Source organism: Xenopus laevis, chromosome 2S, assembly GCF_017654675.1.
Source record: "Xenopus laevis strain J_2021 chromosome 2S, Xenopus_laevis_v10.1, whole genome shotgun sequence".
NCBI lineage: Eukaryota > Metazoa > Chordata > Amphibia > Anura > Pipidae > Xenopus > Xenopus laevis.
In genome coordinates this window covers 14020772-14164950 of record NC_054374.1, presented here as the reverse complement: position 1 = coordinate 14164950, position 144179 = coordinate 14020772, and the positions used below count along the sequence as shown (strand labels likewise).

Below are 144179 nucleotides of genomic sequence, written 5' to 3'. Positions count from 1 at the left end.
GGTTTTCTTTTTTAAGTTAACCAATCCCTGTCCAACAATAACAAAATAGTTTTATACCATTGAGCTTTCACCTTTCTTCTTGTCCAACTGCAATTACTAATGATGAGCGCATCTGTCCCGTTTCGCCGAAAAAATTTGGGAAACTGAAAAATTCATGAACCACATTGAATTCATTGCGCTAAATTAACTAACTGGCAAAAATTCGCCAGCGCTGGCTTCACGCACATCGCATCACTTCGCCAGGCGTAAATTCGCCTGAACAACGCTAATTCACGAAGATCCAAAGTTGCGCACAGGGTACCGAACACTGGCGAAATTACGCTCAGCAGTTCGAAGTTACGCTAGAGTTGGCTAATTAGCATACAGCGTGAAGTTAAAGTACAATGGATGTATATGTAGCAGCAAATACATTACACTACACAAGCCCAGGGAACCTTAATAAAATTATATAAAGTTGTTATATTGCCCTACACATGTGCCCACTGTATAGTTTAGGTGCCATATGTTAGCAAATGTAGGGGGGAAGGAGGGTACCCCAAAAGTTAGCGTTTTTTGGGACTTAGAAAAATTTTCAACTTTTTTTTGAGGATCTCCTATCTACTCTATTGCACTTCGCCTGGTCTGAGGTGGCGAATGCAAGTCTGGCGATAGAGGTAACGGTCAGTAAAATGAAAAAATTTGTGAATTTGCGAATAGTAACGCTCTTTCACCAGACCGGAAATTCGCCTGGCGTTAGAGTGCGAAGTTGCGCCAGAGTCTATCTCCTTGGCGAATTTACGCCAGCTACTGTTAGTAAATCGGGGAAGTGCCGAAATGACGTAACACTGGCAAAATTTCGTCAGCGTTAGCCACTTCGCCCTTAAGTAAATTTCCCTCAACGGATGTCAAAATAATTTTGACACGTGACAATTTTGATTCGAGCGACAACTTTTATATGCGCGACTCGTTTGCCAAATGCATTAAAGTCAATAGGAGTCCGAATAATTTTGACTAGGAAATATTTATACATGCGAAAATTTTACATGAGCGACTCTTTTGTCCAAATGCATTAAAGTCAATGAGCGTCAAAATAATTTTGACATGAGACAATTTTGATGCACAACAATTTTTTTGTCGCATCAAATTTTTCCACGGCAAATTTTTGCAGCAGTTTAACAAAACCATTCACAGTCTGCAAATTGTGTCAATTTACCACAAATCCATGCCTGCAGAATATTTGCCCATCGCTAGCAATTACATGTAGGTTGACACTTACTTTGAATAAGACACTTCTCTCGTACTTAACATATCCAGCCCAAACTGCAGATACTTCCACTCATGACATAGACAGTCTTTGCGCATTGTGTGAAGAATGAGAGAAGTAAAGCTCAGTGATGAATCCAGACGGGATGATTGAATTTAACTCAGATAGAACGTTCACTTATGATTCTGTTCACACTCACAGCAAGACAAATTGTGCTTTTAGTGGCGTTTAAACCTCTTATTATACAAAGAGAAAAAAAATGAAAGAAATGAATAAAAATAAGCATATGTCTAGTTTAGGATGTTCACTCGAGGTACTTAGTTTACACTTTTTTTTGCCTTTTGTTGACATCTTTCACTGCTTCTAATTTGAATCTGCAAAAGAATCCCTATAGTTTCCTATAAATGTCCTCCTCACTGTGACATCTGCTAGCAGTGAAAGAATAGATTCATTTGTAGACTCCCGGCATCTGCTGCCAGTCCTGGCTTATTTTTCAACATTATGGAGCTATCCATGTATATCGCCAGCTAAATCTTTTGCAAATTTACCATTTGGAAGGATTGGTTTTTTTTTACTCTTTATTGTACTTCAGAACAAATGGTAATTTGCAAGGAATGTGCCATTGAAGCATTTTCAGTTCTATTTATCTTTAAATTGATCTTCAGTTGTGCCGAGATTTGTGGCGATTCCTATCTTTAAATCAAATGAAATCGGTCACTTAAACTGAATGTTGCACTGACAACTTGGCAAACAGCACATGAATGAATATATTAATACTTTAGCAATGACAGGGCATGTCCAGCTCTGTAGGTGGCAAAAAAGCTGGGAATTGCGACTCCATTTGCTTTAATCGTAATCGAGTGGATCATACAGGTGCACCCACTTACATATCAGGTAGTTATTACTCAGAAATGCTTACAGCCACACCAACAGACACCTGCAAGGTCTAAGCAATAACCTTAAATGGGTATTTCTGTGGACAGAATGTTCCATTGCCCTAAGTACCTTTGTCCTAATGGAACGAATGTGGACACCATGTTTTTTTTTTATTTACCAAACTAGCTTGTATCCCGTACCTACACTACCTACCTTGCCAATCTTCCAGCTTGTTTCTAATAAAGTCTTAGGGTAGAGCTCCACAAGCGTTTTTCGTCAGATTGGCGCCCGCCGACAAAACGCACGGGACAAGTCGGATGGAGTGGCATGCATGAAGATTTAGGGGCAAATTCACTAACAGGCGAAAAATCGTCAGCGATGGCTTCGCGCACATCGCAACACTTTGACAGGCGTAAATTTGCCTGGACAACGCTAATTCACGAAGATCCGAAGTTGCGCACAGGGTACCGAACGCTGGCTAATTAGCATACGGCGTGGAGTTAAAGATGGACGTATATGCTGCAGCAAATACATTACACTACACAAGCCCAGGGAACCTTAATATAATTATATAAAAGTTGTTATAATGCCCTACACATGAGCCCACAGTATAGTATAGGTGCCATATGTTAGGAAATGTAGGGGGGAAGGAGGATACCCGGAAAAAAAAATTTACAATCTTTTTCAGTCTATCACCCTTTAAATAGGATAAAAATTTTCAACTTTTTTTTTGAGGAACTCCTATCTACTCTATTGCACTTCGCCTGGTCTGAGGTGGCGAAGGCAAGTCTGGCGATAGAGGTAACGTTCAGTAAAATCAAAAACTTAGTGAATTTGCGTAGTAACGCTCTTTTGCCAGACTGTAAATTCGCTTGGCGTTAAAGTTCGAAGTTGCGCCAGAGTCTATCTCCTTGGCGAAATTTACGCCAGCTACCGTTAGTAAATTGGCGAAGTGCCGAAATGAGGTCACGCTGGTGAATTTTCGCAAGCGTTAGCCACTTCGCCCTTTAGTAAATTTCCCCCATAGGGTAGAACTACATGAGCGCTTTTGTTGGATGTGTCATGTGTCGGATGGACAAAGTGCTTCCTACAAGTCTTATGTTGTCGTGTGCGTTAAAATACAATAGGACTGATACAAAAATCGGGTGCGTAAACTACATGTAAAATGCTGCATGCTGCGTCTTCATCCAACAAGATAAAAACGGATGGTGATTGAAAGACGTTTTTTCCTCATTGAAATATATTGACTGTCGGCTGTAAGGGTAGGACTACACAGCCGACTTCATTGCGTTGCCGTCAGATCCGACAAAACACACGCGTCAAGTCGGATGTTTTCATCCGACATTCGGATCAATGTAGTTTTTTTACCTGAGATTTCTCCTTCACTTCCTGTTTCTTTAGAACATCCGTCACGTTGCATGTGTTTTGTCGCATAGCGATGTGACGGCTCCAGGCGCGTCGTGTAGTTCTAGCCTAAAAGCATGAACTAAAGACTCCATCTGACTTATCTGATCCGACTTTAAATTCTAGCCTAGGGGCATCAGATTTTGTAGCATCCTACAAAAGCTTGTGCTGTTGCGTGGTGTTGTGTGGCGTATCGTAGTGTTGCATGGAGGATCACATAAAATCTGACCCACAAAATCTGATGAAAAATGCTCGTGTAGTTCTACAAATATATTGTTATGGCTATTTTTTATTACTCTTCTTTCTATTCAGTCCTCTCCTATAGTGAGAGGCCAGCGGCAAATAAATTTGCAAAACTCCCACGAAAATTTGCTGGCGGCAAGAAAATTTGGACGTGCATCCGAAAAGTTGCTTGCATCAAAATCGCCACGCGTCAACACTATTTGGACGCCCATTAACTTTAACGCCAGCGTCAAAATTGAGGTGAGCGTCAAAGTGGACGTCAATTTTCGCATTTTATAAATTTTTCACTGTTTTGCAAATTTCGCAGGAAATTGAAATATTTTTTGCGCGAAGCAAACCAGAAGAGATTCGCCCATCACTACTCTCCTATTCATATTCCAGTTTCTTATTTTTAAAATTACAGATTGGAAAACCGCTGAATAAAAATCTAAATAAGTCAAAAACCACAAAATAAAAAATGAAAGCCAATTGCAAATTGTCTCAGAATATCAGTCTCTACATCATAGTAAAAGTTAACAGAAAGGTGAACAACCCCTTTAATGCTTGTTCTGGCAACAAATGCTGTACTCTTTTTGCGCCTACAATGTAAGGTTCAAGAGCAATTGCCACGGCTCACACATGTTTATGCCAATTGGAAGATATTGGTTTCATTGTGTTAATTCAAAAAGCACAAAGGCATCTTGGGTACCATGAACCTAACACAGTGTAGTCTCATTCATAAAGGGGGTGATTCTCCAATATACTGCATCATATTTAAAGGTTAAATTAAAAAAATAATGAACACATACAGGAACTCCCCATCAAGCCCTCTGGACAGTCCCACCTAGAGAAAAGAACAACTGTATGTTTCTTGGGCGCACACAAGGTACAAGTTCATGCATAAAACCAATGAAAAACCTCTCATTAATTAGCATATCACTCTGCTGCTAATGAGTTCCTTCTATATTAGTATGTAAAAAAGGTTTGCTTAGGACTTTGCTTCCAACGTTTTTGGCAATTGAAAAGCATTGCAGCTTGAGGTGCCATTGTGTCTCAGTTGGACATTAGAAATCATTTTCTGGGACACGGGCCAATGTGTAGCTTTCAGGAGTGATGTCTCTACCCAGAGAAAACAGGGAATCCCAGAAGCGCTCGTCAGATTATGTGAGCTGCACATATAACAGCCTTACAACTGTATTTAGCGTCACTTAGAGCCTGAAACGTACAGAATACACCGTCTTGGGAACTACATTTACCCAGTACCCTAATACCTTTACAAAATGCTAAATTAATTAAAAAAAAACAAGCAAGGCCATACACATATAGGGGGTTATTTATCAAAATCCGAAATTTTCTCACTATTTTCTGAAAACCATACCGACCAAATCTGCACTGACTTCCCAACCATTTATCAATACATTTTCATTAAAATTTCTTGTGCAGGAAAAGACTCGATAGAATCTGAATTGTGCAAATTTTTCTGATTTGTTGTCGAAAACTGCAACTTTTTCGGATTTGACGGCCAAAACCACTAAATCTTCGGACTATTGGACAAAACCCAGTGCAGATCAGGATATCTTCATAATGACAGCGGGACATCTGCCATTAGGGTTGCCACCTTTTCTGCCAGTGGAGACCCGGCAGGAGGCGGTGCTGTGATTCAGAGGGGTGGGGCCATCATGTGGAGGGGGTGGACCATGACATCAGGGGGGCATGGCTATGACGCGGCAATCGGCGATTGACCAATCGCCGTGTCAATCATGGGGAATCCTTCTAATTTTGACCTGGGCAGCCCGGGCAGTCCAAGTCAAAACCAGACAGGTGGCAACCTTATCTTCCATTGACTTCTACATGAACTCGGCAGACTTTTAACACCATCGGGGTTTAATAAATTACGAAAAATTTGAGGGTTTTTTCTATGAAAAAATGGTGTTTTCCCATTTAAAAGTCCAACCAGAAAAAATCGGACATAAGTAAATAACCCTCTTAAAGAATGTAAACTCCAAAACTAGATTTTGCGTAAGGGATGCAAATTGAATTCTAAGCAACTATTCTGCATGCTGTACATTCATTACAAAATAATGACAGTTTTGATGTGAAAGTTATTCTGAGCTGCAATGGCCTGTCTCTGATTTGCTGTTCCCTGCACTGCTGGTCCTGATTACATGTACCGCAGAAATAATAATACAGTATTCAACTCTGCTCCAGCCAGGGCTCCATTTCCCACAATGCAATTGCTTTTACGTTGAACTGTGGAAGATGGAAAATCACAGATGTGCGCAAGGCATTTTGAAACTGAAGCAGTGTCAGACTGGGACACCATGGACCCACCCAAAAAACCTTAGACCAGGGCCCACTCTCAGTACTATGATTCTCTTTCTCTTCACTCAACTTCCATTCTCTCAATCTCTTTTCTTTACTTACTATACTTTATTATTCCATCTATTTAGCCCCTTTGTTCTCATAGAAATAGCGAATGTTCATGAAATAGGCCAAATGTTTTGCAGCATGAGGTTCCACTCCACACATTTGGGCCCACCAGAGTTTCCCTGGTATGGACCTGGCAGACATTGAACTGAAGTATTTTAGCTGGAGGAGAGCTGGCTACAAGCATAGTTTTAATGGAACATGAAGTCAGGACCAGCAGTACAGAAATAGCAAAGGAACAGAAAGAAGGGCCTATAAGAAGCTGATTTCAACCCCTTTGTTTGGCAAGTATTATTTGCAGAGTTGACTCCTACCTTTTATTCCTATTACACCTATGACTGGGGGTTCTACCTGCCTGGAACTTCATCAGCCTAGCCAATAAAATACCATCCAAGACAGAGGCCATCCCTACTTATTCAGTCCCTCGGCTGCCTCTGAACTACCCCAATCCCCTTGTTTCGCTCTCCCTATATGCCTCCAAACCCAACCTCATACCTCCCAACATTTTTGAAATAGAAAGAGGGACAAAAAGATTTGCCACGGTAGCGAGTCGTCGTTTTGTGACGACACCCATTTTTGACCCCCTAATTACCGTGTTCATTTTACAACATTTGGCAGGTTATGAAAATTTGAACACCTTTCTGTGTTTTTTATGCGTGATTACAGTTTTGCTAATGAAGGTGAATTGCCCTTTTTAGCTGCAAGTCACAGTTTCCCCAAGAGACCAGCTTATCTTAATTAGTTACAATTACTTATTTGCTTATCTTAAATTGTCACAATTGTATCTAAGTGCACCTGCTGAGTGTTCTGGGCTCTCCGCCAAAAGCCAATTATGTTTAAAGAAACTTTGTTTTTTTTTTTCTGGCTGTTCAGTGCAGGAGATCAAAAAAAAGTCAAGACATTTCAGTAACAAGCTGGGACTGCGGGTTGAGCTGTCAAAATCGGGACTGTCCCGTGAAAGAAACTGGACAGTTGAGAGGTATACGACCTATTTGTAGAATTTGGACCACCTCTGTTCAACCTTGCCCTCTGACATCACTACTCCACCGCACAATGTCATCACTCCACAACATAACCCCACCAACTTTGGATCAGCCGCTTACCCCTTGCCTGTTGTGCTTCATCAGTAACACTTCTGTGCAGGAGCAAAGAATACAGTGGAACCTAGAAGGTTGCACTAAATATACAGTGTCAGGGCAGGAAGGGGATAATTATAACATAAAATGCAAATTCAATCACCATCAAGCGTGAGACATCGACAACAGCTGCCAAGATGCAGATTGGACACTAAACCAAATACAGACATCATTTGTATAATGGGAGTGGGGTAAATCTGCATATTAATATTAATTTAATTAAAGAAGAAATCTGTGCTCTGTTGATTAATTGTTAAATGAGCCATCACGTTGGGTTTGGGAAATATATAATGGCAGAAGTTTCATCAGCAGAGCAACCTGGCCGGCGTCTACAGAACCATCCATCATGGACTATGGCTTCGGAGAAGAGCCCCACTAATGGTCATGAGATGCTTCTTTATGATGATTTACAGGCTGTTTCATGGAATGGACACTGCGATTTAACAGGAACGCTGTCTGTTATTTGTGGATGAAAGTTCCATCTTATTCCTCAGACAACTTGCACATAATGAGAGATCAGCGATGACTGATTGTAGGGCCGGTGAGACAAACATGATAATAATTCTGACTTACACAATTGCTCAGACTGAAAAATGGAAATCTGCTTGAGACCAAATACCATTCAGTAGCCTGTAAACAAACAGAGCTAAAACAAATACTGACATGACTCTCTACATTGGGGTTTCACACACATTCAAGGGCAAAAGCATTTAAAGGGGCAATATTGAGTGCAAAGGGTTAATCGTGAGGGCAATAAAAGGGGATTGTGCAAAATCTACATTTTGCCCATTTCGATCAGGAAATGTCTATGTTTTTTTGTTATTTCTTGAGTCAAACAGGGATTTTGAAGCTACTCCATGTTTGATCCTTGCGAGATTTGTAAACAGTTACAGTTTGATACATTCCTTGATACTTTATATTAGTTAACATTTATTATGTATTCTTTTCCTTTGGCCGTCACGTTATAATGTTTGCAGTCATGTTATCTCTTTATTTCCTCCCAATTTTTAAACGTTTAGGTTATGATATAAGAAAACAAAGGAATTTCAGACCAATGACTTTATGGATAAGACTGAGTTAGAATCCCATGCTGGAAGAAATTAGAAAACCCCAGGTCTACCAGGAAATACAAGGAGAAAAAAACAATATTTTTCAACATTTCTCTCTTTCACTAAACTATGGGAACTGACTTCAGACAAAACCAAGGGGCAGATTTACTCAAGGGTGAAAAGTCGCCGGTGACCGCTTCACACCCATCGCCACACTTCACCAGTCGAAAATTCGCTGAGAAAACGCAAATTTACTGAAATGCGGAGTTTCGTCCTAGGCATCGGACGTTGGCGACTTTTTGCTAGCTTTACTTCGGCAATGCGAGCAATTCAAAGCAAAGATTCACTAGCGTTCATTTCTACCTAGCGCAAATTCACTAGAGGTCTTGCGCTCATGATAATTTGCATACAGTGGGAAATTTAAAGTTGAAGCAAATACATTACATTACACAAGTCCAGGGAACCTTAATAAATAAAATAAAGTTGTTATATTGCCCACTGGGATACCAGGAAAACTCCCGGTGGGCCAAGGTGTCAGTGGGCCCTCATGTTGCTAAACTTTTGGCCTATTTCACGGCCATTCCCTATTTCTACGAGAACAAAGGCTACATAGATGGAAAAATTGATTATAGTATGTAAAGAAAACAGACTAGGAGAATAGAGTTTGATTGAGGAGATGAAGAATAATAGTACTGAGAGTGGCCCCTGGTCTATGGTTTTATGGTGGGCCCCTGGTCTAAGGTTTCTGGGTGGGCCCCTGGTGTTCCAGTCCGATACTGATATTGCCCTACACATGAGCCCACTGTATAGTTTATGTTCCATATGTTAGAAAATGTATGGGGGAACCCGGTTACCCAAAATAATTTTAAGGACTTTTGCAGCCTATCACTCTGGAAAAAAAAGCGTTTTTTGGACTTAGAAGCTTTTTCCACTAAAAAATATGATGTAAGTAACAGAAGAATGAGGAAGATCTATGCACTCCAAATCCGCATTTTAGTGAATTTGCGGAGCAACGTCCATTCGCCAGAGCAAATTGTCGTCTGACGATAGAGTGCGAATGAGCGCTAGCATCTAACTCTTTCGCTAGCGAATTGGCGCCTGCACCCATCAGTAAATCGACAAAGTTACTTTGGGCGGTAACGCTAGCGTTTGCCACTTCGGCCTTGAGTAAATCTGCCCCCAAGCATTTTTAAGGCTACATTAAAAAAAATAACATGGTGAATAATTAAATACATTTTTAGATATGGAATAGTTGGGTTACATTGCTTGGCTCCAATGAACAAAACACAGCACATATGTTGGATTTTTGCTAAAAATACACAGTTATTAGAGGCTGCAATTGGGGATTTTGCTGCCTGAATATATTTTCATTGCTATTTAGTAGATATACATAAAACATGACACCTATGGTTTGAACAGGTGCTGTACATTTCCTGAGCTCTGCCACCTGACAGTCAACGCTGCGGGTTCAGTTACGGACGCCAACTAAGTGCCATCTGTATAATTATTATCTCCGGGTTGCGGTTAATCCAACTGTGAATGAGGAACAATAATTTTGTTCCTGATAATTATAAATCCGCAGAATAGGAGACAGAATAATAGATACATGTGAGATGCAACATATTGCCCAGCGGGGTGCCCGTTTTTGCACAGAAAGGAAAACCACGACGGCTATGGAACATATAAGGACAATATGGCGACACCTGGTAGGAAGCAATTACCTTTCTGGAAGTGGATATAAAAAGTAATAGAAAAAAGACTAATGTGTTGTGCAAATGAAGCTGCTGTGGATTTCTGGGAAAAAGATCTGTTGCTATAACGTGACAGTTTATTTCCATTATTCAGCTTCTTGCTGGGAACATTTCAGCGCCCCAGGGATATGGTCTGTCATCACTTCTCACGGAAAATAATAAGAAATGCTCTGGCTGACAATGGCAGTGATAGGTGGACACCGATCACAAACGTGTACCCTGGCATCTGTCACTACAAGTATTTGTCATAGGCAGAGTGTTTTTCAATACGTTTCTATGAAAAGCAGTGACAAGATATCGAAGGGCATTTTGGAGAGAGCAGAGGGTGGCAAAAACATGATGGGTGCCATAGCTGTGTGTATGTCACTGTATTGTAATAGATGTTATGCTTTCAGAGGATCATTTGGTCTTTCCATTCCCTCCCAAATAGGGTTGTCACCTGTCTGGATTTCACCTGGACAGACGGCTTTTCGTCGGGCTGCTCGGGTGAAAAGTGCCTGTCCGGATTTCTAAATTAGGAAATCTGAACAGGACATTGAAGTGAATGACATGGCAATCAGCCAATCGGTGATCACCATGCCATCAGTCCTGCCCTTTATCACACATCCCGCCCCCTACATCACCCACCCCCTACGTCATCGGTCTGCCCCTGATGTGATTGGCCTGTCCCCTGCCCGTTTTCCCCAAACAAAAAAGGTGGCAACCCTACTCCCAAACTATCATAATAACTGTATGCACCGTTAGCCCTTACACATACTGTATAGGGGCAGATTTATCAAGGTCGAAGGGAAAATTAGAATTAAAAATTTTTTTTAATTTTGAGCTATTTTTTGTGTACTTCGACTAGGGAATAGTCCAAATTTGAGTCGAAAAAATTAGAAAATCTAAATGTATCATGTACTGTCTCTTTAAAAACTCGACTTCGACCATTCACCATTGGTGGAGTCAATTGGTGGACTTTTGGAGTTTTTTTTAGAAAATAATTCAAATCAAATTCGATCAAATACATCAAAAATGGCCTAATTCACCCGATAAAAGCCTGACGCGTTTCGTGTCTCCCAAGGACACTTAATCATAGGCTATGATAAAGTGTCTTTGGGGGACATGAAACGCATCAGGCTTTTATCCTTTATACATAATGTAAACAAAGACTTTTTGTACTACTTCAAAAAATAATTTGGACTCCTGGATTCTACTGATTAAGTTACTTTTGGTGTTCCGGAGTGGTGCCTGCCCGCTATTCAAAGTTTCTGTGCCTTGATATACCTGCCCGATAAAATCCAGATTCCTACTTTAATAAGAAAGGATACACTATATTATAAATATCAATTACCGGACTGTCCAGAATCTCATCTGCTGCTTATTTACAATAGCAACCATACAGTGATTTGAATGAGTGATTGAAATACAAAAAATAAAAGTAGTAACAATAAAATCATTGCTATCATCAAAAAGCTATAAAATAAAGAATGAAAAGCAATTGCCAAGTTTCTAATGATGTACGTAAAGGTGAATCACCACTTTAAAGACATTTAAGATATTAAAAACAATTGCTTTGACATTAACATAGATTATGTAGTTAAACACAAGGTTTAACTACATCTAGAATTCATCTAGAATGCTCAGAATTACCATAATGCCGTCTCCCATAGACTCCATTTAATCCCAATAATCCAAATTTTTGAAAATTATTATGATTATTATTATTAGGGATGCACAGAATCCACTATTTTGGATTCAGCCGAATACTGAACCGAATCCGAACCCTAATTTGCATATGCAAATAAGGGGTGGGAAGGGGAAAAAATATTTTTTTGTGACGAAAAGTCACGCAATTTCCCTCCCCACCCCTAATTTGCATATGCAAATTCGGATTCGGCTGGGCAGAAGGATTCGGCCGAATCCGAATCCTGCTGAAAAAGCCAGAATCCCAAACCGAATCCTGGATTCGGTGCATCCCTAATTATTATTATAATTAAGATATAAATAATCCTTATTGGGGCAAAACAAACCTATTGGGTATATTTAATGTTTAAATGATTTTCTAGTAGACTTAAGGTATGAAGATCCAAATTATAGAGAGATCTATTATCTGAAAAACACAAGGTCCCGAGCATTCAGGATAACAGGTCTCATTATTATTATTATTAAAGGTAAAATGCAAATAAGAAATCAATGAGAAATTGTTTCAGTGTTTCTGGTCCTTCTAAATTTGAAAACATTTTTCCAAAATCATTACAAATATCAGAAATGTAGTTGTGTAGAATTCCAAACACTCTATGCATAACAGATAATGGAGTTTATAAAGAACTGTATATAAATTGCGTGCAGAATTCATTTTCAGTTACAGGAACAGCCATAACTACAACAAAGGGAGTCTGACAAAAGTGTTTGCTATGGCTGGTGGGTTTTATACGCGAGTAACGAGGAAAGCAAAGCAATTATTGCTACTAATCATCTTTGGTAATTCAATTTAAATGCTGCTACAAACTACTGCAGCAAGCACAGGAAACTTCAGACTGCTTTCTGCCGACATAGTTTAACCTTTCAATTCCTATTTGGTTAATGTGGAAAAGATGAAAGGCAATGTCAATAGAGTCCCTGACCTTTGCAGTAAACGCCAGTCTCTCGTTACCAGTAAACAACTTCGCAAATAAAGGCTCTTTATGCTTTCCTATGTCAGATCCTGAATATAAATCATCTCTTCTGCAAAAAAGAAAAAAATCTTTATGCATTTAAAATGAATGGTTGATGTTCGTGCAGAAGAGTTTGCATTTGAAGCACGGATAAAACTGCTATCAATTTGAGCAGAAAATTTTTTTTTTTATTAAGTCTAACAGAGGATGGGGTAGGAGGTTTTAAGGAAACATATTCAATTTAGACATTTCAGCTCTTTTGAATGAGGAATGTTAAAAGGAACGATGCTTTTCATTTCATTTGTTGTATAGCTTCCATTAAAGCATACATTTTTAAAGGGAATAAAAGAGGTAGAAGAGGGGGTCAAATGAAATCTCTGCTGTTGTACCGCTGTCTGGAGGAAAGGTGTTGTCTCTGTACTGTAACATTAAGGGCTTTGAGAGTATGAAAAATAAATGAAATAAGCTCCAGTAATTCTGAATCCTGACCATAAATTGAAGGTTTATTGAACACAAAAAGGGATTGCCTTAGCATACTTAATAGTTAAGGAAATAGATGCAGTAATAGAATATCAGACAGTATAAAGAGCTCAAATGCCCAGCCGTATATTCTTGCGAACCCAGTAAAATGTATCCCCCCCAGTGGAAATCTCAGGGATAAATACAATCTGATTCATATTCCATTTGTGCGACCTACACTAAGGTTGGTGTCGAGAAGGGAATACTAACCCCACATTTAGTTGGTGGAGCACAGGGCTGTTCCTGCTCACTAGCCCTGAACCGTGGGGGGTATCATCACAGAGCTAATCTGCCACTTGCTAAGTTTCTTAAAAGAGAAGGAATACCATTTTATACTTGTTGTGCCAAAAGTTTGGCACCCCCAAGTGACTACTTTTATTTAACTGACACCCGGGCCGGTGCTCCTATCAACAGAAAACTGCACTGGCCCCCGGGTTCTTCTAGCGAGCACCACGGATCAATCCTCTTCCTGCTTCTTCGGTTTTCAAATCCCTTGGGGCAGATGCATGCACAGTAGAGCGAAATAGCCGGCTTTTCCGTTAAAGTTCAAAATTAAGAGAGAAGGTGCACACCCTCAAAATCAAAGTGCGGGTTGCTAATCCATAGTGGACTCCCCATAAGGGTCTCCAAACTGAACTGCTAAATATTATAAGATAGCACACCCAGTTAGGAAAATACATTTATTACAAAAAAGAAAAAATATAACAAAAATTACAAAATAATATTGGTGAGCCCAACGCATTTCGACCTTAAGGGTCTTCCTCAGTGGCACAAATAATAAAAAAAAAATCAATCAAATAAATCAATCAAAAAAATCAAAAAAAATCATGTGCCCCTTTTGATTTTTTTGATTAAAAAAAGCATTCATCTGCTAGGAAAGGGAGCCGCCCTATAAGATTATTGAATAGAACTGTCAATGAATATCTGCTGCATGAAGAGAGAATGAATAGAAACAGATGCTGAGAGAGGGATAGTGAAGATTAACTTGATTATTTCGGAAACAATGCAGAATATTTAATTGATTTTATTTAGACAGTTATTCTTATTTCAGTATGATGAAGCTTATATTAAATTTAGATTTCCGTGATAGTTCCCCGTTAAATAAATAATGGGCCCCATATCTGCACAGGAATGACTTTGAATTGATTGGCAATCAATGAAGTGTTAATTAGGACTAAGTGAGAAAGAAAGAAATGAAAAAGTTGTTAGTATGAAAAATATATTTTAGTATTTGAACTTTCACTTTGTATTCTTTTTAAACACTGACTCTGTCCCCCAAAGTCTATGAAGGTGTAACAAGGTCCAGCTTACACTTTCCATCCTCCAGGTCTCCACTCTTTTCATGCTGTTTAAACATCACTATCCTTATATTCTCTGACAGACCTCCTGAAGTCTGATCATCTCTTTATAAGAACCCAGAAGGGCGTGGGCTTATATCTTTTGGATTATGGATAGCTGCATATGGCAAGGAAAGACAAACATGGACTTATACTGAAATGGTCCCATAAATCATTTTAAGAAGTAAATTAACCTGTACCATTCTAATACAGTATTAATAAAATCACATGTTTAACCTTTTAAATCTCAATATGGCATGGACTGTCAGGTCATGAAGCCTTATTGTACATCATTATGAATGTGATCTTGAATTGATGCCTTACTCAACCAATGGTGTTCTATTGGTCTGGTAGAACTAAGAGTCCATGAGAGACACCTGGGACAAAGGTGAACTCATGAGATAAGGCACTGGCCATAAAACTTAGGTCCACAGGTACGAGGTTGCTGCAAGAATTTAAGATATTGGTAATGACATCGCTGTTTTCTGCCCTTAAAGGTGGCCATAGATGCACAGATACTATCTTACAAAACTAATTTTCGAACAATATTAGGTGCGTGTATGGTGGGAAAAGAGCCAACTGATATCAGCAGAAAACTTGGATATCGGTTGGCTTGTGGATCGGTCTGGATGGAAAATTTGGATCGGGTGTCTTTCAAGGCACCCAAACATCGGCCATTGTGAAGGCACCCAAACATCTACCATTGTGAAGGCACCCAAACATCTACCATTGTGAAGGCACCCAAACATCTACCATTGTGAAGGCACCCAAACATCTACCATTGTGAAGGCACTCAAACATCTACCAGTGTGAAGGCACCCAAACATCTACCATTGTGAAGGCACCCAAACATCTACCAGTGTGAAGGCACCCAAACATCTACCAGTGTGAAGGCACCCAAACATCGGCCATTGTTAAGTGCTGAATCGTCAGATACAGGTAGAATTCTATTGTTTCTATCTATATATCTGACGATTCAGCTCTACATGTGTCTACTGAAACGAACAATCTTTTTTGGAAAGATCTATTCCAAGAAAGACCGTAATTGTTACGTCTATGGCCACCTTGAGAGGGTGCACATATAATATACCAGTAATCCTCCGAGGCGAAAACTTGGATATCGGTTGGCTTGTGGATCGGTCTGGATGGAAAATTTGGATCGGGTGCCTTTCAAGGCACCCAAACATCGGCCATTGTGAAGGCACCCAAACATCTACCATTGTGAAGGCACCCAAACATCTACCATTGTGAAGGCACCCAAACATCTACCATTGTGAAGGCACCCAAACATCTACCAGTGTGAAGGCACCCAAACATCGGCCATTGTTAAGTTCTGAATCGTCAGATACAGGTAGAATTCTATTGTTTCTACCTGTATATCTGACGATTCAGCTCTACATGTGTCTACTGAAACGAACAATCTTTTTTGGAAAGATCTATTCCAAGAAAGGCCGTAATTGTTACGTCTATGGCCACCTTGAGAGGGTGCACATATAATATACCAATGATCCTCCAAGGGGTAACTCTTCCACTGCAGACCTGACAGAAACAAAGAAAAATAAGCTAAGTGAACGAGCACGTGTTAAAGTTTGTGAATTTCTGCTTACATTCTAATTTCAATACATTAGCATTCGAAAATGGAATCATGCAGTTCAGACCTTGACCTTGCCTCAGTTTCTAAGCCCAATCTACAGCAGATTTATAATAGATTAATAGCTCCGAGTCATTAAGGCTTGACCTTGCTTTAGCTTCTAAGCCTAATCGACGGTCAAACACACTTTAAGTGCATCGTGATTTCAAAGCCAAGTTCAGTTTTACACAATGGGCCACTGTGAATATCTTAGAAATGTCTCTTGTTTACACAAGCATCAGCATTTCACTTTGAAAACTGGATTTTTTGTCAACATTTTGCGAGCAGGATGGTGCCTTTCTGCATCATAGGCCTTCAAAATGTAATACAGGTATGGGATCCGTTATCCAGAAACGTGTTATCCAGAAAGCTCAGAATTACGGAATGGCTGTCTCCTGTACACTCCATATCATGCTCGGTGTTGCTCAGGGTTACCAATAAGAATCTTAGTTTAGGGAGTCCCAGAAATGATCAAAACATTAGAAAATAAAGTGAGTTTAGTTCAATTATTGAATATTATATTTCAATAACTGATATTTATTATTAATACTGTACATAGTGAAACACTGTACCCACTGCAGCCCAGGCCTGTGAGTGAAAAGGAAATATGGGGTGACTTTGGGCTGATGAAGGTAACTTTTTCGTTGAGCTTTATTTCTCCTTTAAACATGGACCGCATTAGCTTCCTAATAAGTGGTGAATAATTGCCCGAATAAAATAAAAATAAAAACTGCCAGCATTATACAGTAAATGGTTGTCTCTATATTTTCATTCTTCTCATCACTATCATAATTACAGTGCAGTTTATTGCATTTAATTAACTTAATCTGTGTATAAACAATTACAAACCAATGACAAATAATTAACCATCAGGGTAGCGCTTGTTTTTAAATACTAAATGCAAGCTTTCCATTTGAATTAATAATGCTTTAGAATCAGGCGGCCATCTCCTGTTAAATTACAAGGCGGAACAAATCACTCATTGTTCTAAGCTGGAACATTACAAGGCCATAAATACAAAGTGAAGCCATTGAATCTGCGGTGTGTTGGATATCTGATCAGATTATGGGTGCACAAAAGATATATACAGGCATGGGACCCATTATCTGTCAACTGGTCATCCAGAAAGCTCCAAATTACAGAAAGGATGTCTCCCATTTACTCCATTTTATCCAAATAATCCACATTTTTTAGGAATGATTTTCTTTTTCTCTGTAAAAAAAAAACAGTAGCTTATACCCCACCTAAGACATAAATATTCCTTATTAGAGCAAACCAGCATATTGGGTTTATTTAATGCTTTCCTAGTAGACTTAAAGGGATACTGTCATGAAAAAACTTTTTTTTTTCAAAATGAATCAGTTAATAGTGCTGCTCCAGCAGAATTCTGCACTGAAATCCATTTCTCAAAAGAGCAAACAGATTTTTTTATATTCAATTTTGAAATCTGACATGGGGCTAGACATATTGTCAATTTCCCAGCTGACCCAAGTCATGTGACTTGTGCTCTGATAAACTTCAATCACTCTTTACTGCTGTACTGCAAGTTGGAGTGATATCACCCCCCTCCCTTCCCCCCCCAGCAGCCAAACAAAAGAACAATGAGAAGGTAACAAGATAGCAGCTCCCTAACACAAGATAACAGCTGCCTGGTAGATATAAGAACAACACTCAATAGTAAAAACCCATGTCTCACTGAGACACATTCAGTTACATTGAGAAGGAAAAACAGCAGCCTGCCAGAAAGCAGAAAGTGCAGGTGCAAGTCACATGACTGGGGGGCAGCTGGGAAATTGACAAAATGTCTAGCCCCATGTCAGATTTTAAAATTGAATATAAAAAAATCTGTTTGCTCTTTTGAGAAATGGATTTCAGTGCAGAATTCTGCTGGAGCAGCACTATTAACTGATGCGTTTTGGAAAAAAAAAATTTTTAAAGCCAAATTCATTTTTAGGGTTGTTCACCTTTAGGTAACTTTTTTTAATATGTTACAGAATGGCTTATTCTAAGCGTCTCAGCATATCACTCTCTTCGTCATACTAAAGGTTTACTCAAAGGTCAACAAACCCAGGCAGTACAGCAACTGGTATCTATATTAAGCAGTACAGATAAGGGATCCAGAAACCAGTTAGCTAGAGAGCTCCCAATTACAGAAAAGCTTTCTCCCATAGACTCCATTTTAATCAAAACATCCAAATTTTTAAAAATGGTTTCCTTTTTCTCTGTAATAATAAAACAATTCCTTGTACTTGATCCAAACTAAGATATAATTAATCTTCATTGGAAGCAAAACCAGCCTATTGGGTTTATTTCATGTTTACATGATTATCTAGTAGGTATGAAGATCCAAATTACAGAAAGATCCGTTATCCAGACAACCACAGGTCCCAAGCATTCTGGATAACAGGTCCCATACCCAGTGTCTGACTGGGATACCAGGGGCCTACCAGAAAACCTTAGGCTGAGGGTCCACTTTCCAAACTACCCTCTCCTCACTCAACCTCTTTATTCTCCTAGTCTCTTTTCTCTATATACTATTCTCTATTCTTCCATTATTAAACCTCTGTGTTCCCATAAAGAAGAAGAAGAAGACCATGAAATAGGCCAAATGGTTAGAAGTAAGAGGCCCACTGACACCTAGGCCCACCGGGAGTTTTCCTGGTATCCCGGTGGGCCAGTCTGACACTGCCCATACTTGTATTAAGAATAGAGAAACAAAGGGTACAACTCAGTACATTCTAATAATGAAGTTTGAGTCTTATAGTGGCTCACAGGTTAGAAAAGGTTGGGGACCCCTGCTCTAGGGGAATTCCATACCTCCCAACTGTCCCGTTTTTAGAGGGACAGTCCCTCTTTTGACAGCTCAACCCGCAGTCCCTCATTTGAACAGAAAAGTAAATTTTTTCTCTTCACTGAACAGCCAAAAAAAGAAACAATGTTTCTAACTTAATTGGCTTTTGGCAGAGAGCCCAGAACAGCCACAGCAGCAGATGATACTTTTGTAACAATTTTGAGATAAGCAAATAAGTAATTGTAACAATATAAGAAAACAAGTCCCTAGGGAAAACTTAGACTCACAGCTTAAAGGGCAATTCACCATCATTAGCAAAACTGTAATAACTGAAAAAAAAACACAGAAAAATGTTCAAACTTTCATAACCTGCCAAATTTTGTAAAATGAAGATGGTAATTATAGGTTGTGGTCACAAAAATGGGCGTGGTCAAAAAAATTGCCTTCCAAAATGTTGGGAGGTATGGAATTCTGTCACTAATCCAACATAGACAGGATTTTTTGTGGCGGTCCAAGTGGTTCAGCACGAGGCATTGGATATTGTAATACAGTATATACTATAAAAAGTCAACTGTGTGGGGGCGAATCAATAAAAGCCTGTTAGCCCTTAAAGGATAAGTAAACTTTAAAAATAAGTGAATGTAAAATTGATGAGGGGGCTATTCTAAGAACTTTTGCAATGTACATTCATTATTTCATTTTTTTTTCATTGCACGATATTAAAGGATACATGAACTCCGAATTTATCTCATTATTTTCTGCTACAAACTCCGATCAAATCCGCTCGGGTTTTTTTTTTTACACTAATACATTATTACATTTTCCTGAAAATTTGCTTTGGGTTGAATAATCAGATTTTTGGATTTGTCCTCCGATTTTCATGATATTTTTGGATTTTTCACCGGGAAAACTCTGATTGCTTTTTGCCCAAAAACTCCGGGGTATTGCACGAAACCCAGCGCACATAAAAAAAAAATCATTGGGACTTCGTCTTCTCCCATTGACATATGCAACCTCGACAGGCTGAGATGCTGGATTTTCAAATTTGGACTTTTCCATCCTCGGGGTTTAATAAATTCTGAAGAATTTGTGATTTTATCACTCATTTTTTGTGATTTTTGCATTTGGAGTTTAGTAAATAACGATAGGTACAAAATTCAAAAAACTTCTTTCTGCTTTTATATATTCAGAAAAGGTTTATATATATATATCGATAGGAGGTGCTGAATGTTAGCCCTGCTGCAGATAAGAGCTTCTGTAGGAATAGGAACAATAGGAACAAAGGCAAACTCACTGCAATGCTTTTGCGAAAACTCAAATCTTTTTCCTTTTTAATTCTGGTTTAGCCTCTTTCTTTCTCCTGACAACTTCTTCCTTGACTACTTGGTGGTCAGACTGGTTGGAAACTGACCAGCAGGTGGTGCTGCTGTAACAAAATTCATTCATATTAACAGTACATGTATCCCTTAATATCTTGGAATGAAAATAAAAAATAAAATGATGAATGTACATCGAAAAAGTTCTTAAAATAGCCCCCTCATCAATTTTACATTCACTTATTTATAAGATTTACTTATACTTTAAAATCAGATATCCAAAATACTCAGAAATGCGCTGCTGCCCATAAGGTGTTGCACAATGTAATTGTTTCTCTGCAGCTTTGCCGCTTATGTATCTTCATTAATTGCGAATTAGGATTTGCCATAATTAGTCATTATGTGTCCAGGCTGAACAGAGAATTACCCGACACTTCCACAGTCTGCAAACTGCCTTCTGACCTCAAATTGCTTTTTGCAAGACAGACAAAAAAAACAAACGTAGGCAGCCGAACATTTATCTGCAGGACGGAGCTTAAATACTGAATAATTTTATTACACAGAGGAACAAGTAAATGTGATGTAAAGATGGAGGCGGGAGGGGGAGCATGTGCTCATTTAAAAACATATATTTTCCTTATGCCTCATTTTGCGGCTTTTAACTATACGGTATTTTTGGTTTAAATACTGGAAGAGACATAATCTATACTCAGAGGGGTCAGATTTTATGATACAGTAATTTAAACGTTTTCAATGTTAAAAGAAAGTTGTAACTAGTCACTCCAACTTAATACAAAGTCGCTTCACTCAGTAGAAGTTCATGAAGCAACACTGCCCCCTTTTGGTGGCCAAAGCTCAGGTTCTACAGTAATCAAAGCTCTGATAATGTGACTTCTAGACAAGCTCATGCACTAGCCTTATATTCACACATCTGCATTAGGGATGCACTGAACCCATTATTTTGGATTCGGCCGAACCCCCGAATCCTTTGCGATAAATTTGGCCGTATACCAAACCGAATCCTAATTTGTATATGCAAATTAGGGGTGGGAAGGGGAAAACAGTTTTTATTTCCTTGTTTTGATTTCCTTCCCGCCCCTTATTTGCATATGCAAATTAGGATTTCGGTCGGCCGGGCAGAAGGATTCGGGCAAATCCGAATCCTGCTCAAAAACGCTGAATCCTGTCCGAATCCCAAATCTAATCTCATATTCGGTGCATCCCTACATGCTATATAGTATGGGACTTGTTATCTAGAAAGCTCTGAACCTGGGGTTGTCTGGGTAATGGATCTTTTTGTAATTGGGATCTTTATACTTAAGGGGCCGATTCATCAAAGGTCGAGGTGAATTTTTGAAATGAAAAAAAAAATCGAATTTCAAGCTATGTTTGTGTACTTCGACTAGGGAATAGTCCAAATTAGATTCGAATTTTGCAAAAAAATCAAAAATTCGACAATCGAAATTTATCATGTACTGTCTCTTTAAAATTTTGACTTCGACCATTAACCATCTAAAACTGGCCAAATTACTGTTTTAGCCTATTGGAGTCAATTGGTGGACTTTTTGGGAAAAACTTTGATCGAATGCGATATTCTTACAATTCGAATGATTCAAATTCAGCCGAATATGAACCTATTCGATCGAAAATTTACCTATTCGACCCAAAAAAAAAACTTAATTTCAGTTGGTCTTTTTGACTTCGAATTTTGAAGTTTTTTCAATTCAAAATTCGACCCTTGATAAATCTGCCCCTCAGTCTACTAGAAAACATTACATGAACCCAATAGGCTGGTTTTCCTTCCAATAAGGATTCATTATATCTAAGTTGGGATCAAGTACAAGTTACTGTTTTATTATTACAGAGAAAAAGGAAATCATTTTTAAAAATGTGGGTTATTTGGATAAAATGGAGTCTATGGGCCTTTCCGCAATTCGGAGCTTTCTGTATAATGGATTTCCAGATAACGGGTCCCATACCTGTAATAAAGCTCAATACATCATTGTGCTATTTAATGAATGGAATTCTGCAGCTTGCCAGCACTACTCATTATAACTGGTCTCATGTGCAACAATGACAGATGTTTAAAACAAATTTAAGGATTAATAAAACAAAAAGAATGAAGGAAACAATGAATGTTTTATTCATAATACTTTTAGGCAGGAGCGCCAAAGATACATGATTTACTTTCAACTACAGGTATCATTATCTAGAAAGCTCCAAATTACAGAAAGGCCGTCTCCCATGGATACAATTTTATGCAAATAATCAAAATTTTTAAAAATGATTTCCTTTTTCTCTGTAATAATAAAACAGTAGCTTGTACTTGATCCCAACTAAGATATAATTAATCCTTATTGGAAGCAAAACCAGCCTATTGGGTTTATTTAAAGGGATACTGTCATGGGTAAAAAAACTTTTTTTCAAAACACATCAGTTAATAGTGCTGCTCCAGCAGAATTCTGCTCTGAAATCCATTTCTCAAAAGAGCAAACAGATTTTTTTATATTTAATTTTGAAATCTGACATGGGGCTAGACATTTTGTCAATTTCCCAGCTGCCCCAAGTCATGTGACTTGTGCTCTGATAAACTTCAATCACGCTTTACTGCTGTACTGCAAGTTAGAGTGATATCACCCCCCTCCCTTTCCCCCCCAGCAGCCAAACAAAAGAACAATGGGAAGGTAACCAGATAGCAGCTCCCTAACACAAGATAACCGCTGCCTGGTAGATCTAAGAACAGCACTCAACAGTAAAAACCCATGTCCCACTGAGACACATTCAGTTACATTGAGAAGGAAAAACAGCAGCCTGCCAGAAAGCATTTCTCTCCTAAAGTGCAGGCACAAGTCACATGACCAGGGGCAGCTGGGAAATTGACAAAATGTCTAGCCCCATGTCAGATTTTAAAATTGAATATAAAAAAATCTATTTGCTCTTTTGAGAAATGGATTTCAGTGCAGAATATTACTGGAGTAGCACTATTAACTGATGCGTTTTGAAAAAAACATGTTTTCCGATGACAGGATCCCTTTAATGTTTACATGATCTTTTAGTAGACTTAAGGTATGAAGATCCAAATTATGGAAAAATTGATTTCAAACTAGTTGATTTCAAACTGCTGCTAGAATTATCATTCAAATATTTTCATTAGACAAATATATAATTTCGAAAGTAAAACTATAGCAGTGCTCTACTACCAATACAAGTACAGAATGGTTCCCTGTTAAGTGAGACTCTGAGACACCAGAAGAGAACAGCACAACATCTTCTCCAGTAATCTCGGGCATGGAAAAGTAACAATGATGTATGCCTTTGTTTTCCCACAGCTTCAGAAATGTGATTTTTCATGTGAAATACAGAATAAAAGAATTATAAAAGGGGCGGCCGAGGAGGTGATTGATCGGTCCATAAGAGGTGGGTGGCATGATGCATGGCTTCAATAAGATACTCTAGTATTTCTGTGATAAATCTGAATGTTCTTTCTGAACATTGTTTTTCTAATTTACGGCAATAAAAAGAAGAAGATAAAAAGATTTTTTGTGGTTCCAGGAGTTTAAATATTGTCCAAAGTGCAGTAAATCAAGCGCTGTCAATTATGCAGAAAGGAGAGGTTAAATGCTCAGCACCCGAAAGGTCTCCAGAATTCAGTAATCTGCAAGACATTTATGGAAGAATAGATTTCTGTGTAGTGATGGGAGAATTAACCGCGAAACAGTGAAAAGTTAGTGAAATATATCTCAACTAAATCAACAGTAATACACAGACATCACCTGGCTACAGAGAAATATCTTACTGTATGCAAGGTAGCTGCCATATTGCTACTGAAGTATCCTCAGTGCCCGGAGCAAGCAGTTTCTATTTTGAAATGCAATTTGAAGCAGGCACTCAAAATTAAGGCAATCTTCCTCCAGGCAGTAGTAATGGAGTAAAAAATGTTTTTATTATGACCGCAAGTAGCCCTACACATTTAGTGTTATAAACATTTAATCATAGGCTGAGGGCTCAGGGCGGTGCACCTGGGCCACTTCAACATTTTGGTATCTATTTTGACCCTGGTTGCTTAACAAGTGGATAGAGCCGGAACTAGGGGTTAGGCAGAAGAGGCACCTGCCTAGGGTGCAATGATAGGGGGACACTGGGCAGGTACCTCTTAAACTGTATTCAGCCTACTCCTAATCCGTTTTCACAGCCCTCTTTGATTTTCCCCTTCCCCTCTTCTCCTCACCTCTGTCTCTCTGTCCCCTTCCCCTCTGTCTCTTTGCCCCATTCACTTCCCCTCTGTCTCTCTGCCCCCTTCCCCTCCTCTCTGTCTCTCTGCCCCCTCCGCTCTGTCTCTCACCCCCCCTTCCCCTCCTCTCTGTCTCTCTCCCCCCTTCTCCTCCCCTCTGTCTCTCCCCCCCCCCTTCCCCTCCTCTCTGTCTCTCTGCCTCTCTACCCCCTCCGCCCTCTGTCTCTCTGCCCCCTTCCCCTTCTCCTCAGTCTCTCTGCCCCCTCCACTCTGTTGCTCTCCCACCCTCCGTAGCTCTCCTTCCCTGCGTCCCTCGTGAGGCAACTTCGGGCGACTTTGGAAATCCGAAGGATCCCTCCGGTGATTCATATTCTTGCGGGTGGGAAGGCATCCCCATCTGCCACCACCTAAGCTACCAACTTGGCCGGCATGTTTGTTCTGCAGTGCTAAGCCATGTTTTATCTGTTGTCTAAACAAAGCTTGGTCTATTGTGTTCATTTGGAGCCTTAGATAAGCAGAGGTTTTTAAAGAATGTTCTATAACTATACACGAGTTCAATGTACCTTGAAAGAGAGTCAGGCATAAAAGGTAAAGCCAGAATTATTTACATGATTAAACAAATATATATTTTTTATAGATGCATTCTGTGGACTAAGGTAGGGAAAAAAAGAGAAGCCACCTGTTTGTACACTATGTACACAAAGTATGTTTTGTGTATGTGCAGAATCACCGGAGCAGCTCTGCCTGTAGCACTGGAAGGTTCTTCCTCTGGGATATCAGTGCTGCCACCTGCTGGACATCTGAGGAAACAACTTCTGTCGTTGGAACAAGGGGCATCCACTAGTATCTAAGGTTATGTCAAGATTGTTCATCAAAACTATCAGACATAAATACAAAAAAACTAAGTGCACACTTTGTGCAACTTATTGCTTTGTGAAGCTGAAAATGTTTTTCCTTTACTTTGACCACAGGAGTGCAGACGTTTTTCCTTGTAGTGGACTTAAGCACAGGCCTCCATTATTTATCCCTGCTAGACTTCTTATGTGCTATATGTTGGCTAACTGTGATATAAGGTGCTGCTCTCACCATCTTACCCTGCTACACTTGCAACTCCAGTCTTGTCGACTATAATCCCAACTCTTACTATAGGCACCATCTCTCCCTACTATACCTGCTATCCCACAGTCACACTCCCTTCCCAGAGACTATTATCCACTGTTACTATAGGCACCATCTCTCCCTACTATCCCACAGTCACACTCCCTTCCCAGAGACTATTATCCACTGTTACTATAGGCACCATCTCTCCCTACTATCCCACAGTCACACTCCCTTCCCAGAGACTATTATCCACTGTTACTATAGACACCATCTCTCCCTACTATACCTGCTATCCCACAGTCAGACTCCCTTCCCAGAGACTATTATCCACTGTTACTATAGGCACCATCTCTCCCTACTATACCTGCTATCCCACAGTCACACTCACTTCCCAGAGACTATTATCCACTGTTACTATAGACACTATCTCTCCCTACTATACCTGCTATCCCACAGTCACACTCCCTTCCCAGAGACTATTATCCACTGTTACTATAGACACCATCTCTCCCTACTATACCTGCTATCCCACAGTCACACTCCCTTCCCAGAGACTATTATCCCACTGTTAATATAGGCACCATCTCTCCCTACTATACCGGCTATCCCACAGCTACACTCCCTTCCCAGATACTATTATCCACTGTTACTATAGGCACCATCTCTCCCTACTATACCTGCTATCCCACAGTCACACTCCCTTCCTAGAGACTATTATCCCACTGTTACTATAGGCACCATCTCTCCCTACTATACCTGCTATCCCACAGTCACACTCCCTTCCCAGAGTCTATTATCCACTGTTACTATAGGCACCATCTCTCCCTACTATACCTGCTATCCCACAGTTACACTCCCTTCCCAGAGTCTATTATCCACTGTTACTATAGGCACCATCTCTCCCTACTATACCTGCTATCCCACAGTCACACTCCCTTCCCAGAGACTATTATCCACTGTTACTATAGGCACCATCTCTCCTTACTATACCTGCTATCCCACAGTCACACTCCCTTCCCAGAGACTATTATCCACTGTTACTATAGGCACCATCTCTCCCTACTATACCTGCTATCCCACAGTCACACTCCCTTCCCAGAGACTATTATCCACTGTTACTATAGGCACCATCTCTCCCTACTATACCTGCTATCCCACAGTCACACTCCCTTCCCAGAGACTATTATCCCACTGTTACTATAGGCACCATCTCTCCCTACTATACCTGCTATCCCACAGTCACACTCCCTTCCCAGAGACTATTATCCACTGTTACTATAGACACCATCTCTCCCTACTATACCTGCTATCCCACAGTCACACTCCCTTCCCAGAGACTATTATCCCACTGTTACTATAGGCACCATCTCTCCCTACTATACCTGATACACAAAACAGAATTAAACAGTACAAACTTTGACATAAAATCCAGAATGGCACTTCCCAAGAAGCCTCCCATTCAGTTCAGGTGATTCCTTTTTGTCTCTGGTACAAATGACTCCAGTGTTTGCTTCAACCACCTTGATCTGGGAAGATCTTGTTTATTACAATGAAGGGATGGAGAAGATGATCAAAAAATCCAGTGTTACAACAATAAAGGCTTAGGCAACAATTAAAGTGTAAGCTCACGTATTACCACCTTCAAAGAAGCTCATGAATAAAAAAAGAATTTGCCATTTAAAATTTCCATTAGAGAAAAAAAAGAGAGAGAATGGTAAGCTCTTTAAACTGGGCCAACAATACTACGTAAGGCCATGGAGGGAATATAGTAACTCCCATTGTTATTTATAAAATCGAATGTGTAGATACCAAATGCTCTGTACCCACAATAAGATATATGTTCTGAATCTAAAGCAATACAGGTAAGGAACCTGTTATCCAGAAAGCTCCGAATCATGTAAAGGCCATCTCTCATAGACTCCATTTCATCCGAATTCTTAAAAAATTATTTCCTTTTTCTCTGTAATAATAAAACAGTAGCTTGTACTTGATCCCAATTAAGATATAATTAATCCTTATTGGAGGCAAATCCTTATTGGAGGCAAAACCAGCCTATTGGGTTTATTTAATGTTTACATGAATTTCTAGTAGACTTATGGAAAGATCTGTTATCTGGGAAACCCCAGGTCCCAAACATTCTGTATAACAGGTCCCATACCTGTATAAAAACTTAAACTGCTTTTCTTTTAAGTATTTTTAGACTTTTTTTTTTTTTACATTTCCAGTCTTTCCTGATACCCACGTTTCCTCACTGACACTCTCAAAGGCTCTGTCAACAGTTGTAAGATGCTTGAAAGGAAACAAAGGACAGAACACGGGGTAAATGGGTACAACATGAGATCTGTCGGCTGGATGTGATAAATGACTTGACTTAAATAGATTGGTTAGAGAGCAAGGGGCCTTTCTGCTGGTGATATGCACTATGCCAATCACTAGCGCTGGCGTGAAATACTCAAATAAACAAGCAGCTATCTTGGTGAGAGGTAAAGCACATGGAGTATTTCGTAGGTTTTTTTTTTAACAAAAAGTTGCCCATATAGTTATGTATTAGTCTGGTATGAGGACCAGCTAGCGGTGGCTGCGAATTTCACTGCCGGCGAATAAATTCGCAAAATTGCAGCAAAAATTCTTTTTGACGCAAGACGAGAATTCCAACTCCAGCGACAATTAAAGACGCCCATTGAATTTAATGGGCGCCGGAAATTGTCAACGGCGTCGTAATTTCGTAATTTTTTCACCGTTTAGCAAATATCGGGGGAAATTTGCGTGACAATCAGCAATGGGCTGATAACCCGTCCCCAATGTCATCAGACCCACCCATGACGTTAGCCACGTCACCCTCAGTCCAGAGTTGAGCTACCGAAAAGGTGTCAATCTTACCAACAGACTTTAACCCCCCTGCTGCTCATGCACAAAAAATACTCGTCCCTCCTCCCTCCTGCAATTTACCTTTTTTGCGGCTCTATGAACCCCAGATACTGGGTCTGATTGCTACTCCTAGTAGTAACTCCAAAGCATATTGTGTTAAATGTCCCTGGGTCACATTATGAGTGATGGACAAATATATCCAGTTTCGCTTCGCAGAAAAAAATTGTGAATTTCCAGTGAAACTGTGGAAAATTTGCGAAACGCAAATTTTGACGCCCTCGTCATTTTTAATGTCTGCGATCTACCAAAAAGGTGGCAATCTTACCAACAGAATTTTACCTTCCTGCTGCGCATGCAAAAAAAATCCTCCGCCCTCCCGCTTGCAATTTACCTTTTTTGCGGCTTCAGCAGCCCCAGAGTGCTGCGATACTGGGTCTGATTGATACTCCTAGTAGTAACTCCAATGCATATTGCGGGCAATGTTCCTGGGTCACATTATGAGTGATGAACGATTTTGTCTTGTTTCGCTTCGCCAAAAAAATTGTGAATTTCCCGCGAAATTCGCAGAACGGCAAAAAAATTCATTTTAGCACCTGCATCAATTCTGATGCTTGCGTAAATTTTGACCCCAGCGTTAAAGTCAATGGGCATCTGAATAATGTTGACACATGACGGTTTTGATGTAATCGACTTTTCCGACGCGCGTCCAAAATTTCTTGACGCTGTTCAATTTTCGGTGGCAAGTTTTCACGGCAGTTCCTGAATTTTTTCTTCGGTGGTGAAACGTGGAAATTCGCTGCAAATTTGCACCTGGCAAATTTATTCACCCATCACTAATTATGAGTGCATTGTAACACAGGTGGAGGACTATGGGAGACCAAGCAGCTTAATGCATTGCAGCCAGAGCATGCCCATATTCATAGCACCCAGGGGAGCTGCTAGCAGTCTTTGGAAAATATCAGGAGGCAAGGGAAAAAACAAATAGGGCTTGGGACAAATGTAAAACATTGCTCCGACCTATCGAGTCAGTGCCCTCAAGCTCAAAATCACTGATGAACACAGGTAAGAAAGGGAGGCAGGTTAGTTTATAATGTACCTCTAATACCATTTACATTATCACAACAGTGATACTCCCTTTGTATTTTCCCATGGCAATAAAACAATGCTAAATTGTTAATGATATGGTTAGAGCGATGGAAGTTAGTTTACATCTTTTTCAGGGGATGCTGGGAGTTGCAGTTTAGCACCCACAGGAGAGACACTGGTTAAAGAAGACGTATAGGATAAATGAAAAACCCTAATTTTGTAGGCAGTTATGAGTAATATATGGTGTTGCTTTTACATGATGCTAAAAATTAATATTATCTTTAAAAATAGCCCCTTTATTGGAGCTCCCTATAGATGTTCTCTGGTCCCTGTTTCAAATGATGGGTGGGCGTGTCCTAACGGTCCATGCCAGAAGCACAGTAGGAGGGGTCAGCCAATCACAGCCCTGCTGTCACGGTCAGCACCCTAAACCAGAACTAATGCCAAGCTCCATGGTCTCGGCTCGGCTTCACCAGTAGTGTGACCGCCTTTGGCTTCGGGAGGAGCCCTCAGCGTACTCAGATGCCACCTGGACTTTTCAAGAGGAGCAAGGCGAGGAGTTCTGGCAAGCAAAGGGGCACGACAGTTAAAAGTCAGTTAGGCCGAAGGTCGCGGTACAGCAGGATAAGGCAGAATCGTAGTCAGGCAGGCTGAGTCGAGGCAGGCGGAAATCTAGGATCGTCAGGCAGGCAAAGGGTCAAACCAGGTAATCAAACAGAATAGGATCAGGCAGAAGGAGTAGTCAAAATACAGGCTGAGTCGGAGTACGGATAACAGGATGGTCAAAAACAGGCAAGGTCACAACAGGAGATCAATAACAAACAGGAAACAGATGCACAAGGCTCAAAGGCACCAGGAAAACTAGTCCTATCATGGGCAAAGAATCCAATGTAATGTCCCTTTAAATACCCAGAATGCTTCGCGCCATTGCGCGCTGACGTCATATGTCAGCGCACGTGCGCCTATAAAAATAGCAGAGGCGTGCCGCGCGCCTCCTTAGTTCACGGCGCATCAGGGAGAGAAGACCGGCCCGCTAGACCACCAGGGTATATGGCTTTTATTACACCTGCAGTCACACAAGCACAGACAGGCTTCAGTTCCCTATCAGGTCCTGCTAGCTGCTAATTGGTTCCTGTCCTACAGTGCAGTGAGCTGAGAGACGCCGGCTCCCCTGCACAGACTGGGAATTCAGGGAGCAGGAAGTGAATGGGAAGGGAGGGATTATTAGGTTTTTTGCAGAAATATTCAATAAATCAGCCTGAAACACTACTTTTTCTAAGCACAATTCTTCTATATCTAAATGAGTATAATGCACTGATAAATTCTTACTTTTTACACAAAATGTCTTCTTGAAAAATGCCTGGTTTATTATGCGACTGCGTGAAATACCAGATAAAAAGTGGCCCCCACTTTATACCGAAGTCACTTGAAGAGTTCCCATAAAAATCAAGTGTTGATCCAGATGCTCCTGAAGGCTCCCGTGTCCCCTTCCATCTTGTTTCCCTGTAATAACTTGCTGAGCAGTTTCACTCTGACAGTCTGCCGCATTAATCACTGCTATAAAGATGAACTTCACATGTGGATAATAGAATAGGCTGTTTGAGAGCAGAGAAATGGTTGTGACAAGTGCCTAGAGTTTGGCAGCCTGATAAGCACTATTGTTTTTGCCTGAGCTATCACTCTCGGCTAAATGTCATTTCTAGGGTTGTGATACGTCTATGGAACTGTAGGAGGTAAAGAATGCTGGAGTAGAGTCCTGCGGAATGAGGGGAGGATCTTCAGGGGGCGGGTATACCCACGGCTCTGCGGGTCGGATTGCGGGTCTCATCTAAATTTCTTATCTTATGTAATATGGTCTATACTTTACTCCTTTTAAAGTTTTATAAAAGTTGTTCCGGTCCCGCCCACTTTTGATGATGTCACTTCCAGTTTGCAGCACCATCACTTCCGGTTTGATGGTTCCGGGTCCGGGTTGGGTAGCAAATCAAAGTGGGTAAATATGCGGGTTGCGATTTTGGGTCGCGGGCTGCGGGTTCAGGTCTGGGTCTTAGAACTGGTTCCGCACAGGACTCTATGCTGGAGAATATGCAGCACACTTCCTAGGAACACGGACATTTCAAAAGGTTATGGGGCCCCCTCGTGTCAACTTTTTCATGGAAAATGATTCACTTGCAGTGCTTCTATTGGATTCAGAAAGGTCTGCCTCTACTGGGGGATCCTTTATCCAACAGGTGATTGTATTTCAAAGCTAAGAGCCTAATTCGGAGCACAAATCAGACTGTGGTATTGCTCTATTGCAGCTGGTTACTGGTCTGACAAAATAGTGGTGCTGCAGCTCACTCTTTTAAGCTACACCATAGCAGAGAGATCCGCTCATTTGGCAAACCATTTTGAGGTGGGCGATATCGGGCTGATCCGATCACAGGCCCTAGGGCCTAATGATCGGATCATAATGAAAGGAATACGGGCGGTCAAATCGCAGGACTGCATCAGCGAACATGATGGGATTTTTAGCCCTACCCGATAGACATCTGGCCGACTTTCAGACAAATATCGATCAGAGAAGATCGTCAGAGGGCTTCATACACGAGCCAATAAGCTGCTGACTCAGTCTGTTGCCAGCTTTTATTGGCCCGTGTATGGCCACCTTCAGCTGGAAAACTCACTGCTGACCTCAACGTTCAACTGAACACCTGTAGGATGAACAGACTGAAAGCCAGGTCTGATCCTCAACCTCACTAATGCTCAGTGGAAGCAAATTCCACCAACAATGTTCCAGCACGTAGTTTCTTTCTCAGAAGAGAGAGGCTATTATTATTAGTAGCAAAGGGGACCAATTTTACATTAAAGGGGTTGTTCACCTTTAAATACTTAGTTGTTTTCAGACAGTTCACCAGAAAAAAATTACCTTTTCCAATTACTTTCTATTTTCTAATATTGAAATGTAAAGGGTAATTTTTCACCTTCTAAAGCAGCTCTGGGAGGGGGTCGCCGACCCTGTAAACTGTTCTAAATTGAAACATTTAGTCGATACATTTCTTATCTTTGTCCCTGCTGAGCAGAATCCCTCAGTTTCATTACAGGCAGCTGTTAGAATTGATACAATAGTTGTTTTTAATCCAGAGATGCTGCTGAGAAATGGATCAACTCAATGTTTCAAAATTGTTACAGTAAGAGTGGGCACCTGAATTACTGAGCTGCCAGACTCAAACACTAGAGACAGGAATATTCAACTTTAAACTTAGATTTTGAATAAAAACTCAAGCAAATTAAAAATGGAAATTGATTGGAAAAAGTCTATTTCTGGTGAACAATCTGAAAACAATTGAACTGAAAAAAAAGTGCTTGGAAGATGAACAACCCCTTTAAAGGGATTCTGTCAATTTTTATGTCATTTTCACATTTCTAAATTACACTGCAAATAATTCACTCTACAATATAAAATTTAATTCCCGAACCAGTGTATTTTTTTTAGTTGTAATATTGGTGTGTAGGTGCATCTCAGGTCATTTTCCCTGGTCATGTGCTTTCAGAAACTATTGCGTGCAGTTCTTAAAGGGCAACTATCCCGAAAAATTGTAATTTAATATAAGCTTCCCCATACTGAAATAAGAAACTTTCTAAATACAATCAATTAAATATCCTGTATCATTTCTGAAATAATTAAGTTCATGTTCACTATTCCACTAGATCCAATATATTTTATAGGGGGGGCTCCCTTTCCTATCAGATGTATTAGAGCTCACTCACATAACTGATTCCAGTACAAACAAAATCTAACAAAATAACTGACTTTTGCACAAATTCTGCATGTAGAGAGACATGATGTCTGGTGCTTTTAATAGAGTGAACTCTAATACATCTCCTAGGCAGAAGGAGCCCCCCTATAAGATATATTGGAGCTAACTGAATGCAATGAATATCTGACACCCAACTGCTGCATGAAGAGAGAATGAAGAGAAACAGATGCTGAGAGAGGAATAGTGAAGATAAACTTGATTATTTCAGAAACAATGCAGAATATTTAATTGATTGTATATAGAAAGTTTCTTATTTCAGTATAATGAAGCTTATATTAAATTTCCATTTTTGCGATTGTTCCCCTTTAAATCTACCAGGAAGCTGCTATCTGGTTACTTTCCCATTGTTCTGTTGTTAGGCTGCTGGGGGGAAGGTGATGTCACTCCAACTTGCAGTACAGCAGTAAAGAGTGACCAAGGTTTATCAGAGCACAAGTCACATGACTGGGGGCTGCTGGGAAACAAACAGTATGTCTAGCCCCATGTCAGATTTCAAAATTAAATATAAAAAAATCTGTTTGCTCTTTTGAGAAACAGATTTCAGTGAAGAATTCTGCAAGAGCAGCACTGTGCATTTTGGAGGAAAAAACATGTATTCCCACGATAGTATCCCTTTATCACCCTTTGTTTGGGAATGAGTGAAAGTGTGAATATATCCATAAGGTGTAGTGTATATAGGAGTATATGATACCACTAGTACACTATATTATTTTACCCATCTGCACAGAGAAAGCAGAATCCATTACCTGGGGTTGAACACTGCAGGATCGCTATGGATTTGTCCCCTGGAGCAGCACAAATATCCCCTACGTTCTCTCCATTCCTCACGTCGCGGCCCAGGACTGGCAGAAGTGAAGCGGTATTTAGCACATAATACTCTTTTAGTTTTCCAGTTCAATGCCGCTGAGAAGGAAATTTGCCAGCCTTTCCATTAATGAAACACTTTAATGTTTGTGGACAGAAGATTTCTTGAAACAGCGGGTGATAGCCTTTCATGTGCAGTTGCCTCTCCAGTGCCCAAGGGGATGTGAAATTGTTCAGCAGGACAGCAAACTGCCAGCAGCATTCAGGGCTTCTGAGCACTTCCCTACAGAGAACATATAATCATTTATCTTTATTTTTCCAGGCTCTCGCTTTACACAAAATCATTTTTGGCCTTCACACCTCTTAGGTTAAGGATAACTTTATACAGTTCAGCGACAGAAACATAACAGGTCGACATTTATTCAATTCACACATTTTAAACATTAGCAAACCAAAATTCAGGTATATTTGTTATTTACATTTAGTCCCTTCATTGTGTGTTTTGTGGACAACTTTTTTAACTTATATTTTATTGTACATTCAGCAAAAAAACAATATGACAAACATTTAAATTGTTCAGAGTATCCAAATTATTAAGGATGATATTCATTTGCATTAAAGGGGAAGTAAAGTCTAGAATAGAATAAGGCTAGAAATGCTGTATTTTGTATACTAAACATAAACATGAACTTACTGCACCACAAACCCAATCAAACAAATGATTTAGGCTTTCAAAGTTGGCAACAGGGGGTCACCATCTTGTAACTTTGTTAAACATCTTTGTAAGACCAAGACTGTGCACATGCTCAGTGTGGTCTGGGCTGCTAAGGGATCATCATAAATTATCAAAACAGCACAAGTCAAATAATATCTGCCAGAAGTGGGGATGGGCGAATTTGACCCATTTCGTTTCGCCAAAAGTTTGCCACTGGCGAAATGTCGCAGACGCCCATTTAAGTCTATGGGCTTCAAAATAAATGTTGCGCTGCGAAATTTTTTTGCCGCACATCTTTTTTTTTTACGCACGCAGCCATACAAGTCTATGGGCATCATTTTTTCGACGAAACGAGGCGAAAAAATTCGCCCATCCCTAGCCAGAAGCTGATACAGTTAGGGGCCGATTCACTAACTTCGAGTGAAGGATTCGAAGTTAAAAAACTTTTTTTTGGGCTACTTCGACCATCGAATGGGCTACTTCGACCTTCGACTACGACTTTGAATCGAAGGATTCGAAGTAAAAATCGTTTGACCATTCGATAGTCGAAGTACTGTCTCTTTAAAAAAAACTTCGACCCCCTAGTTCGGCATCTAAAAGCTACCGAAGTCAATGTTAGCCTATGGGGAAGGTCCCCATAGGCTTGGCTAACTTTTTTTGATTGAAGGATATTCCTTCGATTGTTGGATTAAAATCCTTCGAATCGTTCGAAGGATTTTATCGTTCGATCGAAGGAATAATCCTTCGATCGTTCGATCGTACTATCTGCCCTAAATCCTTCGACTTCGATATTCGAAGTCGAAGGATTTTAGTTCCTGGTCGAATATCGAGGGTTAATTAACCCTCGATATTCAACCCTTAGTGAATCGGCCCCTAAGACTTGATAAGAAGAATTAATAATCAGAATATACAGACTGCACTGGTTCCTGTGTTGTCATGTAATCTAATGTGGATTTTATAGTTTTTGTATTGTTTAATACAAACTTTCTCCAACTCTGCAGAACCAGTGGTTGTTGCAAAACCTGCAGCTGGAGTTGGAAACAGTAAAGGGGATGTAAAGGCAAAAATAAAACCCAATACAAATCTCTACACAGTCGCCGACTGCTCTACAGGGAAACAAACAAAGCTGCTTGAGTTCTGCATGGCTGGGAAGTAAGGTGGGTGCTCCCCCTACTGTTCATAAGTATGATTGTTTCCCTGCAGAGCAGTTAGGGACCATCCGACTATTCCTATCCACAGCAGTAAATGAAGGGAGAATTTCACTGCATACAGTCAGCTTTCTTTTAAAAACGGTACACATTTTTGAGTTTTTTTGAACTCCCATAACTTCGAAATTCGAATTACAAAGACCAATTGAAATTTATCAAAAAATCTAAGGTTTTTTTGGCCGAATAGGTCTGTTTTCGATCTAAATTGAATCATACGAACCAAGGTTTTTCCAAAAAAAGAAACTTTGATTTTTCAAAGTCCACCAATTGACCCCAAATAGGTGGTCCCCCATAGGCTAAAACAGCAGGTTTTAGATGGAGAATGGTCGAAATCGAATTTTTAAAGAGACAGTACATGATAAATTTCAATATTCTAATTTTTTTCAAATTTGAATCGAACTTGGACTATTCCCTAGTCAAATTACAAAAAAAATAAGCTCGAATTTTCACTTCGACCTTTGAAAAATCTGCCCCTAAGTATCTTTTAAGGTGTACATCTAGTTCTCTTGCCTTCTGTCTGAAAGTCGGCCCATTTGGTGTCCTGCGTTTTTTGATTGCAAGAAAAGCTGCATAGATTGGTACCAGGCAGTGCAGTGATATGTAGGGAGGTCTATGTAGGGTAGAGGGGTAGGGTGTTTTTCATTAAGGGTTTGTTTCTCCTTTAAAGTGTTCAGCAAGGCCATGAGATACTTTCGCAGCCTCCGCATATTCTAGACCAGTGGTTCCCAAACATTCAAAATTTTTTCCTACTGAATGGCATTATGAGCAGCAATTAATATGACTTTATGAAGGATATCAGACAAATTTGATTGCTTTTTATGATGAGGTAAGTAAGATGCTGGAGCAGTAGATGTGATGTATTTGGATTTTGCCAAAGCCTTTGATACCGTGCCCCACAAATGACTGCTTTCTAAACTAAGGTCTGTTGGGCTTAATGAAGTCATTTGCACATGGATAGAAAACTGGCTACAGGATCGGGTACAGAGGGTGGTTGTTAATGGGACATTCTCTACTTGGAGTAAGGTTCTTAGTGGGGTCCCTCAGGGCTCAGTATTGGGTCCAATTTTATTTAAATTGTTCATTAATGACTTAGGGGAGGGTATTGTAAGTAATGTATCAGTGTTTGCAGATGACACAAAACTATCCAGGCCAATTAATTCCATCCAGGATGTGGCACTTGCAACACGATCTTGACAAACTGGCAATCTGGGCAGCTAAGTGGCAAATGAGATTCAATGTTGATAAATGTAAAGTCATGCACCTGGGATGTAAAAATATCCACTTACACCCTTAATGGGACTGCACTAGGCAAATCCATTATGGAAAAGGACCTTGGAGTCCATGTAGATGATAAACTTGGCTGTAGCAAGCAATGCCAGTCAGCAGCATCAAGGGCAAATAAGGTTTTGAGCTGTATTAAAAGGGGCAGAGAGTCATGGGAGGAGGGGGTCATTCTTCCACTGTATAGAGCACTGGTAAGGCCCCATCTAGAATATGCCGTACAATTTTGGTCTCCATCACTCAAACAGGACATTATTGTATTAGAGAAGGTCCAGAGAAGGGCAACTAAGCTGGTAAAAGCCAAATTGGGGATGTTCACGCTGGAGAAGAGGCTCTTAAGGGGTGATATGATAACTATGAATACATATATAAGGGGATCATATAATAATCTCACTAATGCTTTATTTACCAGTAGGTCTTTCCAGCTGACACAAGGTCACCCATTCCGATTAGAAGAAAAGAGGTTCCGCCTAAATATTGGGAAGGGGTTTGTTACAGTGAGAGCTGTGAAGGTGTGGAATTGTCTCCCTGAATCAGTGGTACAGGCTGATACATTAGATAGCTTTAAGAAGGGGTTGGATGGTGTTTAGCAAGTGAGGGAATACAGGGTTATGGGAGATAGCTCATAGTACAAGTTGATCCAGGGACTGGTCCCATTGCCATTTTGGAGTCAGGAAGGAATTTTTTTTCCCCCTCTGAGGCAAATTGGAGAGACCTCAGGTGGGTTTTTTGCCTTCCTCTGGATCAACTGGCAGTTAGGCAGGTTAAAAAAAGTCAAAAGGTTGAACTTGATGGACATGTGTCTTTTTTCAACCTAACTTACTATGTGAGGCCTGGAGCAGCAACAAGGAATGCACATATTTGCCCTCATAGAACTAAAAACCCCATCTTGGCAATCATTGTGATTTTGGGGGAAATGTATTTCTTTAGATATATGTAAACTTTAGGGAATGTAACTGTCTACAATGACAAGCACTGTGCTGCAATCTATTGCCCATCTTCTTGATATCCAGCACTGGGCATATACTGGGCATACACATCCTACAGTGCAGTGTGTGACAGCGACAACAATCTTGAAAAGAAATAGGATAACGGACCATTAATAACTTATTTAAAAGTCCACTTCCTGGAGAAAAATAGGTATTGTTTACTCAACTGAGATTTATTAATGGAAGAAAAATAGTAAAAACCCCTTCTCTCCACCGCTTATTGCAATATTAGTGTTGCTCACTGATCAACTGCTAGAAAGCAACTATTAATCCATTCCCAAATTACCATGTACTAATAAAAACAGTTCATTACCAATTAGTCAGAACCTTGATAATTACAAAAAGTGCTTGTGCTTAATTAATGTGAGTTGTCTTAAAAGTGCAACGTGCCAATTAATAAACTGAACTTAGTTCAAATTCATCAATCACAATTTAATACATTAATTACAATATAGTACATTCAGAATTAATTACAAAAAGTTATTTCCAAAAGTGCTAGTGCTAGTGCAATCACCAATTTGCCAGTGATTTATAAAAAAAAAAAAAATGAACTTATTAGATAAATACATTTTTTTTTTTTTTTTAAATGTTTTCATTACCTGCATTTAAGAAATAAAGTCGGAAGATGAAGACTATAGAGGTGGAGAAGTCCCAAGGACTGTGGTCTCAAAATTACCTTTCTATCTCAAAGATGACCTACAAAACCACAAATCACCCAGTGCCATATAGTAAAACGAGTTTTGGAGAGTTAAATGCGGTATAGCAAAAGGCTTGTAGGTTGGCTATCCAACAAACTGTTAAAAACAACAAAATAGGAATCAATTCCGTTTTCTAAAGTGCTGAGAGTTTAGCCAACATGTGTTTCGCCTGGGCTTTGTCAAGGCAAAACTAGATTTGCTTCCCGTTTTAATTCTCGTTTCTAGCAAGTCTAGCGAGATTGGCCAGCGTCATTGCGCCAGCATTAATACGTCAGCGAATTAGTGCTGGCGTAATCACGTTGAATGCCAGTCCGCGCCTAATAGCTACGGATCAGCGTGCAGTACAATTCTATGTAATCATTTTAGGTAAAAATGGCAAGTGCTGCATGTAGTTTAAAGGGGAAATAGAATGTTGAGCCCTTGTGTTGTACAAGGGTAACAAATCTCATAAAATAATAAGAATTGTCACATTTAAACATACAGAAATTATTATTGAAGCGTATTGCTGTATATAAAAATAGTCTATGGAATGTATATAGTGAATAAAGTAAAATATAAGGATATTATAAGTTACAGAGGAGTTTCATGACCATATAAAAGCATGAGGCCAAAGGCCGAGTGTTTTTATACAGGTCATGGAACTCCGAGGTAACTTCTAATATCCTCATATTTTGCAACTGGGGGTACGTTATTTATTATAATACACAAATTTAAGTGAGTCTTGTGACAGAAATGACATCAGAACTCACCGTTTATAACTGATGACATCAGAACTCACCGTTTATAAGGATATAATTTACAGGATATTCATGGCATTTGTGTATTATATATATATATATATATACAATGGTACATGTATATGTAGCTGGAAAATTCTGATGTTATGGTGAGCAACACTAATATTGGAATAAGCGGTGGAGAGAAGGGGTTTTTTACTATTTTTCTTCAATTAATAAAGCGACAAAAAAATCTGTCCCATGCCTCGTAGAAAAATGATTATTTATGCTATTGTTATTAATAGGAACAAAGGGATTAATGGAGCTGCAGAGGTTAAAGAACCAGTTTAGCAGAGTATAAAATACAGAAACAGACTAAAGTTGATGTGTGATGGGTGATTGAGTGCTTGGAATAGAGAATGAACAGACAGCAGGTGTGCAAGTGTGACGCTGAGGGTGCAGAACAATCCCTGTTATTGTTAAATCAGATGTATGCAAACAATCTGCGGCTCATGAAATCAATTCCGGGGAATAAAAGCCATTGCAGTCCGGCAAAGCAAGATTTTATTCCTTCAATTGGGTTTCTTTATAAGAGTGAATAAGGAAATGATAACGTTATTTAGTGATACGGAAAGAACACTGAATACCGACAGGCAAATACAAAAATGAATAAGCAGAATACTCACCCAGGGACCCCAGAAATATTAGCATGGGCTGTGCTTATACACAATGGACTTGGCAGCAAAGGAAAAAGGCTCCCAATTACTCACCCCCAGCTCCATGTATTCCATTGACTAAAACATTATTAAAAGGAAAGACAATTTTAAAGCAACTTTTTGGACATTATAGATAGGACTATGCTCTTTGTTTTTATTAATTTTTTTTTAATTATTTGCCTATTGTTTTCCTAACTGCCAAATTAAGAGGATGTTCACAAAATGCATCGTTTTCAAACAGTATAAACATCTAAAAAGTCCAAACTGAGGCCAGCTACAAATTGACTTCTATGGGACCTCGACAGGTTTTACTTGGCACGGTTTTTGTATTAGTGCTTTTATAAATCTCGAATTTGTAGAGTTTTAGAGATATACAAAAAAAATTAAATTTTTTAGATATAAAATACAATTTAAGTTACTTTGTTACAACTTTGGAGGAAGACAAAATTGTGACCATGTTTTATGCTTGTTGCTGATGTCTTGAGATGTTGCTTCAGAATGTATAACCCTCCTACATCATGCTGCCCTCTATGTTTTGAAGTGTATCAGTCCCCCACAAAATGCTGCTCCCACCCCAATACTTTACAGGTGGGAAGATGTTCTACTACTTAAAAGCCTCACCTTAATTTGTCCATATACAGCAATGCTTTGTATGGCCCAACAGTTCTGTTTTTGTTTTGTCTCCCTAACAAGACCTCTGTCCTGCTGATCACCTGGTTATGCTGCGCTAGTAGTAGGGGCTTCTTCCTTGCACCAAAGTGGAGGTTGATTTTTTTTGTTTGGGTAGGCTAAATCTAATGTTACACCAACAGTTTCTTCACCTGTGATTTTCCACTGGCAGGGAAACAGCTGATTAAGCCCCATATCATAAGCATTGGCAAAAGTTGTAATTCCCATGTCTGAGTACACAGAGAGAATTTCTGTCTAAAAATGCACTACAATCTGAAATCTGTCCCATACATGGGCTGACTTAAGAGCTGCTAACTGATGGGCCCACATGTTGCATGGTTAAAGGAGAAGGAAAGGCTAAAATTAAGTAAGCTTTATCAGAAAAGTCTATATAAATACACCAGTAAACCCTCAAAGTAATTCTGCTCTGAGTCCCCTGTGAAAAGAAACGCAGCATTTCTTTCCTTTTATTGTGTACTCATGGGCTTCTGTATCAGACTTCCTGTTTACAGCTTAAACCTCCAGGGCTTGAGCATGCTCAGTTTGCTCCACTCCTCCTCCCCTCCCTGCTGTAATCTGATCTCAGAGTGAGCAGAGAGACTCAGGCAGGAAGTGATGTCACACCAAGCCAATATGGCAGCTGATATCCGAAACAAACAGAGAGCTTCTAGAGCTGTTTACTCAGGTATGGTAAAACATTCTGCAGAATAAATATAGTGTTATAGCTTGCACTACTGTGTCTAATCTATTGGCAATAAACTGCTTTGTTAGCTTTCCTTCTCCTTTAAGTACAAAGTAGTTTTTCACTTTACATGGACAAAGTCTAGACTATTTAAAAAATAATATGCATAGCACTCTTTTATTATCAAAATTATAGAAAAAGTTCAGTTCATCCACATTACTGGAAATCAGGGCTAATGATTGGGTTGTTTAACATTAAACAACATTTACTGGTCTACTTTCACATAAAACACAAGGAATATGTTAACTGTCATTTATATAGTATAATTCAGATATATTTTGGTCCCCTTGCAAAAAACAGTAGCTGCCTTTTTACTGCAGTTTCAAAGCAATACAATAAAACAGTTGAGAAAAAACGTGCATTCAACCATCAACACAACATTTATGTGAAAGTAACCAAACTGATCTGTTAGTTGATCCAGAGGAAGGTGAATTGAATTAATACAATAGTTGCTAAAATTCTGATAAGAAATGTATCAACTAAATGTAGCAAAAACAAAAAACAGTTCAGAATCTTCTCCTGGATCACTGAACTGAACTGCCAGACTGAGACACTAGAGACACTTACATTAAACTTTAAACTTACATTTTGGGAAAATTGTAAACAAATAAAAGATGCAAAGTAATTGAAAAAAGTCTGTTTTTGGTGAACAATCTGAAAACAACTGAACTGATAAAAAGTGTTTGTAAGGTGAACAACCAAATAATCACCAATATCCAATCACGGTGGTTCCATTGTACTATTCAGGTAGGTGTTAACTGAAACTCACACAGGTGTGAAATTGAGGTCACAATGCTTCCATAACAACTGTATCACACCTGGTGAACAATCTGAAAACAACTGAACTGAAAAAAGTGTTTGGAAGGTGAACAACCAAACAATCACCAATATCCAATCACGGTGGTTCCATTGTACTATTCAGGTGGGTGTTAACTGAAACTCACACAGGTGTGAAATTGAGGTCACAATGCTTCCATAACAACTGTATCACACCTCCCCAAGCCTTAATGATCGCTGCAGAGATGGCGGACTCTATTTATGGCTGATGTTGATAATGTGGTAGTGAATGCCTTCCTTCACTAGTTGCAGTCAGAAGATTTTTTTATTTGAATACAATTGTCTGTACAGATGATCTTGGGACCTTCATTCTTCTGCAAATTGTTCCTAAGAATGAACCAGACTTCAAAAGAAGACCCCCCCAAACTGTTGAGCAGCTGAAATCTTATATAAGGTAAGAATGAGACATTTAAATGGGAACTATTGTGAAAATTAAATTTTAAAATAAGCTTCAGCATACTGACATAAGAGGTTTTCTAAATACAATCAATAAAATATTCGGCAGCGTTTCTGAAATAATCAAGTTTCACATAAAGCTGAACCCCTTTAAAAATGCTTATTATACAGTGCAACAAATATTAGGTAATTAGCTGTTGGGGATGCCAGGAGCAAGAGTTTGTCAGTAACACTTCAAAAGCGAATCCACTGTTTATTATCACAGTAGTCATTTGCATGGTACAGGCTTAACTCCATGTTTTGCTATGGAAAAGTTTATACTTTATTATTAGGGCCTCGAGGCAACTTCGGAAAACTTAGAGCTCCGAGTGCCATCTCGCTGGCGATTTAGATTCTAGCCGACGGGGAGGCAGTTCGGGGAGGTTAGTCGCCAAAGAAAAGGTGACTTGTCGCCGGGTGACTAAATCTCCCCGAATCTTCTCGTCTGTCTCTGCCCTAAATGGTAAGGTTATGTGGATGCTCAGGCTAAAACTGTTTCTGCCTTGACTGGACATTAATATTTAAAGCAATGCAGTATTTCTGGCATATGCAAATGCCTTATTAGCCTCTAATGAAATGCAAAGCTCAAGGGCTCACTAGTCCTGTATGTAAAGGAATGGCAGTTCTACCTGTGGACTTACTACAGCGTTTTCAAAACACAACAAGGACTAGAAAATGTGTTTTATACAAAGTAGTATCAACGGTCCTGCAGTCTCAGCACTCCAACGCAAAGGCTACATCTGGGACATTTTATAATAGCATAAAAAAACAGAAAAAAATCCCTCAGTTAATGCTACATTTTGCTACAGTTTATAATAATGGGGAATTTTAAAGGAATTAAATTGATGCACACAGGTCTCACTTCTAGGGATCCAGGCTTCACAACACAATAGATCCCAGAGTGGCCATGTGCATGCAAAAGAAAGGAGGTGTAGCCAATGAAATTGCAGGTCACATTTCCATTAAATGGGTATATTATTAATTAGAATAGCTATAACAGGAGCCTAAAGTATATAGAGCCAATGGCCAATTTTATTAAAGCGATGCAGTGATAAATATGACAATACCGCCATCACTTTTTAATCCTTTTAAATTAAATCCTGTTACACCAGTGCAGTTACCAGCACCAGCCAATCAGATCTTAATTACAGGTATGGGATCAGTTATCCGGAAACCCATTATCCAGAAAGCTCAGAATTACAGAAAGGCTGTCTCCCACAGACTCAATTTTATCCAAATAATCCAAAATTTTAAAAAGAATTACCTTTTTCTCTGTAATAATAATAAAACAGTCTTTTTTTCCAACAATGGGACTTTACAGTGGCTTCTTGTAGATAACTTGGCTTCACATAGGCATCTTCTAATTGTAACAGTATCACAGGTAACTTTACACCTTATTTGATCTTGCTGGAGCTGATCATTGGCCGAGTCTTCACCATTTTGGCTATTCTTCTATCCAGTCCAATGGCAAAGGGGTCGGGTTTCTGGAAAAAAGTCCCATATTCCTTGGCTGTGTGGACAGTCCGGCTGGGTACCCAACAAAGGTGTGGGCTTGATACTTCCACCGACCCTTGAGGTTCTTCCAGTTTTTAATTTTTTTGGGGAACATTCAGCATGGAGTGATGTCACTTCCGGTCAAATGCAACATCACTTCCGGCTTTGCATCTCCCCCTGTTCGGAAGCTTAGTTGGCCTATTGTGGGTCAAGAAGTGGGAACATGCAGGTCAAATTGTGGGTTTGGGTTTCAGGTACGGGTTCCAAAAATGGACCCGTGCAGGACTCTACTCTACATTGAGTGCAGAATGTACATTTAAAGGGAAATAAACTATAACATAAATCTCACTACACAATGCAAATCGTCAATGCATTTATTGAAGGTATTACTTGGATTCATATTATGTTAAAAATAGAGATACTTGTCAGTTATCCCAGCCCAAATTGTTAATAATACCGACTACCTTGATTAACATAGGCAATTGTACTATTAGGACTTTAGGAGGGGAGTGGAGGGTTGCATATTGTGATCAGCAAAGACCCCAATATTTGGTCCAGTTTACCATTTTGTTTTTTCAATCCATGACTTCTCTACTTCCAGAGTAAAATGTTGTATCTGCTGCGAGAGCCAATCAGAACTGGTGCGAAACTTGCACCCCACCAACAAAGCACATGGGGAACCAAACAAGTGCACTATAGGCATTGTCAAATGTATCCATTGTTATGCTAGTTAGTTTATACAAAACTATTTATTTGTGGCCACAGAGGCAGAACTGGTCTGGGATAGTAAACAAATACCAGAATATATATAATTATTTACAGTTGTTTTTTTCCAGAACTATCAGACCAAGCTGGAATGAGATGGGCAATACATCAATGCAAACAAAACATTTGCCATTGATATATACAGAGTAAGATCATCACGCACACCATAAGGTCACGTCTGTACAGTGTTTGAAGCTTTACTGAGTCGCATTAGAAAATGAATATGAAAACTGTACTAATACTGATTTCTCAACAAATCATCTGCAAGCAAAACCTTCAAATAGAAATAGTTGAAGGGGCTACATATGGAGGCACATTTGAAGTTTGAATTTTGAATTCATGTGAGTTTTTTTAAACTACCTTAAATTCGATTAACTTCGTAATTCGACTTGGCCAAATATATTAATTATATTATATATTAAAACTCAAACGAAACTTAAACGACCCAAAAACTCGAATCGAATTCGATCAAACAGAATCCGAGTTTTTTCCCCCAAAAAAACCCCAAGAATGTCAGGAAAGCTGCAAACTAATCCACTATTTTAATAGGTGTGGGCAGGGGAAAATTTTTTTTTACTTCCTTGTTTTGTGAAAGTCACTGGATTTAAATCTCCACCCCTAATTTGCATATGAAAATTAGGATTCGGTTCGGCTGGGCAGAAGGATTCGGCCGAATCCGAAGCTTGCTGAAAAAATACAAATCCTGGCCGAATCACAAACCGAATCCTGGATTCGGTGCATCCCTACTGCAAACTTCTCCAAATTGATCCCTGGACCTCTGCAATGGACTTCAACTGTAATTCGCAGGTTTTAGGAGGCGGATAGTTGAATTCTTAAAGGGCCAGAGTATGATAAATCTCAGAAAATCACATGTTAATTTTTTAAAAAACTTGAATCGGGTTTGGATAATTCCCTCGTCGAATTTGACAGTTTTGACTCTCTACTTAACAGCAGGCATAAGCAGATTCCTAGGCACCCTGCGCATTCAGAAATAATGTACAAGCTACTGTAGGTGACACCCACTTGCCTGTTCTGTTTGCACCACAGTATAAAGATAGAGGTGTAAGGAGCAATTGGTTGCACCTGTGAGCACCACATGAAATTTCAAAGGATGCACAGTGCAAACTACAGAAAACCTGCCTCCCCAATTTATAAACTAACTCAGTGAATTCCAGCTGCCCCTTGTGGTTCAATAATAAAAGGTCAACCACAACAATCCCCCTTCTAGATTGTAAAGTGTTTTAATGTAATAAAAATATTATGTAGTGTTGTGCTGCACTGGTAAAACTGATGTATTTGCTTCAGAAACACTACTATAGTTTATATAAACAAGCTGCTGTGTACCAATGGTGGAAATTGAAAAGACTATATGGCACAAGAAAAATAGTGAATAACAGATAACACCATTATGTTCTACAGAGCTTATCTGCTATCTGCTGTGTAACCTGTACCTTTTCTACTTTGAATGGCTGCCCCATGGCTACACAGCAGCTTGTTTATATAAACTATAGTAGTACTTATCTGTTATCTACTGTGTATCCTGTGCTTGAATGGCTGCCCCCATGGCTACACAGCAGCTTGTTTACATAAACTATAGTAGTACTTATCTGTTATCTACTGTGTATCCTGTGCTTGAATGGCTGCCCCCATGGCTACACAGCAGCTTGTTTATATAAACTATAGTAGTACTTATCTGTTATCTACTGTGTATCCTGTGCTTGAATGGCTGCCCCCATGGCTACACAGCAGCTTGTTTATATAAACTATAGTAGTACTTATCTGTTATCTACTGTGTATCCTGTGCTTGAATGGCTGCCCCCATGGCTACACAGCAGCTTGTTTGTATAAACTATAGTAGTACTTATCTGTTATCTACTGTGTATCCTGTGCTTGAATGGCTGCCCCCATGGCTACACAGCAGCTTGTTTATAGAAACTATAGTAGTACTTATCTGTTATTTACTGTTTATCCTGTGCTTGAATGGCTGCCCCCATGGCTACACAGCAGCTTGTTTATAGAAACTATAGTAGTGTTTCTGAAGGAAACACAGCATTTTTACCAGTACAGGGCAACACTGCATTATATTTTTAATACGTTAAAACACTTTAATTTTTTGATGTTACTGTTCCTAAGGAATATTAAAGCCAGCAAACAGACTATCACCCCAAAGTTCAGAGTTCCTCCAAAAAGTAGACACCAATCTACAAATCTGGGAATATTACGATGCGCTTCTGTACAGCTTTGTCATCAGAAGTTAAAAGCTGCAAACTTTTCTTATTTGCCATTTTTTCTGGTTGGTGTAGTAGGCAAGTTATTGTTGTCAGTTGACCCCCGACAATGCTTTCCTATGACCTGTGTTGATCACTCCTTGGTCATGTAAATTGTCACATCAGAGTAAAATTAGGGGAGATATGAATTTAAAGCAAGACAGAGAAACTGACCCCTCTACACCATGTGGGACATTGCAGCATATTTACAGTGTGCCTAGTGCTGGCTCAACCTCTGAGTTGCTAACTGCATTCTTGCTGCATTTAATATAAGCCTTGAGTAAAGTTCCCAACCGAGTACTAGTGCAGAGTAATTTTGCCTGTGAATAAAAGACTAAAGGCTGTACAGAACTGTGCCAGGCCACTGTTGTTCATTTCCCTTTAGGGCAGGACTCCACGGACGATTCCTGCGCGATCCGGCGTGATGCGCAAAAATGCAGATGTCACGCTGCGTCTGCATCAGACAGTCGTGTCGCATCAACACTGCAGCACAATCTGACAATAGCATTAATTACTTATTTCCGTCGCATTTGACATGGACGCCTGCGTTTTTACACAGCGCGTCGGATTGCGCAGGAATCGTCCGTGAAGTCCTGCCCTAAGACTGCAAATGCTAAAGAAGGGGGTTCACAGAAAGGGTAGAATTACACTGGTGATTTTCGGGGGCGTGTCCATCTGTTCTGACGGGAGGAAGCGCAGGCGTTACATCAGATGTGCCAAATCTAATGTAAGTAATACAAATATCGCACGTACAAGCTGATTGCATCCGACACGACTGTCGAATGAAGACGCAACATGCAGCATTCGTATCCAACAGTCGGATCAGCTTATATGTGCAAACAGTATGAAGTAATACTTTTGTTTTGAAGTCGCCTTAGGGGGGTTATTTATCAAAATCTGAAAAAATCTCATTCTTTTCTGAAATTTACTCCGACCAAATCCGCACAGGTTATTTCCCATTATTTATCAATACATTTTCCCGAAAAATTCCAGTGTGGGAAAAAACTTTAAACAATCGTGAAAATCGTATGAAAATTTGAATCATAAGAACTTTTCGGTCGCAAACTCCGACTTTTTTCGGATTTTTGCCCGAAAACTACAAAAACTTCGGATTATTGCACGAAACCCAGAGAAGATCAGGATATCTTCGGGGCTTTTCACAGTGACTTATATACAACCTCTGCAGGTCTAAAATGTTGGATTTTTGTATTTGAACTTTTTCCATCCTTGGTTTATAATAAATCCTGACAAATTAAGCTTTTTTTTTTTACAAAAAATTTGGATTTTATAGTATAAAAAAAAAACTAGAATTTTTCGAGTTTTTGCCATTCGGACTTTAATAAAATAACCCCCCTTAGGTGGTTATTTATCAAAGTCCAAAATTATCTCAATATTTTCTGCTACAAATTCCGCTCAAATCCACGCTGGTTTTTTATGCTTATTTATTATTACATTTTCCCAAAAATTTGCTTTGCAGAAAAAAAAATCAGGTTTTCACAATTTTTTCCGATTTTTCATCCAAAAACTCAGATTTCTTTTGCTTTTTGCTCGTAAACTTCGGGGTATTACACAAAGTACAGCGCACATCAAAAAATCATCGGGACTTCTCCAATTGACTTATATGCAACCTCAACAGGTCTGAGATGCCGGATTTTCAGATTCAGACTTTTCCATCCTCGGGGTTTAATAAATTCTAAAAAATTTGTGATTTTTTAAAAGGCCGATTTTATTAAAAAATAAAATAAAAAAATTCGTGATTTTTGCATTCGGAGTTTAGTAAATAACCCCCTTAGTGTTTGGACTTATATCAGATACCACCTAGGTGCATTTGTCCTACAGTAGATCTCTCCCAATCAGGAAAACCACAGCTTACAACTCTGATATGAAACAGAACATAGTTACATAGTTAAATTGGGTTGAAAAAAGACAAAGTTCATCAAGTTCAACCCCTCCAAATGAAAACCCAGCATCCATACATACACCCCTCCCTACTTTCACATAAATTCTATATACCCATATCTATACTAACTATAGAGTTTAGTATCACAATAGCCTTTGATATTATGTCTGTCCAAAAAATCATCCAAGTTCCTCTTATAGTCATTAACTGAATCAGCATCACAACATCACCCGGCAGTGCATTCCCCAACCTCACTGTCCTGACTGTGAAGAACCCCCTACGTTGCTTCAAATGAAAGTTCTTTTCTTCTAGTCTAAAGGGGAGGCCTCTGGTACGGTGATCCACTTTATGGGTAAAAAGGTCCCCTGCCATTTGTCTATAATGTCCTCTAATGTACTTGTAAAGTGTAATCATGTCCCCTCGCAAGCGCCTTTTTTCCAGAGAAAACAACCCCAACCTTGACAGTCTACCCTCATAATTTAAGGGGCAGATTCACTAAGGGTCGAATTTCGAAGTTAAAAATACTTCGAAATTCGACCCTCGAATTGAAATCCTTCGACTTCGAATATCGAAGTCGAAGGATTTAGCGCTAATCCTGCGATCGATCGATCGAAGGATTTTTCGTTCGATCGAACGATTAAATCCTTCGAATCGAACGATTCGAACGATTTTAATCCAACGATCGAAGGAAAATCCTTCGATCAAAAAAAGGTTAGCAAACCTATGGGGACCTTCCCCATAGGCTAACATTGACTTCGGTAGGTTTTATCTGCCGAAGTAGGGGGTCGAAGTTTTTTTTAAAGGGAAAGTACTTCGACTATCGAATGGTCGAACGATTTTTACTTCGAATCGTTCGATTTCGTTCGAATTCGAACGAATTTAACCAATTCGATGGTCGAAGTACCCAAAAAATACTTCGAAATTCGAATTTTTTTCATTCGAATCCTTCACTCGAAGTTAGTGAATCTGCCCCAAAGTCTTCCGTCCCTCTAACCAATTTAGTTGCACTTAGTCTCTGCACTCTCTCCAGCTCATTTATATCCCTCTTAAGGACTGGAGTCCAAAACTGAACTTACCAGGGACTTATAAAGAGGCAGAATTATGTTTTCATCCCTTGAGTTAATGCCCTTTTTTATGCAAGACAGAACTTTATTTGCTTTAGTAGCCACAGAATGACACTGCCCAGAATTAGACAACTTGTTATCTACAAAAACCCCTAGATCCTTCTCATTTAAGGAAACTCCCAACACACTGCCATTTAGTGTATAACTTGCATTTATATTATTTTTGCCAAAGTGCATAACCTGCATTTATCAACATTGAACCTCATTTTCCAGTTTGCTGCCCAGTTTCCCAATTTAGACAAATCCCTGTGCAAAGTGGCAGCATCCTGCATGGAACCTATAGTTCTGCACAATTTAGTATCATCTGCAAAAAATGAAACAGTACTTTCAATGCCCACCTCCAGGTCATTAATAAACAAGTTGAAAAGCAAGGGACCTAGTACAGAGCCCTGCGGTACTCCACTAACAACACTGGTCCAATTAGAAAATGTTCCATTTACCACCACTCTTTGTAGTCTATCTTTTAGCCAGTTCTGTATCCAGGTACAAATACTATGTTCCAGGCCAACATTCCTTAATTTAACCAGTAACCTTTTGTGTGGCACTGTATCAAATGCTTTAGCAAAGTCTAAGTAAATCACATCCACTGCCATCCCAGAATCAAGGTCTCTACTCTGTTTTTATTCATGGCTGTCACTGGCCAACCTGTACCAGAACCTGTTTAAATCCATCCTCTTCTTTTGAGTTCTGACTTATAAAAATGTGCTTCATCCAACAGCTGAGGAGTCAACCGTGAAACATTTAAGGCAGAAAAACCAACCTCAGAGGCTGGGACACTTGGGCAAGAGAAGAGAACTGTTCCACGGTTGAGTATTTCCTTTGTAAGAAAAAAATAAAATACTGCTTTCAAAGTTTAATTTGCCTTTGTGTTTTTTTCGTTGTATACTAACAAATTTACAAAAAAAAATTGATGTTACTGGTCCTTTAAGCTTTAGTTCTTTTTATGGTCTTAGATTAGTGATGATAGTGGGTTAGTGAGTTGACATTAAAAGGATGGGAAGGCAACATGGACAGATCAAACCTCTCCTCCCGAAGCCTTTTCACTCTCTCCGCTCTTTCCCTCTTGTCTTGCTCTTCTTGTGCTCGTTGCTCTGCCGTTTCTTTCCCAATACGCTCGTGCAACGCTTCAAAATCTTTTGCTATGACGCGTAACAACCAATTTAAGCCGTTTTTGATGGACTTATCAATCTTCTTCCCGTGACCAATGGCTGCTGAGCATGGCTCCTGAATATAGCAATATTAAGGATTTCATAGTGCTCATTGCTCTTTCTATACAAAATTAATTCTTTACTGCTGAATGTAAAAATTCCATCTTGAATATTTTTGTTATAATCGACATTTAAGTGACATTTAAAGGGTATCTGCCCCTCCCACCAAAGCAACACCTAATGAAAATTGAAGTATATTGGAAAGAAGTCATGAATTTAAAGTTACTAGTAAATGTAACTGCGACTAAAGGGGTGGTTCACCTTCAAGTTAACTTTTAGTATGTTATAAAATTGCCAATTCTAGGCAATCTTTCAATTGGTCTTCATTATTTATTTTTTATAGTTTTTTAATGGTTTGCCTTCTTCTTCTGACTCTTTCCAGTAGCAATGCACCAAATTCAGGATTCAGGCAGAATTCTGCCTTTTTCAGCAAGATTCGGATTCGGACGAATCTTTCTGCCCGGTCGAACCGAATCCTAATTTGCATATGCAAATTAGGGGCAGGGAGGGAAATCACCTGAATTTTTGTCACAAAACAAGGAAGTAAAAATTGTTTCCCCTTCCCACCCCTAATTAGGATTCGGATTCGGTTCGGTATTCAAATCTTTAGCGAAATATTAGTGGGTTCGGCCGAATCCAAAATAGTATCCCTACTTTCCAGCTTTCAAACGGGGGGTCGCTGACCCCATCTAAAAACAAATGCTCTGTAAGGCTACACATTTATTGTTATTGCTTCTTTTTACTGCTTATTTTTCTATTCAGACCCTCTTCTATTCATATTGCAGTATCTTATTTAAATCATATATATATTAAATCAATGGTTGCTAGGGGAATATGGACCATAGCAACCAGATTGTTGACATTACAAAATAGAAAGGCGGCTGAATAAAAAGCTAAATAATTCAGAAACCAAAAAATAGTAAAACATGAAAACCAATTGCAAATTATCTCGGAATATCAGTTTTTACACCATAATAAAAGTTAATTTAAAGATGAACAACCCCTTTAAAAGCATTACAGGCAGTCCTCGAGTCACAAACTTTGGACTTACATACAACTCACACTTACAAACAGAGACTATTTCAGTAACATACTATGGTTTGCTTGACTTATATTATCATTTAGCTTTAATAAACTACCTGCCCCAATCTCCTCAGGTGTACGTTCTCTACTGCAGAGACCAGAAAGGTAAAAATAAATAAGACAATCTTAAGACAAACATCTGTTTATTGCATTTAATAAGTAAATATATATATATATATATATATATATATATATATATATATATATATATATATATATATATATATATATAAAAATATATATATATATATATGTTTTAACTTACATACAAATTCAACTTCAGACCCTATCTCTTACGTAAACCGGGGACTGCCTGTATCAGTTGCCCACAGGTCTATTGCATAAGACAGAAATAGATGTTTAAGAAACAAAGGAAAGGAACATATATATATCTAATATATCTAAGAAAGACAGAAGAGAAACCACAGCTTCCTGCCTCTGGGGGACTAGGCTTAGGGAACAAGGGTAACTAGACATTACATGGATACAGTAGTACAGGATAATTTATTCCACCAAGCTAACAAGACAAGTTTATATGATGGAAAATGATACTCACTATCTGACTAGGCATTTGTTGTCGTTCACAAGCTTTTCCAAGGAGAGAAACTCTATTATGTCTGTTTCTGACAAAGCGCCTTCCCGGTCCTGTTTATTAGCCAGCCTGCAAAGCAAATATGTAAAGGTGAATTGATTTAAAGGATAACTAAGGCTTAACAGGAAGCAGGCTAGAAATGCTACACATGGCTCATTTATAACCACATGCACATGTGCGGCTGTGGGAAAAGGCAGTTTTTGCACAAATTCATGCCCTTTGTCAAAAAGTACAAGACTTGCATCCAGAGTCACTCATTGCACATTGACATCATTTTGCTTATGCTACTGCATTTGTTACACATTTCCTTCACGTAGCTGCAATTACACTGGAATTATGGGGGGGGGGGGTTACGGCAACCACAGCCCTTTAGCAGTAAAGATCTGTTTCTCCAAAGATGCCCCAGTAGCTCCCCGTCTTCTTTTCTGCTGATTCACTGCACATGCTCTGTGCTGCTGTCACTTACTGAGCTGAGTCTTGCTGTATCAGCTTCTGGCAGATATTATTTGACTTGCTCTCTTTTGATAATTTATGACGATCCCTAAACAGCCCAGAACACACTGAGCATGTGCAGGGTCAGGGTCAGGCAAAGATGTTTAACAAAGTTACAAGATGGTGACCCCCTGTGACCAACTTTGAAAGCATAAATCATATGTTTGATTGGGCTTGTGGCGCAGTAAGTTCATGTTTATGTTTTGGTCTTCTTTATATATATATATTTTTTTATTTATTTATTTTTAAATTATTTACCATCTGCTTCTAACTTTTGCCAGTTTTCAAACGGGAGTCATTAAAGGACCAGTAACATCATTTTTTTTTTTTTTTACAAAATTCGTTAGTACAAAAAAAAAACACCAAGACAAATTATACTTTAAAATCGCAAACTCTTTATTAAGAAATAACTTAAAGGCGACAGGGCGAACATCTATCCATTGGCGCTTAATTTCTCCTCCCTGGCTATCTGCTGCTGCATCCGAGCTACTGTGGTTTTTAGGGATTTGGCCTTTTTCAGCAGAATTCGGATGCAAATAAGGGGCGGAGAGGGAAATCTCATAACTTTTTGTCACACAACAAGGAAGTAAAAGACGTTTTCACCTTCCCACCCATAATTTGCATATGCAAATTAGGATTCGGTTCGGTATTCGGCCGAATCTTTCCCAAAGGATTCGGGGGTTTGACCGAATCCAAAATAGTGGATTCGGTGCATCCCTAGTGGTTTTAGGAAAGAGAAAGGCTGTGTCAATTTTGGATGGGGAGACCAGCCTGTTTTCTTGCAGATAAAGGGGCTGTCAGGCTGGCCCTGCTGACGCTGGGGGAACTGGTGGCCGAGGATGAGGTGTGAGGGGAGAAGGAGTGCAGCGCATTTTATCAATGCAAAGTGAAAAAATCCGCTCCTCTTAAATTGGGATCCCCACTCCTGTAGCGGGAGGACCCCATGATAGCACAAGGGGGGACCTGGGCAATATCGTTATCCTAATAAAGGCTGGAGGGAAGCGAAAAGCAATGACCATGACTAGCATGCCAGAGAGCCTTAGCAGCCCAGTGTCAGGCAAGGCGGTGTTCATGGAATTTGGGCCTCTGAACCAGCAAATGCCTCCTTCCCCCATGTCTCATGGGCACTACTCAATGCACGGTCTGCACTCCCACCACGACACTTCACACAGCGGCGCCTCATCATTCTCCAAAGCCCTGGGCTACTCATATGTCAACTCGGTGAGCAGCCATTCCTCTAGCCCCTACATCAGTAACGTGCAGTCCTACCCCAACAGCTCCAGCCTCAGCCAGACTAATGCGCGCACATCAGGACTGGGGTTGCTATGGGCGCTACGTTCACAGAACTGGCTGCTGCTTCTCCCAGACGAACAGGGGCGCGGGCAGGCTGAGATGGATAGCCTGGAGGTACTTTACTAATGTAGGCTCTCTGGCATGCTAGTCATGGTCATTGCTTCTCGCTTCCCTCCAGCCTTTATTAGGATAACGATATTGCCCGGGTCCCCCCTTGTGCTATCAGGGGTCCTCCCACTACAGGAGTGGGGATCCCAATTTAAGAGGGGTGGATTTTTTCACTTTCCATTGATAAAAAAGAATGGAAATGCGCTGCACTCTTCCTCCCCTCACACCTCATCCTCGGCCACCAGTTCCCCCAGCATCAGCAGGGCCATATGTACTGTGCATAATCACCGCTCTGAGGCAAAGCCTGTCAGCCCCTTTATCTGCAAGAAAACATTAGGCTGGTCTCCCCATCCAAAACTGACACAGCCTTTCTCTCTCCTAAACCCACAGAAGCACGGAAAGTGGGACTAAGGATGCAGCAGCAGATAGCCAGGGAGAACAAATCGAGCACAGCTGGATGGATGGTCGCCTTTTCTGAAGAGGAGCGGAAGCTGAGTTTTGGTAAGTTATTTCTTATTAAAGACTTTGCAATTTTAAAGTATAATTTGTCTTGTTGTTTTTTATTTGTTTTTTTATAAAAAAAAATTTGTTGATGTTACTGGTCCTTTAAGGGTACAAATGTATCGTTATTGTTACTTATTACTTGTCTTTCTATTCAGGCCCTCTCCTATCCATATTCCAGTCTCGTATTCAATTCAGTGCATGGTTGCTAGGATAATTTGGTCTCTAGCAACCAAATTGCCGAAACTGCAAGCGGAATAAAAAGCGAAATAACTCAAAAACGAAATGATACAAATTGGAAATTGGAAGCATTCTCATAATAACACTTCTACATCATACTAAAATATAACTGAACAACCCTATAATAACATATTGCCATGGATTATTGTGCTCCGACATACACGCATCATTTTAACAAATATTCAGGTGGTTATTTATTAAAGTCTGAATGCTAAAAACTCCAAAATTTTGAGGTTTTTTTTACTATAAAAAACTTTTTTAAAGAAAAAACTCTAATTTTTTGAGATTTATTATACCACAAGACTGCAAAAAGTCAGAATTTGAAAATACTCTTCAACCTGGCGAGGTCCTGTAGAAGTCAATGACAAAAGTCCTATTTGCAATTTGAAGATATCATTGTCTGCGCTGGGTTTCTTACGATAATCCGCCAATTTCATGAATAATTCAGACTTTTCAGGTGTCAAATCTGAAAAATTCTGATTTTTCGTGCAACAATCTGAAAAAGTTGCCGTTTTTCCTGATCCCATTTTTTTGGTGTTTTTTTATTGATAAATAAGGGTAAATCGTGGATTCTAGTTTGGTCGGACTTTTTTTATTTTAAAAATAATCTGACAAATTCGGATTTTGATAAATAACCCCCTTAACATCCCCTGTGTAGAACACTGGAGTACTTGCGTTTGTTTTTAAAGGTGTGTGATGCTGGTACACGGTAAAAGCAATAATAATACAGCATCTAACTGACTTACTCCCATTACAAGATGAACCCAGGTGTAAGAACTGTAAACAAATTAATCTTTCATCCTTAATACAAATATTATTAAGCCCCTGTGTGCCAGTGGTCTTACCTATTGGCTACTTTTGTTCATTCATGTGAGTAGGGCTGCCATGCTGAAAAGACCTTGTGTTACTCAACAGGAACCCAATATAAAATGCATTCATAACTGTTGTAAACTCAGTTAAAAATCTCAGCTGTCAATCAAATATTGTCTGCCCCTTACCCCCTAGAGGCGGGGCAAGCAATTACTTTCACTTTCCATTCAGCACTTCCTAGATGTCACTGCTCTCCCCACATTCCCCCGTTCTCTTCACCATTTAATTGTGTAACCAGGGCATGGGGATGGACATTGGGTCCCCCATTCTGGTGCACAAACAAGATTCTGAGATGATACAAGGCTTGTCTTAATAATAGTCTACACAAAATGGCTCCTGCCTGCTTGTTATAATTATGAATTCCCAGACTGAAGAAAACAAGATTCAACTAATTTATAGAGTGTAATTAAAGTTCATTTTGCTTGACTAATGTGATAAAATAGGATTTGGAATATTTTTTTTTTTGGGTGACGAATCCCCTTTAATCAGTACTGTCAGGATCAGTTAACACAAAATATAGGAACAAAACGGAATTCAAGTTTTCAACCTGCAAACCTAGGGCTAAAGACAATACAGGTACGGGATCCATTATCGAGAAACCTGTTATCCAGAAAGCTCTGAATTATGGAAAGGATGTCTCCCATAGACTCAATTTTATCAAAATATTTTTTTTTTTTTAAATTATTCCCTTTTTCTCTGTAATAATAAAACAGTAGCTTGCACTTGATCCCAACTAAGATATAATTAATCCTTATTGGAAGCAAAACCAGCCTATTGGATTTATTTCATGTTTATATGATTTTATAGTAGACTTAAAGCAGAACTAAAGCTTAACTAAATAAAAATGAGTTCAGCTTTCGTGAAGTCTACAATGCTAATGTGCATTTCATCCTAAGGGTGGAAGTCTGTGTATTATTGCTATTTAAAGGAGAACTAAATCGTAACTAAAGAAGTAGGGTAGAAATGTTGTACCTTATGTTTTGGGCTTCTGCACTTGCCCTAGGCAACCACAGCCCTTTAGCAGTAAAGATCTGTGTCTCAAAGATGCCCCAGTAGCTCCCCATCTTCTTTTCTGCTGATTCAATGCACATGTTCTGTGCTGCTGTCACTTACTGAGCTTAGGGACCCACTCACAATATACAGTACACATAGAATAGAAATGTCACAATATAAGGCTGATTAGTAATTAATACAGATAATTACTACATGGCAGCACAGAAACCAGTGCAATTAGCTTCAGAATTTAATAATCAGCAAACCTGTAGCATCAGCTTGTATTACAGACCAACCTCATTTTCTGCTGGATAATTAGTGACGAGCCCTAAGCTTAGCTTCTCAACAGCCAATCAGAGCCCACTGAGCATGTGAGTGTCACAGACACTTTCCAAGATGGTGACCCCCTGTGACAAGTTTGAAGTCCTGGATCATTGCTGCTATTGACAAGCTGAAACTTTAGGCTGGTGGAATAAATTCAGTATATAAAATATGGCATTTTTAGCCATATTGATTCAGGGTTTAGTTCTCCTTTAAGGTATGAAGATCCAAATTACAGAAAGATCCTGTACAACCATACACTTTCAAGTGCAAATACATTAAAATTCTAGATTTTAATATATAGCAAATGATGAGATTACAGCCTCCCAGTGCAGCCTGGGACATATAGTTCAGAACGAACTTTAGGCAGAAATTGTGTATGGTTACTATAAGAAAAATTATAAGTTTATAGTTAAAAATAATTGACTTGAGACAAGGGCTGCATTTTGTGTGTTACTGTAGCTTTAAATTTCAGTCTTATTCTTTGGATTGGTAATTTACATAATGGAGATCCGCCTCCAAACAAAAGACATTGCCTTATAACAGGCAGAACCAGATTCCTTGTGCAGCGTGTGCTCTCGGAGCATTGTGCTTTCTGTTGGATCTGAATAAGGAGCAATGAAAGGAGGACTGCAAATGGGACTGCTGAACTACAACTGCCATATAATATTAGATCTCAGTCTGTACCAACGGCACCAACAAACCTGTACGGACAGACTGCACCCCATCAGTCCTAAGACTACAAGACAGACACTGGCAAGGTATGTTGTACCAAATCTATAGACCGAATCTCCAACATACAGAAATGTTATAGTTCAGGTATGGGACCTGTTACCCAGAATGCTCGAGACCTGGGGTTTTCCGGACAATGTAAGTTTCCGTAATTTGATTCTTCCTACCTTAAGTCTACTAGAAAATCATGTAAACATTAAATAAACCCAATAGGCTGGTTCTGCTTCCAATAAGGATTAATTATCTCTTAGTTGGGATCAAGTACAGGTATGGGACCTGTTATCCAGAATGCTCGGGACCTGGGGTTTTCCGGATAATGGATCTTTCCATAATTTGGGTCTTCATGCCTTAAGTCTACTAGAAATTAATTTTAACATTAAATAAACCCAATAGGCTGGTTTTGCTTCCAATAAGGATTAATTATATCTTAGTTGGGATCAAGTACAAGCTACTGTTTTATTATTACAGAGAGAAAGGAAATCATTTTTAAAAATTTGGATTATTTGGATAAAATGAAGTCTATGGGAGACAGCCATTCCGTAATTTGGAGCTTTCTGGATATTGGGTTTCTGGATAAGGGATCCTATACCTGTACAAGCTACTGTTTTATTATTACAGAGAAAAGGGAAATCACTTTTTAAAATGTAGATTATTTGAATAAAATGGAGTCTGGGAAAACTGACCAATGTATGAACTAATTTGCACACGTTGCTATAGGTTACGTCTCAGTTGCTGGTGCAAGCCAATAAAAATAGTTTGTTAAGTTTACATTAGAGGCTTGGCCAGGTAGATAGGACAGGTGTGTTTTATTACCTTTGTAATATAGTTCGGTGTGAAATGTAGGAGTAGAATATTCTCGATAATCTCCAACTAGTTATTGCATTGTTTTGTACAACAATGTTGTTCTATAAAAAGTAAAAGAACGTGGTTTGAACTACATATCTCAGAAACCCAACCTGATTTGGCAATGGAGTTGTTAAGCTTTAAATTAACTTTTCGTATGATGTAGAGTGCGATGTTCTGAGACAATTTGCAATTGGTTTTCATTTTTTATTATTTGTGGTTTTTGAGTTATTCAGCGCTTTATTTCAGCAATCTGGTTGCTAGGGTCCAAATTACCAGAGCAACCTTGCACCGATTTGAATAAGACCCTGGAATATGAATAGGACAGGGCATGAATAGAAAGAGGAGTAACAACAAGTAGCAATAACAATAAATGTGTAGCCTTACAGAACATTTGTATTTAGATGGGGTCAGTGACCCCCATTTGAAAGCTGGAAAGGCAAATAACTAAAAAAAAGTATATAAGACCAATTGCAAAATTGCTAAGAATTGGACATTCTATATCATAATAAAATGTATCTCAAAGGTGAACCACCCCTTTAAGGGCAGAGACATGTTCAGATTGGGGGAGATTTAGTCGCCTGGCGATAAATCGCCTCTTCTTCGGGCGACTAAGCTCCCTGAACTGCCTCCCTGTGGCTGGAATCTAAATCGTCCGGCGGGATGGCACTAAAAAAATAATTATATATATATAGATATATATCTATATCTATATATCTATATCTATATCTATATAGATATATATCTATATATATATATATATCTATATCTATATATATATATATATCTATATATATATATCTATATATCTATATCTATATATCTATATCTATATATCTATATATCCATATTATATATCCATATTATATATATATATATATATATATATATATATATATATATATATATATATATATATATATATATATATATATATATATATATATATATATATATATATATATATTTGGGCAAGGGCAACCAGACTTGTTCAATCTGGGTTTTACTTTCAGTAATGCTCTCTCATCCAGGTCTAACCTGATACAGAATAGCATTCTGTGCATACTGTGGATATTAGATGAATACCACCTCCAGTTTCTCCAGTAGGCCAGGACCTGTCTATAGACAATGCTCTGCTTGAGATCTAATCAACAACTGAAAACCTGGTTGATCACAATCTTTCTTTTGTGCACCACTGGGCTAGGGTGTGTGCTTTTTGTGCATACCAATATGAAGACAATAAAAGTGTAAGAATATAGTCTTTTGTGTGCCCAGTGCATTCCTTTTGTAGAAACAAGATGTGAATGGGAGCTGGAACAGCAGAAAGTGAAAAGCATTCACAAAGCTGTTGCTCCTCTTCATATTCTTTCAGTCAACCAAACGCATTTTTTCTTTCAGGACCAATGATTATGATTCACCCGGATATAGCTATTATAGATATAAGACCCCCCACACACACACTTTCCATTCATGCTTAGGCAGCACAATTTAAATTGGCAAACTGCTATGGCAAATCTGGGCATATATGGCCAGCTTACTACTGTTTTAAAGGAGAACTAAAAATGTATGTGGCTAAAAATGCCATATTTTACATATTGAACTTATTGCACAAGGCTAAAGTTTCAGCTTGTCAATAGCAGCAATGATCCAGGACTTCAAACTTGTCACAGGGGGGTCACCATCTTGGAAAGTGTCTGTGACACTCACATGCTCAGTGGGCTCTGATTGGCTGTTGAGAAGCTAAGCTTAGGGGTCGTCTCAAATTATCCAGCAGAAAATGAGCTTCCCCTGTAATATAAGCTGATGCTACAGGTTTGCTGATTATTCAATTCTGATGCTAATTGCACTGGTTTCTGTGCTGCCATGTAGTAATTATCTGCATTAATTACTAATCAGCCTTATATTGTGACATTTCTATTCTATGTGTACTGTGTATGAGTGGGTCCCTAAGCTCAGTAAGTGACAGCAGCACAGAGCATGTGCAGTGAATCAGCAGAAAAGAAGATGGGGAGCTACTGGGGCATCTTTGAGACACAGATCTTTACTGCTAAAGGGCTGTGGTTGCCTTGGGCATGTGCAGAAGCCCAAAACATAATGCAGAACATTTCTACCCTACTTCTTTAGTTACGCTTTAGTTCTCCTTTAAATAGCAATAATACACAGACTTCCACCCTTAATGAAATGCACATTAGCACTGTAGACTTCACGAAAGCTGAACTCAATTTTATTTAAGTATAGAAATGAAAAGAATGTGGTTAATGACCTCTAGGTGTTTTGTATTGTTTTTATTAAAGGAAAAGGAAAGTAGTTAACCACTTGGGGGTGCCAAATGCACCCCCAAGTGAATGTATTTTCTTACCTGAAACCCCAGGCCAGTGCTCCTATCAGCAGAAAACTGCACTAGCCCTGGGTGAGCACCACGGAGCACTTCTCTTGCAGCTTCTCTGTCTTCTTGCGGCTGCACTTGCGCATTAGAGTGAAAAGCCGAACTAAAAATATGGCTTTTTCATTCTACTGCGCATGCGTCTGCCCCGAGAAATTTGAAGACAGAAGAAGCTGGAAGAGGATTGCTCCATGGTGCTCGCTGATATAACCCCGGGCCGGTGCAGTTTTCTGCTGATAGGAGCACCCGTCCGGGGTTTCAGGTAAGTAAATACATTCACTTGGGGGTGCCTAACATTTGGCAAGTGGTTAACTACTTTCCTTCTCCTTTAAAGGATAAGTAAACCTTTAAAATAAGTGAATGAAAAATTGATCAGAGTGCTATTCTACATTCACATTCATTATTTATTCTTTTTTCATTTCAAGATATTAAGGGATACATGTACTTTTAATATGAATGAATTTTGTTACAACAGCGCCACCTGCTGGTCAGTCTCCAGCCAGTCTGACCACCAAGTAGTCAAGGAAGTTGTCAGTTGAAAGAAAGAAGCTGCTCTAAAGTTCTTCTGCTTAGGAAAGATATGAGAGAGGTTTCTAATTATTTTTCTAAGCAGTAGAACATCAGAGGAGCCTCTTTCTTTCTCCTGACAACCTCCTTGACTACTTGGTGGTCAGATAGGTGGGAAACTGACCTAAAGTTCTTCTGCTTAGGAAAGATTTTGTTATAACAAAATTCATTCATATTAACAGTACATGTATCCCTTAATATCTTGAAATGAAAAAAGAATAAATAATGAATTTGAATTACAAAAGTGCTTAGAATAGCACTTTCGTCAATTTTACATTCACTTATTTTAAAGGTTTACTTATTCTTTAATGAATCTGGCGAGTCATTAGTAGATTGGAACACCAGTGCCTTGGAAGGCGAGGGAGCCATTTTCCACTGAGATTTTCTCAAATTCACTTTAATTTTTTTTCACTGTACTCTTATATTCCAGGTGCCAAGCTTTCAGCCCTTCACTCATGTTCACAACAACAGAGGGCCCTTAAGTCCGACATCTCCTTTATAATTCATAATTATTTATTACTGTATATTCATGAGTGTTTACTATAACATACAACCTATGTGCACCTGGTTTATTTCTCTTTTATTCCTTCTCTAGGTATTTGTAGAACATATTTTCTGTTCTTTCCCACTCCATAAAGTGCCAAAATGAGGGATCGCCTTGAGGAGTTTCTGCAGAAATCCAAAGAACTGGAAATGTGCAAGGAGACACAATCCCCTTCAGTGGACCAAAAGGAACCAGATGAGCTACAGCAGCAAGCTGTGATTTTCGAAAGAGAGCCAGTTGTTGACAGTTTTTTACATGAAATACAGAAACTGAAAAATGAGATCAGTGAACTTTCTGATTCTGTGAGCAGGTTTGGCCAGGAGCAAAAGGTCCTGGTATCGAGCATGCGAAGGTTTAGCGTCATGAAGAGGGAGGACAATATTACGAAGGTTATCAGAGTCCAAGCAGAAAACATTAAAAAACATCTGGATTCTTTATCCCAGGTTGCAAAAAAAGTGGAAGCGGATCATGGGCCAACATCTGGAGTTACCAGGATAATCAAGGGTCAGCACTTGGCTCTGTTCACAAAGTTCCAGAATATCATGCTCCGGTACAATGAGACCATTGCCTCTAAACAGTCCAAATGTAAAACCTTCATCATTAGGCAGTTAGAGGTAGCCGGGAAAGAGGTCTCTGAGGAGGAGGTGAACAAAATGATGGAGCAAGGAAAATGGGACATATTCAACGAGAACTTGCTCACCGAAGTCAAAATCACCAGATCGCAGTTGACAGAAATCGAGCAGAGACACAAGGAGCTTGTTCATTTAGAAAATCAAATGAATGATTTAAAAGACATTTTCCTCCAGATTTCTCTTTTGGTGGAAGAACAAGGGGGAATGATAAATAACATTGAACTTTCTACACAAAACACAGAAAACTATGTTCAAGAGACAACAGAAAAATTCAGACTGGCGGCAAAATACAAAAGGAAAAACCCTTGCAGAGTACTCTGTTGCTGTTGTTTCCCCTGCTGTAAATAAGTATAGGTTTTATTAAAAGGAACACTGGAGCGGTTCAGCAGATATACTACCTGGGATTGTTTTTTTATTTTCTAGAGTGACTGGGAATTATCGTGAAGGTGGACAGTTGCTTGGCAAGTCCTCCCATTACTTGTGAAAGTAATGACTAAATAGAGCCCTTTTAAGCATTGCCAAACCAAACCTTCTAAAACAGGGGTTTCCAAATGGTGAGGCTGGCCCACATATCCCAGAAATACAGATCCTATGCTTAGGGGCTCCCAGACTAAAGGCCAGTTAGAATTTGGAAAGAATAAGAATTACTGCTTATGAAAGATTTGAGAAAGGTTTCTCATTTTTTTCCTAAGCAGAAGAGCAGCCTCTTTCTTTCTCCTGACAACTTCCTTGACTACTTGGTGGTCAGACTGGTGGGAAACTGACCAGCAAGTGGCGCTGTTGTAACAAAATTCATTCATATTAACAGTACCCCTTAATAGCTTGGAATAAAAACAAAATAAATAATAAATGTACATTGCAAAATTTCATAGAACAGCGCCCTCATCAAATGTATGTTTTTAAACCTTATATAATACACAAAAGCCGTGAATTTCTTGTAAATTATATCCTTATAAACGGGGAGTTCTGATGCCATCAGTTATAAATGGTGAGTTCTGATGTCATTTCTGTCACATGACTTACTGAAACTTGTGTATTATAATAAATAAAGTACCCCCAGTTGTTAAATATGAGGATTTTATGTGTGTTTTTATATGGTCATGAAACTCCTCGGTAACTTATAATATCCTTATATTTTACAAGAGGGGGTACTTTATTTACTATATAATACACAAAAGCCATGAATATCTTGTAAATTATATCCTTATAAACGGTGAGTTCTGATGTCATCAGTTATAAACGGTGAGTTCTGATGTCATTTCGGTCACATGACTCACTGAAACTTGTGTATTATAATAAATAAAGTACCCCCAATTGTAAAATATGAGGATATTAGAAGTTACCTCGGAGTTCCATGACCTGTATAAAAACACTCGGCCTTCGGCCTCGTGTTTTTATATGGTCATGAAACTCCTCGGTAACTTATAATATCCTTATATTTTACAAGAGGGGGTACTTTATTTACTATATAAATTACAGAAAAATATACAGAAAGAGAGCATTACCCAACTTAGCCATAAGGGGGCGAAATAAACGCCTTCCTGATCCCAACAGGAGGGCATATTTAATTAAGGGGCGAAAGCTAAAATTTGGTGTCCCCCACACCCCAAACAAAAAATAAAATTTGCCATAACATCAGCAGTTTGCACTATATTAAGTTTGCACTGGTGCACATTCACATCTTGTTGCCTGGTGAAATTTCGCCGCTGCAAAATTCAGCCACGTGACCCTTTCTCTATATATTAATTATATCTTAGTTGGGATCAAGTACAAGCTACTGTTTTATTATTACAGAGAGAAAGGAAAACAATATTGTGTTTCCAAACAAGTCACTCATACCTATACATCATCCTTATAAACAGAATACATTCCCTTTAGGGCAGTTGCACACAGGAAGATTTGTCACCAGTGATTTTTTATATGTGGCTGCAGGCGACAAATTTTCCAAAAATGCCTCTCCATTGCCGGTAATTGAAATCACTGGTGGTATGTCCAACTGATCGCTAAATTGGGTGAAAATGCCTCCGGGCGAAGCTTCGGGCAATTTAGCGAACAGTTGAGCATACTGCCAGCTATTCCTATTACCGGCAATGGAGAGGCATTTTCAGGAAATTTGCCACCTGCAGCCGCGTCTAAAAAATGGAGGGTGACAAATCTTCCCGTGTGCCAAGGAGAACTAAACCCTAAAAATGAATATGATTAAAAATGCCATATTTTATATACTGAATTTATTGCACGAGGCTAAAGTTTGAGCTTGTCAATAGCAGCAATGATCCAGGACTTCAAACTTGTCACAGGGGGTCACCGTCTTGGAAAGTGTCTGTGACACTCACATGCTCAGTGGGCTCTGATTGGCTGTTGAGAAGCTAAGCTTAGGGCTCGTCACTAATTATCCAGCAGAAAATGAGCTTCCCCTGTAATATAAGCTGATGCTACAGGGCTGATTATTAAATTCTGATGCTAATTGCACTGGTTTCATGTAGTAATTATCTGTATTAATTACTAATCAGCCTTATTTTGTGACATTTCTATTCTATGGGGCAGATTTATCAAAGGTTGAAGTGACATTTCAATTTAAAAAAATCGAATTTCAAGCTAATTTTTGTGTACATGTGGACTAGGGAATAGACCAAATTCGATCCGAATTTGAAAAAAAATCGAAAATTCAAAATCATGTACTGTCTTTTTTTAAATATTCGACTTCAACCATTCGCCATCTAAAACCTGCAAATTGCTGTTTTAGCCTATGGGGGACTGCCTAGAGCTTAGAAATTTGGAGTCAATTGGTAGACTTTTGAAAAGTTTTTTTTTGGGGGGAGGGGAAACTTTGAATCTTACGATTTGAATGCACTATTACTTTGATTCGTACAATTTGATTTCGATCGAAAACTGACCTATTCGGCCAAAAAAACCTTCGATTTAATTTCGGTTGGTCTTTTTGAATTTCGAAGTTTTTTAAATGCGAAATTTGACCCTTTATGAATCTGTCCCTTTGTGTACTGTATATTGTGAGTGGGTCCCTAAGCTCAGTAAGTGACAGTAGCACAGAGCATGTGCAGTGAATCAGCAGAAAAGAAGATGGGGAGCTACTGGGGCATCTTTGGAGACACAGATCTTTACTGCTAAAGGGCTGTGGTTGCCTTGGGCTGGTACAGAAGCACAAAACATAATGTACAACATTTCTAGCTACTTCTTTAGTTAGGCTTTAGTTCTCCTTTAAGAAAATGAGCTGTTTGAGGATAGTACATAAATCAATTTGTTCATATTTTTACTTTAGTTCTCCTTTAATGCAGTAGAAGCAAATTCTTTTGGACCTAGTGTTTTTACTTACACCAGTACAGGTTTCCCAGAGATCCTGGGATGTCTCAGAACCTCTGCTATGGTTTCCTTTGTTTCCTCCATCCGTCCCACATCGCTGGAATCAATAACAAACACCACCCCATAGGATTCTGCATAATAGTTTTTCCAGATTCCTCGAATTCTCTTCCCACCACCGAGATCAAACATCGTGATGTCAAATCTCCACTGTTTAATGTCGGCTTTCGAAAACCCAACAGTTGGAGCCACGTCTTCTGGAGACTCTGATCCATAAACGACAAATTAGTGCATTGAGTACAATCACCAAAAATCCTTTGAACAGTGTAAATATAAAAATAGAAAGATTTGCACATTATGCATTAATTTCTTCTTATATAATAGATACATCACTATTGTGAAAATTATTTCTGCCCTACTGATTCAAATTTAACCCCCAAATCCATCACAAAAGATTGGGCCGAATACCGGACCAAATCCGAATTTGCATATGCAAAATTAGGTGTGGGAAGGGGAAAACATTTTTAACTTCTTGTTTTGTGACAAAAAGTCACGATTTCCCTCCTGCCTCTAATTTGCATATGCAAATTAGGACTCAGATTCGGATGGGCAGAAGGATTCGGAAGGACAGAAGGATTCGGCAGCTATAACATGCTTGTATTCAGATACATCAATACATCCTACCTCCTTGGATTCCCTTCACAGTTGCGGTTTTTCCAGCGTTATCAAGTCCCACCATAACCAACGTCACCTTTCTATAGACAAAAAAAAAGACTTTCATTCCTAATTCCATTTACATGACTAAGGGGGTTATATATAAAATGTATTTATTAGAACTGTTTCCATGGTCGAGGTTGGTGCTTTTAAATTCGAAATTTAGAGTTTTGACCAAAAAGAATTTAAATTCGAATTTACCATTCGAACCTTAGTAAATCTGCCCCTAGATATTTTCCCATTAAAGGATAAGTAAACCTTTAAAACAAGTGAATGTATAATTGATGAGGGTGCTATTCTAAGCACTTTTGTAATTTACATTCATTATTTATTTATTTTCTATTCCAAGATATTAAAGGAAACGTACTGTTAATATGAATTGAGTTTTGTTACAACAGCGCCACCTGCTGGTCATTTTCCCACCAGTCTGACCACCAAGTAGTCAAGGAAGTTGTCAGGAGAAAGAAAGAGGCTTCTCTGATGTTCTTCTGCTTAGGAAAGATGTGAGAAAGGTTTCTAATTTTTTTCCTAAGCAGAAAATCAGAACAGCCTCTTTCTTTCTCCTGACAACTTCCTTGACTACTTGGTGGTCAAACTGGTGGGAAAATGACCAGCAGGTGGAGCTGTTGCAACAAAATTCATTCATATTAACAGTTCAAGTATCCCTTAAAGGGGTTGTTCACCTTTGAGATAACTTTTAGTATGATGTAGAGAGTGACATTCCAGGACAATGTGCAATTGGTTTTAATTTTGTATTATTTAAGGTTTTCGGGTTATTTAGCTTTTTATTCAGAAACTCTTCCATTTACATTTAAAGCAATCTGGTTGCTAGGGTGCAAATTACCCTATCAACCATGCATTGATTTTAAAAAAAGACACTAGAATATGAATAGGAGAGTGACTGATTAGAAAGATGAGGAATACCAAGTAGCAATAACAATTACATTTGTAGCCTTACAGAGCATTTTTTTTTTGTAGATGGGGTCAGTGACGCCCATTTAAAAGCTGCAAACAGTCAGAAGAAAAAGGCAAATAACTATAAAGCTATACAAAATAAATAACGAAAACCAAATTTAAAAGTTGCTCGGAATTGGAAATTCTATAACATACTAAAAGTTACCTTAAAGGTGAACCACCCCTTTAATATCTTGGAATAGAAAATAAATAAATAATGAATGTAAATTACAAAAGTGCTTAGAATAGAAGCCTCATCAATTTTACATTCACTTATTTTAATGGTTTACTTATCCTTTAAGTTATAAAACCACTGACATTTAAATTATAAGACTATACATGGCAGTTACACCTCGCAAGGATTCCTTATAGTCTACATATTATCTATCAGACATATCTATCTATCTATCTATCTATCTATCTATCTATCTATCTATCTATCTTTCTACTATCTATCTATCTATCTATCTATCTATTGTCTCTTATCTATCTATCTAAAAGTCAGGTTTCTTATAAAAACGGTACTTATTTAATTAAAGTATATCGGAGATAGGTTTCTTTTTTCATTAAAGAAAGTAAAAATTTGATTTTATTTTTTTGCTTTTACATACCCTTTAAAGCTGGCCACAGACGCAAAGATTTGACCGTACGAATCAACGTACGATCGGACTTCCCCATCTCCCGACCTGCCACTAACCATTCCGATTAAAGAAAGTACAAAAGAACAGATCAGCCGAAGTTCTGCCCCTGACAGCAATCGTACGAATCTGAGTGTGTCTCTGCCCTTAGAACATAACCCTGCAACTAACTGTCTTTGAGTGCAGTGGTCAACTGGCTTTTTGATTAGATCTTTGAATCGGATCTTGGAAACTTAGATCTTGTAAAACAAACATCACACGACCCAGGAAGCACCATGTTTGCTTTCGTTGCCAAAGGCTACCAGCAGCAAGTTGAATGGCAGCTCCCACTCACAAGAATACAGACAATAAGGGGCCAGTGCAAGAACGTTGTTCACCTTTAAATCATATTTTAGTATGATGAATATAGTGATATTCTGAAAGAATTTGCAGTTGGTTTTCAATTTTTATTATTTGTGTTTTTTGAGTAATTTAGCTTTTTTTAGGCAGCTCCCCGGTTTGCAATTTCAGCAATCTGGCTGCTAAGATCCAAATTTCCCTAGCAACCATGCACTGATTTGAGTAATAAACAGGAATATGAATAGGAGAGGGACCGAGTAGACAGATTAGTCCTAAAAAGCATTAATGACAATACATTTGTAGCCTTACAGAGCATTTTAAGGGGTCAGTGACCCCCATTTGAAAGCTAGAAAGCGTCAGAAAGGCAAATAATGAACTATAAAACAGATAATGAAGACCAACTGAAGCATTGTTTAGAAGTAGCCATTCTGCAACAGATTAAAGGTTAACTTAAAGGTGACCCACTGGAGCCCTCTCATGGGGTCTGAGAGCCCAACCTGAGAGAATGAAAGGAGCTCAGGAATGTACCAAGTTCAAGAACACAGAAGGCTGGATGCTTGTTGGGCAAATTACACAAATATACATTTTCCACCATGGGGAGACTAGGGAAATTGTCCTCTCCACCCCTTTGCCTACAGACAGAACAGCCAGGGTTGCCAGGTTGGCGGTTTTCCAGCCAAATTGGGCTACTTATTTAAAGCCCAGGCTGGTTTTGAAAGTACAAACTAGCTATTTGGGCTACTTTTTGGGCCTTTGGATAGTTTGTACTTTGAAAACCGGCCCTAATGTGCCAAGCCGTCGTCTCTCAATGCATGTTGGGTAATGTAGTTTTTTAACAATCGTTTCGGGATTCGGCCGTTTTCAGCAAGATTCGAATTCTGCCGAATTCTTCTGCCCAGCCGTACCAGATCCTAATTTGCATATGCAAATTAGGGGCGGGGAGGGAAATCACATGGTTTTTTGTGACAAAACAAGGAAGTTTTCCCCTTCCCACCCCTAATGTGCATGTGCAAATTAGGATTTGGTTCGGTGTTCGGCAGAATCTTTCACGAAGGATTCGGGTGAATCCAAAATAGTGGATTCGGTGCATCCCTATTATTTTTTAAAATAATATTTGTATTAGGGACTTGTGGGGCCCTTATGCCTCCTGAGCCCCCCACTGTAGTTACGCCACTGTTGACGGGTGAATCTGTCCCATTTTGCGACGTTGAAAAATGTGCAAAATTTTAAAAAAGGCGCAATTTTCACATATATTTATTTTTTTCGACTTTTTCACTGCGCATATTGGGCTATCTTTTGGGCCACTTTTTTGCTAGTTTTGGGCTGGTTTTGTAGAGGACTTTGGCTGGTTTTGAAAATGAAACCTGGTAACCCGTAGAATTATTCTTTTTTATTTGAAGCCAATAAATAGCTGCTCCCAAACAAGGACATTAAGATACACACCCATTGACAACAAAGATAAACATCTTCTTGCCGAACTACAACTCCCATAAACCCCAGCAGGGATTATCTGTAAACTGCAGTTCGGCAAAAGCCCATTCTCCTATTCTTGCAATGGATTTCCGACACACCACGGACCTAATTCACCTACCGACAGTCCTATTATCGCTACCGCCACACTGTTCATCCGCTAGCTGAGCTCCCAGCAAAACAGCGCGCCGCCATTGTATTGCCAAAGGCAACAACTGGGACGTCCCGGGCAGCCATGTGACCGCCTTACCGCGGCTCCTTATTGGCCCATGGTTTAAAGCGAGACCAGAGACGCGGTTTCTATGGCTACAGAACAGCAGCCATGTTTGGGTAGTAGAGAATGGTCACGTGATCGCGCTTTCCATAGCGAGTCTGCTCGTCTAGGGAAAAGGGGCGGCTTATCCAGACCCTCAAATCTCATGTCGCGAGATTGTGACGTCACTGATTCCCTTTGCTTTAGAAGGGAAAAAGGAATAAAAAGTGTATTTTCCTGGTGTGGTTGCCTAAACTATGAAATATGCGCCACTAGCAATAGTCAACTTAAAGTCATTCATCTTTGCCTTTCTGTTTGGAGCTACTGCTTGTGCCAAGGAACAACTACAGAAAAATCTTAAAGGGGTGGTTCACCTTTAAGTTAACTTTTAGTAGGTTATAGAATGGCCAATTCTAAGCAACTTTTCAATTGTTTTTCATTATTTTCTATAGTTATTTGCCTTTTTCTTCTGCACTCTTCGTAGCTCTCAAAAGGGGGTCACTGACCCCGTCTAAAAAACAAATGCGCCGTAAGGCTACAAATGTATTGTTATTGCTACTTTTTATTACTCACCTTTCTATTCAGGCCTCTCCTATTCATATTCCAGTCTCTTGTACAAATCAGAGCATGGTTGCTAGGGTGATTGGGACCCTAGCTACCAGATTGCTTAAAATGCAAATTGAAGAGCTGCGGAATAACAAGCCAAATAACTCAAAAACCTTAAATAATAAAAAGTGAAAACCAATTGCAAATTGTCTCAGAATATTGCTCTCTACGTCATATTAAAAGTTATCTGAAAGGTGAACCACCCCCTTTACATATATCTAGTTTTTTTTGTTGAACCCTGTGCAAACAAGGTTCAGGTTGGTCACAATTTAGAAACAGAGCAAGGGCTAATTTATTTTGGGTGAAAGTGACTCTGGTTCCAACGTCGACATGTGCAGGTTCAGTAGCCGCAGGACTGGCCATAGGGTTGCCACCTGGCCAGTATTTTACCGGCCTAACTGGTAAAAATGATTCTTGACCCCAATTTTATTAATAGGGAGAAAAATCTAAATATACAGGAAGGCCGGTATTTTTTTTCAAAAAAGGTTGCAACCCTATGTGGACATTTAGGGGTTTATTCAGTGACTGGGTGAAAGGGAGTTTTCACCCTTAAATTAACTTTTAATATGATGTCGAGAATGATATTACGGGACAGTTTGTCATTGGTTTTCATTATTTATTATTTGTGGTTTCTGAGTTATTTAGCTTTTTATTCAGCAGCTCTTCAGTTTGCCGTTTCAGCAATCTGGTTGCTAGGGTTCAGATTAGCAATACCAATACATTTGTAACTCTATAGAGCATTTGTTTTGTAGATGGGGTCAGTGACCCCCATTTGAAAGCTGGAAAGAGCCAGATAGAGTTGCCACTAGGGTTTCCACCTGGCCGGTATTTTACCGGCCTGGCCGGTAAAAATGATGGTTGATCCCAATGTTATTAATAGGGAAAAACGATAAATATATAGGAAAGCCGGTATTTTGTTTCCAGAAAAGGTGGCAGCCCTAGTTGCCACCAGTCCAGTTTTCACCCGGACAGCCCGGTATTTTGAAGGGCTGCCCCGGTCAAAGCTTGCTGCCCAGGTTTTCCAAATAAGGAATTCCCCATGACTGACATGGTGATCGGCCAATCGCCACATCATAGCCCCACCCCTTGATGTCCTGCCCCTCCATGTCACGGCTCTGCCCCCTGCCGGTCTCCACTGGGGGAAAAGGTGGCAACCCTAGAGACTGAAGAAGAAGGCAAATAATTCAATAACTATAAAAAAGGAAAAAATTAAGTCCATTTAAAAAGTTGCTTAGAACTGAACATGCTGTAACATGTTAACTTAAAGGCGAACCACCTCTTTAAAGGGACAGATTAGGGTAGAAAGTCACCATCTTGTAGAGCAGAAGGGTTGGCCGAGGGTTACCTACAGTGGGTGTGCATGAATATTCTCATGTGTGGCCAGTACACTGGTGCATAAAGCTGAGGTTACAATTTACAAATGGTCAAAATCAGTTTGTTATCAGTGGATGGCAGTTTTATTTATGCATTTATTATATTGGGCACACTTTGTTTTGTTTGAAAATGCATGTTATGTACCATGGCTCTTAGTTGAGCAAACACCAACAAATAAGCAATTGTTTGCAACCTTGGTGACCTGGAAACAATCTGATTGCTGCTGTGTGTCCAGCACTTTTCTTGTATAATATTTCGGCAGCAACGGCACCGCTGAGTTGAGATAGAGTCACAATTGGCTTTTTTTTGGCATGTAAATTTAAGTCGAGCAGGCAGATAGCACGGTTGGTAAATTCGCTAGAGCGGTGGACCTACTCTAGTGCTACTTCGCACTCTTACGCTAAGCGAAGTTGCGCAATGGTGAAGGGACGTAACTACGCTAATTCACTACTTGCGGATCTTACTGAACGTTACCTCTTGCGCCAGAATTGCCTTCACCACATCAGACCAGGCGAAGTGCAATAGAGTAGATAGGGATTACTTAAAAAAAGTTGAAATTTTTTCTAAGTCCCAAAAAACGATGGCTTCTTTTCCTTTTTTGAGGGTGATAGGCTAAAAAAGATCGTACATTTTTTTGGGGGTACCCTCCTTCCCCCCTACATTTCCTAACCTATACTATACAGTGGGCACATGTGTAGGGCAAAATAACAACTCTATTTTATTTTATGAAGGTTTCCCGGGCTTATGTAGTGTAATGTATTTGCTGCTACATATACGTCCATTTTATTTTTAACTTGGCGCCGTATGCAAATTAGACACCGCTAGCGTAACTTTGCTTTGCTTGATGAATTAACGCTAGCACAACTTCACTTCCGTTCATCTCCCTGAGCGCAAATTCACATTTTAGTGAATTTGTGTAGCGCTGTCGAAACTACGCCTGGCGAAGTGCGGCGAAGCTGTCGCTGGCGCAACTTCGGATCTTAGTGAATTTGAATTCTCTTCCGTTACCCTTTACAGATCAAATATCAATGACCCTCTACACAACTGTTCATAGGAAAAAAAGAGCTGATATGGACGAAATAATACAATATTGTATTGCAAATGTGATTAGACAATATTGCTGCCTATGATGGGGTTTAGGTTCCCCATGCTATCCTCTTTATCCCATGGAGGAGAGATTTTTGTGTGCCGAAGAACACATCATTTTCAAACTCAATCAAAGGCAGAAGTAACTCTTTAAAGGAACAGTAAACCCAAAAATGAAAGTGTTTTCAAGTACCGGTAATTAAAATATTATGCACTGGTAAAACTGACCTGCTTCAGAAACACTACTATAGTTTATTTAAACAAGCTGCTGTGTAGCAATGGCAGAAATTGAAAAAAAGCTGTATGGCACAGGTTTAATAGTGGATAACAGATAACACCATTATGTTCTACAGAGCTTATCTGCTATCTGCTGTATAACCTGAGCCTTTTCTCCTTTGAGTGACTGCCCCCATTGTTACACAGCAGCTTGTTTATATAAACTATAGTAGTGTTTCTGAAGCAGACACAGCAGTTTTACCAGTGCAGGGCAACACTACATTATATTTTTATTACTTTAAAACACATTTTTGATGTTACTGTTCCTTTTAATGACTTGCCATGTGGACATCTATCTGATATCCACTTATCACCCTGGGACAAATACAAGATAGCGATGAAAATCAAGAAAAGTCCCAGAAATCTTAGTAATCAAAAGACTCCTTGCAATTTTTCCCTTGATATCTACCTTGGTTCCAACTATGCCTCATCTTGTCTCATGGCTGTCAAATGTATATAAAGTGCATTCACTTTATCTTGTTACTTTCCTATTAGTAGAAATTGTAATTTTCTATCTAAGTTGTTCTCTTTTGGAATGTTAATTTCCTCCAGCATCCCATCTGTCTACTCAGTATGATCCTTTCTTATACAAACCCCCCAGGCCCTATGTTCAGATTCCTTATGGCTGCTGAGAGTGTATCCTGTGCATAGCTGATCTCACAGGCCTTTCATCTCTTCGACAGACTAATAATGTATGTGTTCTGCTGTGCTAACATAGAAATCTACCGTTGGCTAACGTCCTGATGAACTGAATATTTCCAGTTGATAAGTGGTCCATGGCAACTTGTTTGTATACTGGCTAGTTTGCAGGAGAGAGATGTTACTTAGAAATGCCTTGGGATCACAGGGTCTGTGTTCAGCCATGTTTATCTCCCTAGTCCCCTGAACATGAAGCTGTCTTGACAATCTCATATTCACACTGTACTGTGCACTGGTCTGGCTGCTGGAACCAGTGACCTACCAATGAAGCTCCATCTTTGCATGTCCCAGCTGAGGAAGAATATATTAGACAAAGTAAGCCTAACCTGGCCATACAAATACAGATACATTTGTATGAAACAAGGTTTCGCACAAGTTTTGGTACTTGTGTGATGGCCCCATATACCAACCCAAACACGCAAAACAATATGACGACTGCCATACTGTTATACCCCCTCATAGGGTATCAATCCATTCAGCCTGTGCATGGGCATCCAATGTATGGTAGTCCATATGAAGTAGCATAGTATAAAACCATTTGAGTCAGTCGGTTGGCTAGCTCTTGGGCCCAGTCTGTGTTTGACCACCTTAAGCATGTCCCACTGCTCTGGTAATTTCACATAAAGATCAGAGCCCCTTCAATCCAGCTGTTTCAAATGATAACCATTGTTCATTTAAATATTACCGTAGACCGCTGCGTGTTTTGCTGGTGCTGTTTAATTATTTGATGATGATGCTAGCCAACCTTGTCCTTGCAGTACAGACATTGAATTGCTGCTCTGTTCTTCTTTTGTTCTCATAATACTGTATATAATGGAAAAGACCAGTGGTATAACTGGCAGTTAATGGACCTGAAAGCACTCACCTGGGACCTCAAACCAGTGCTATTTTCTGAAAATTGCCCAGCTGGGTGCACATGCACAGTGAAAAAACGGACCTTGCATTCTACTGCACATGTATGATTATGCCCTTTCTTCTCCTTTAATAGCAACAAATTCTCAAGTTCAAATAATGACATGGAGACAGTGCTATGGCAAAATCTGTGAGGGTCACCGGCTTTATTTAATTAACAAAACCAAAAGGCACACCATTACCTCTTTCTGTGGCTCCATAATAAGAAAAAAAAAAGGGAAAGATGGGGGAATGGAACATGCCGAAGTGAGGAAAACTGTGACCTTGCTTTTTTCCAGTGGCGCACCCTTTAAACCAGAGATTTTGACTATTTCTTGAAGAAACTTTAGATTACTTATGTGTATTTCATGTCCTTCATCAAATAAGTCAGTGATCCCCAACCAGTGGCTCGTGACTTGCTTGCCAAGACCTTGGATATTAACTATAACACTAGTTAAATGAACATCCAAATCCTAACCAAATGGTTCTTTTCTGCCAAATTCTGTCTTATATTTTAAGCCACTGACAAACATCCTGACCTTGTAAGTCATTCCTTATTATAGCGTAAGTAGTTTAGTATATATGCCTTTTATATTTCATCTCTGCTACAGCTATATTGAAAGCAGACCTTTACCCCATTGTTGAATGTTACAAACCACAAAGCCCAGTAGTATTTGAATTGCACAATATAAACAAATATAAAGTCCGTTTTTTTTGGGCCAGTAGATAAAATACGTTTAGGCATTCACATGTTGCAGATACAGCAAACATTATCCACAATGTGCCGAGGTACAAACTATTGGAGAAAAGTAAGTTATCTGTCCATCTACTCCTCCTCTTTCTTATGCAACTGTCATATGTGAGGCACAAAGTGGAACAGAGCTTCAGATTCTCTAAAGAAGCCTAACGTGAACGATGGAATATGGTTTCAATCTTCTTGGAATTATGCAAACTTTCCCCCCAATTCTAAATCTTCCCCTTCAAACAACACAGAAAGAACTTTGTTTTTAGTTTGGTGTTGACTAAGTACTGGTGAGCTCTGGCATTAAACAGACTTCACCTTTTGTACAGTTGCCGTCCACTGAAAAAACAAATCCACCTGGACCGTAGTTCACCCCTATTAGACCCATCCATGGCTTGCCTTAATTTTTTTGTTTCCTCTGGCAGCCCCCAGTTCTTCCACCTTTTGTTGTTCCGCCTGAGAAGGGGGGGTTTCTCATGACTACAGTGTTGTCCCTGAGGGTGGGGGGAGGCTGCTGTCTAACAGCATGTCAGCCCCATGTGCAGGCTTCATTCAAAGTAATCTTCTCAGCAGGAACGCAATGACTCTCAGCCATGATGTTTACACTGAAAGCTCCAGTTGTGCAATGTCCTAATAAACCCAAAGCATTCCCACCGGATACCTGATCCCAAGCTGTCCTGTTTGTTTACTGGCCAGTTTGCAGGGGGGGATGTTTCCTGCAAATGCCCTGGGATCATTGGGCCTGTGTCCAGCCAAGCTCTGCTCCCCCCCAAAAGACTGGCTGCTGAACAGGAGGCTGGACTGAGCCGCCTTACATCCACACTTCCCTGTGTACAGGCCTGGCTGCTGGAGCCGAGGAACTAGCGATCAACTTCCAGCTTTGTGCCCGAGGATGGGGTTACTAGACAAAGTGTGCCTTGTGCTGCTCGCTTCCACCCTCCTGGCAGTCACCCTTGCTGAGGGACTCACATGTAAGTACTGATCTGGGCATCTTTCTGCTGCAGGTTTAAACACAGCTTTCATTTTGCTTAATATATTTGTATATTTGTACTTTCATGCACAAAAGAACACAGCAATCATTAATAACAACCCCCTTTTTGCCTGTTGTGCTCTTTGTGGTTAGGGTTGCCACCTGGCTGGTATTTCACCGGCCTGGCCGGTAAAAATGATGCTTGATCTCAATGTTATTAATAGGTAAAAAAAAAAAAATATATAGGAAGGCCAGTATTTTTTTCCACTAAAGGTGGCAACCCTTTTTGTGGGTAATTCTGATCCTAAGGGAAAAAGTACTGTTAATTTGTATAAACCGAGGATATATAATAGAAGCAGTAGTCCTATAGAGTCCCAGAAGTTTAGGGATCTATCTCACCACACACAATATTGGATTAGAGGACCCTGCTTTTTATGTAATACAGTGTCAGGGGAACAGGCTTGCAATAGTCAATCATAACTCAGGGTGACTGACCCTTACAACCATTTGGATAATATGCAACTTGGCCATCCATGTGAATGGCCAGAAAATTAAGTGGAGACGACCTGTGCCACTTCCTGCCCGTTTTATCCTGACAGTCTGTGAAAACTGCCACTTGAGATACCATATATCCTCAGTTGGTAAAGCAAAATTGACCAAGTCTGGGCCCGCAGAGCTGTTTTAGGATTTAGGTTCATTGCAGGTAGGAAACAATCTTTTCACTAAATTCTTGGAAGGTTGGTTGCTACCTCTATATCAATAGTCAGATATTCACTCATGTATATTTATATGTATGCACGTATACATATATATTTTTATCACTTGTATACATGGTGCTGTACATTAAAGGAGTATATTCATTGAACAAAGAGAAAACAATACAATAATAACAATGCATATATATATATATATATATATATATATATATATATATATATATATATATATATATATATATATATATATATATATATATATATATATATATATATATATATATATAGTGAATAAAGTACCCCCTCTTGTAAAATATAAGGATATTATAAGTTACCGAGGAGTTTCATGACCATATAAAAACACGAGGCCGAAGGCCGAGTGTTTTTATACAGGTCATGGAACTCCGAGGTAACTTCTAATATCCTCATATTTTACAACTGGGGGTACATTATTTATTATAATACACAAATTTCAGTGAGTCATGTGACAGAAATGACATCAGAACTCACCGTTTATAACTGATGACATCAGAACTCACCGTTTATAAGGATATAATTTACAGGATATTCATAGCTTTTGTGTATTATATATATATACAGCATTATACATATTCTGCATATATATACAAGATTTTGTGTAAATGTAAAAAATGTTGCTTCTGGTATTATCACATATAGCAACCAATTAGCAGGAAGCATTTGCTGATCATATTGGTTGCTATGGGTTATTGCACCTGTGCAAACTTAACTAAGCAACTTTTTTTGGGGGGTTCATGTGTTAATGAAGAGACCCACTAGGAAGGTAGTGATGGTGATATAACTTATCCATAAAGTTCTAGGCCACCAGGGCTGGTGTTTTGTCCAGTGAATGCCACTTGGTATTCATCAGGCTATTGGCAAATAAGTGCGAAGAAATGTGAATAGAGATATGAAGCCATGGAGTCTAGATATAGTAGCATTGTTGGCAGTTTGTATCTGTCATACAGTTGTACTGTGTATTCTGCACTGATCTAGCAAGTGCAGGTTTTTACAGATCAGGGCCACAGCTTGTTTACCTTCTCTCAGCACATCCTGTTGTTTCCCTGCTCTTGCCAAGGTTTACATTTGCTTAAACGACCATTATCTCTGTACTTTAATATGTTCCTCTGTTATCTGTGTAATATTCAGTGATGCTGCACTTTTTAGAATTCCGAGCTATTGTCCAAGGAGTAACTCCGAATTGCAAAAAAAAATACACAGCCTAGATCACAGGCACGAGAGATGCATATTTGTTGTGGGCAGGGGTGCAAGTGCTGGAGGCAAAGCCCCTACACTAAACACTTGCATCACAGTTACTACTCCTGTGCTCTGCAGTGCTGACATGCTCAAGGAACCTTTGCTTTCCACAAGGGCTACCTTACACCTTGCTCATCCTGGTGCACATGCCAACCTCACAAGGTAGGTACATGTCAGACGCCTACTATGCACTGCCCCTCTGACATGCAGAACTGCCCGAAGGCACCAGTTACAGCAGGTGGTGTCAAGGTTCATTACTGGTAAAACCATAGCATTTGTGCCGAATAAGTCTCAGATATTTTGTTCCCTACTTTGAGTAGTCGCCAATCACTTACCATTATGAAAATGAGAAGTGCCTGGAGTAACAGGAGAGCCTGCTACTGTTGTCCAAAAATCAGACAGGTTGTTGCACCTACTGATTCTATTTGTACTTGCACTTCTTATAGTTGTGTCATTACAACCGTGTTGCTTGAATAACATGCAAGCTAAAGCAAGAGAAACCTACAGCTAGTGCCATCCTGAATGTGGCAGTCATTAAAGGGTAATTTCCACTGGGAGCTGCATCAGAAGTTGCAATTGACTAAAAGAATCCAATGCCGATGTCACAAATGTATTTTTTTAACCTGGAATGCCAAGGGTGATGCGGTCCCAACTCTAAGGGTAGGACTACATGGATGTTTTTGGCGTGATCCAACATGCTGCGACTAGTGGCATGCAACAGAAATAAGGTAAGTGATAGAAATGTCGGATGAAGTCGCAGCTGTGATCCGACGCGACACAACTGTCAGATGCAGCCGTTGCACTTGCATCCAACAGTCACGTCGGATCAATGCTGCGACTTCATCCAACATTTTTCTCTTACCTTATTTCTGTCACATGCGCTTTGTCGCAGCACGTCGGATCGAGCCGAAAACGTCCATGTAGTCCTACCCTAAAAATGTTAGCTGCAACTTGCATCCCATTTGATATCACATGCACACTCAGTTGCATTAGTTTTGATATTTCGGGCACAATTGCTGTGGGCACAACTCCCTGCACTCTCCACTCCAGGTATAGAAGGGAACAGCAGTAACTGCACTGTATCTGCTGGTCAGTCAGGGAAAGTGGTTACAGCAGCAACTGCACTGTATACTCTGATCACATGGACATGGTCATGTGACTGCCAATCCACATGCACGATCCACTAACTGGTCAGTAGACTTAGGGCTAGGTCATACATCGTTTTTACTTTGCATTTTTAAAAACGTGCATAAATACGCCAATTAAACCACACGTGCATGATAATGTGCCTTTTTCGGCCCGTGGTTTTCTTTTCCCAACATGCATGCATCTCATTCCCCAGAATCCCCACTATTCTGCTCGTAAGAATTTTACTAAAGTTTTGTGAAAAAAAAGCCAAGCGGAAAAGCAACCATAAAATGCAAAATGTAGCCGATCGTGAGTACGCAACGCAATTACGTCACCAGCAGACAACTCCGCAGATACATATATACACAATCCAAGAGTTTGCCCGCCATATTGAAAATACAGTGTATTTCAGTGAGGTGTATTTACAAACCTGCAGATCCCATAGAGTTCAATAATATGCCGTTTGCTTGCGGTATTGGTGTTTCTGCTGAAAAACGCAAATACTGGCGTCTCGTGGCGGATGTTGGCTAGCAAATGCCCAGTGGGAATTGCTATAGTGCTTATTCCAATATCTTCAGTAGGGCTTCATTTTGTGCGTATTTACTCTCATCCACGTGTTTTTAAAAACGCCCGTGTGACCTCTCCCATAGGCGCTACATGTATAAAGTAGGTCAGCACAGAGTTTTCTGAAACAGGCACCGAACACCAGCAAATGGCCACTTACTGGTCAGACTCAGATTACTAACCTTTTTATGGATAACCTTAATGGTACCTTGACCCCATTTTTTGCCAGTTTGGCAGGACACCCTGATGTTCTCATTCGCTATATCTGGTACAGAGATTAGTGCAATAATTCTCTGTTTAGATATCTTTACATTGATTTAAATAAATTATGGTAAGTAGCAATGTTTTATAGTCATCGGGGCAAATTTATTAACCTACGAAAATTCGACAGCGACGGCTTCGCTCACAGCGCAACACTTTGCCAGGCGTAGATTCGCCAGGACAGCGCTAATTTACTAAAATCTGAAGTTGCGTCCAGGGCGTCGAATGCTGGCGAAGTTCAAAAGTTCAATGGACGTATATGTTGCAGCAAATACATTACACTACACAAGTCCAGGGAACCTTAGAAAATAGAGTTGTTATAATGCCCTACACATGAGCCCAGTGTATAGTTTATGTGCCATATGTTAGGAAATGTAGGGGGGAAGCCGGTTACCCCCCAAAAAATTACGCTCTTTTGCAGCCTATTACCCTGAAAAAAGGAAAAGATGCCAGGACTTAGAAAATTTTTCAACTAAATTTTGAGGAAGTCCTACTTCCTATTGCATTTTGCCTGGTCTGAGGTGGCGAAGGCAAGTCTGGCGCAAGAGGTAACGTTCAGTAAATGCGCAAGTCAGTGAATTAGCGTAGTTACGTCCCTTCGCCAGATCGCAAATTCGCCAGGCGTTAGGGAGCGAAGTACCGTTATAGTCTATCTCATTCGCTAGCGAAGTTATGCCAGCGACCGCTAGTAAATCAGCGAAGTACCAAAACGATGTCACGCTGGCGAATTTTCACCAGCGTTAGTCACTTCGCCCTTTAGTAAAATGAATGTCAAGGATCAGGGATGACCCTAATGTTGGTCATACACGTATAGGCATTAAAATGAGTTAATTTCCTATGGTTCAGTAAATGAAAGCAGCCATTTTAGCAGATAACTTTAGTGGAGCTAATGAACTAATAGAATATTGAAGGCAAATATCTGTTTGGTTGTTCTGGCTCACCTACATAGGGACATTTGTGGCCTGTGATATATCACCCTAAAACTCTTTCGGCACTGGATGTACAAGGACTAACTTGTTTTTATGTTTATAAAGTTTTATCCCCTCAGCATGCCTCCCAGTTCCTCAGTCGGAGACGCCGGGCCAATTCATTTCTGGAAGAGAGCAAAGGAGGGAACTTAGAAAGAGAATGCATAGAGGAATTGTGTAATAAAGAAGAAGCCAGAGAGATCTTTGAAAATGTACCTGAAACGGTAAGTATATTTCTATTACAGGACAAGGGAAGGCAAATTCACTGGGGGGGGGTGTAGGCAGGTACCGTCTCTCCCTACTATACCTGCACTCCCTTCCCAGAGACTATTATCCACTGTTACTATAGACACCATCTCTCCCTACTATACCTGCTATCCCACAGTCACACTCCCTTCCCAGAGACTATTATCCACTGTTACTATAGACACCATCTCTCCCTACTATACCTGCTATCCCACAGTCACACTCCCTTCCCAGAGACTATTATCCCACTGTTACTATAGGCACCATCTCTCCCTACTATACCTGCTATCCCACAGTCACACTCCCTTCCCAGAGACTATTATCCCACTGTTACTATAGGCACCATCCCTCCCTACTATACCTGCTATCCCACAGTCACACTCCCTTCCCAGAGACTATTATCCACTGTTACTATAGGCACCATCTCTCCCTACTATACCTGCTATCCCACAGTCACACTCCCTTCCCAGAGACTATAATCCCACTGTTACTATAGACACCATCTCTACCTACTATACCTGCTATCCCACAGTCACACTCCCTTCCCAGAGACTATTATCCCACTGTTACTATAGGCACCATCTCTCCCTACTATACCTGCTATCCCACAGTCACACTCCCTTCCCAGAGACTATTATCCACTGTTACTATAGACACCATCTCTCCCTACTATACCTGCTATCCCACAGTCACACTCCCTTCCCAGAGACTATTATCCACTGTTACTATAGGCACCATCTCTCCCTACTATACCTGCTATCCCACAGTCACACTCCCTTCCCAGAGACTATTATCCCACTGTTACTATAGGCACCATCCCTCCCTACTATACCTGCTATCCCACAGTCACACTCCCTTCCCAGAGACTATTATCCACTGTTACTATAGGCACCATCTCTCCCTACTATACCTGCTATCCCACAGTCACACTCCCTTCCCAGAGACTATAATCCCACTGTTACTATAGACACCATCTCTACCTACTATACCTGCTATCCCACAGTCACACTCCCTTCCCAGAGACTATTATCCCACTGTTACTATAGGCACCATCTCTCCCTACTATACCTGCTATCCCACAGTCACACTCCCTTCCCAGAGACTATTATCCACTGTTACTATAGGCACCATCTCTCCCTACTATACCTGCTATCCCACAGTCACACTCCCTTCCCAGAGACTATTATCCACTGTTACTATAGGCACCATCTCTCCCTACTATACCTGCTATCCCACAGTCACACTCCCTTCCCAGAGACTATTATCCACTGTTACTATAGGCACCATCTCTCCCTACTATACCTGCTATCCCACAGTCACACTCCCTTCCCAGAGACTACTACCCACTGTTACTATAGGCACCATCTCTCCCTACTATACCTGCTATCCCATAATCACACTCCCTTCCCAGAGACTATTATCCACTGTTACTATAGGCACCATCTCTCCCTACTATACCTGCTATCCCACAGTCACACTCCCTTCCCAGAGACTATTATCCCACTGTTACTATAGGCACCATCTCTCCCTACTATACCTGCTATCCCACAGTCACACTCCCTTCCCAGAGACTATTATCCCACTGTTACTATAGGCACCATCTCTCCCTACTATACCTGCTATCCCACAGTTACACTCCCTTCCCAGAGACTATTATCCACTGTTACTATAGACACCATCTCTCCCTACTATACCTGCTATCCCACAGTCACACTCCCTTCCCAGAGATTATAATCCCACTGTTACTATAGACACCATCTCTCCCTACTATACCTGCTATCCTACAGTCACAGTCCCTTCCCAGAGACTATTATCCAACATTTACTATAGACACCATCCCTACGCATCTGCCTTCTACTGTAGGCTAAAGCTAGTGTAAGTACATTGCTGGCAGGAGTGTGAAGGACACTGATCTGGACACTATGTTTACTGGGTAGCTCTCTATATATGATTTTTATTACCTTATTATCTTCAGTGCCACGACTACAGTTGGCTGTACACGTATTAGTTACCAGATGTCAGTTCCAGGATGTAGTCATTCGTTGCCCCGTTTCTTATATGTAAACCTATAGGACAGACTAAGCAATCAGCCTAGAAGGCAAGTCATCTTGGGCACAACATTGGTTGAAATAAGTGGTGTTTAGAGAATCAGGACCTTTACAGAACTATGGATACAGTAATAGGGTGTGTGTCAGTATATACACTGTATTCTTTAACCATTATCCTGATTTCCAAGACCTGAAACAGTACTCAGTATTTTATCCATCCATCCATACGACCATGCTATTTGCAATTAGTTGTGTTTTTGTTGTAATTGCATGGACAACATTTAATAATCACACTAGTTGTTTACCTTCCTTCTTTTAACATGCACATTCTTTAGATAGCGATTTAGGTTGATTAAGCATTATATAAGCATTTTGTTTTGTGTTTCCTTCCGAAAAAACATGGCGGATTGCATCCATTTCTTGCAGCCAATGAACAGATGGCATTAATGTGTTCTAATTTTTGTCTGGCATAGTTCACTAGACTGCACCACACCTAGAATCTCGGCTATTCAACCTTTTAGGCTCTCTCTCCCTTTTAGCAGTTTTCACTTAATGTGACGTTAATGTCTATTTTTTTTTTATTGTTTTGTAGGAATATTTTTTCCCAAAATATTTAGGTAAGTTAACTCTTGATTCTTTTATATGTGTGCAACTTTAAAATATTGAAAAAAAAATCCCCCAAGGTGCTGTTTCAAGACCCTTTAAGTGCTGCGTGTTTAAGAAGCCCAAAAACGCAACGTTAAATCTTCCGAAATCCCATAGAGTAACACTGCAGTCACCTGATAAGTGGTCCTGTGATTGTTCAGGTAACTGTTACATGACAAGAATTGGTACAGGAATGGGACCCGTTATGCAGAATACTTGGGACCTGTGGTTTTCCAGATAAGGAGTCTTTCCATGATTTGGATTGCCATACCTTAAATCTACAAAAAAAAACTTTTAATGCATTAATTAAATTCAATAGAGTTGTTTTGCCACCAATTAATATTAATTACATTTTAGTTGGAATCAAGTACAAGGTACTGTTTTATTATAAAGAAAAAGGAAATAATTTTTAAAAATTATAATTATTTTTTAAAATGGAGTCTATGGTAGATGGCCTTCAGAGCTTTCTGGATAACAGATCCCATATGTGCACCTGGGCAAGTGACTGCAATACTAACCTATAGGGGGCTGTTTTGGTTACTTTAACCTTGCATTTTTTGACACATAAAGCACCCTAAACAGCCTCATGTGCTATTGCAGTTCCCTATTACAGGTATGGGATGCGTTATCCGGAAACCTGTTATCCAGAATGTTCCAAATTACGGAAAGGCCGTCTCCCATAGACTCCATTTTATCCAAATAATCTAAATTTTTAAAAATAATTTCCTTTTTCTCTGTAATAATAAAACAGTCGCTTGTACTTGATCCCAACTAAGATATAATTAATCCTTATTGGAAGCAACACCAGCCTATTGGGTTTATTTAATGTTTACATGATTTTCTAGTAGACTTAACGGGGACCCCTCACCCAAACAAATTCTTCCAAATCCTTTTTTTATCATGTTAGTCAAGCAAAATGAACTTTACTTACACTGTATAAATTATTTGAATCTTGTTTCCATCAGTCTGGGAATTCATAATTATAACAAGCAGACAGGAGCATCATCTCAGAATCTTGTTTGTGCACCAGAATGGGGGACCTAATGTCCATCCCCATCCCTGGCTTCACAATTTAATGGTTAAGTGAATTGGGGGAATGTGGGGAGAGCAGTGACATCTAGGAAGTGCTGAATGGAAAGTGAAAGTAATTGCTTGCCCCGCCTCTATTCCTAAGGCATAGAGGAGGGGCAGACAATATTTGATTGACAGCTGAGATTTTTAAATGAGTTTAAAACAGTTATGAACGCTTTAATAAAAAAAAAGAATATGGATTTCATGTTTAACTTGAAAAGGACTTTTATTATACAGCTTTTTATGTCTGGGTGACAGGTCCACTTTAAGGTATGAAGATCCATATCTCGGAAAGACCCGTTATCCGGAAAACCCCAGGTCCCAAGCATTCTGGATAACAGGTCCCATACCTGTATTGTGTTATTTTAATCGTTATTTACGGTGTTTAAAGGTACTAGTATCACACTACTAGTATAACACTGCCCAAAGTATATATCATTATGTGGCACAATTGCTACAGCTACAAACATTAGTTAAAAAATGCCTGACAGGAGACGTAAAGTTTAAATCAAAGATTTGGGGGTATCAGGTAAGTGATGATAATCACTGGAGGATGCCAAACATTTGGTACCTCCCTCCCCCAGTGATTAAAACTTTCTGTCACCTTTAGGGCAGAGACACATGCTCAGATTCAGGGAGATTAGTTGCCAAGTGACAAATCTCCTCTTCTTCGGATCGACTAATCCGGCAGGATAGCACTCGGATTGCTTCATGAGGAAATATTGGGCGACTTCGGAAAACGAAGCTCTCTGAGTGCCATCCCACTGGCGATTTAGATTCTAGCAGACGGGAGGCAGTTCAGGGAGATTAGTTGCCCCGAAGAAGAGGCGATTTATCGCCGGGCAACTAAATCACCCCGAAACTTTCGTGTGTGCGCTTACCCTAAGGGCAGAGACAAACACTCAGATTCGGGGAGATTAGTCGCCCAGCAACAAATCTCCTTTTCTTGGGGGCAACTAATCTCCCCGAACTGCCTCCTGCCAGCTACAATCAGTGCGCTTCGTTTTCCAAAGTCGCCTGAAGTTGCCTCATGAAAACAAAGCGCTTCAAGTACCATCCCGCCAGTGATTTACATTCTATCCGGCAGGAGGCAGTTCAGGGAGATTAGTCGCCCCCAAAGAATAGTCGCTTTATCACCGGGTGACTAGATCTCCCTGAATCTTTGCATGGGCCCTTACCCTTAAGTTGTAAAAATGATCTATATGAGCTATGCAAGCCAAGTAGTAAGATAGGAATTCATTGACTGCGTTCCTAATGTTGTAGTAGAAGAATGTATGACACTGGGGGTCATTTATAAACACTGGGCAAATTTGCTCCTGGGCAGTTACCCATGGCAACCAATCAGATGATTGCATTCTCTGTTCAACCTGCGACTGGCTGAAAAGAGCTAATCACTGATTGGATGCTACTGATAGGATACTGCCTAGGAGCAAATGTACCCAGTGTTTACAAATGGCCCTAAATTGTATGTTACCAAAGTGCTTATAATCTGACTTTATGTTTTTGCAGCCTGCCTCGGTGCCCACCGCAGTGGTACGCTTAGCAAGCTGAGTTATTTGAATTTCGACGGTCCAGTAGATCTGAGAGCATGTGTTAATGGTTGGTATTAAATGCATTTTTCATCACTGTACCATGTTTAATGCTGGGAGCTGCTGTAACTTTTAGAGTGGGAGTCACTGTACCAATTAATGCGTCACTACAATTTTATGCTGTGAGACACAGTGACATATATATGTCCCCAAGAAGTATGATCGAAATTATATTTTGAGCAGGATCACTGTGTTTTTCCCCCCTATAATACATAGATTTTTCAGATTTCCTTGTTGTTGCAATGGGGCGTTGAGCCTGACGCGACTGCGACTGATGCTCTCACACTTTACTGTAAATTGGATGCACTTGCGCAGAACTTTTTCCAGGTCTGATTGATGCCATTTCTGATGTTTGTCATGAGAATGCCGCGCGTCTCTGAATCTGTAGACGCTAGTGTTCTGCCATTTGATGCATGACACTGAGGGAACCCCCGGAGATACCACCTGAGGTGGCCGTATCCAGGATTTTTCTGTGTCAATACATGGAACTGTGCTCAAAGAAAGGAACACTTATGTAGTATTGCCCTGCACCGATACTGCTGGTGTGAAACTCTACTATAGTTTATATAAACAAGCTGCTGTGTAGCCATGGGGGCAGCCATTCAAGCACAGGATACACAGTAGATAACAGATAAGTACTACTATAGTTTATATAAACAAGCTGCTGTGTAGCCATGGGGGCAGCCATTCAAGCACAGGATACACAGTAGATAACAGATAAGTACTACTATAGTTTATATAAACAAGCTGTTGTGTAGCCATGGGGAAGCCATTCAAGCACAGGATACACAGTAGATAACAGATAAGTACTACTATAGTTTATATAAACAAGCTGCTGTGTAGTCAAAAATAGGGGGAGGGTTTATGTGGATTACTGTGGCAAATTTACTTGCTATAAAGCCAGAAAGATATATAATGAAATTCGCATTGTGGTTTCCAAAATGGAAAAAACAACTTATGAGCATATGCTAAAATATGAGCAATATAAAAACTCATGTACAAACTCATTACTAATACTCTTGTAGATGAAGCCAGTTTGCCTAATTTCTAGTGCAATATGTCATGCTGCAAATAATTTTTCTGGACCTGAACGTTATATTTCAGAAACAATCTTGTTTATTTTCATATTTGTGCAGCAATTCCAGATCAGTGCACTCCCTTACCATGTAATAAGGAACGATCCAAAGAATGCATAGATGGGAAAGGAAATTTTACTTGTATTTGTAAACCAGGATTTCAAGGGCCACTATGTGATGAAGGTAAGAGGCCACATGTGTTTCTTTGTGCTAAAATAATGTTGGGTCAGGTATGGGACCTGTTATCCAGAATTCTAGGGATCTGAGGTTTTCCGGATAAGGGATCTTTCTGTAATTTCAGTCTCTATACATTAAGGGGCCGATTCACTAAGGGTCGAACATCGAGGGTTAATTAACCCTCGATATTCGACTAGGAACTAAAATCCTTCGACTTCGAATACCGAAGTCGAAGGATTTAGCGCAGATAGTTCGATCGAAGGATAAATCCTTCGAATCGAATGATTCGAAGGATTTAAATCCAACGATCGAAGGAATATCCTTTGATCAAAAAAAGTTAGCCAAGGAAGTAGCCCAAAAAAAACTTTGAAATTCGAAGTTTTTTAACTTTGAATCCTTCACTCGAAGTTAGTGAATCAGCCCCTACTGGGTTATTTATTAAAATCAGATTTTTTAAATAAAAAAAAGTCTGACCAAACTAGAATCCACAATTTGCCATTATTTATCAATAAAAAAAAACTGGAAAAAAGAAGATCGAGGAAAAACACAACTTTTTGGATTGTCCCGCGGAAAACCCGTATTTTTCACGTTTGACGTCTGAAAAGCACAAAAAGTTTGAGTTTGAGTTGAGTGGGTGCAGAAAAACCATCGTCAAACTGGACTTTTCAGGCGTGAAACTTTTCAGGATGATGCCATTGAAAAGTATCAAAAATGTGTCGATAATAGAAAACTTTTAATGAAATAGGAGTTTTATAGTTAAGTTGGTAAAATCAATTTCAATGTTTTAGAAATAATGACTAGTGGGCGAAAATTTGTGGCGTTTCGCTTAATCGAAAAATTTGCGAATTTACCGCGAAACAGCGAAAAATTTGTGAACCACATTCAAGTCAATGGGAGTCAAAATAATTTTGACGCGCAACATTTTTGACACGAGGGACAATTTTTATACGCGCAAATATTTGATCCAAATGCATTAAAGTCAATGGGCGTCCGAATAATTTTGACGCGCGACAATATTATGTGCGTGACAATTCAGACGCGCAACAATTTTTTTTTTTCCGGCCAGCAGTTTCGTGAATTTATTCGCGGGTGGTGAAAAGTGGAGATTCGCTGCTAATCCCTGCCTGCCAAATTTCACCCATCACTAATAGTGAAAATGTCATTTTCTTTATAACCTGTTTTATTTGTAGATATCAATGAATGTGTGGACCCGGTGAATCCGAATGCAGGATGTAACCAAAAATGCCTCAACTTGCCTGGAAGTTATCGCTGCGCCTGTGAAGATGGTTATTACATGCTGCCCAACAAACACACATGCAGTGGTAAATTCTCTATGCTAACGCTGCACAATCATTGTGATTTGCATGAATTGTAATTAATTATTCTTGCGATTTCTTGTGGAAGAGCAAAACTGCACTTTGCGCTACCCCTTGTGTTGGTAGATCATCCCTAACCAGATTTTTTTTTTAATGAATCCTATTTTTTCTTGAAAAATTTGTGTTTATTTTTAAAACCTCTCTGAAATGTGGTTTGTGGAGAAAACGGAAATTTAATTCAAAAGTATGAAATTTAATGAAATTCACAAAGAGAACAATTTGGTAATAAAAATGTGCATGCCACAATGTGATATTCTTCAGTAGGTTTTTATTGCATTGTGAATCTTAATTTCCCTTGCCAACCTTTAACACCTGTTTGAAGGTGGCGTAAACTTTTGGAGCAAATGTAATAACTTTTTCATTAAGTGGTTTTATTATATAAACTGAGCACTATCACAAACTATAAAGGGGGAGGGGTTTATCAGTTAAATTCTAATCAGGCTTGGTGTTCTTTGGTTTGATACCTCAAAAAGTCTATGACTGTACAGCGAGTGTGGGAGCTGCTAAGGAAGTGTTGCATGTGAATAAGTATTTAGCAGTGTTAAAGGGATCCTGTCATTGGAAAACATGTTTTTTTCAAAATGCATCAGTTAATAGTGCTACTCCAGCAGAATTCTGCACTGAAATCCATTTCTCAAAAGAGCAAACAGATTTGTTTATATTCAATTTTGAAATCTGACATGGGGCTAGACATTTTGTCAATTTCCCATCTGCCCCTGGTCATGTGACTTGTGCCTGCACTTTAGGGGAGAAATGCTTTCGGCAGGTTGCTGTTTTTCCTTCTCAATGTAACTGAATGTGTCTCAGTGGGACATGGGTTTTTACTATTGAGTGTTGTTCTTAGATCTACCAGGCAGCTGTTATCTTGTGTTAGGGAGCTGTTATCTGGTTACCTTCCCATTGTTCTTTTGTTTGGCTGCTGGGGTGAAAAAGGGAGGGGGTGATATCACTCCAACTTGCAGTACAGCAGTAAAGAGTGATTGAAGTTTATCAGAGCACAAGTCACATGACTGGGGGCAGCTGGGAAATTGACAATATGTCTAGCCCCATGTCAGATTTCAAAATTGAATATAAAAAAATCAGTTTGCTCTTTTGAGAAATGGATTTCAGTGCAGAATTCTGCTGGAGCAGCACTATTATTCATTTTGGACATTTTTTTTTTTACTATAACAATATCCCTTTAAAAACCTTAAGGGGCAGATGTATAAAGGGTCGAATATCGAGGGTTAATTAACCCTCGCTATTCGACTGCCGAATTAAAATCCTTCGACTTAGAATATCGAAGTCTAAGGATTTTGCGCAATTCGTTCGAACAATCGAAGGAATAATCGTTTAGAAGGATTTTAATCCATCAATCGATGGAATATCCTTCGATCAGAAAAGTGTAGCAAGCCTATGGGGACCTTCCCCATAGGCTAACGTTGGCCTCGGTAAGTTTTAGGTGGCGAACTAGGGGGTCGAATACATTTTTAAAGAGACAGTACTTCGATTATCGAATGGTCGAATATTCAAACGATTTTTAGTTCGAATCGTTCGATTCGAAGTCGAAGGTCGTAGTCGAAGGTCGAAGTAGCCAATTCGATGGTCGAAGTAACCAAAAAAACCATTCGAAATTCGAACTATTTTTCCTCTATTCCTTCACTCGAACTTAGTGAATGGGCCCCTCAGTGTTAGGCGTTTGCTGTGCACGCTGGGAGTGCTTGATGCAAGGAGGGAGTAAGTGCAAAAAGCAAAAAAAAAAAGCAAAAATCTGACACACCGCTTTTTCTTCTCTGTGTGTGTGGGGTAAGCTAGTAGATACATCAAGTGCATTTATTTTTTGTGTAATATAGGTGGTGGGGGAAGTGCGAGAAAGGAAAGACAGGTTTTAATTATAGGGGATTTAATTATTAGAAAGATGCATAGGGTAATCTGCCGCAAGGACCCCTCATGCCGAACAGTCTGCTGCTTGCCTGGTGCTAGGGTTCGGCATGTGGTGGATCGAGTGGATTATTGGGAGGGGCTGGGGAAGACCCGGCGTTCTTGGTACACAATGGTACCAATGACAAAGTTAGAGAAGGTAGTGAAATCCTCAAAAATTATTTTTAAATAACTAGGTGTTAAAGTGATACTTTTTATTTCAAAATATTAATCTGCATGAAAAGTCACCTATAGGTCATGTTGATTGTTTTCCCCTGATAGTTCTGTTTTTATAAGTAATTGTCACTTGAAGTTCCTAAACGTGACTGTTTTGCCAACCGGTAGCATTCAAAGGCAATTTTATGATAGATAATAAAAAAGGTTATTTTCTGATGTCAGAATCTCTTTAAGTTGAGGGTGAGGACTTCCAAGGTAATTTTCTCAGAGATATTACCTGTGCTACAAGCAATGTTAAAGGAGAAATAATAAAAAAAATCCTATCCTCCTACCCTACATAGACCCCCTCCCTCCTCCCCCCAGCCTAGCTGCTACCCGGGCAAATGCCGCTAAGTCTTTACTTACTCCTCCATGCAGATTCTGTCCAGTGGAGTTCACGGGCGCCATCTTCTTCCGCTTCAGTAACCTTTGGAATGAGGCCGGTGCTTCTGCAATTTTCGTTTCGAATTTTGGCGCATGCGCAGTTATCGCAAAACAGAAAATTGCTCCAACTGCGCATGCGCCAAACTACGCTCGTCTCATTCCGAAGATTCCGAAGTAAAAAATGTTTCCCCTTCCCACCCCTAATTTGCATATGCAAACTAGGGTTCGGATTCCGTATTCGCCTGAATCTTTCATGAGGGATTCAGGGTTTCGACCAAATCCAAAATAGTGGATTCAGTGCATCCCTACACAAAACTATGCAGCCCAATTATTCCATCTAAGATGCGGCATCCTTGCAACAGGATCTTGACAAACTGGCAATCTGGGCAGCTAAGATTCAATGTTGTTAAATGTAAAGTCATGCACCTGGGATGTAAAAATATCCAAGCCATTAACCCTTAATGGGACTGCACTAGGCAAATCCAGTGCTCAAACAGGACACTATTGTATTAGAGAGGGTGCAGAGAAGGGCAACTAAGCTGGTAAAAGGTATGGAAAATCTTAGCTGGCCAAATTGGGGATGTTCACGCTGGAGAAGAGGCGCTTAAGGGGTGATATGATAACTATGTATAAATATATAAGGGGATCATATAATAATCTCTCTAATGATTTATTTACCAGTAGGTCTTTCCAGCTGACTCAAGGTCATCCATTCCGATTAGAAGAAAAGAGGTTCCGCCTAAATATTCAGAAAGGGTTTGTTACAGTGAGAGCTGTGAAAATGTGAAATTCTCTCCCTGAATCAGTGGTACAGGCTGATACATTAGATAGGTATAAGAAGGGGTTGGATGGTGTTTAGCAAGTGAGGGAATACAGGGTTATGGGAGATAGCTCATAGTACAAGTTGATCCAGGGACTGGTCCGATTTCCATCCTGGAGTCAGGGAGGATTTTTTCCCCCCTCTGAGGCAAATCAGAAAGACTTCAAATTGGGTTTTTTGCCTTCAACTAGCAGTTAGGCAGGTTATATATAGACCTAAAAGGTTGAACTTGATGGACGTGTGTCTTTTTTCAACCTAACTTACTATGTTACTTGTGTTATTTATGCGCCTGTCACTTCCTATGGTACATGGTAGAAAGGGCTAATCTATCAATCACTTCTTTGTCTTTCACAGACAGAAATGAGTGCGAAATGTTTCCAACCATTTGCGGGAGTGCAGTCTGCAAAAACACCCCCGGGAAGTATGAGTGTGAGTGTGACAATGGCTATAGATACAACAGTTCAGCAAAAGCCTGTGAAGGTGAGTCAGATGTCATTATAGTCACGTTACTAAATACTTATATGACAGTTTAACATAAAAGGACCCTGATGACCCACAACAACCCTTAAGAGACATTCTATAATATCAGCTTCCTAGTTTTGAATGATAATTACTGTGGCCTTCATATTTTTAGGTTAAGTATCTAGTTTATGCTCTTTGAAGCTGTAATGAAAGCGAGGCAATAGCGTGTTTCAGCTTATAATTGAAGCAGTGACCTGGAAATGAATGCCTTATATCTCTCTAGACAAAGGCAAGTGGAATGTCAAGTAGAAACTGAACTGAAAGTCACCAATGATTTATGTGCTGTAAGGCTTCTGTATCCATAAAATCATCTATTTAGAACCATGTTGTAGGCACACCAGCTACAGTTTCCTGATAAAGGCATCAGTGTAAAGGGGAACTATCACATAAATGAAAATTTAATATAAGCTTTGTCTCACTGAAATAAGGAACTATCCATGAAGAGAGATTGAAGAGAGATATAGGGGCAGATCCACTAAAGGGCGAATTATCGCCTGCGACCGCTTCACACCAGTTCCCCAGGAGAAAATCCGATCCCCCTACAATAATTCACTAATATGCAAAGTTGCTCCCTGGGCGCCGAACGCTGGCGACTTTTCGCTAGTGTTACTTTGCCAGTGCGAGCATTTCATAGTGAAGACGCTTGTGCCTAGCCAAAATTCACTAGTGATCTTGCACTTAGGTCAATTTGCATACGGCAGGAAATTTAAAGTTATATGGACGTCTTTATTATAAATGTTGGTGCAAATGCTTGAAGTTACCACTTTTTATTACACAAGTCCAGGGAAACTAAATAAAGACAAGAGAGTTAATATAATGCCCTACACATGAGCCCACTGTAAAATGAATGTTCCATATGTTATAAAATGTCTGGAGAAAACCGGTTCCCCAAAAAAGTAAGTCAGGACTTTTGCAGCCAATCTCGCTTAAAATAAGGAAAAGTCGTCAGCGTTTTTTGAACTTTAATGCATTTTTGGCACTCAGCATATGATGTAAGTGACAGAAGATTGAGGAAGATCTAGCGGCTTTATAGCACTTCGCCTGGTCTGATTTTGTAAAGTCAACGCTGGTGAAAGACGTAACGTTCAGAAAAATCCACACTTTAACTTGATTATTTTAGAAATGGTGCAACATTTTCAATTGATCATATTCTTATCATTCTAATTTCCATGAGGTGAATCCTATATAAAATTGTCATTTTGGCAATAGTTCCTCTTTAAGGAGGAGGAATGTAGATGTTTGATATTTTAAACTATTGTTGAAACAAATATGTCGGCATAGGATTTGTTTCTGGAGTCAATGGAGACTGTAGCTTTTGGTTTCTCCATTGTATAAAGTATATGCAAGGTGTACTGGATTAATATGCCCTTTGTTTCTGTTGGTGTTTAAAGGTGAACTGAATATGACTGGAAATGGTGTATTTATATCCTAAATTTATTGTGCCAGCCCAGAGTTTCAGCAAGCTTTCGAAATGAAAATAAACAGTTTGTTCTTAACGGAGAAGGAAAGGTTAAAACTAAGTCAGCTTTATCAGAAAAGGTCTATATGTACAGACTAGTAAACCCTCAAAGTAATGCTGTTCCTAGTCCTCTGTCAAAAGAAACACAGCATTTCTTTCCTTCTATTGTGTACACATGGACTTCTGTATCAGACTTCCTGTTTTCAGCTTAAACCTCCAGGGCTTGGGCTTGAGCATGCTCAGTTTGCTCCTCTCCCCCTCCCCTCCCTGAGCTCAGAGTTATGAGTGAGCAGAGAGAGACTCAGGCAGGAAGTGACATCACATCAGCTAATATGTCAGCTGCTGTCCTAAACAACAGAGATAGTGTCTAGAGCTGTTAACTCAGCTATTGAAAAGCATTCTAAAGAATAAAAATGGAGTTCTAGCTTGCACTGTTGTGGCTAATCTATTGCCAATAAACTGCCTTGGTATCTTTCCTTCTCCTTTAATAACAATTATGATAAGATGGGCTGGGGCTTATGAAAGAATTATTGTTTTTGGTTTTGTAGCTTACCCTGCTGTTGCTTAAAAAGAAGCAACATGTTCTTGTTTCTTTTTCTTTCCCTTCCGCCATGGTCAGGGATGACTCAGTAAATGGCAATCACTAAGAAACAAGTCCCTCCTGATGATACTTTTTTGTTTTACCTTTTTTTTTTTTACAGATATTGATGAATGTGCTGTAAGGTCGTGCAGTCAAATCTGTGTTAACAACCCTGGAGGTTACACTTGCTACTGTGACGGCAGAAGGAAATATAAGCTGGCTCAGGACAAGACCTCTTGTGAGGTAAGTAATCATGCATTCCTAAGTGTTTGTATAATATTACCCCTACTGTAGATATCATTTTAGATGTCACCAACTATGTTTGAATTTTGGCATCTTAAAGGACCAGGATTTTTATAAGATTATAATGTCATACCCAGAAGTCAGTATTACCCTTGGAAAGCTGGAGGCCATTAGTATGTCTTGGAGTCGCCACATCTGGTCTGTAAATATCCAGTTGGACAGCACTAAGTTAGGCCAGAACCCTACACAGAGGGGAATCATGGAGATGCAGTGTCGGACTGGGATGCCAGGGGCCCACCAGAAAACCTTAGGCTGAGGGCCCAAATTCTAGACAATTGGAACCTCACTCAACTACATGCTATACTCTATTCTTCCATTATTAAACCTCTTTGTTCCCATAAAGAAATGAAGGAATGACCATGAAATAGGCCAAATGTTTAGAAGCAAGAGGCCCACTAACACCTGGGCCCACCGGGAGTTTTTCCTGGTATCCCGGTGGGCCAGTCCGACACTGTGGAGATGTAGGGGTACAGAATGATATTCTAAAAAATGTCTTTCTAGTATAAGTGTGCCAAACAGTTCAACCTCTTGACCAACCATTTGAAGGGCTTTGGCCAAGTAATCCCACTCCTCAGTGGACTCAAAAATATACAGTAGTTGCAATAAATCAGTAACTGTTGTTTGTCCAGCATGGTACTTTCACTCTTTCCCTTTAGAGAAAGGACTATAGGTGTGTTTTATATTGGGGTAGTCTAATCCAGATCCAATCCAGATATTGGGTTATTGTTATTGTTATTGTTATCAAGTCCCTGCAAGAACCTTTAATGAATTGCATCAATATACACACAAGAGTTGATCCAATTTTATGGTGGCTTGATTTGCAGCGTTGTCCCTTAATGACCCCATTCTTAGTAGAATTCTTAGGGTGAGTCCGTGTTGGGCTTAAAGGCTGGATAGATTTGCATTTGCCTTGGTTCTTTATGCTTTAAAGTGGACCTGTCACCCAGACACAAAAATCTGTATAATAAAAGTCCTTTTCAAATTAAACATGAAATCCAATTTCTATTTTTTATTAAAGCATTCATAGCTGTTGTAAGCTCATTTAAAAATCTCAGCTGTCGATCAAATATTGCCCTGGGCATAGAGGAGGGGCAGACAATTACTTTCACTTTCCTGTCAGCACTTCCTAGATGTCACTGCTCTCCACATTCCCCCGTTCTCTTTACCATTTAATTGTGTAACCAGGGCATGGGGATGGACATCAGGTCCCCCATTCTGGTGCACAAACAAGATTCTGAGATGAAGTTAAGCTTGCCTTAAAACAGTGTCCACAAAATGGCTGCTGCCTGCTTTCTATCATTTTGAATTCCCAGACTAAAGGAAACAATATTCAAATAATTTATATAGTGTAATTAAAGTTCATTTTGCTTGACAAATGTGATAAAATAGGATTTTGAATAATTTTTTTTTGGTGACGGGTCTCCTTTAAAGGGGGTTCTTCATCTTCCTGTAAATCTCTCCCAAATGATGTTTGGGTGGCAGGTGCGTCCCCTCTAGGCTTGCATGTCATTTCTGTTAAGCAGCATCAGTTTACTTTCTTCTGTTGTCTGAAGTAATCTTACAGGCACAACCAGCCATGATACCGACCATTAATTTTATGCTTTAAGATCACGGCCTAAGTAGAGAATTACCAACATAACTTTTAAAGTAATGACACGGACTTAGCAAAGTTCTTTATTGAGCTGTAATGAAACACTGAGCCGCCATGTGCACGGCTTAAGGCTACAGCCAGTTATTGCGCCGAGGCGCTCATGCTATTCATCTCAATAGACGGAGAGGTTTTATGGGTGTTATTTTCCAGTAGAAATACTGCGGCGGGTCACCAGTGGAACGGCTGATGTGCTTTTGTGTTGTTTATTGAGTGATTTGTGGAACCTCTGTTGACTGCCCATTGCCCAGAGCTCTGGGCATCTCCTATGCGTTATTGCTAGTGATTTTGCAGTGAAAATTCGGGGGTGTCGAAAAAATTTCAATGCCACGGACGGTTCCGACGCCAGCACTCATTTAGACGCCGGCTACAATAAACGGACGCCCATTTGGACACTTTGAAATGATCGCATTACCGAAAGTACCAATAGCGAAAAATTGCCAGCGTTCGGAGCCCGGGACGAAACTCTGCATATTAGGGAATTAGCGTTGTCTGAAAGCATTTGTACCTGGCGAAGTGGACGCTTACAAATTTTTCACTGGTTAGTGAATGCCTGGTGATTTTCATTGAGCTCTAATACATCTTCTAGGCAAAAGCAGTGGCGGAACTACCGGGGGAGCAGGGGGTGCGAGCGGGCCAGGGCCCGCACCCCCTCAGGGCCCCCCGGCAGTCCGTGCACCACTGACAAATGCGGCCAAAGGCCGTACGGAGGGGGGCAGGGCTCGGCTGCGCGTCACGCACCAGAGACCGCCGCCCTCTAGGATCGCTACTGGGCAAAAGGAGCCCCCCTATAAGATATTTTGATAGTCAATAAATATCTGACACCCAACTGCTGCTTGAAGAGAAACAGATGCTGAGAGAGGAATAGTGAAGATAAACTTGATTATTTCAGAAACAGTACAGAATTGGTATTGATTGTATTTAGAAAACATCTTATTTCAATATGATGAAGCTTATATTAAATTTACATTTCCCCCTTTAATTTTCCCAGTCACCGGGACATATCACCAATTCAGAGGATTCGTGACTTAAATGCAGACATCTGCTCTTTGGCAATAACCTCTGGCAGAGAATACAGCTGAGCTTAAACATGTGAATTATTTGTTAAAAATGAAGTCCATGGGGAATGATACTTCTGTAATTCTGAGCTTTCTGGATAACGGATCCCATACCTGTATTGGCAAATATATATATATATATATATATATATATATATATATATATATATATATATTCCTAAATTATCTCCTAAGAATTGCAAATATATAGTGAATAAAGTACCCCCTCTTGTAAATTATAAGGATATTATAAATTACCGAGGAGTTTCATGACCATATAAAAGTTCGAGGCCGAAGGCCGAGTGTTTTTATACAGGTCATGGAACTCCAAGGTAACTTCTATATGACATCAGAACTCACCGTTTATAAGGATATAATTTACAAGATATTCATGGCTTTTCTGTATTATATATATATATAACATATACATGGCGATACATGATTTTTACTCCAATGACAGATGCCCCAGTGCCCTCTCTGCGCTACACTATAATCACTTTAGCTTCAAACCCCTTGCGTGAAACCTTCTCCTGACATTGGCACATTCTAACAGTGACTCCGAGAACAATGCCTCCCTGCAGGTCTCTAGTGTTGTGTAATTCCGGCTAAGATGTGGCACACTCGCTGGCACGTGCCAGTAACTAAGATTTTCTTTAAGCCCTTAAAAGCTCCTGGGTTTTGCTCGCCGAATCTGCATTATACAGAGCCGAGCTTACGCCTGTGTGAATGGCAGTTTTGTGCTGCACAGCGGGAACATTGTTTTTCTACACTGAAGGGCCCTTAACTAATATTATCTCCGGCTGGAAAGGTTCTCTTGAATTAACATGAAAGGGAAATAAAAATAGACATTTTCAGACATCTGTGGCTTTCATTTAGGAACAATTGTCTTTATATAGCAAACAGTATAATGAGAATCGCTCACTGTTCTACTCACAGCTGCACTGGATAAAAACGGGACTGGGCATGATCTACTATAACTAGTTACACATATACAGGTACGGGATCCATTATCCGGAAACCATTTATCCAGAATACTCTGAATTAAAGGACCAGTAACATTTTATAAAAACAATTCTGTAGTATACAACGAAAAGAAAAAACAACAAGACAAATTAAACTTTGAAATCGCAAATTCTTTATTAAGAAATAACTTACCGAAACTCCGTTTGCGCTCCTCTTCAGGAAAGGCGATCCGGCGATCCATCGTGCGGCGCTCAATTTCTCCTCCCTGCCTTCCTTATAGGAGATAGCCTTATAGGAGGAGAAATTGAGCGCCGCACGATGGATCGCCGGATCGCCTTTTCTGAAGAGGAGCGCAAGCGGAGTTTCCGTAAGTTATTTCTTAATAAAGACTTAGTGATTTCAAAGTTTAATTTGTCTTTGTGGGTTTTTATTCCGTTGTATACTAACGAATTTAGAAAAAAATTATGTTACTGGTCCTTTAAATAAAAGCATGTCTCCCATAGACGCCATTATAATTTAATTAATTTAATTTAAAAATGATTTCCTTTTTCTTTGTAATAATAAAACAGTAGCTTATACTTTATCCCAGCTAAGATATAATTAATCCTTATTGGAAGCAAAACCAGCCTATTGGGTTTATTTAATGTTTACATGATTTTCTAGTAGACTTAAGGTATGAAGATCCAAATTACAGAAAGATCCATTATCCAAAAAACCCCAGGTCCCCGAGCATTCTGGATAACAGGTCCCATACCTATACATACAGTATATAACTAATTACAGGTATGGGACCTGTTATCCAGAAAGTTTGGGACCTGGGGTTTTCCGGATAAGGGATCTTTCTGTATTTTGGATCTCCATACCTTAAGTCTACTAAAAAATAATGTAAACATTTAGGGGTTATTTTTTCTGTTTTTTTTAAATTAAAAAAGTCGGACCAAACTAGAATCCACAATGTGACCTTATTTATTATTAGAAAAGCACAATTCAATCAGATCAGGGACACACTCGATAAAATCCAGAATTGTATGATTTTTTTCAGACTTTTCCCCCGTAAAGCCCACATTTTATGGATTTCTGCCCGAACAGTCCGAAGTAGTCGGATTTTCAGGCTAATTCCAGAGCAGACCACAGAACCTTCCAAATAGGATAGGGACCTCTCCCATTGACTTATATATAACCGCAGTAGGTCTAAGACAGTGTATTTTCGGATTCAGACTTTTTCCATCCTCTTGGTATAATAATTCTTGAAAAATTAGAGTTTTCTTTTGCACTAAAAATTCAGATTTTATAGTAAAAAAAAAAAAATAACCCCCTTTATAAATCCAATAGGCTGGTTTTGCTTCCAATAAGGATTAATTATATCTTAGTTGGGATCAAGTACAAAGTACTGTTTTATTATTACAGGAAAAAAGGAATTATTTAAAAAAAATCATTATTTTAAATGGAGTCTAAAGGGTTTGGCCTTCCCATAATTCAAATTGGGTTTCCAGATAACGAATCTTATATCTGTACTAACACAAGATGCAGGGCTTTTGTTGTTCTGAAACTGTTACCGGAAGAGGCCCAGGGTAATGGCACAGTATTGGTATTTCAGCCAACTGAGCAATTAACCACTGGCAGGAATGGAATCCCAAAAATATGCAAATGTGAATTTGCCAGTGAAAAGCTGCCTCTTACATACAGTGACAGCCATGTGACAGTTTGATTGTATCAGTTTATACTGAATCATTTTTTAAAAACGTGATTGCAGAGTGAATACAGAAGGTTCATTAGAAGTGATATTCTTTTTATACACTACAGACTCGTTCTGTGTGTGTATACGAATAAATATTTCATGACTCTTGTGATAAAGTGCAGGCTGCACCTTACTGTCGGGATTTGTTCTACACCTGATTTTACCAGTAACATGATGGAGTGAAGACCAACATTTTATTCTGCGGGTTTGAGTTTACTTTTGTCTATGAGATGTAATAGCTCAATGCTGCCATCCTGTGGTGCTGTAAATATGTTACTGTTACATTGTATAGTCATTGGATATATTTAGGTTAAACTGCTTGAGGGAAATCTGAGCATCACTCATGAATTATAAGGGATAATGTACCCCCTACTGTAAATGATAAGGATATTAGAAGTCACTGAGGGGTTGTTCTGTGACCATATAAAGGAACAAGGGTGCAGGCTGAGTTATACAGGGAACTCTGAGTATCACTCGTTTATTATAAGGGATAATGTACCCCCTACTGTAAATGATAAGGATATTAGAAGTCACTGAGGGGTTGTTCTGTGACCATATAAAGGCACAAGGCTGCAGGTTGAGTTATACAGGGAACTCTGAGTATCACTCATGTATTATAAGGGATAATGTACCCCCTACTGTAAATGATAAGGATATTAGAGGTCACTGAGGGGTTGTTCTGTGACCATATAAAGGCACAAGGCTTCAGGCTGAGTTATACAGGGAACTCTGAGTATCACTCATGTATTATACGGGATAATGTACCCCCTGCTGTAAATTATAAGGATATTAGAAGTCACTGTGGGGTTCTGTGACCATATAAAGGCACAAGGCTACAGGCTGAGTTATACAGGGAACTCTGAGTATCACTCATGTATTATAAGGGATAATGTACCCCCTACTGTAAATGATAAGGATATTAGAAGTCACTGAGGGGTTGTTCTGTGACCATATAAAGGCACAAGGCTGCAGGCTGAGTTATACAGGGAACTCTGAGTATCACTCATGTATTATAAGGGATAATGTACCCCCTACTGTAAATGATAAGGATATTAGAAGTCACTGAGGGGTTGTTCTGTGACCATATAAAGGCACAAGGCTGCAGGCTGAGTTATACAGGGAACTCTGAGTATCACTCATGTATTATAAGGGATAATGTACCCCCTACTGTAAATGATAAGGATATTAGAGGTCACTGAGGGGTTGTTCTGTGACCATATAAAGGCACAAGGCTTCAGGCTGAGTTATACAGGGAACTCTGAGTATCACTCATGTATTATAAGGGATAATGTACCCCCTACTGTAAATGATAAGGATATTAGAAATCAATTAAAGAGCTCTGCAGATTATGATAAATACATGTTTATAATGATAATAAAAATATATGCCCAGTCATGGCTGGAATATAAGGGCAAACTGTTATTAGACCTATGTAATTCCTCCTTTCCTTACCACTTTTTCTCTAGAGTATTCCTGTTTGTGTCCCGCTTAATCTTGAAACAAATTATGAGCTGCTGTTCCTGGCTGAACAGTTCACAGGGATACCAGTAGTGTATTTAAGATTCAAACTGCCTGATGTTAGTCGGTAAGCATTACTTATCTTTATATGCTTTTTTTGTATAAAAAAAACTGGAAGAATGAAAGCAAAAAAAAAACTAATAAACACATATAAATAAAGGATTAACTGCAACACATATTGTGGATAATTTATTAAAACAGGGGCAAGATGGTGAAATGTTAAAAGGAAACTTAATTTTCAGTCTGTTAACTTAAGATATGAACCCTCGCCTTGACTGTAACTGCAATTTTTTCTTTATTTTTTCTTTCTTTTTTTTTTACTCTTTAAACTTAATAAAATTTAAATTACAAAAAAAAGATATGAACCCTCTATATCACCAGCTTGTGATTCTCTTTTTCCACCAATTATGATTGTGTTTGGAAGATCTAGGGGCAGATTTATCAAGGGTCGAATTTCAAGTTTATCCCATCAAGTCCCATAAACTTGAAATTCAAAAAAGAATGACCAATCGAAATTTATTTAAAAAAAATTATATTTGGGTGAATAGGATCAAGCAAATTCGATTAAAATTTTTTCACCAAAAATTTTTTTTTTCAACATTCCACCAAACGACTCCAAACTTATTGTAGGAGGTCCCCCACAGGCAAAAACACCAATTCGGCAGGTTTTAGATGACGAATAATCAAATTTGAATTCTTAAATGGACAGTACGGGGCAGATTTATCAAAGGAATTTTTTGAATTCTTGAATTGAAAAAATTCAAATTTCAAGTGTTTTTTGTGTACTTTGACTAGGGAATAGTTCAAATTCGATTCGAATTTGAAAAAAAATTCAAATTTCAAAATTTATTATGTACTGTCCCTTTAAGAATTAGACTACTGCCAATCTAAAACCTGCCAAATTGGTGTTTTAGCCTATGGGGGGACCTTCTACAATCAATTTGGAGTCATTTGGTGGACTTTTGAAAAAAAAAAAACATGAAACAAAATAGAAACATGATTAATTTCAGAATTCAAATTTCGAATTTTTTTTAAACTCGAATCTAATTTTGACTATTCCCTAGTCGAATTCGAATTTTCAATTCGACCCTTGATAAATCTGCCTCCTAGTGTAAAACATGGGGCAGATTTATCAAGGGTCAAATTTCGAGTTCAATTCAACTCCCATAAACTCGAAATTAGAAAAAAACGACCAATCAAAATTTATTGAAAAAAAAATCTAATTTTTTAAAATCGGGTGAATAGGATTGAGCTGCAAATTCTAATCGGATTCTAATCAAATTCAATTGAATTCGATTCAAATTTTTCACTAAAAAAAAAATTGTATCGCCAAAATTTTTTTTCAAAAGTTCACCAAACTACTCCAAATTGATTGTAGAAGGTACCCCATAGGCTAAAACACCAATTTGGCAGGGTTTCGATGGCGAATAGTCAAATTCAAATTCTTAAAGAGACAGTGCATGATAAATTTCAAAATTCGAATTTCAAATTTATTTTAAATTCAAATCAAATATGGACCATTTCGTAGTTGAATTACACTAAAATAAACTCGAAATTAGAATTTAAAAATTAGAATTTTCAGTTCTTCCCCTGATAAATCTGCCCCATGTGCCTTTGGCAGATACAAGTGTTTCATTCACTCACTTTGAGAGCAGAAGGGTCACACACAGCAAGCACAACAGTAGCACTCTGATATTGAAATCACAAGATGAAATTGAAGGCAATACAATTCAGAGATATCCAGTCTCTTGACTTACTACTATATCTCCCAACACCCCCCAACTGCCTCCGGCCCAAGGCAGAACAACCTCTGGATAAATGTAAAAGGTTACTTTGCAGCAACATAGCCAGAGGCATTTTATTTAGGGGCACATTTACTTAGCTCGAGTGAAGGAATAGAATAAAAAATACTTCGAATTTCAAAGGTTTTTTTTGGCTACTTCGACCATCGAATTGGCTACTTCGACTACGACTTCGACTTCGAATCGAACGATTCAAACTAAAAATTGTTCGACTATTCGACCATTCGATAGTCGAAGTACTGTCTCTTTAAAAAAACTTCAACCCCCTACTTCGCCACCTAAAACCTACCTAGCATCAATGTTAGCCTATGGGTAAGATCCCCATAGGCTTTCTAGCCAATTTTTGATCAAAGGAAAATTGTTCGATCAATGGATTAAAATCCTTCGAATCGTTCGATTCGAAGTATTTAATCGTTCGATTGAATGATTTTTCCTACGATCGTTCGAAACGAATGAATAGCGGTAAATCCTTTGACTTCGATATTCGAAGGCTTTTACTTCGACGGTCGAATATCGAGGGTTAATTAACCCTCGATAGTCGACCCTAAGTAAATGTGCCCCTTAGTATTATGTTTTTCTAGCCGATTTTCCAACATACAAATCCGAGCAGTAAAAGGTATGGTAGGCTCATCAGGGTTTGGGAGAAAAGGTTCAGACTACTGCAGAGGTATAAGACATCTCATCGTCAATTGGTTATGTTTTGGTAGCCTAGGATGAGTAGAGTATAACAGTGCTTTATTAGCATGTTCATGCAGCCATTACACAACAGTAACTTCCAACTCTATCACTCTTAAGCAGTATAGAAAGTACTATGTATACACAGTATAACTCATGGGCACAGTGACACCTGCAGGCCATTTGTTTAAACAACACATTTAGCTTTCTGCCACAGTTTAAGTACACCAGCCAATGCTGCCCTGTGCTTCTCAAGTAACACAATATATTAAGCAGGGCAGTACCTTGCTGGAATTTTTGTTGCTACTTATGTGCCTGTTGTTGCCTCACATAAATATGACCTAAATTATTGTGGCTGCCTTAATATATGATCAGTGATGGGTGAATTTGCGCCGTTTCGCGAATTTCGTCTCGTTTTTTTACGCCGGTGCCCTTTTTTTACGCCGGCGCCCGTTTTTGACGCCGGCGTCCATTTTTGACTCCGGCGTCCGTTTTTTAGAGAAAAAAAAGAATCGCGCAAATTCGCCGCAAATTCGCGCCTGGCGGATAAATTCGCCCATCACTATATATGATCAGTTTTATGGAGGGCTACAGCAGTGTTTTCCATTTGTTTCGATGAAATTCGTGTCTTCAGGATCTGTTGCTACAGAAAGTTACTCTTTCAGATTCACCTCCAAAGACTGGCTGCTGCATGTGCCATGAGCCTAAAGCAGTTCATGCTCTCGGTTTAACTGGACAAGATTCATTTTTATAGGTAATCTTTAAGGGTCATGGATGTTTTATCTGTCATTTTTCAAAAACAGCTTTTCAGCTGAATTCGACTTTCGAACATACGATGGAGAGGGAGTGATTTTGTACGCAGAGTCTGCCGATAGTACGTCGTGGTTCCTGCTTGCTCTCCGCGATGGGAAGATTGAAATTCAGTTTAAGAATGAATTGTGGACAAAAGTAACAACTGGCGGCAAGGCAATCAATAATGGGGAGTGGCATATTGTAAGTTGCCCCTTCCTTCCTTTCCTTCTCCAATACCTTTGCTCTGAACAAAGTCTTATATGCACATTTGACAAACCAAGTAGAAGACAACCCAAGCCTTCTACATGGTCCTCTACTTTTATGTTCCTTGATGTTAAACCTTCTACTCTTCCTTCTGATAATCCTTCTAATTACAAATACCACCCTTCTGATGATCTATCTCTATGTCTCCTGCTAATTTCAGATTCCATCCTTACCCTCCTTTCTGATCCTCCTCCACCTAAGTTCAGATCCTTCTGATGTATATAAGTATGATTTATATCTTTATCTCCTTGTTATTTCAGATCCCATCCTTTTGATCCCCCCCCCCCCTCTAACTGGATCCCATCCTTCTGATGTACTGTAAAGGGATGCACCGAATCCAGGATTCGGTTCGGGATTCGGCCTTTTTCAGCAGGATTCAGATTCACAATCCTTGTGCCTGTCTGAACCTGAATCCGAATCCTAATTTGCATATGTAAATTAGGGGCAGGTAGGGAAATCACATGACTTTTCTTCACAAAAGAAGATTTTTTTCCCCTCTTTTTCCTTTCTTGCCCCTTATTAGGATTCGGTTTGGTATTCGCCCGAATCTTTCACCAAGGATTTGGGGATTCGGTCCATCCCTAGTACTGTATATATATATCTATGATCTGTATCCAGTGTTCCCCCTAAACTGTGCCCTTGAGGCCAGTGCACACAACAAATTGTGGTACGCACAACAATTTTTGTGTGAAAATAAAAAAAGAATTATTAATTCTGACCTGAGAACATAAATAATAAAATTTTTTGCACACATATCTGAGAAGGAATTAAAGTGAACATTACCTATATTGTATCTATATCTCCTTCTAATTTCAGATCCAATCCTTACTCCCTTACTTCCTTCTGACCCTCCTTCTATCGATCCTATGCTTTTGATCTATATATCTATGATCTATATCTATACAGGTATGAAACTGGTTATCCAGAATGTTCGGGACCTGGGGATTTCCAGAATTGGAGGGTATTATCTGAAAATTTCTGATATTTTTATATAAAATAGTACGACCAAATCTGTACTGATTTTTACCCTTATATATCAATCCTTTTTCGAAAATTTCACTTGTGGGAAAAAAACTTGATAGTCTACAAAAAAATGGATTGTAGAATGTTTCGGATTTTTGCCCGAAAACCACAAAATGTTCAGATTATTGTACGAAACTCAGAGCAGATCAGGATGTCGTCGGGACTTCTCCCATTGACTTCTACAGGAACTGAGCAGGTCTGAGTTTGAGTACTTTGTAATTCGCACTTTTAACACCCTTGGGCTTTAAAAATTCCAAAAAAATTGTGGTTTTTTTCCCACCAAAAATTCATATTTTATACGAAAAAACCATCAAATTTTTCCAGTTTTTGGCATTCGGACTTTGATAAATTACCCCCTAAATCATCTAAACAAATTAAGATTAAATAAACCCATCAAAATAGTTTTGCCTCCAATAAGTTTTAAGAATATCTAAAGGTGGCCATACATGGTCAGATTTAACCTCTGCATCTTATTAGTCAATGTATAGGGGTATGGCCACTTTTAGTTAGGATCAAGTACAAGGTACTGTTTTATTATTACAGAGAAAAAGGAAACTATTTTTAAAAGTCTGAATTATTTGATTATAATTCAGAGATTTCTGGATAATGGGTTTTCGGATAACAGATCCCATACCTGTTTCTCCTTCTGAGTTTAGATTCCATCCTTCTGATGGTGGAATTAAATTCCAGTATACTTATAACAGAATGATCATCATGGCAAAAACAGTTTGGCTTTTCTGTTGTAGATAACTGTGGAAGAGTTGGAGAACATCATCAGTGTAAAAATAGCAAAAGAAGCCGTAATGAACATCAATAACCCAAGAAGCCTCTTCAAATCCTCAAATGGTATTTTAGAAATAAAAGTCTACATTGCAGGATTGCCCAGAAAAGTTGATAATATCATTAAACCGGTGAGTGTAAATTGTAACGCCCATTTGTTTTATATAATGTGAAAGCATCAGTTGGTACTATGCTGGCAACAGTCCAGGGGTTCCTAAATTGTGCTAAGAAGGTATCATGAGTTACAGTTGTAAACTGTAATGAAAACAATGAATGTTACCTAACATTTACCAGAAGAAGCATATCCAGAACAAATGGAATGCCATATTGAGGCATTTTGGAATCGTATATTGGATGGACCAAGTATTCCCCCTACACTTCAGAGGGTTTGCAAGCAAGCATCAAATGCCTTCAATAATCTTAATGTGTAATAAAATTTCCCCCCTAGGTATACAATTTATATGGGCTTTATATGAACAATACTACCAGTAGCCTTCAAACAAATATGTTTAAGCGTTTCTGGACATTATCAGAAACAAATGTAGGTGAGTAAGGAGTAGATCATGGATCATATTTTTTGTTTCTCCCATTTATAAAACACTTTCTACAGCCCTGGAAAAGTGTATTTTTTTTATAGCACCAGATATTTCTGTTCTATTTGCAAAGCAATCTAAGGATGGAATGAGGTTAAAATAAAATATTAAAATAAAACATAACACCTCCTGACTTCAGTTGTGACGTTAACTACAGGGAAAACCCCTTATGGAAGGTGGTGATGCCAAGACGTATATAGATATGGATTTTATACCTACCTAGGATTACAAATATTTTAAAATATTGGGCTGAGACAAGTATGATTTTGAGCACATTCATCATGTTTTTCCCCAACATGCATTTGTCCCAGAATTCTAGCGACATTGCAGGAACAACAGGGCAATTTGCTTGGCTCAACAGTTTCAACCGCAATTGCGTCCATTTCAGCAAAATAGATGCCATTGCATGTACACTTCATCGCAAATATTTTTGGAGTCTACCTGGCATCAATTACGTTGTTCAATGTGCAAGTGACACCTGTGCCCTATTCTTTAGGTGCAACTGCTCGCTGTGACCATTGACGTAGGGGGAACCCCGGAAATATTGCCACCTCCATACCAGGCTGTAGCTCCAAGGTTCCCAATGTGTATAAGAAACGGATCCGCACACACGCTAATTAATGCAGTCGGGGAATATCCCTGATGAAGGGTGGGTTCCCCCCCCCCTGAACCCCCCCGAAACGTTGATGTTTGGAGGCTGAATAAAAGGAGATATTCCCCGACTGCATTAATCAGCGTGTGTGCGGATCCGTTTCTTGGTTGCTAAGGGACCTGGCCGGGTCAACGGAAGGAACGCACCACCAATTGCAGGATTGGTGAACTACAGGTGTGCGGTAGGAGAATTACATTGGCTCCAAGGTTCCCGACATCCCTGTGTCAATAGGTGCAGCAACGCCCAAGTCGGAACAGAAGGTAGTAAAGACTTAGAGGAGCTGAGCCCAACTATATGAAAGTGTGAAGAGCATATTTGGATGAAAGTAGTTTTAGAGGCAACTAATTTTGGGGAAAAGTGCAAATTGTCCACTATTGTGTTTTCATGAGGAACGTATTTTATTATTTTGCACTAAATTACTTTCCCCCCCAGTTTATAGACATTTGTTACATTTATGAATCATCTTAGCAAAGCCTTGCATTTTCATACAGTACATAGCCAACCTAATCCTTCACAATTGTATCCTCAACTTTCAGATTAACCCGCGATTAGATGGTTGTATACGTGGATGGAACTTGATGAATCAGGGAGCTTTGGGAGTAAAGGAAGTTATTCAAGGAAAACAGAGTAAACATTGTTTAGTGACTGTGGAAAGAGGTTCCTACTACCCTGGGGGTGGAGTGGCCCGTTTTATAATGAACTATAGTAAGTATATTGTATAATGTTTTACTCCATGCCAAGCTGTTTTTGAGGGCAAATTAAATGTGTCAATGTCTCAACTGCAATAGAAGATCTATGGGTAGATAGAATAATTTCTGACTCTCTAACCTAATCAAGCATCAAATTATAGTGTATTTTCTTTATAGCCCGAGGGCTCCTAAACTATGTGCTTGCCCCAGGAAAGCTCAAGGCAGTAAACGAACTTGAACTATATTTAGGGTGACATTTTAAATGAAGCCAGAACTTTGGTATGGTACAGATCTTAAAGCAACCTTGCAAGGAGCAAATGGAAGTGCTGATCAAATCTTTGACCTGACAGACTAGAAGGTTGTTAAAGGGTAATCTACTTCATCCTCTCAATTGTAAGATCTTCTGAAGTCTTCTCAGCAAAGTGTCCATCATTATGCCAGTGCATCATTGTCTGTTTCTTTCTAAACAATGACAGAAGTACCTTCACAAGGAGCTAGACTCAAATGTTATAGACTTCTCACTCAGCCTGTAACTACCTGTGTTCTGTTTATTGTTCTCCCTCCTAACCTTGTATTACATCTTTATGCAACAAAAAGTCTTGACCAATGTTTTTATGCTGTTCTTCTTCAACCTAGACCTAAAATGATCAGATAAGGCTTGTGTCTCAGGGTGAGGTTAGTAGAAGTGCCTTGTGGTTGGGCAAAATATGTTTATTTTGTGGATGGGTTAATTAGCCGGTAATGTAGAAATCCTTAAAACCCACCTAAAATTGGAAGCTGCTGATCTCCTAGTGTGGTGGCTTTAGAGTCATGTTAGAGATTAGCAAGCTCTAGTTGAAAGAGTTAAAAGTTACTTCATTTTGAACTGTCTTAATAATCCGTTTCCAAAAAGGATTGGTTATAAAAAGCAAATGACATGTTATAAATGATGAACAAATACATTCATGGATTTGCGGTTGAATTTCCACATTTCGCAGCCGACTAATGTTTTCGCAAAACTGCTATAAGAATTCGCTGGCGAAAAATCCGCTGCATCCAAAAAAATTTGTCGCGTGTCAAAATTGGCGCGCAAATATGTATTGTCACGCGTCCAAATTATTCGAACGCCTGTTGATTTTAATGCATTTGGATAAAATAGTTGCGCGTATAAAAATTTACGTGCGGAATTATTTTGACGCCCACTGACTTAAATGAGTTTTGCAAATTTTTCGTGACTAATTTTCTGGCAAAGCAAAACAGGACAGATTCGTCCATCACTACATATTATATATAGGTACATTGTATTTATTAAACTTGACACAGAGAAGTAGTGATGGCCAAATTCTCCCATTTCCGACACGCGTCCAAAATGAATTTGCCTGCGAATGTTCACGGCAGTTTTGCGAATTTATTCGCCGGTGCCAAAACGCGGAAATTCAACGTGAATTTGCGCCTGCCGAATTTATTCGCCCATTACTGCTGAGAAGCTCTCTTGAGTCTTCAGTGGGTCCAATAGAGAGATACTCAGATATATATGTATGCCTTACAGTTTAGACCATCAGAAAGCAGATTGTTATTTTAAAATAAATCACATTTATTTATTTAACCTGTTTCCATAAGATGTTTCAACAAATGACGAATGGGTAGCGAATATCACCTTTAATATTAGATCATCTACTGGAATCGGAGTCATGTTTTCTCTGGTGAATGGTGAGACCGTGCCTCTCGCTATTGCTATTGAGGATCTTGGATCTGACTTCCTACAGGTATCACTTCTTTTTCCCACCTTGAACACCAGCAGGAGCGTGACTTGGTTACGGATTTGTTTAGCCAGAATTGCAACAGACCCTGTCACTGTTTTTGCACAAGCATACTTATATAATTTAGTTACAGATATGTAACAGCTAATTACAAGGGATAGAATAGATAGAACCCCTCAATTCGTATCTGTGTAGGACTCCACAGAAGGTAACAGAGTAAACAATATTGTCCTATTTGATGACTATAAAACTCCATTGTGTTCCACCTGTAGACCTATGGGTTGCGTTGAGGGTTCCATCATATTGCACCATTTTCTTAATTTGATTCCATCTTTCTTCTGTTCTTAGGGCATTGTGGTCAGCATACATAGTGCCACTGTCGCACGACTGACAACAAAGAGAATATGTACAGACAAAAACCTTCTAATAAGTGTGAGCATCACAAAAAACACTCTTGTGCTAAATGCTAATTCCTATACGGACATTACTTATGCAAGCCAAGTGGAACTGGATAAGCAACTCTCTATCCTGGACCAAGCAATGCAAGAGAATCCTGATACTTATTTAGGAGGGATTCCAGGTAATTCATCTGCACTTGTTCATAGATCGATAGATGATGATAGAGATTGAAAGATAGATAGATAGATGATAGATAGATAGGTGATAGATAAGATACAATAGATAGATAGATGATAGATAAGAGACAGTAGATAGATAGATGATATATTGATGGATAGATAAGAGACAATAAATAGATATCAGACAGTAGATAGTTTATAGATAAATATATGACAATAGACAGATGATAGATAAGAGACGATAGATAGGTGATAGATCGATTCCTAGATGATATAGATAGATTGATAGATAGATAGATGATATATAGATGATAGATAGATAGATCGATAGATAGATAGATAGATAGATAGATAGATAGATAGATAGATAGATAGATAGATAGATAAGATAGAGACAATGATAGATAGATAGATAGATAGATAGATAGATAGATAGATAGATAGATAGATAGATAGATAGATAGATAGATAGATAGATAGATAGATAGATAGATAGATAGATAGATAGATAGATAGATAGATAGATGGATGGATAGATAGATAGATAGATGGATAGATAGATAGATAGATGATAGATGGATAGATAATAGATCGATGATGGATGCATGGATAGATTATAGATTAAATAGATAGATAGATGATCGATGATGGATGCATGGATAGATAGTAGACAGTATATAGATGATAGATGATATATTGATAGATAGATAAGAGACAATAGATAGATAGTAGATAGATAGATAGATAGATAGATAGATAGATAGATAGATAGATAGATAGATAGATAGATGGATAGATGGATAGATGAATAGATGGATAGATGGATAGATGGATAGATGGATAGATGAATAGATGGATAGATGGATAGATGGATAGATGGATAGATGGATAGATAGATAATAGATGGATAGATAGATAATAGATGGATAGATAATAGATCGATGATGGATGCATGGATAGATTATACATTAAATAGATAGATAGATGATTAATAGATGGATGGATGGATGGATTATAGATTAGATAGATGGATGGATAGATAGATGATAGATAGATAGATAGATAGATAGATAGATAGAGCCATTGTTATTTAACTGAAGGTATACTGGAGATCTGAACACTAGAGACTATTGAGAGTCACATTCTGTGTCTTTCTCCAATACTAACATCATTTTTGGTCTGTTGTGCCTTTAGCTAAGAATTGTGCATTAGTTAATAACATGCAGCGAAATAGAAACAGATCCCAAAGATATTTTGTTCTAGATGATGAAGCAATTATTAAAAAAATGAAAAACGTTTTTAAGGAGACACTTGACTATAAAAGGTTGCATTTAATGATTAGTAGCGATTTAATCTTAGCCTTCTTTTTGTTGTCTCGACTAGAGTATGATTAAAGACGGAACTCTTCATTTATAGATTACAGCAATTTAATCATGGGTAATCATGGTTTTTGTATGTATTGAGAGAAGAGTGTGATTACTGACTGCACAATTAAAGGCATATTTTTTTTTCCACTAATGAGGCATAATGGTTTTTCCAGCAGATATCCCTGTGGCAGCTACTCCAGTCTCTGCTCATTACGTTGGATGCATGGACGTGACTATCAATAACGAACTGATGGATTTGGATGGAGCCGTTTCTAAGCAAAACGATATTCGATCACATTCCTGTCCTCTAATTTTATAGTTCTCTGCCTCATATTTTAAACATTTAGTAAGCACTACTGGCCAACTAAACTATTATATTATTATTATTATTATTATTATTATTATTATTATGTTACGGATGAGATGTGCCTGTGCATACACTCTATTTAATATGATGTGAACGCTTAGACAAATTATATTTAGGCATTAGGGAATTTATTCAGAAGTTGGAATGACATTTTAGGAAAAGACCATGCTTTGCCTTCAATATGTTATTTTTTTTTTACTTTCTCTTTAAAACCCCCTTTAAAGAAAATTGGGGGATTTAAAGCAATTGAGACAACCTGGGCTCCACCAGGAATGCCATTTTCTCCCCTCCACAAAACGAAATATTGGGGGTAATATAACACAGGTATGGGAACCGTTATCCGGAAATACATTATCCAAAAAAATCCAAATAATGGAAAGGCCATCTCCCATTGACTTCATTTTATCCAATTAATCCATTTTTTTTAAAATGATTTCCTTTTTCTCTGTAATAATAAATCAGTAGCTTGTACTTGATCCCAACTAAGATATAATTAATCCTTATTGGAGGCAAAACCAGCCTTTTTGGTTTATTTAATAATTACATGATTTTCTAGTAGAGTTGTGGTATGAAGATCCCAATTACGGAAAGATTTGTTATCTGGAGAACCCCAGGTCCCGAGCATTCTGGATAACAGGTCCCATACCTGTAGTTTAAATGTATTTATGACTTGTTTAAACTACTCTTTCAGCTTGGGTTTTCTTTATATTCATAGTATACATTTGGTGACCTATAAGATTTTATTACCTAATTTCCTTGAATTTAAAATGGCCTTCAGTGCTCTGTCAAATTTGTGAGTCAAATGTAGCATGGATAACAATTACATTTTCTATTTAAAAAAAGAAAAAGTATTAACATTTTAAATAATGGAACCTAGTATCACAGTTAATACAGTGCAATATAAGATAAGGAGGTTCCCTGAATGAAATATAAACCTTCCTGTAATGGAACAAAATAAACTCTTTTTTTGTTTACAACAAATAAAGTTTTGTTATTCTTGCTTAATTACAATTGAAATGAATGTATTGTACTTCTGGAACATAAAGCTTGCTGTGATATATGTTAGATATGGGTTGACATGCTTTTAGCATCAGAACTAGCGATGGGCAAATAAATTCGCCAGGCACGAGCTCACAGGGAATTTCCGGGTTTTGCTGCCGGTTAATAAATTTGCAAAACTCCCTTGAAAATTCGCTGGCGTCAAAAAAATTTGGACCAGCGTGGGAAAAGTCGCTTGCGTCAAAACCATTGCGTGCCAACTTTATTCAGACGCCCATTGACTTTAACACCGGGGTCAAATTTGACTGGAAATTCAAAAATTTTTCGTCTAATCGAAACGGGAGAAATTTGCCCATCACTAGTCAGGACTGAAATTAGCCTAAAAAGGAAATTTGGGCAAGGCAGGATTTCCCGCTTGAGTTAAAATTGTGCATCAAAATATACAGTACATACAATATAAAATTGAAATAGAGAGAACGAAAACATGTCAATGGGTCTGTCTGGTGCTGAGCAAAGACTTTGTTTAGTAACAACATTTTTAAAATATTTGGCGAACACATTTGGAAACTTTCAATTCTGTGTTCCAGTGCTTCTAATTTAACTTTGTATTACTGCTGAAAAAGTCCATGGGGCAGATTCGCTAAAGGGCGAAGTGGCCATTGCTAGCGAAAATTCGCTAGAAATCCAATCCACAGGGACATCGCAATTCACTAGCGAAAGAGACGGTCGCTAGCGTTCATTCGCACTCTTTCACTAGGCAACTTTTCGAAAGGTCATTACTCCTTTTTTTTTGGCCTTACATTTTCCCCAGACATTTGAGAACATGTGGAACATTCATTTTACAGTGGGCTTATATTTCACAAATATAGGGTACATTTTTCATCAGCTCTGTATCTGTAAGGAGTGCTCAACGGTGCTCCGTAACCCATTGGTGTCTTCGGCAAGATGGCGGCGCCCAGGGGAGCCATGTGGGACGTCAGATGCTGATGCGTCAAGAACGTGATGTGTGACATCATCACGCACGTTTGGTGAAAATCTGCCTTTAAAAGGACGTCAGAGTCCTACAGACATTGCCTGATAATAGGTTCTACTTTGTGTGTTCCTGGGTGCGTTATATTGATAATTCTACTGATTCTGATCCTGACCTTGGCCTGTGATATCGTCTTTGAACCCTTGCTACCGGAACGGACCCTTTTGCCTGGACTTGACTTTGTGATTCTCTTTTACCCTTGGATACCACGAACTGTGTTTGGTGCCAACTGCTTCCTTCTTGGTCCGTAATTCCAACCTGAGCCTTCGGGCCCTGACAGTATCATGTGACAACCAATTCTTCCCTTATTGTAACCGTAATAGACTAGTCATAGCTACTCGGAGTTAAAGCACAAGTAGGTAATTTGACATTTATAACCCTTTCCAGCATATTTGTTATTTGCCAAAAAAATACTGTTTGTGCCTGTCAAATTATTCTTCAAAATCTCTTCCATTGCAAAAAGTCAACTCACTATGCCTGTATTCTATGAGGAACACCAAGGGAAGGGTAACGCTGACTGAATACTGAAATGTAGGCAAAACCTCTTTTTGCAGATTGTTGTTTTTCTAATTTAAAAACAAAGGTAAATGAATTAAAGATGAATAAGGGTCCCAAAAAGGTAATAACTCTCCACATAAAGGAAGAGACCAAGGTGCACCGCCCTGAGCCTTCAGCAAGGGGAGCGGATCAAACAAGGAAATATTGTAGAGCAGGCACTCAAAATAAAGGCTTTCTTCCACCAGGCAAGCAAATCAGATAGAAAAAGTGTATTATGTTCAAAAATACAGCCTCATGCGTTTTATGTTACAAACATTTTTTTTTTCTTCTTTAAAAACAAAGGTAAATAAGCCCAAATCATGAATCATTATCCTCGGAGACCTAATTGAACAATGGCAGGCGATTTAACAAGATCACAACTCAGCATCTGTTGATTGTGGTGTAATTGCTAAAGGTTTGCAGGATGATTCATCTCTATCCCTAATCTGTCATTTATTTTTTCCTTTAAAATGAGCACAAAATGGTTTGCAGTTCCGCCCGGTGCTTGATCGATGTGACTCGAAACGGCGAGCGTCTATCAGTGAAAAGACTTAATGAAATCTCTATGCATGCAATCAGTAGCTTTTCAGGAGAAAGGGAACGGATTTCATTGATTTATTTGTTACATTTGCGACACACCTAATGCTTGTCATTGCTTATAATCATTGCCAGTGGTGAGAAACAGAATGTGCTTGAGAGGCTTTAAAGTGTATAAAATATCCATCATTACCATGGATAACAGCAGAAGAATCAATTGTGCTGATGCTCTTATCATGGACTCTTTGTTATTAATTCTGTTCATTTAAACACTATATGGGAATAAGTACAGGTATGGGTTCTATTATCTGGAAACCAATTATCCAGAAAGTTCCCGAATTACGGAATGGCTGTCTCTCATAGTAGGACATTCACTAAGAATCGTAGTTGCGCTGGCGTCCGCTTCGCCGCACTTCAATTTTCGCCAGTGCTCCGCAAATTCACTAAAATCCGAAGTTGCGCTCAGGGGTAGCGTAAGGTTGCGAAGTTGCGCTATCGTTAATTCGCCAAGCGAAGCGAAGTTACGCTAGCGATGGTTAATTTGCATATGGCGCCAAATTCAATTTCCAATGGAAGTATTCGTAGCAGCACTACACAAACCTGGGAAACCTTCAAAACAGCCAATAAAATTTGTATTTTGCCCTACACATGTGCCCACTGTATAGTTAAGTTGCCATGAGTTAGGAAATGTAGGGGGGAAGGAGGGGAGCCCCAAAAAATTTTTAGATCGTTTTCAGCCTATCACCCATAATAAAGAAAAAACGCCAGCGTTTTTTGGGACTTAGAAAAAATTGTAACTTTTTTTGAAGCAATCCCGATCTACTCTATTGCACTTCGCCTGGTCTGAGGTGGCGAAGGAAGTCTAGCGTAAAAGGTAGCGTTCAGAACACTGCGCGCGTGAATTTGCGTAGTTATGTCCGTTGCGCAAATTCGCCAGGCGTAAGGGTGCGAAGTTACACTAGTGAAGTTACGCCAGCGTCCGTTAGTGAATTTGCGAAGTAAAGAAAATGCCCAACGCTAGCGAATTCACGCTAGCGTTAGGCGCTTCGGCGCTTAGTGAATTTGCCCCATAGACTTGATAATAATCAAACAATCCAAATTTTTAAAAATGATTATCTTTTTCTCTGTAATAATAAAACAGTACCTTATACTTGATCCCAAATAAGATATAATTAATCCTTATTGGAAGCAAAACCAGCCTGTTGAGTTTGTTTAATGTTTATATGATTTTCTGATAGACAAAGTATGAAGATCCAAATAACAGAAATATCAGTTATCCGAAAACCCCCAGGTCCCGAGCATTCTACATAACAGGTCCCATACCTGTATGTGGACACCTCCATCTCCAACATCTCATTCCAGGAGCAAGGGTATTTATATAGAGTTGATCCTCTCTTTGCTGCTAAAACAGGTTATACCCTCTACTCTTCTGATATGTTATCATAACATTTGGGAGGATTTGCTTCCATTCATGTACAGTATAAGAGGTTGGGCATTGATCATTGGGTGATCAGTTCTAGCTGATTGTCCAGTTCATCTCAAAAGTTAGGTTGAGCAGTGTTGGACTGGGATGCCAGGGGCCCACCAGAAAACCTAAGACCATGGGCTCACTTTCCAAACTTTTTCTCCTCTTCCTCTACTCACTCAACTTCTTTATTCTCCAAATCTCTTTTCTCGATTTTCTATAATCTATTATTTTCTATATTAAGCCTTTTTGTTCCCATATAGAAATAGGTAATGACCATGAAATAGGCTGAATGATTAGAAACAAGAGGCCCACTGACACCTGGGCCCACAAGGAGTTTTCCTGGTATCCCAGTGGGCCAGTCCGACACTGGGGTTGAGGTCCAGGCCAATTGCAGACCAGTCTGGGTTTTCTCTCCCATCTCCGCAACCCAATTCTGTCTTGACCTTGCTTTAAGCACAGGGTTATTTTCCCACTGAAACAGGGATGGCTTTCCCCAAACTGTTGCCAAAAAACCAAGAATATCATTGTAACTCCTGTGTCAGCAGCGATGGCTATAGCTTAAACTGCCAATTCCAGTAATCAGATATGATTGGCAATATAGTGTATATCCATAGCTAAATGCAGGTAGATATGCCAGTTCCGAAGCATTTTATTAAAGGCCAAATTAAATAATGAATACATTGCCCAAACCTTCCCTTGTTTTTCTTGCCTCCCTTCCCAGTACTGATTGCAAGTTTTAATGGGCAGGTACCCTTGTACCTCCCCTATCAGTCTGTATTTCTAGGTAACTTATACCTGTACATTTCTCCTGTTATAAAGCACCATGGAATATGCTGGCTCTTTATAAGATAAAACATGTCAAATTCTTTTATTATCCACTGGGTGGTGGTAGTGGCTTTTACAAATGAATCAAAGCTCTCCACGTCTTTAATATTGTCTTTGGAACTTCTAAACAGCTGTTGCAAATATGATTTTACTTACCCTGCAAATAATCAGAAATCTTGAAAAAGGGACAGTTACCTCCATCGAAATTCAGACATACAAGAAGAATGAGATACTCATAAATACGTTAAATCCACTAGACTTGCTGTGTTTTTCTTGAAGACGTTTCACCAGTCAATCCAACTGGCTTTCTCAATTCAGAATGACCTGTAAATAAGATCTTTCTGGAACAAATACCCTGGAATGTTGCTCCAATCAGCATAATCTGTTTATCATGATCAGAAAGGATGTCATGAAGTTAGGTGTTGATTGCATTAGCATGATTGGATCTTGGAGGTGTTATTAAACTGTCTAGAATATGGATTTGGCAGTCTGACCAGACTGAGCCTGACCAGAGGAGCTGACTCTTCTGTGCTGTGCCATATTTTGGTGTAACTGTTGTTTGGTGTTTCACACATACAAATCAGAGCACTATGTGGGAGAAACCAAACAACAGTTACACCAGCGTATGGCGCAACACAGAAGAGTCAGCTCCTCTGGTCAGGACTTAGCCGTGTACCTACAGCTAAAGGAAAAAGGACACACAACTGAAGACTGCCAAGTCCACATTCTAGACCGGGAGAACGACTGGTTCAGAAGAAGTGTTAAAGAAGCCATATATGTAAAAACTGAAAAACCAAGTGTAAAGACCCATACGGTTAATGTGTCCCTATGGCTTTAAATCCATACACTTCCTGATCACCCTAGTTGCTGGGCAGATGCCCATGTATCTAGTTGTAATTTACATAGTTTTATTATTGGCCAAGAGGTGTTATGACCACTTCCTGTCACACCTTGGTATAGTGATTGGTAAGGGGTGGATCTTCCTCTTTGGCTTCTGGTTGCTGACCCAACTGGGTGTTTCCAGGGAGCCTGAGTACAACAAGGCCCAGTAAAGGCAGTTTGCTCTAGAGGGACCAGTACCTTTAGAGAGTAAAGACAGGGAGCAGGGGCCCTGTGAATAAGACCAGCTAGAGATAGGATAATACCTGTAATAGGACTCTCTAGGAGAGTAAAGGTGGCCATACACGGATAGATCCGCTCGTTTGGCGATGTCGCCAAACGAGCGGATCTCCCTCCGATATGCCCACCTTGAGGTGGGCAATATCGGGCTGATCCGATCGTGGGCCCTAGGGCCCAACGATCGGATCCTAGCGTTCGCCAAACGGGCGGTCGGATCGCAGGACCGCATCAACGAACAGATGCGGCCGCGATCCGACGGGATTTTTAACCCCATCCGATCGAGATCTGGCCGACTTTCGGCCAGATCTCGATCGGGGAAGCCCGTCGGGGGCCCCCATACACGGGCCAATAAGCTGCCGACTTGGTCTGTCGGCAGCTTTTATCGGCCCGTGTATGGCCACCTTAAGATAGGTGCCAAAAGCCAGTATGGGCACAACCACAGTAAATGGGATTTCAATAGAACAGGTATGGAATACGGTATTCGGAAACCCATTATCCAGAAAGCTTCAAATTACGTAATGGCCGCCTTCCATAGACTCCATTATAATGAAATAATCCAAATTTTTTATATCATTTCCTTTTTCTCTGTAATAATAAATTGAAGGATTTGTCTGAATACCGAATCCTAATTTGCATATGCAAAGTCATGCGATTTCCCTCTCCGCCCATAATTTGCATATGCAAATTAGGATTTGGATTCGGTTCAGCCAGGCAGAAGGATTCGGCCGAATCTTGCTGAAAAAGGTTGAATCCTGCCCGAATCTCGAACCGAATCCTGGATTCAGTGCATCCCTAATTGGAAGCAGCTTTTTGGGTTTATTTAGGGGCATATTTATCAAAGGTCAAAGTGAAAATTCGATTTAAAAGAAATCGAATTTCAAGCTAATTGTTGTGTAATTGGACTAGGAAGTAGTCCAAATTTGATTTGAATTTGAAAAAAATTAGCAAATTCGAATTTTGGATTCGGCTGAACCCCTGAATCATTTGCCAACAGATTTGTCCGTATACCGAACCAAATTTTTTTGTTTGACACGAAATGGGCAAATTCGCTGCAAATTTGCGCCTGGCGAATAAATTCACCCATCACTACAAATCAGAATTCGGTTCGGCCAGGCAGAAGGATTCGGCCGAATCCTGCTCGAAAAGGCTGAATCCTGGCGGAATCCCAAACTGAATCCTGGATTCGGTGCATCCCTAGTTGTGAGTCCCTCCAAAAAAACAATCAAGGGTAATTAAAAGTACAAAAGCATTTATTAGGACATAATGAAAAGAGGCCTCCATTCATTATGTCCTAATAAATGTTTTTGTAGTTTTATTGATTTTTTGGAGGGACTTACAACTGTTGTTTTTTCAGTAAGACTGGCAGGTTATGTAGAAAGTGCAGCTTGGCTCCAACTAGGAGGGATAACAAGGGAGTAGCTCTGCCCTCAGGCAAGACTGGCCTGTAGTATAGGGACACAGACTAATAGGGATTTAGGGCTAGTGAGTTCTCTGATCCCCTGTGTGAGGATCCAGGTCACGGTGCTGAGATCATGATGGTGTATTGATCCATGTTGTAGTCATGTTGTGATTATCTGCTGGGGCCTCTGTGATGTGTAAGTACAAAACATGTGGATCATTTGTCTTGGACAAATAAACTGTTCTATTTTTGTTGCAAGAACCTCCTGGCACCCTTGTATTTTGTCTTTCATGCAAAGTACCATATGGGAGTTGTAGTTATACTACATCCTTACTTTACTACTTTTACATATCAATGGCCCAGCCTGGTGTGTTAGAGTCCAATGTAACACATGCTCTATTCCTATAGCTGGATATCAATAGTGATGGGCGAATTTGCGACGTTTGGCATCGCCGGAAAATTTGCGAATTTCCCGAGAAATTCGCAAAACGGCGAAAAATTCGCAAAATGGCGCCGGCGTCTCGTTTTTGACGCTGGCACCCTTTTTTTGACGCCAGCGCCCGTTTTTTTTTACGCCGGCGCCCGTTTTTGACTTTTTTCTGGTGAATTTTTGCGGGTGTTTTGCAAATTTATTCGCTGGCGGCAAATCGCACAAATTCACAGCGAATTCACGCCTGGCGAATAAATTCGCCCATCACTAGATATCAACCCATTTGTGCTTAAATAGCCCAAAAACCCATTTAACAAGTCTGAATCGAGGTGGGGATGCAACATTTATTTTCTGGCACATACAATGCTGTTTTGGCACCCCCGGTAGTTACGCCACTGTATGTGGGTAAAACTGACAAAACATTGCGCGTACGTATGGATACACACCGCTCCGCTATTAGTACTGCATGTTGGGATGGCTTCACTAATAAACCAGTGGCTAATCATTTTTTTGAAGTAGGCCACAGATTACCCAGATTGTGGTATATCCCTATTGACCATATCCCCCCTCTGAGAAGAGATAGATCAAAAATGCTGCTCCAGCGGGAAGTGTTCTGGATAAAGAAGTTAAACACTTTGGCACCAGCAGGTTTAAAGGATAAGTAAACCATTAAAAAAAGTAAATGTGAAATTGATGAGGGGGCTTTTCTAAGTTGTACTTTTGTAATTTCCATTGATTATTTATTTTCTTTGTATTCCAAGATATTAAGGGATACATGTACTGTTAAAGGAACGGTAACGTCAAAAAATAAAAGTGTTTTAAAGTAATGAAAATATAGTGCAGTGCTGCCCTGCACTGGTAAAACTGCTGTGTTTGCTTAAGAAACACTACTATTGTTTATATAAATAAGTGTAGCCATGGGGGAAGCCATTCAAAGGAGAAAAGGCTCAGGTTACACAGTAGATAACAGATAAGCTCGGTCTGTCTAATGGTGTTATCTGTTATCCATTTGTTAACCTGTGCCATATAGCTGTTTTTCGATTTCCGGCATTGCTAGACAGGAGCTTGTTTATATGAACTAAAGTAGTGTTTCTGAAGCAAAAAGATCAGTTTTACCAGTGCAGAGCAACACTACATGATATTTTCATTACATTCATTAAAACACTTAAATTTTTTGGTGTTACTGTTCCTTTAATATGAATGAATTTTGTTACAGCAGAAGAACATCAGAGCAGCCTCTTTCTCCTGACAACTTCCTTGACTATTTAGTGGTCAGACTTGTTGGAAACTGACCAGCAGGTGGCGCTGTTGGACCAAAATCCATTGATATTAACAGCACATGTATCCCTTAATATCTTGAAATACAAAGAAAATAAATAATGAATGTAAATTACACAATTGCTTAGAATAGCCTCCTCGTCAATTTTACATTCACTTATTTTAAATGTTTACTTATCCTTGAAATGAGAATTGCTCCTTCCTGTGTAGTAGTTATTGACACTTTTGCCTGTGGGTTTGATTGTGATTTCTCAATTTTTATGATATGGCTCAGGTGGTGTCTTGTTTAACCTCCGCAGAGGGGTGGAACGTCTCATCACATGTCTCATGGGGCGGCACGTGGTTGGGTGAGTGCTGTTGGGTTTTACTTATTTATTTGTATGATATTTTACTGGGTGTTAATAGTCTTGATAAAGGTCTTAGGAACAGACCAAAATGTTGAGCTGCTTTTAACATGTATTAAATAAAAATATGATATTTTAGAGTTTGAAAAGTTCCCCAGCATGCACCTCATTTTTATGTATGTATATATATATATATATATATATATATATATATATATATATATATATATATATATATATATATATATATATATATACATGTACACATACAGGCATGGGACCTGTTACCAGAATGCTTGACCAAATCCGAATCCTGCTGAAAAAGCCCGAATCCTTGCCGAATCCCGAACCGAATCCTGGATGCAGTGCATTCTTAGAAATATGCCTTGTTTGTGGTAACCGTGCTTTGAATAAAACCTGCATTGGGTGTCCATCTGTCTTCCTGTGGAAAATGGATCCTCTCAACATATTCATATATATATATATATATATATATATACAGCTGTCTGTGTAGTTGTAAACTATGTACTGTATGCAGGAACCTGGTAGTTGTAGTTGCACAAACTGTGTGCACAAAGTTTCTGTTGTGCAGCTGCAGTTTTGTTTTGCATGGGTTTAGACAACCAGTGGATTCATGGCGAATTTCCGCTAATTCACCATCGGCTAATTTTTTCGCGAAACTGCAGCAAAAATATTCCGCTGCCACAAAATTGCCGCGGCGACATCAAGGGGCACATTTACTACGGGTTGAATTTCGAAGTTAAACAACTTTCAAATTCGACCATCGAATTTGATACTTCGATAGTCTAAATATTTTTTCAATCGAAAACGGGCATTTTCGTTCAAAGCAAAAATCATTAGATCGATCGATTAAATCGATTTTACAAAAAAAAATACTTAGACTACTCAAAACTTAGCCAAAGGTTATAGGAGGTCCCCCCTAGGCTAAACAGAAATTCGGCAGGTTTAAGGTGGCGAAGTGTCGAAGTCAAAGTTTTTTAAAGAGACAGTACTTTGATTTTCGAAATCAAAGTTTTTTCAATTCGAATCGAATTTTGGCCTAATCAATGGCCAAAGTACCCAAAAATTACTTAGAAATTCAACGTTTTTGAATTCGAAAATTCACTTCGACCCTTAGTAAATGGGCCCCTAAAAGTCGCCGCGACAAAAGATATCGCAGCGACAAAAAACACCCATTGATTTTAATGCATTTGGAGCGAAAAAAAAAAAAGGTTGCGCGGAATTTTTTTTGGACACCTATTGACTTCAATGCTTTTTGCGAAGTTTTCTCCCTTTCGTGAATTTTTTCCGCAGTTTTGCAGATTTTGGGGGGAAGCGAAACAGGACAGATTCGCTCGTCTCTAACGACCAGCCCCGATCATATTGTGAAACTGTTGAGAGAAGATAAATGTGTGATGTTTATATTCAGATTTTTAATCTAATTTCTGCAAGGGTTACGGATATAAGACCTTTGCTCCCTCTTCCTTCCAAGGCTCTGGCAATGTCACAATCATTTACCTCTCCCTGACAAGAGCTAATGGCCACAGCTAAGAATCCCACTCATTCCCAATGCCTCCTGCACAATTCTCCCAAGACCGTAAAGTCGGTGAGATTACAAGATGCTGCTCAGCATTAAGCCAGACATTATTTTCCCTGACTTTACAAGGTAACTACACTATAATTTATAGCAACGTATGCAAAAAAGGAACGTGGAAATTCAGAATTTTGTGTAGGTCAAACTCATAATATCTGAGAAAATAATTAGCCTTCTAAATCATTTTATTATGAATAAGGTAAATCAGTCTTGTGATATGTTAAATCCTTACAGTATTTCTGCAGTCATGTAACATGATGTTAAAGGAAAAGTGAGCCACATTTACAGCTTGCTCACCACAGTTCTAATCAGTCGTAAACATGAGTCACGTGTTAAAGGGGTTGTGCACCTTTAAATGAACTGCTAGGGGGTTATTTATCAAAGTCAGAATTTATCTCAACATTTCCAGCCACAAACTCTGATCTAATTCACACAGGTTTTTTCGGTTTATTTATTATTAGATTTTCCCAAAAATTTGCTTTGTGGGAAAATATCCGAATTTCACGATTTTTTCTGATTTTTTACCCAAAAACTCAGATTTTGTATGCTTTTTTCCCAAAAAATCAGAAATTGCATGAAAACCAGTGCACATCAAAAAATCATTGGGACTTCTTCCATTGGGGTAAACTTATCAAAGAGTGAAGTTCCGCCACTAGAGTAAAATTCCGCAGCACACAATTCATTTCTATGGCATATTTATCAATGGGTGAAAGTGAAAGTTCACCCTCTGATAAATACGCCTTTAAAAATCCCATAGAAATGAATGGAGAGTGGCGGAATTTCACTATTAACTTCACTCTTTAATAATAAATATACCCCATTGACGTATATGGAACCTCGACAGGTCTGAGATGCTGGATTTTCTGATTCTGACTTTTTCCATCCTCGGGGTTTAATGAATTCCAAAATTCATGATTCGTCCGACTTTATAATAAAAAATCACGAATGTTTCGGGATTTTTGCATTCAGATTTTAGTAAATAACCCCCCCCTAGTATGATGTGGACAGTGATATTCTGAGACAATTTGCAATTGGTTTTCATTTTTTGTTATTTGTGATTTTTTTATTTAGCTGCTCTCCAGTTTGCAATTTTAGCAATCTGGTTGCTAGGGTCCAAATTACCCTGGCAACCATGCACTTATTTGAATAAGAGACTGGAATTTGAATAGGAGAGGGGTCTGAATAGAACGATGAGTAAAAAAAGTAAAAAACAGTACATTTGTTGCTTTACAGAACATTTGTTTTTAGATAGGGTCAGTGACCCCCCATGTGAAAGCTGAAAACAGTCAGAACAAAAGGCAAATCATTGAAAAACTATAAAAAAGAAAAATGAAGACCAATTGAAAAGTTGCTTAGAATTGGCCATCCTATAATAAATAATAGAAAAAAACATGCTAAAAGCTAACTTGAAGGTATAGGATCTGGGAACGGGTATGATAACGGGTATGGGAAACCCGTTATCCAGAAAGCTCTGAATTACGGCAAGGTTATCTCCCTTAGACTCCATTTTAATCAAACAATTACATTTTTTAAAAACGATTTTTCCCTGTATTACCAAGACAGCACTTTGTACTTTGTACTTGACCCAAATATAATATGTCTACTAGAAAATCATATAAACATTAGATAAATCCAATAGGCTGGTTCTGCCTCCAATAAGGATTAATTATATCTTAGTTGGGCTCAAGTAGAAGCTACTGTTTTATTATTACAGAGAAAAAAAATGAGTATATTGAGTATCTTTCCTTTTTTCAGCTACCCAAGATCCCTCAGCTTGTTTCACTCCAACCCCATCCCTTTTATTATAGTGCCTGTACTGTACAAGGTCCTGTTTTATTATTACAGAGAAAAAGGGAATCATTTTTAATAACTTGAATTATATAGTGAATAAAGTACCCCCTTTTGTAAAATATAGGGATATTATAAGTTACCGAGGAGTTTCATGACCATATAAAAGTACGAGGCCGAAGGCCGAGTGTTTTTATACAGGTCATGGAACTCCGAGGTAACTTCTAATATCCTCATATTTTACAACTGGGGGTACTTTATTTATTATAATACACAAATTTCAGTGAGTCATGTGACAGAAATGACATCAGAACTCACCGTTTATAACTGATGACATCAGAACTCACCGTTTATAAGGATATAATTTACAGGATATTCATGGCTTTTGTGTATTATATGATTATAATGCAGTCTATGGGAGATGTCCATTCTGTAATTTGGAACTTTCTGGATAACAGGTTTCTGGATAACGGATCCCATACCTGTAGTATATTAGTGTATAGTATTTGCTTATGAGTTGCTTTAATGTTACTGTTAAGTCAATGGCACCTCATACCATTTGTTTTAGTTCTGAGGCTGCCACTCCTGTGCTTTGTATTCTTTCATTCCGTTCATTGGGACTGATTCACTAATGGTCGAATTTTCGCCAGCGTCAGCTTCAGCCCCATCGCACCACTTCACCAGGCGTAAATACGCTACGTATAAGCAAATTCACTGAAATGCAAAGTTTGATCCCGAGTGTCGAACATTGGCGACTTTTCGATAGTGTTACTTCGGCAGTGCCAGCATTTAATAGCGAAGATGCGCTAGCGTTCATTTGTGCCTAGTGAAACTTCGCTAGTGACCTTGTGCTTAGGTCAATTTGCATACGGCGGGTAATTTAAAGTTGTATGGACACCTTTATTATAAATGTTGGTGCAAATGCTTGAAGTGACCACTTTTTATTACACATGTCCAGGGAACCTTAATAAAGACAAGAGAGTTAATATAATTCCCTACACATGAGCCCACTGTAAAATGAATGTTCCATATGTTATGAAATGTCTGGAGAAAACCAGTTACCCAAAAAAGGAAGTTAGGAGTTTTGCAGCCAATCCCGCTTAAAAAAAAGGAAAAGTCACCAGCGTTTTTTGATGCATTTTCGGCAGACAGGATACGATGTAAGTGACAGAAGATTGAGGAAGATCTAGCTGCTTTATAGCTATTCGCCTGGTCTGAAGTGGCGAAGGCAACTCTGGGGAAAGAGGTAACGTTCAGTAAAATCCGCATTTCAGTGAATTTGCGGAGTAACGTCCGTTCGCCAGAGCGAAAAGTCGCCTGCCGACAGAGTGCAATGACCACTAGTGATGGTCTCTAGCGAAATGGTGCCTGCGTTAGCCACTGCACTCCATAGTAAATCTGCCCCATTGTATCGGCAGGTCATAATTGCAGTTTACTGTATTTTGCTGAAGCGCCTGGGGCTGCAATGTCCTTTTTTGCTGGTTATCAGGCAAAAACACGATTATATTTCCCTTGACGGTATCTTTATAACCTGACCAAAGTTCCGTGACGTGGCCTGCATTTATTAATAGAGCTGACAGGATTATTTGACAGGCACCGAACATTAAAGCGCAGTAACTATCCGGGTGTCACCGACTCATTTAACCGCAATTCATCCATCTTTCCTGTCAATATACTTTATTGTGGGTCACTTAGTCACATTATCTCGTCACAGAGGAGACGCCGTGATTACATTATGACCAAGGGACATCCATCAAGTCTGTTTTCCAGGCATCCACCTTCGTATTGTTCCCACAAACAACTGCAACAAATGCAATTAGTATGGAACGTGGGCTGAAGTGACATCAGGGTCCATGATTAATAGTCACGCAGGGTCCAGGAGTCGTAGGCAGGGAAAGAGCATTTTGTTTAGCCCAGAGGTATGCCACTAACAGAGACACGCTTGAAGGATCTTGCGGTGTAATTGATCGCTTCAACATGTGGTAAACAGGATTCGCTTATTTTGAAGGTTGATGTGTTTTTAAGAGTATTTACTGTGTCTGTGGGGGGGCTCGAGGGGAAATCTATATCTCACCCCACTTCCATCAACAGCAGGAACAAGCTGCGGCCCTGGACGCAATCAGCAAAAAGACCAGAAACAAGGCAACAAATGTGCAAATATTTCAGCATATTTGTAGAATTTGATAGGTACAGATGAGAGTAATTAAATAAAAATAACATGTATACAGTGAAAATCCAATGATGCCAGATGACAGGTCTACTTTACTTAACATTATATATATATTAGGGCTCATTTAAGAGTAGAAAAGGCAAGATGCAATCTTTGGATACAAATTTTCCCACAATGCAGCTTTGATCCCCAAAATACATCTGCTTGAATGCCAGCGAACTGACCAACTGCATCCCAATTGATGAGTCAAGTGCAAGTTGTAATGACCCTTTTAAAGAGTGGGGATTTCATCAATTCCAGCATGAAAAGGCACCAGGGTCAAAAAAAACGTGGGCCAGTGGGACACTAGGAAAAAAAATGGTAGGCCAGTGAGACACCAGGAATAAAAACAGTGGGCCAGTGGGACACCAGGAAAAAAAATAGTGGGCCAGTGGGACACCAGGAAAAAAAATGGTGGGCCGGTGGGACACCAGGAAAAAAATGGTAGGCCGGTGAGGCACCAGGAATAAAAACGGTGGGCCAGTGAGACACCAGGAAAAAAATGGTGGGCCAGTGGGACACCAGGGAAAAAATGGTGGGCCAGTGGGACACCAGGAAAATAATGGTGGGCTGATGGGACACCAGGAGAAAAAAACGGTGGGCCTCGTTGACCAAGACCTGCTCCCACACCCTGGGTGATGCACCCTTACCTTCTCCCTGACCCCAGTTGTGGCCGCAACAAGATAATAAAGGGCACGTGGGGGAGGTGTGGAGAGGATGTGCAGGGCCTTGAGGAGGCAGCATCGGTGGGCCTAGAGTGTCAGGATCTACCAACAATGTGTGGTTGGCAGGTAGGAGCCGAAATGCATGGTAACATGGCGACACCATGTTTGGTGTTAGAATAACCAGGAAATGGAAGTGTGCTCAGAATGAAGTTTAATGGTAAACTATAAACAATTGGTATTGGTGAAACGGAAGACAAATAATAAGAAGTAAAAATGAGAACTATAACAAACCAAAGGTTGGGGCAGGCTGATGCAAGTCCGTGTACATAGGCAAGAGTTCATAGGCGGGCGGCAGGTGATACCAGTCCTAGGAACAAGCAAGAGATCAGTGGCAGGCGGCAAACAATGCAAGTCCGTGAAACAGGCGAAGGGTCAAACCAGGAGATCAGATCAAGGATGGAGCAGGTACAAGGAATAAACAGGTCAGAGGAACAAGCAGGACAAGTCAGGAATCAGGGACTGGGTAATTTCAGGAACACTGGCACAAGGTGACTAGAACACAGAAATAAATCAATGATCCAGCAATGGCTGGCAGAAAGGTAAAGGCTTATATAGAGCCTTGATGATAAGATCACCGACACCTGGCTTCAATGAGATTAGGGGTGGAGACATGGAATAGCAGTAATCTACACTGACAGTTCGAGGTGTGAGCTCCAACTGCCTCCAGTGGCTCAGCATGAGAATGCACTGTCCAGTCAACCTGCAGACCAGGGATTCAATCCCCAATAGTCCTGACATTACCCCCCCTTCAAGTATCACCCTCCGGGTGATACTAAAGTCAAATGAAAATTTTTTAACAGGGAGAAAACCGCCAAGATCAGTAGTCAGGGTAGAGAAGCTGCCAGGGACAGGAACCAACACTGAATTACTACCTGGAGCCACATCTGGAACTGGAGGACCACCAGGATCAGGAGTGCCACTAAACTCAAGAGCCCATGCAGACAAGTCCCCAGGGTTGAGGGCCAGAACTGAAGAGTTGCCAAGGACAGAGGTTGAAGAGCTGCCAGTGTCAGAAACCAGATCGGAGGAGTCTAGAGTCAAAACGGAAACATTGCTATAGTTTTGAGTCAATACAGGAACCTCGGCTGAGTCAGAAACCAAATCGGTGGAGTCGCCAGGGTCAGAAACCGGATCAGCGGAGTCGCCAGGGTCAGGAGCCACATCGGAGGAGTCGCCGGGGTCAGGAGCCAGATTAGAGGAGTCGCCAGGGTCGGAAGTCAGATCAGAGGAGTCGCCAGGGTCAGGAGCCACATCGGAGGAGTCGCCAGGGTCAGGAGTCAGATCAGAGGAGTCGCCGGGGTCAGGAGCCAGATTAGAGGAGTTGCCAGGGTCAGGAGCCACATCGGAGGAGTCACCAGGGTCAGAAGCCAGATTAGAGGAGTCGCCAGGGTCAGGAGCCACATCGGAGGAGTCACCAGGGTCAGAAGCCAGATTAGAGGAGTCGCCAGGGTCAGGAGCCAGATCAGAGGAGTCGCCAGGGTCAGGAGCCACATCGGAGGAGTCACCAGGGTCAGAAGCCAGATTAGAGGAGTCAGCCAAGGCACCCATTACAGGTGGCGGACCAGCAGAGGCACCCATTACAGGTGGCGGACCAGCAGAGGCACCCATTACAGGTGATGGCTTGCCCAGGACAACAGAAAGACCATCATGAACAGCAACAAGACTGGTAGACTCTGGAGCACCAGAACTATCAGATCTCGTAGTAAGTACGACAGGTCTAGAAATGGATTTGTCCTTGGGCCCAGAGGCCACAGTACACAGGTCCTCACAGACTGAAGCCGGCAAGGCTGCTGGCTCGGAGGCTGGAAGCGGCAAGGCTGCTGGCTCGGAGGCTGGAAGCGGCAAGGCTGCTGGCTCGGAGGCTGGAAGCTGAAGTACTGGCACAGGAGCTGCAAACGGAACCACTGGCTCAGGAGCTGCAGACGGAACCACTGGCACAGGAGCTGCAGACGGAACCACTGGCACAGGAGCTGCAGACGGGACCACTGGCACAGGAGCTGCAGACGGGACCACTGGCACAGGAGCTGCAGACGGGACCACTGGCACAGGAGCTGCAGACGGAACCACTGGCACAGGAGCTGCAGACAGAACCACTGGCACAGGGGCTGCAGACGGGACCACTGGCACAGGGGCTGCAGACGGGACCACTGGCACAGGAGCTGCAGACGGGACCACTGGCACAGGAGCTGCAGACGGGACCACTGGCACAGGAGCTGCAGAAGGGACCACTGGCACAGGAGCTGCAGACGGGACCACTGGCACAGGAGCTGCAGACGGGACCACTGGCACAGGAGCTGCAGGCACGGAGACTGGAACAGTCTGGGATGCAGGCACGGAGACTGGAACCGTCTGGGCTGCAGGCACGGAGACTGGAACCGTCTGGGCTGCAGGCACGGAGACTGGAACCGTCTGGGCTGCAGGCACGGAGACTGGAACCGTCTGGGCTGCAGGCACGGAGACTGGAACCGTCTGGGCTGCAGGCACGGAGACTGGAACCGTCTGGGCTGCAGGCACGGAGACTGGAACCGTCTGGGCTGCAGGCACGGAGACTGGAACCGTCTGGGCTGCAGGCACGGAGACTGGAACCGTCTGGGCTGCAGGCACGGAGACTGGAACCGGCTGGGCTGCAGGCACGGAGACTGGAACCGGCTGGGCTGCAGGCACGGAGACTGGAACCGGCTGCCTTGGCATGGTAACGGGCACAGGCAGCTTTCGGGGAGCCGGCACAGGCAGCTTTCGGGGAGCCGGCACAGGAGCAAGGACTGGCTGGGAAGCCGGCACAGGAGCAAGGACTGGCTGGGAAGCCGGCACAGGAGCAAGGACTGGCTGGGAAGCCGGCACAGGAGCAAGGACTGGCTGGGAAGCCGGCACAGGAGCAAGGACTGGCTGGGAAGCCGGCACAGGAACAGGTGACTGAAGAGCCGGCACACAAGCTGGAACAGGCTGGACGAGAGCAGGTAGAGGCCCAATTCGTGGGAAAGCTGGGGAAGGACCAAGCCGCCGGAGGACCGGAACAAGAAAAATCTGTTGAATATCAGCTGGCCCTGGAGCAGGAACTGAAGGTTGAACAGTGGGCCTAGGGGCAGGAGGCACAGGTATTGATGGTAACTGGGTGATTGAACGGCCCTTGAACTTAGTAGTAAATGCAGTTTGTATTTCATCCCCATCTGAGTCCAGATCTTCCCATTCTTCATCAGAAATATTTTCTAAATTGCCTCCATCAGAGAAAACATCAGAACAGGAGGATTGCAAAGTAATTTCAGATGTAGATTTGAAAATATCAGGCGATACTGGCCAGAGATCCCCTGTAGAATATGCCTTTAACAAAGTGAGAAACAGAATGGGATCCTGCAGAAAAAAAGCCTCTTCATACTTTTTCACTGAGGCAAGCCACTTGGCAGAGAGTTGTAGTTCAGCAGTATCTGAAACAGCACAGCAGTTACCATCAGGCTCCTTGTAATTAGGCTGGATCATTCTGTCAGGATCTACCAACAATGTGTGGTTGGCAGGTAGGAGCCGAAATGCATGGTAACATGGCGACACCATGTTTGGTGTTAGAATAACCAGGAAATGGAAGTGTGCTCAGAATGAAGTTTAATGGTAAACTATAAACAATTGGTATTGGTGAAACGGAAGACAAATAATAAGAAGTAAAAATGAGAACTATAACAAACCAAAGGTTGGGGCAGGCTGATGCAAGTCCGTGTACATAGGCAAGAGTTCATAGGCGGGCGGCAGGTGATACCAGTCCTAGGAACAAGCAAGAGATCAGTGGCAGGCGGCAAACAATGCAAGTCCGTGAAACAGGCGAAGGGTCAAACCAGGAGATCAGATCAAGGATGGAGCAGGTACAAGGAATAAACAGGTCAGAGGAACAAGCAGGACAAGTCAGGAATCAGGGACTGGGTAATTTCAGGAACACTGGCACAAGGTGACTAGAACACAGAAATAAATCAATGATCCAGCAATGGCTGGCAGAAAGGTAAAGGCTTATATAGAGCCTTGATGATAAGATCACCGACACCTGGCTTCAATGAGATTAGGGGTGGAGACATGGAATAGCAGTAATCTACACTGACAGTTCGAGGTGTGAGCTCCAACTGCCTCCAGTGGCTCAGCATGAGAATGCACTGTCCAGTCAACCTGCAGACCAGGGATTCAATCCCCAATAGTCCTGACATAGAGCCCCCAGTTCAATGCTGCAAGGTGCTAGGCTCGGATCCTGTTCACATGGTGCTACTGTGCTGGGTCCATGGAGCTGCAGTCAGGTGATCCCAGTGGTGGCCAATAAAAGGGCAACCATGTTTGGGCATTTTAACACTGAAACAAGTAAGGTAAAACTTAGTCCCTGTGTAAAATGTATAATGAAGCAGTAGAATTCTTAATGAATCAGATGAAAGTTGAGTGTAGGACTGGCCAGACCAGCTATGGTAAGGCTAAGACATTTTTTGGTAGCTTAAGTCACAAAACTTCTCAATGTCTTAAATATATTGATAAGAGTTGAGTGCTGAGGACCCCTTGTATTTGTCTGCTGGGTCCATGGGCCATTGAATTACCACCATGTCTAGGCTAGAGGTAGTTACAGGAGTTCCAAACACTGTTAATGTTCTTTGCTTGCTACGTTTCCGATGATAATCAACTGACGAGTGAGTATACTGACAAGGTCCAGAATATTACAATTCAATTTGATGAGGAGTCGATTCCAAGTGTTCTGCCTGCCTGTCCAAACATAATCATTTTATATGCCATAGTCCTAATACACTGGTTTCCAGACTGTGGGACTGTCCCTTCCCCCCAAGTGAACTTGGAGAAAAGGCTCAGCCTAAAGGCTAGTTAAAGTAAAAATTCTGCAGATTGGCTATTTGCACTCTTAGATACCCCTGAAAGCACAACGTAAATGTCAGTTAAGGTGAGATTTGAATATATATTTGCTGTCCTTTATGGCTGTATCAATACTCATTTCATGAGCTAAGAGGGGCCCTGTCCAGCAAGGGAAAATCAGTTTAAGCCCCACTTGAAGGTCCAATCTTTAGACACAACCACCACCGTATAGAAAAAACATCTCTTAGTCCCAGTTTTAGCTAAACTCATTTTACATGCATCCATTATTCCTGAGCACGAGGCGGCACTTATATATTTGATGATATTGAGAAAAATCTGTTTTTATTTGCTGTTTAAGAAATTCCAATGTCATAGTATAATACAAAATGTTTCTTTCATTCTGCTTAAATCGAACTGAAAGCTGAGACTTTCCTCACCATTGGCTGTATTCCTGTTTATCACTAGGAGATTGTTTGCACATTTTCCACGCAACACTAAATCCCTCATCATTTCTGTACCATGAGCTCGGCGTCAGAAATTATTCGCAGATTTTTAGGTCAAGATATGTTCATAGAGTTTATTATTATTTTACGATACGTCCAATATCCACACATTTTCACAGTTAGAGGAAGGATATTAACTCCCATTTGGCCATAGGTGGCCAAAACTAAAATAAATACTGTCATGGGAAAAAATGTTTTTTTCAAAATGCATCAGTTAATAGTGCGGCTCCAGCAGACTTCTGCACTGAACTTTTTTGAAAAGAGCAAACTGATTTTTTGAAATTTAATTTTGAAATTTGACACGGGCAAGACATATTGTCAGTTTCCCAGGTGCCCCAGTCACCTGACTTGCGCTTTGATAAGCTTCACTCACTCTTTACTGCTGCACTGCAAATTGGAATGATATCACCCCAACCCTGCCCCTCAGCAGCCCATCAGCAGAACAATGGGGTGGTAACCAGATAACAGCTCCCTGGTAGATATACTGAATAGTAAAAATCCATGTCCCACTGCGACTCCTTTAGTTACATTGAGTAACCTGAGATGGCACCTACACTTGTTGGGTTAGAAGTTAAATTTTAAACTTGCCAATATTCAGTTTTAAACCATCATCAGAAGGGCAAATATAGTGCTCTTTGGGAGTGGTGAGTAGCTGAAACCCAGTTGGCCAGTTGGTCCAAGCAGTTTAGTTTCCAAGTAAGCATTGCATTGTGGTTGTGTTTTTTTATGGATATAAACTACATGTACTTGTACTTTTTGCTGATGGCAAAACCAGCCTACATGAAGAAGTGGGATGGGTGGTGGCATATAGGAGAGGAGGAGCTGTGATGAAGAAGGGGTCAGAGCTAAGACATGGACTGGGAGGATTGAGTTAGTATGCAGGTTAGAAAGATGTCAGGGGTTAGCGGTAGAGTGGAAAAAGTTAGGTTGGGAGGGGATTGGGTGGTCTGGGGGCAGACCAGATTATTATTATAATGACATTGTGCTGGTGAAATACTGGCCAGGTGGCAACCCTATGTGCATGAGAACAGCATGTGGAAGACTGTGGAACGTTCATGACTTTGGCCCCAGGCCTAACCTCTGTTACCACTCTCACGGCTCCCCCGTTAGGGGAGTCCCTCCCACTGCGACATTATACTAACACTCCCCCTTACCCAACTACCCAATTTATTCTGGGGAGGGTGGGCAAGAGCTGTTCAAGGTAAAAGCATGCTCCCTTCACTTCCTTCCTCTTTTAACCCCTTGTGTCTCCACCCGTCCCAATAGCAACCCAGGAACTACAACCCCCATAATCCCTAACCTCCACTTCTGGTTCCCTCATCCCTAGCCCTGTCATGGCCCTGTCGTTCCCAGTTCCTGGCTCACTCCTCCGGGCATTCTGTATGCAGAGAATGTCTTCACAAGGAGATCAAATAATTGCCTAAACTCCTCTGTATGCATGCATGCAATATAATGGCCTGTTCTTCGGCACAGTGATATTCACATGATCACCATGAAATATTCAGTTGAACAGATTACATTTATATAATGAGCGAGACAGGACAACTCATTTACCACTGATAGGTTTATTATTACGTCTCATTGCAATGTTGCTCTTTCATTTTCTAACAAAGTATTTAACTCCTGAAATTATCTTATAATTAGCAACCCAAAGATCCAGGGTTATGCAAATCAGTGCTGTGTCCTATTGACATTAACTAATGTCGGAGGTTCTAGGGGTCTCTTTATAGCAGAGCATTAAGGAATCCACTAGGGGACAGTGTTACCATTACAAGACCATTTCCCTTGAGTAGTGTCTGGTTTGGGAATGATGGGATGTTTTAAAGGTTACAATCGTAAATGAAGCTATTCAATCACATGCAAATCATTTTGGTTTGGTATCAGTAAAGATTTTATTTCTCTTTGGTGGAAAATATTGTATAAATATAAAGCTAATTCAAATTAGGTTTAATTAGCAAAAAAAAATGTTTTCACTGAGAGTTTGTTTTGCGTGCAGTGTTATGGCTGACCCAGTTGTGTGTATGAGCCAAGTTTGTATTTGTTCCTATCGACCTCAACCAAAGCTGATTCATTTACGAAGAAATATTTACATAGAAATTCCACGGGCATGTTGCTTAAAGACAACGTTTACCATGTACTCTATAAACTCTGTTTATCTGACATTTATTTTAAATAGACAGAACAGTATGGGATTAAAACTGATTATTTGTACAACGATTCCTTTGCTCACTGGCTGACTTCTATATATGTGTGTGTGTGTGTATATATATATATATATATATATATATATATATATATATATATATATAAAGCTCAAGAGGACCCGCACTCCAAAGTCAGTGAATCATCATTATTTTATTGTTCAAACTTGTGCATCCAACGTTTCGGCCCACATTAGGGCCTTTATCAAGGACACTGTTATTCGCGAGTGCTCCCACTTACATGGAGACAGCTAATTGTGCAGAGAGGAATATATTATTGAAACATTAACCTGCATTTGTCTGTTTTACTTTCCAAGGGATAATAGATGTTGACTGTTGAGCATTACTTACCATTAAAGTATATTTTCTGTTTGACAGCAGCAGACAGTGAGGTGTAATGCATTTGATGGATGCTGATTGCTGTTGAGATTTCTCTGGGCGCAGTTGATTTCCCAAGGGGCAGTGTTGAAGTCACTGTTAATCCTAGTTGGAGGGCTAAATTATAGCTCCCCTTCCAGTTCCTTAGGAATTCCATGTACACACATAGCAATGCCGTGGGTGTAACTCCTGCTGTGAATGGGGGCAGGTAGAATTATATCTGTCAACAAAGTTGATACTGTACATTTCTAACTTTTTAACAAACTGAAATAAATGTCTTTACATGTATTATACTAAGGGTCGGACTGGGACACCTTGGACCTCATGGGCCCCACTGAACCCAGTACGCTCCCCATAAACACTGTGAATTCTCCTCTTTTTCCTTTTCCCCCCGATCATAGCAGCGGAGGAAGGGGGTAAAGGGAATACAAAATTGGGGGGATGCGATGTGTGGGGGTACAGGGGCTGAAAGTCAGGAGGAGGGGCCCTTAAGGTCACACGTCAGTGGGCCCCGGGCACCCATTAGGCCAACACTGAATACACAAGCACTTTATATGTAGGAGAAATATAATAACAGGTGCAAACTTTGTGGCAGGTAGTAACCAACAAAGTAATATACAATAACCAATAAGTAAGTACGTAGGACTGACTGGTTTGAAGAGCAAATATTTGATTGGTTTCTATGGATTACTAGCCCTCACTCCAAGTCTCTTCCATTTTTTCCCTGAATTTTTAAAGTAGTCCTGTTACCTGATAATACACTATCATTTCACTGCCTGACGCTCTTCTTTCTGTACCCTGTTCTTTATTGCTATCAGGCTTTGCCTTCTCCACAGGTAGATAAGGGGTGGAAAATCCCAGGCACCTTGCTTGGGGGTACCTAATTAAAGTGCAGGTCTAAGCTGGTAAAATGAAAAATGATCCACTTCCAGGTTATGCAACACAGAAAGGGTCTAAAAGGACTGTGAACGCTTAGAAGGTATGGATCAGGTGTCTGTTTAGCTGGTCCAGGACAGGTTCAGATATGTGTGACCCATGCAGGTCTCTACCAGGCCTTTCCAACTGAAGACCCATCAGATATGCGTGTACCCTGTCATGGCCAAGATTTCCATAGACCTCTTTCTATGTCATTATTTTTTTATATTAATCCAGTCCCCAACCATGTGAAACCATATCACCAAAGTAAGAAGATTTGCCTGATTCAGCATATCATTTGGATTTTGTTAGGTCCTCTGATGTTTATGGTTTGTAGGGAATCCCTGGGGCAGGTGATGCCTGGGCTTGCTTATGGGCTATAGATTTCAGTCATTGGGGGACCACTCAGAATACATGGATCTTTGTTATCAAAAGCCTCTACTTCTAGTTTGACTTGGAAGATATATCATTTCTACTCAAGTACACTACTTTGCAAGTTCAAAAAACGCTGGCAATGTTTCCTTTTTTCAGAGTGATATGCTGCAAAAGTCCTTAAATTTTTTTTGGGGGTATTCGGTTTCCCCCATACATTTTCTAACATATGGAACATCGATTATACAGTGGGCTCATGTTATAACAACTCTATTGTCTTTATTAAGGTTCCCTGGACTTGTGTAATTAACAGAGGAAATGTAATGTATTATTATTATAACATAAAGACGTCCATTCAACTTTAAATTTCCCGTCGTATGCAAATTAACCTGAGAGCAAGACCTCTAGCGAATTTGCGATAGGCAGAAATGAACGCTAGCGCATCTTCGCTTTGATTTGCTTGCATTGCCGAAGTAACATTAGCGAAAAGTTGCCAGCATTCAGCGCCCACGACGGAACTCTGCATGTTAGCATTTTAGCATTGTCCATGCAAAGTTGTAGCGATGGGTGCGAAGGGGTCGCTGGCGAATTTTTGCCAGTTAGTTAATCTTCCCCTAAGGATGCATTTAGATAGCAATTCATTTTAAAGGATGTTGCATGGCGGCACACACATTTACATGCCTACGGAATACATATTAGGACATCGTCAGGGGAAATCCATCTCCTGTATGCGAGAGTAATGCAACGTTGCCTGCTTTTTCACTCACCCCTCCTCAAAGCAGACGTCACCCCTCTCTCCTCCTTTCTCAGTTGTCAGGTCCTGCTCCTCACTCCTCAGCCATTCGACCTGGGTCCTCTCTCCTCCCTCCTCAGCCATCCGTCCTGGGTCCTAGCTTCTCCCTCCTCAGCCGTCAGCTGTAGCTTGAATTTGATTGCTGCAATTAAAAAACCTAAAACGCCTATTGGCTAAAAGGAATGGCAAGAACAAGTAACTATAATTAGGGTGCAGGGCTGAATATGCGCACCCTGAGGAGTGAAAAGCAAGAGCTGATGACTGAGGAGGGAGAAGTTAGGACCCACGACGGATGGCTGAGGAGGGAATAGTGAGGAGCAAGGACCCAGGATGGATGGCTGAGGAGGGAGGAGTGAGGAGCGAGGACCCAGGACGGATGGCTGATGAGGGAGGACTGAAGAGCAAGAGCTGATGACTGAGGAGGGAGGAGCGAGGAGTGACATCAGTAAAAATGCATGCCATGTCGCATTCCTCTTGCTTAGGACAGTGCATGAAGGACAACGATTTCCCCTGATGATGTCCTAAAATGCGTTCTCTACATGGCAGTGAATGGTTAGGTGCGCATGCAGAATGTAGGCATAATAAGTCTGTCTTGAAAAGGGTGGGATGGAAACCCTATTCCATAAGAATCAAGTTGCCCCTTACTTGCTCCAGGAGAGCTTCACTTTTCAGCTGATATCAGAAACCCACACACTTGCTATATTTTCCTCAGAATCTCTAGAAATTCAACATAATCATTTTGATTTATACACATTTAAATTATGCTTGCAGAAATTATCTTCTTGACATCTTTGAATGGAGAATAAAAAGAGTATTGAGTTAAAGGAGACAGCCTATAATGAGTGCTCTGACAACATTTGAAATATCACAGTCTTCACCCCAGGCAATTTCTAATTACATCACAAAAATCACAAACTTCTCACATCTGAAAATTCTCTCTGGGAATTGACTGAATATGCATTGCACACCTGACCGAAATTTGTAAAAATCCGTGCAGTTCCGCAAACGCTTGTAAAGGAATGATTGCATTAAGTAAATAACTATACTTCCATTATTCCAAGGTTTGAAGTTTTCATTAATTCCTTACCTATTTATATAATTTGGGTTTTTTTAGTTGCATTTTAAAAAAAATGACATCAAAATAAATATTAAATTAGAGAATTCGATTCGGCCAGGTGTGATCATTTTACCGGAGTATCTTTTTCGGTGGGGGGTTTGGAAATCTCATAAGGAGGTGGAAAAATGCAAGAAAACCACGTGCATCAAATCTTATTTCTTTATGCTTCATGTGGTTTTAATATGAAATCCCTTGATTTTATAGATATTAGGTTACCCTGCCTTTGGGGAATAACAATGAAAGCACAGTTGGCTGTGGCACAATGAGAAATGTAAGCATATTTAAACTTATTTGCCAACCACAACATATACAATATATAATGATGTTCCATGTTTTTTGTAACCATGTGAGAGCAATAGCATGGTTACAAGTCAACAACCGTCAACAATAAGCTTTAATGGGCGCCTATCACATAAAATATGTTTTTCCCACCGAAGGTGAGGATTAATAGAGTTTGCAAACTAGACAGTGGAAACAATTGTATTTCGCATAGAATTACACTTGCTCAATGACTACAGGAATGTGCATTCAGTAAGGACTTGGCGACTTGAGTGCTACATCCTGAACATCTGCATTAGGAACTATCTCCTGGTATGGGGGTACAGCACACAACAGGGTGCAAATCTTTGTTCTATCTGTATTATCTGTTAGCCTACGGCTCTGGTGGGGGATAGATTTTATATGATATGTATCCTTATGTTTGCCTCAAAAAATAG

The 144179-nt window shown here is 39.9% G+C and overlaps 3 protein-coding genes and 1 long non-coding RNA gene across 6 annotated transcripts; 3 read left to right on the top strand and 1 right to left on the bottom strand.

Moving 5' to 3' along the window:
• Window positions 1–33918: 33918 nt before the first annotated feature.
• arl13b.S (ADP ribosylation factor like GTPase 13B S homeolog) lies at window positions 33919–71995 on the bottom strand. The gene is made up of 8 exons (XM_041583288.1): window positions 71737–71995; window positions 68185–68255; window positions 67517–67766; window positions 53631–53735; window positions 53131–53162; window positions 52158–52168; window positions 51805–52007; window positions 33919–34510 (listed from the first exon to the last, which is right to left on the bottom strand). The coding sequence occupies exons 2-8, from the start codon at window positions 68237–68239 to the stop codon at window positions 34318–34320; spliced, it is 849 nt and encodes a 282-aa protein (XP_041439222.1). The 5' UTR covers window positions 68240–68255; window positions 71737–71995; the 3' UTR covers window positions 33919–34317.
• On the top strand, window positions 42806–51640 carry LOC108709209. The gene is made up of 2 exons (XR_001934591.2): window positions 42806–43192; window positions 51502–51640. It is a non-coding gene; the product is annotated as an uncharacterized LOC108709209 (long non-coding RNA).
• stx19.S (syntaxin 19 S homeolog) lies at window positions 59038–66856 on the top strand. 2 transcript variants are annotated; one of them, XM_018248168.2, is made up of 2 exons: window positions 59038–59354; window positions 63605–64579. In XM_018248168.2, the coding sequence occupies exon 2, from the start codon at window positions 63655–63657 to the stop codon at window positions 64531–64533; it is 879 nt and encodes a 292-aa protein (XP_018103657.1). In that variant the 5' UTR covers window positions 59038–59354; window positions 63605–63654; the 3' UTR covers window positions 64534–64579.
• Window positions 71996–78023: 6028 nt separating the features above from the next.
• On the top strand, window positions 78024–117062 carry pros1.S (protein S S homeolog). Of its 2 annotated transcripts, none has more exons than XM_018248852.2 (15): window positions 78024–78513; window positions 83491–83648; window positions 86311–86335; window positions 88944–89033; window positions 90160–90282; window positions 91467–91598; window positions 95326–95451; window positions 97654–97775; window positions 104709–104827; window positions 108041–108230; window positions 110063–110227; window positions 111878–112046; window positions 113630–113775; window positions 114118–114349; window positions 115891–117062. In XM_018248852.2, the coding sequence occupies exons 1-15, from the start codon at window positions 78435–78437 to the stop codon at window positions 116031–116033; spliced, it is 2019 nt and encodes a 672-aa protein (XP_018104341.1). In that variant the 5' UTR covers window positions 78024–78434; the 3' UTR covers window positions 116034–117062. The 2 variants fall into 2 exon arrangements, with proteins under 2 accessions (XP_018104341.1, XP_018104340.1); XM_018248851.2 differs by having other exon boundaries at window positions 78028–78513; window positions 115888–117062.
• The last annotated feature ends 27117 nt before the right edge of the window (window positions 117063–144179 follow it).

Bases quoted from the DNA above. Each gene is read 5' to 3' on its own strand.
- pros1.S (XM_018248851.2), top strand. From the start codon at position 78,435: ATGGGGTTACTAGACAAAGTGTGCCTTGTGCTGCTCGCTTCCACCCTC. The intron at 108,231-110,062 runs GTAAGTTGCCCC...TTTCTGTTGTAG, and splicing joins ATAATGGGGAGTGGCATATT to ATAACTGTGGAAGAGTTGGA. The intron at 110,228-111,877 runs GTGAGTGTAAAT...CTCAACTTTCAG, and splicing joins TTGATAATATCATTAAACCG to ATTAACCCGCGATTAGATGG.
- arl13b.S (XM_041583288.1), bottom strand. From the start codon at position 68,239: ATGGTGGGACTTGATAACGCTGGAAAAACCGCAACTGTGAAGGGAATC. The intron at 53,736-67,516 runs GTAAGTAAAAAC...TTTGCTTTGCAG, and splicing joins TCTGGGAAACCTGTACTGGT to GCTGGCTAATAAACAGGACC. The intron at 34,511-51,804 runs GTTTGATCTGTC...TGTTCTCTGTAG, and splicing joins AAAAGGCTTCGGGAGGAGAG to GGAAGTGCTCAGAAGCCCTG.
- stx19.S (XM_018248168.2), top strand. From the start codon at position 63,655: ATGAGGGATCGCCTTGAGGAGTTTCTGCAGAAATCCAAAGAACTGGAA.